The following is a 121,896-nucleotide window of genomic DNA, read 5'->3' as shown; positions in this document are numbered from 1 at the left end:
GGAAAGGATGTGGCGCGTCGGAGCAGAGCGCGACCACCGCTCCATGAGCAATGAACAGGATTTCCAACCACTCAACTCCGCTCACATACTCTGATGTGGACACACACACAAAGAGACACACTGTAACACACACATTGTTTTTGTTGTTGTATTGTTTGTATTAATTGCAGGTGTATTTTACATTTGTGTGACTGTCCTTGTCTATTAGTGTATCAGTGTTTTGTTACTTGTCATGTTTTGTGTTTTTTGTTGACCCCAGGAATAGTTAATGCTTCTGCAAAAGCTAATGGGGATCCAAATAAACAAATAAACAAATAAATAAACGAATAAACACACCCACACGACTCAGGAGCGAAGAATTCCACCTACAGGCCACAGGGAATAGTTGTTTTAGCATGTGGTGGCATTCCCTTTTCAGCGATTAGGGACCTGCTTGAAGCCGGACATTAGCACGTTGGATAAGTACAAACCAGGTTTCTGTACATTGCAGTTAACCAAGTTCCAGTCATGTCAGATCAGTGAGTACATTATAGAGGGAGGAAGGAAGGAAGGATGGGCCTATATTGAATTATGCATGAATGTATTAGCAGTTGTACACTCCAGTACGAAAAAAATGAATGTATGCACTCACCACTGGATAAGACCGTCAGCTAAATTACTAAAATGTCAAATGTAATAAACACGGCCACTAGGGAGGGCTAGTGACTATGTAATTGAGAAACACTGTTGTTTATCTCGCATACATACCTGGCCCTGAGCGGTGAGTGTGTGTGCGCGTGCATGCATGGGAGTGTGTACTACATGGTATTGTTGCTCTGCCCTCTGGAGATTTGAAAAGACCGTCGTATACCTGTGTTTACCTTAGATCAGGGTTTCCCAACCTCCCCCCCAACTAATCATCAAGCTTTGATCATTTGAAGCAGCTGTGTAGTGTTTGCGCAAAAACCAAAACGTGCACCTCTTGGGGTCCCGAGGACCGATTTTGGGAAACGCTGCCTTAGATCAATGCTGACAATGGTCGCCAGCGGTTACCTCTACTTCAGGACAGGTGGCCAATAAGAATTCACTGTGGGAGGGGCCCTTAGGGGAAAGAGGAAGCAGAGCAGTTGTTTGCGGAGAAGGATGAAGTCACCCTCTGGATACTGATCTGAGGTCAGCTTTGTATTTCCCCCCTAGTGGTTACTGTGAGGGTTTGAGGACGTTAAACTGAACCTATATCTGTGCCAAAAGGCATTCTCTAACCGGAGTTTGTTTTATGTCACAGGAGGGGTAAAAAGACAGTTTCCTGTTCTCAGCTTTGTCCGTATTGTACCAGCCAGCTACTACACACAGACACAGCCGTAACATACAACAGAAGGTAAGCGCACTGCTCCTATCGTAGAGCAGAAAAGATAATAGACGATTTTACAAAGAGAATGCTATTATGTTAATAATAGGAGGTGGGTCTGTGTAGTACAGGGGTGTCAAACTCATTCCACGGACTGCCGAGTGTCAGCGGTTTTTTGTGTTTTTCCTTCCAATTAAGACGTAGACAACCAGGTGAGGGGAGTTCCTTACTAATTAGTGACCTTAATCAATCAAGTACAAGGGCGGAGCGGAACCCGCAGACATTCGGCGCTCGGTGGGTCTGCCCTCGGTGTAATGAGTTTGACACATGTGGTGTAGTAGATTGAGGCTGAAGTGAAAGTGAAAGTGTTTAGTGCTCTACAGTTGAGCATTGCAGAAACCCCAAAACTTCGGTTGTGCGTTTGGCATGATCCATGTGTTATTGAGAATACATACAAATCCTGTATCTGTTTGTTTAGCTTTAGAGTACTTACATAAAGTATCCAGGCACCTGTGACTTTGTAGTATAAACATATATATTGAACAAAAATATAAATGCAACATGCAACAATTTCATTGATTTTACTGAGTTACAGTAATGAGGAAATCAGTCAATTGACATAAATTCATTATGCCCTAATATATGGATTTCACATGACTGGGAATACAGATATGTGTAACAGTATAGCTTCCGTCCCTCTCCTCGCCCCGAACCAGGGACCCTCTGCACACATCAACAACTGACAGCCACAAATCATTGTTACCCATCGCGCCACAAAAGCCACGGCCCTTGCAGAGCAAAGGGAACAACTTCTTCACCGTGCTTCTACACATGAATTGTTTGGGGTTTTAGGCTGGGTTTCTGTACAGCACTTTGAGATATCAGCTGATGAAAGAAGGGCTATATAAATAAATTTGATTTGATTCAAGGTCTCAGAGCGAGTGACGTCACCGATTGAGACGCTATTAGCGTACACCACCGCTAACTGGCTAGCCATTTCACATCGGTTACACATGCATATGTTGGTCACATATACCTTAACAAAAAATGGGCCTCACAAGGGGCCTCAGGATCTTGTCACTGTATTTTTGTGCATTCAAATTGCCATAGATAAAATGCAACTGTGTTCGTTGTCTGTAACTTATGCCTGCCTATATCATAATCCCAATGCCACCATGGGGCACTCTGTTCACAACATTGACATCAACAAACCGCTTTCCCACACGATGGGAATTGCAGCATGCCAATTGCACTCTCCCTCAACTTGAGACATCTGTGGCATTGTGTTGTGTGACAAAACTGCACATTTTAAAGTGGCCTTTTATTGTCCCCAGCACAAGGTGCACCTGTGTAAGGATCATGCTGTTTAATTATCTTCTTGATATGCCACACCTGTCAGGTGTATGGATTATCTTGGCAAAGGAGAAATGCTCACTAACAGGGATGTAAACAAATTTGTGCACAACATTTAAGAGAAATAGGCTTTTTGTCCATATGGAACATTTCTGGGATCATTTATTTTCAGCTCATGAAACATGGAATCAACACTTTACACGTTGCGTTTAAATTTTTGTTCAGTGTATATGCGAGCAAACACATACACACTCACACAGGGCCACACATTCACACACACGTACACACAAGTCATACACAGAAAGGGGGGTGCGATTTTAAGCTCACCAAAACACACAGCTGTGTTATTCAGAATCGCCTCATAATTCCTCCATGTTAGATTGGCCAGGCCCAGTCACCCCGGGCAACAGGGGAAGCTTATCAGCTCCTCACCCTATTCCCCTACCAGCCTGGCCTAATTCACAATGCTCTTTGTGTACACACACACACACAGGACAGCGAGTGTGTTATGGAGCTTATCACTGTCCCTAAGGGTCTGGCAGCAACTTCACAGGATCAGATCACATGACTGAAGCCACAGACACCAACACACGTGATGGATGAACCTCTAGATGGACTGTGTCATGTCCCAAATATTCTTAAGAATCTCCTCTCGTCACCATTGTCCAGGGAAACAAGGAGTCATTTAACAATATTGGGAAATAGACAAGACACAGAGAACATGGGGAGCGTTAACGATAACCCAACATTCAAAACAACCACAATACAAGATGGTAGCCTGGCAGACGTACAATGGAACATTTCTTTCTGTGGTGACAGCTGTTCCAGCGTTGTGTTTGGCTCCCTCCCGCTCTCTCAGGAGGAAGTGGAGCCCACAGAATGGGTTGTGCTTCCTGTGCGATAACAGCCTCAGTCGCATCTTGCTCTCTCAGCCGTCACATGCATGCGCACACACACACACACTATGGAAGAAACAACACATATAGCAACATATCTACTGAACAGGCAAAACAGAAAATACTGGCATTCAAAATGCATCGGCATGAATACAGCATGCATGATGTCTGACCTGTGAGCAGCTGTCAGGCTGTCTCATGGGAAGTCTCTCTCTCTAAGGGGTTAAGGATAGAGTGGGAGGAGCTCAGGTAAACACAGGCGTGTAGCACAACAACTGTCGTCATGGTGCATGTTACCTGTACGTCGTTGTTTACCTACTGTGTGTGTGTGAGAGAGAGAGGTTATGGTAGGCCAGAAACAGCAAAACAGGATTTTCTGGTGCTAACAACAGTCAGTAACTGCCTGAAGAGAGGAGGACAGGTGAGTAAAAGAGTGGAGAGAAAATGTGAGTGACTGAAGTGAACAAATGAACAAGAGAGGTGGAGGAGAGAGGGGAAAACCTAGAAAGTAATGGAGCGTGTGTATGTTATCCTATCTAACGTTACATTTTTTATTTCACCTTTATTTAACCAGGTAGGCCAGTTGAGAACAAGTTCTCATTTACAACTGCGACCTGGACAAGATAAAGCAAAGCAGTGTGACACAAACAACAACACAGTGTTACACATGGAATAAACAAACGTACAGTCAACAACACAATAGAAAAGTCTATATACAGTGTGTTTATATACAGTCTATATAACGTGACAACAAGGACAAGGCCTTAAACACAGAGAGGACAGGGCTGGGCTGGGTTGCTGTTGGGGGTTGATTGTTTCAGTCACGTGATGATGGTGTTGGGTCAATCCACGTAAAGAGTGCGTTTTGTGTCCCTTTGATATTTTAGAAGTTGTGCACCAATATTGCATTTTAAAAGCTTATTCAATGAAGTGGACATTTAAATAAACCACATAAAAAATTCAATACATCTGTTTTTTTTTATATGAATAAAGACTTGCTAAAGCGTCCCTCTGTGACTTCTAGGAAGATTTTAATCCATTTAAACCACAAAATGTGTCCTCGTTTTCACCACCATTGTAAAGCCCTAGTTATTTTTTTGCTTTGACAAAGTGTCAAGAAATGTTTTTATTTCATGTGATTAGTGTGATCTATTTACGTCTGTTCCTCATTTTAAGGTCAACCCTGTTATGGTGACTCTTTAAAAAAAAAATCTAAAGAAACATTGAACATCTTATTGTCAAATCCATAGTGGAAAGCAGGTATTGTGGTGGAAAAGTGAGCAGGTCGATCACACTAACAAGCCAACCGTGTTGTTTTTTTGTGTTTAAAAATAAATACATTTAAGCTTGCATTCAATTGCCCCTCCCTGTTGCACACAACAAGCTTCCATTTCCTCTGTCACAGGGGGATTTATGGCTGATTTAAAGAGCCACTGAACACGCCAATTGACACGTGTTTTTCTCTGTTGATCATTAGAAAAACAAGATTTCAGTCTTGGAAGTGTGTTTCTTGACCGATTCCGCGTGTGGTTAATGATGTTCGTCCCACATGAGACACTAGACATGGAAGCCTATTTCACATCCTCAAAACTCCCAGAATGAATCTAAAATAACTCAAGGCATCTGTAATTTTAATGTTTTAGTTGCTCAATTTTACTAAGAGGTTTGGTGTAGTATTTAACAAGTAAAAAAAAAATGCACGACGTCTTATGTAAACAAAGTCAGAGCTGTTGGGGAGGTCTGTCTCAATAGCCATGTTTCCACAACCTTGTCCAGTGATAATATTTTTTTTGTCGACATTTAGAAAGTTTGCATAGAAAATAAATGCAACAATTGTCTGCTATGGTGAGTTTTCATTGATCTATCTTGTGTTTATCAAAACAGCTGGACATAATGATGTCACGCCTTAAAAAATACAATTTATTTTGCCAAAACCTACAGTGTAGAATAAATGTAGTGTAGTGGTTGAAGTGTTTCCATTACCCATTTAGGCAAATTGTGCATTAATAAATTGGCGACGGCATACAATTATGCTCTCCCACCTAAGCGTTTTTTTGTCTCATGTAGCCCGCGAAAGCCAGCATGGATAAAATGCAATAATTTACCAATATTTTCCATATTCTAATAATTATCATGTGCCAACATATCACCACGATCCATGCCTTGGTGAAACTTGCCAGCCAACCAGATAAGCAAGCCCAAGCATTTCAGGCATTCTTGCACGTCAGGACAATCCCTGTCCTGCAAAGAAACATATTTGTATTTATTTTGCAAGTGTAACGGATGTGAAATGGCTAGCTAGTTAGCGGGTACGCGCTAGTAGCATTTCAATCAGTTACGTCACTTGCTCTGAGACTTTAGGGCCGTGGCCTTTGTGGAGCGATGGGTGACGATGCTTCGTGGGCTACCGTTGTTGATGTGTGCAGAGGGTCCCTGGTTCGCGCCCGGGTCGGGGCGAGGGGACGTACTAAAGTTATACTGTTACACAAACAGTAGGCATTTAGCATTAAATGTGGAGTAGAGTTTATAGTTACGTGTTTAGCCTACATCACGTGCCCGGCATATTTTCAAAAGTCTTCGGCAATCATCATTTATTTGAAAAACACCGTTTCCACCATCATTTGTTGCAATAAACAAAGTTAGACAAAATAAAAATCAACCCCTGTTGAACGGATACAATTTTTGTAGATCTTTAAGAAATATCACCTACATCTAATATTTTTTTGTTGCAACATTGCTTTTGTCGAATAAACCTGGGTTAATTAATGGCAACCTGCTTTCTGCCACTGCTATTGGATATAGAGCAATCACCGCAGCTGTTCACCCCATTTTAGTGGTCAAATCAAAACGCAAACTTCATTTACCTGTTGAGACGCACGGATGTTCCATACTCCAATTTAGACGAGAATAACTTTATGACCTAAATTATCCAATTTACACTTTGTAGACAATTTTGACACTAGAATAACTGTTTATGTTACGGTATACCCTGTTACTTTATTTGACGACACTTACTATAGTATTTTATTTAACCTCTTAAGCTGGGAATTCTTATTTTTTTTAAAAAGTTGAACATGTGCTCTTTATGACAGACAGAATGTTAAAATTAGGTAAAATAAGTTTTTTTTCTTCACCAAATTACACTACCCAAAGGTACTCAATTGGTGGAACTACAGTACCCTGTTATAATGATGTAGGAGTGATGGACGAAGATGTAGGTTTGTCAGATGTAGGTTTTTCAGTCTTGTTTGTTATCGATGCCTGTTAGTAACGCAACAAATCACTTATGAGTTTTTGTCTAGAAAATGTACATTACAGTCTGTGTCGGGGTGTGAAGAAATCCTAATAAGATTAAACTTATTGTTCCAAGATGGCGTAGCAGTCGGACGTGTGTTTGTCTTGTCCCTGCTTGTCCCGCGTAAATAGTCCTCGTATTTTTCGTATACATTTCGTATATATTTTAATTTCACTTTCCACCTAGGAACTGAATATACATTCCCGCAACCCGCCTCACCCAATGTGGTACGGATCTGCTATTTTTTATACTTTAGAACCGTAACCCCAATCAGAAGCTAGCCAGATAACTAGCTAGTAGTCAGTTAGCCACTGCTGCGGTCTTCACCCTTAACTCGGACACCAGCCAGCTTCAGCTCAGGCCAATACCTGCCAGTCTGCAGGCGCGATATCAACCCAGAGCATATAGGACTGCTTTTTCTCTACCATATCACCGGATTCCTGACGCAAGCTCTGGACAATTACACCGGATCATCGTCGCTAGCTAGCTGCAACCGAGTGGCTACTACTGGTTAACACCTCTGTCCCGAAACAAGCACCAGTTAGCCTTGAGCTAGCCTCGAGCTAGGCCCATCTGCCGGCTAGCCGAAGAGGTCTACCAGCGAATTCTTGGGCTACAATACCTCTTTTGCCAATTGGACTGGACCCTTTATTGCCGACACGGAGCCCCGCCGATCCATCACGACTGGTCTGCCGACGTAATTGTCCGAGGTGGTTTCAACAGGCTTTTCCATTGCGACGTTTCTGAATACCCATCTGCTAATTATCAGCTGTCTTATCGGCTGCTATCTAAATAAGTATACCGGACAATTTTTTTTTTTTTTTTCTTGGGTCACTATATCTATTTTGCCAATTGGATCGATCCCCTCTACCACACGGAACCCCACTAATCTACCGACGGAAACGAACGAGGTGACAAAAAAAATAATAATAAATAAAAAACAGACCTCCATCCTATGTTATCTTGCTACGGATAGCCAGCTACCCGGCCAGCTGTCTGGATCGCCGTGACCCCAACCAACCTCTACTCACTGGACCCTTATGATCACTCGATTAAGCATGCCTCTCCTTAATGTAAATATGCCTTGTCCATTGCTGTTCTGGTTAGTGTTTATTGGCTTATTTCACTGTAGAGCCTCTAGCCCTGCTCACTATATATCCAACCTTTCAGTTCCACCACCCACATATGCGATGACATCACCTGGTTTCAATGATAATTCTAGAGACAATATCTCTCTCATCATCACTCATTACCTAGGTTTACCTCCACTGTATTCACATCCTACCATACCTTTGTCTGTACATTATTCCTTGAAGCTATTTTATCGCCCCCAGAAACTTCCTTTTACTCTCTGTTCTAGACGTTCTCGACGACCAATTCTCATAGCTTTTAGCCGTACCCTTATCCTACTCCTCCTCTGTTCCTCTGGTGATGTAGAGGTGAATCCAGGCCCTGCAGTACCTAGCTCCACTCCTATTCCCCAGGCGCTCTCTTTTGATGACTTCTGTAACCGTAATAGCCTTGGTTTCATGCATGTTAACATTAGAAGCCTCCTCCCTAAGTTTGTTTTGTTCACTGCTTTAGCACACTCTGCCAATCCAGATGTTTTAGCCGTGTCTGAATCCTGGCTTAGGAAGACCACCAAAAATTCTGACATTTTCATCCCTAACTACAAGATTTTCAGACAAGATAGAACGGCCAAAGGGGGCGGTGTTGCAATCTACTGCAAGGATTGCCTGCAGAGTTCTGTTTTACTATCCAGGTCTGTTCCCAAACAATTTGAACTTCTACTTTTAAAAATCCACCTCTCTAAAAACAAGTCTCTCACGGTTGCCGCCTGCTATAGACCACCCTCTGCCCCCAGCTGTGCTCTGGACACCATATGTGAACTGATTGCCCCCCATCTATCTTCAGAGCTTGTGCTGCTAGGCGACCTAAATTGGAACATGCTTAACACCCCAGCCATCCTACAATCTAAGCTTGATGCCCTCAATCTCACACAAATTATCAATGAACCTACCAGGTACCACCCCAATTCCGTAAACACGGGTACCCTCATAGACATCATCCTAACCAACTTGCCCTCCAAATACACCTCTGCTGTTTTCAACCAAGATCTCAGCGATCACTGCCTCATTGCCTGTATCCGTAATGGGTCAGCGATCAAACGACCTCCACTCATCACTGTCAAATGCTCCCTGAAACACTTCAGCGAGCAGGCCTTTCTAATCGACCTGGCCGAGGTATCCTGGAAGGATATTGATCTCATCCCGTCAGTAGAGGATGCCTGGATATTTTTTTTAAATGCCTTCCTCACCATCTTGAATAAGCATGCCCCATTCAAGAAATTTAGAACCAGGAACAGATATAGCCCTTGTTTCTCTCCTGACCTGACTGCCCTTAACCAACAGAAAAACATCCTATGGCGTTCTGCATTAGCATCGAACAGCCCCCGTGATATGCAACTTTTCAGGGAAGCTAGAAACCAGTATACACAGGCAGTTAGAAAAGCCAAGGCTAGCTTTTTCAAGCAGAAATTTGCTTCCTGCAACACAAACTCAAAGTTCTGGTACACTGTAAAGTCCATGGAGAATAAGAACACCTCCACCCAGCTTCCAACTGCACTGAAGATAGGAAACACTGTCACCACCGACAAATCCACTATAATTGAGAATTTCAACAAGCATTTTTCTACGGCTGGCCATGCTTTCCACCTGGCTACCCCTACCCCGGTCAACTGCACTGCCCTCCCCTCTGCTACTCGCCCACGCCTTCCCCATTTCTCTTTCTCCCAAATACAGTCAGCTGATGTTCTGAAAGAGCTGCAAAATCTGGACCCTTACAAATCAGCCGGGCTAGATAATCTGGACCCTTTCTTTCTAAAACTATCTGCTGAAATTGTTGCCACCCCTATTACCAGCCTTTTCAACCTCTCTTTCGTGTCATCTGAGATTCCCAAAGATTGGAAAGCAGCTGCGGTTATCCCCCTCTTCAAAGGGGGGGAACACTCTTGACCCAAACAGCTACAGACCTATATCTATCCTACCCTGCCTTTCTAAGGTCTTTGAAAGCCAAGTCAACAAACAGATTACCGACCATCTCGAATCCCACCATACCTTCTCCGCTATGCAATCTGGTTTCAGAGCTGGTCATGGGTGCACCTCAGCCACGCTCAAGGTCATAAACGATATCTTAACCGCTATCGATAGGAAACAGTACTGTGCAGCCATATTCATTGACCTGGCCAAGGCTTTTGACTCTGTCAATCACCACATCCTCATCGGCAGACTCGACAGCCTTGGTTTCTCTAATGATTGCCTCGCCTGGTTCACCAACTACTTCTCTGATCGAGTTCAGTGTGTCAAATCGGAGGGTCTGTTGTCCGGACCTCTGGCAGTCTCTATGGGGGTGCCACAGGGTTCAATTCTTGGACCGACTCTCTTCTCTGTATACATCAATGATGTCGCTCTTGCTGCTGGTGATTCTCTGATCCACCTCTACGCAGACGACACTATTCTGTATACTTCTGGCCCTTCTTTGGACACTGTGCTAACAACCCTCCAGGCGAGCTTCAATGCCATACAACTCTCCTTCCGTGGCCTCCAATTGCTCTTAAATACAAGTAAAACTAAATGCATGCTCTTCAACCGATCGCTGCCTGCACCTGCCCGCCTGTCCAACATCACTACTCTGGACGGCTCTGACTTAGAATATGTGGACAACTACAAATACCTAGGTGTCTGGTTAGACTGTAAACTCTCCTTCCAGACTCACATCAAGCATCTCCAATCCAAAGTTAAATCTAGAATCGGCTTCCTATTCCGCAACAAAGCATCCTTCACTCATGCTGCCAAACATACCCTTGTAAAACTGACCATCCTACCAATCCTCGACTTCGGTGATGTCATTTACAAAATAGCCTCCAAAACCCTACTCAACAAATTGGATGCAGTCTATCACAGTGCCATCCGTTTTGTCACCAAAGCCCCATATACTACCCACCACTGCGACCTGTACGCTCTCGTTGGCTGGCCCTCGCTTCACACTCGTCGCCAAACCCACTGGCTCCAGGTCATCTACAAAACCCTGCTAGGTAAAGTCCCCCCTTATCTCAGCTCGCTGGTCACCATAGCAGCACCTACCTGTAGCACGCGCTCCAGCAGGTATATCTCTCTGGTCACCCCCAAAACCAATTCTTCCTTTGGCCGCCTCTCCTTCCAGTTCTCTGCTGCCAATGACTGGAACGAACTACAAAAATCTCTGAAACTGGAAACACTTATCTCCCTCACTAGCTTTAAGCACCAGCTGTCAGAGCAGCTCATAGATTACTGCACCTGTACATAGCCCATCTATAATTTAGCCCAAACAACTACCTCTTTACCTACTGTATTTATTTATTTTGCTCCTTTGCACCCCATTATTTCTATCTCTACTTTGCACCTTCTTCCACTGCAAACCAACCATTCCAGTGTTTTTTTACTTGCTATATTGTATTTACTTCGCCACCATGGCCTTTTTTATATTTTTATTTATTAATATATTTCATTTGCCTTCTCCTCCCTTATCTCACCTCACTTGCTCACATTGTATATAGACTTATTTTTCACTGTATTATTGACTGTATGTTTGTTATACTCCATGTGTAACTATGTGTTGTTGTATGTGTTGAACTGCTTTGCTTTATCTTGGCCAGGTCGCAATTGTAAATGAGAACGTGTTCTCAATTTGCCTACCTGGTTAAATAAAGGTGAAATTAAAAAAATAAACAGCCGTCAAAAACACAGGCAATCAATACCTAGCACCTTTTGTGATTCCTTCTCTCTGTGGTAATGTAACCCTGTGTCTGTCTGTTCGCTCTGTGCTTATCTCTCATATGAGCTATTCCAAACACATTCCAGGCGTGCCTGCCCTGACCAGAGGGAAAGCACCATATCTCAATGAGGAGTTTCCCCTCCCTTCAAACTTGACACACACACACACACACACACACACACACACACACACACACACACACACACACACACACACACGTCAGGGCGACCTGGCACAGTGTATGTGTGTGTGTCAAGTTTGAAGGGAGGGGATACACACCCTAATGCAGAAGTCCATTGTCCGACCTGAGCATTAGGTGCTCTGAGCAGGCGCAGTTGCTCTTTTTTGCCTCCTCCCACCCCTCCCCCATACACACAAACACACTCATGACGCAGTCCGGAAGCTTCTTTCCTGTTGCTGGTTTGGTCTCTTTAGAAGGGGAGATAAGAAAGCTGTGCGTGTGAGAGCTGAGAGAAAGAGAGCAGAAGGTCTGTGTGGCATAATAGTGTGATAAGAGGGAAAGGAATATAAACAGTTGCTTGTTATAAGAGGCCTTGCCTCAGTTTGACAGAGGACAGTGTTTTTGCCCCTCACTAACAGACTGAACCCACAGACTGTTGTTCTGCCAGCGGAGTTTATAGAGCCCTGATCATGTGATTCTGTTCACTGTCTGCACTTTGATCAGAGAGTGTAGCTTATGTAGTCTACAAGTAGAGTTATCATGCATTGAAGAGACTTCTCTAATGTAATCTCTTTCTCTTCTCCCTCCCGCTACCATCGCCCACCATCAGTCTCTCTCTCTTCCCTTTTCTCAGGTTGAGACAACAGGACCGTTGGCGGCCTCCACTTCTTCATCGAGGGTAGAAACTTAGAAAGACAGAAGGAAACAAGTAACTGTTTCTCCCTGCAATTTCTCTGTCTCTGCTCCTGTTCAGCATCTCATCTATGGAACATCTACTGAGGACTCCTGCAGGATTTTACCTCAACAATTTAACCAACTAGCCAAGCCAACACTCACTCTTCTGAGAGGTCAAGCCACTGCGCTGGAGTGAGGAACGAGTTACTAGCCAGCTATTTAACTGAAGTTACTTTCATTTAGACAGTTTAGTCACTGTGCTGTTCAGGCATGCAGTTAAGAGTGACTCATCCTCAGGAGGACCTGTGAGAAACGGACAGGGGGAAGCTTTTGATACAACTCTCTCTGCTCTGGAACTTCTGGAACACAGAACCTGTGATTTGACACCTGTAACTTCGATTCGGTGCTCTGGAACTTAGAACGTGTTGTGTGAAACTGTTGGACATCTGATGTGGAATACTGGGATGATGACATCGTAGACCTGTTATTGGAGTATTCTGGAATGTCTTCCATGCTGCAGCAGACGGAACTCATCTTTGAGTTTGCCAGCGACCACGTGAACAATGGACTACAGGTGGGAACGACCGTGTGTGTGTGTATTTGCACACCAACAGATAAAACATCAAAGCCTCTTTTAAAATCACACATCAGTGTAGAACCACTTGGGAAATGAAATATCAAAGTGCATACAAGCTGTATTGAATACAGAGATAGAATCTACATGTACAGTAGCCAAGGATAACATGATAATGACGTCAGCCATAGTTATTGAAAGATCAGCACCAATTTACATTGGGAACATACTGACATTTCTAATAGGAACAGTGAAAGTAGTCCACTCATTCACACAACTCTTAAGTTAAAACCCTAAAGTCTAGCCTCACTGTATGTCAATGTACAACATCTGCCAAGACTTCGGAACCTCATGGCACAGATGTTAGTACCCTTCCAATTTAACTGCAGAGTTGCTGGTTCAAGCCTTACCTTGGCTGTTGTCTTACAATATCAAACACTAGATATTGGAAATTATTAAATAAAGCATTGGCTCGAATGTAAAATAACTGAATTGAAGTGAGTGACAGATCATTTGTCCCTGTGTGTTGCAGCTGGATGAGCACTTGGCCTATCCTGCAGTGATAGTGGAGCAGATCCCACAATCCCACCTGCTCTCCTACACAGGCCTGGCCTGTGAGCAGACACACACAGAAGACCACCTGCTAACAACAGGTAACAACAAACACGCACGGTCTAATGAAGGCAATCTGGGGTTGAGCAGCTTGGCCTTCTTGGCAGAGTCAACAGCACCTGTAGACAGAAACAGACACTTTGACGTAGTAGATTAGGAGGGTTACGTTTGGGTAAGATGTTAGGGTAAGGAGTCTGACTAACAGGTAGGGTTTTTCTGTATAGCAGGGTGGTGTAGGCTCCGAGGCTCAGCTCCTGAGAGAAAATGTCAGTGTAAAACAGGAGGGTGATATGCACATCCTAAACTGTGCTGGGCAAAACAATTCATGATACAGACTTTGTGCAGTCAGTCAATACATTCAGGTGGTTAGCTGATTAGCTTGCTATGGTAGAAAGGTTAGCTAGCACACTAGCTACTTTGACTAAGATGCTATCTGCTGTGTTTATAGCACATATCCTTACTAGAGTATAACAACTGAGCAGTTTCAGTTTAAAATACTGTAGTTTAGTACTGTGGCTAACTTAGCTTCTATATAATGAGTCATTTAGAAAGAATACCCTAGCTGGGTCATTCCTATAATGCGGTGTCTTTTCTGTCTGCAGGAAATACCACTTCTGTGTCCCTGATGTCACTTTCCACCCTGTTAGTTTGTTGCAATTCTCCGTTTAAAAAAACAACCCCTTGCTACAATACCCCACACTTTCTCAATGTGGTGTCATCTGTACTTAACTTTACTATTTATATTTTTGACAACTTTTACTTTTTACTCCACTACATTCCTAAAGAAAATATGTACTTTTTACCCCCATACATTTTCCCTGACACCAAAAAGTATTCGTTACAGTTAGAATGCTCAGTCAGGACAGAATTATTGTCCAATTCATTCACCTATCAATATAACACAGTCATTCCAACTACCTCTGATCCGGCGGACTCAATAAACACAAAACTGCGTTTCTAAATGATGCCTGAGTGTTGGCGTGTGCCTGTCTGGTTTGCTTAATAAAATAAGGAATTTGATGTATAGCATTTACTTTTACTTTTACTCAAGTATGACAATTAAGTACTTTTTCTACCACTCTACTTAAGTACATTTTTAAAACCAGATACTTTTACTCAGTAGTATTTTACTAGGTAACTTTTACTTTTAGTTGCACCATTTTCTATGTAGCTGTCTTTACTTTTACTCAAGTATAACAATTGAGTACTTTTTCCACCACTGTCCATCTTTCCAAGTTTCATGTTGTTAGTCTTTATGTCCCATTTCATGTCCACCCTGTTAGGCTAAATTATAGAGAAAATTAACCACTTTTCAAAATGTAAAAAATGTTTTAATAGAGAAGTTAAAATCATGTTCAAGTGTTCACCATTATGCTAGCTCAATCTTGCTCACTCACAGAGCTATGGCTAATTTAGGCTCCAAATTTCCACTCTGTTAGGTTCCACCCTGTTATGATTATACACCTAACAGTTTGGAAAATGCACACAAAGTGCCTGAAAGTCAAATGTCCTTTTTCTCATAGAATACATTTTTTTATTTTATATTTCAACTTTTCCCCCCAAAAGTTATGAGGTCCAAAATGCACATCAAGGTAGGAATGACCAAGATATCTCTACTCATTTTGGTGAGGTGGCTGTAAACAAAGATCATAAAGCTGGCTGAGCACATGTGTACTGTGGCCTTCACACTTGAACCAATCAGAGAAGTTGGCAAATCCAGGAAGTGAAACAAAATACACCTCTTGTGGCTACTGCAGCTTTGACAAAGTTGCTTATCTTGTTGCTAGCTCTCTGAAGTAAACAGTTTATGAAACTAATGAGTAGTGAGGCTCTCAATGCAAGTAAATGTGTAGCCAATAAGTTTTGTAGCTTCACTTGTCTACTTTCTAGCATGTTAGCTAACTTTAGTTAGCTAATTTAGCAGCTAGCTAGTTCCTTTTTTCTTTTCTACTTTTAGCTCTCTGTCAATCGTTCAGCCATGGCCTGTTACAACATTATTATGACCATCTCTGTTTAAGCTTGATTTTGCTAGCTAGCGAATATACAGTTAGACTTTTGTTGTGATAGAAAGCAGTGGAGGTTGCTAAGGGGAGGAAGGCTCATAATAATGGCTCGAACTGCGCAAATGGAATGGCATCAAACACATGGAAACCATCCATGTGTTTGGTGTATTTGATACTATTCCGCTCCAGCTATTACCACGAGCCCGTCCTCCTCAATTAAGGTGCCACCAACCTCCTGTTATAGAAAGGCTCCTATGCTAGCTAACAGTGTAGTAGCTAGATAGCCCTCTTGTTTCCTCCCACTGTCCCATCACTAGGGATAAGCCTACAGACAGAGCCATGATGTCATGCTGACATTACCCCGCCTCTCTCTCTACATATCTTCCCTTTATCCCAACCTCTCTCCTATCTCCTCTCTCCCGCTCCCTCTCCAGTGGAGGACAGTGAGAGTGGAGATGAGGAAACCATGGAAACACTGGTGGCAGCTGAGACTCTCCTCAACATGGACTCCCCTGACTCCCTCTCTCTGGACCAACAGCACTACAGTGAGACACACACACACACAGCTAGTTTAAGTTAGTAGCTCAGTGAGTAACTTGTCTTGACTCTAACTCAGTCTTTGCGTAAACAAATCTAACTGGGTTTTGAGCTTGTTGTTTACCATCACAATGGCCACGTTCAGTTGCCAAACATTGTTGAACGTTGCAGATCAGAGCTGATATGATCCCTTGTTATACATGTCAGAGAGGCATGTTATTTTACATAGCCTATTTCTATCGGGAACGTTCCAAAACATTGCATCCTGCTGAACGTGCCCCAGGTTTCTTTGTATCACTCCCTAGTGCAAACAAGCATCTATATTTCTGCTCTGCTTGGAACAGATGTATTCATCCTGCTCTCATATATAATCAAATTGTCTCCTTGTAGACTCATTTATTACACTGTAACCCCAAACAGTGTGTTTGTCTCCTCCCCTCTAGCCCAGCTGTACGTCCCCGCCCTGGGTGATGTCATCACGTCACCCGTTACCCACCAGTTGACGGTGTCAGCGGAAGGCCTTGTGGGAGCTCTGGGCCAGCCCCAGTGGGTCACGCTGCAGAGGGAGACTGTTGCTGAGCAACCAAAGAAGAAGAGAGGTTAGATTGTCATTATCTGGCCATGCTTTCAAACTATAAATTGTAATCATAACCACAACAACCTTGGCTCGTATGCCTGCTCATCAGTTTTGACAATACAACTACTTTTTTTCTTTCTCACCTGGCCATTTATGGACTACTGTCATTTTGACAATGTCAAACATGTCATTGTGACATAACAACTACTCTGTTATGCATTTTAGCTAAGAAATCCAAAAGGCCTGAATCTCCCACACCGGACATCACATTCAAGAGGGGCAAATACAGCAAAGGTACACACCAATGGCTGTATATGATCAATCACGTGACACCATTCACGTGACACCATTTCTATGTGAAGACTCAATAGCGCATTTGAAGCCAAGGAAGTCGGTTAAGATGGCGTCTTATGGCTACATAACGGTTATTGCTATTTGGTATCCTTGGGACGTTCCTACCACATTGAAGTTGACATTTTAAAATGGTAAGGGTTATGGTTAGGTAGGGGTAGGGGTTTAGGGTTTAGGATAGGGAGGTCCCAAGGACCCCGGATAGCACTAATTGATGCATAACATACGCTCTTATTGAGTATCTCAAGTTGAAGACTGACTAGGGTACTGCAGGCTTTCATTAGCAACTAAATTACCCTTATAACTTTTACTTTATGTGATTTTAAAATAATCTGGTCTTGTAGAAGCAATTATTGGTTCCAAGATTGTCTTACAAATATATATATTTACACAAAGAATGACCATGAAGATAGCTATTTTCCCATTCACTATAATGAGGATCCTGTTTTCTGCAAACAAGGCATGCAGTACCACGGTCGGCCTTGAACTTTGGCTTCAATGAGAAGAGGCAGTCGTTTTTTTTATTTATCTAGGCAAGTCAGTTTTAAGAACAAATAATTCTTATTTACAATGACGGCCTAGGAACAGTGTTCAGGGGCACAACAACTGATTTTGAATTGTTTTACCTTGTCAGCTCAGGGATTCGATCTAGCAACCTTTCGGTTACTGGCCCAACGCGCTAACCACTAGGCTACCTGCCGTTCTCCTCTGGTACATACACACAAACAGACACACACTCCATCTCACCTCTCCCTCACCTGTTTCAGGTAACACTATGTTCTTGTGGCAGTTCCTGATTGAGCTTCTCCAGGACAGACAGGCCTGCCCACGTTACATCAAATGGACCAATCGGCATGCAGGGATCTTTAAGCTGGTCAACTCCAAGGCTGTGGCCAGACTCTGGGGCAAACACAAGAACAAACCAGACATGAACTATGAGACCATGGGCCGAGCACTCAGGTACGCTGTAGTTACATTAACTACATTACAATAATAATAACTTCCAATCTGTGTCCCTGCAGGTGTGTGTGTATCAAAGCTGTCCTCTCGCTGTCCCTGACAGGTACTACTACCAGCGTGGGATTCTGAACAAGGTAGAGGGTCAGAGGCTGGTCTACCAGTTTGCCTCTCTGCCCAAAGACATGGTCTTCATCAGTGACGACGAAGACCAGGAGGACCAAGACAATCATGAGGAAGAAGAGGACGATGATGATGATGGCATCCCAGATGACCCAGAGGGCAGTCTGCCCTACAGCGACCAATCCCTGGACGATTTAGGGTCCTACGAGCATTCTTTCCTTCCCCCTCCCCAGGCTACCAGAGGCTACCATAGGTCCAGACAGACCAGCATAGGTCCAGCAGCAGCCCAGCGGCGCCGACCCGGCCCAAAACCCAAGACCCAAACCCCAGCCCCGTCCTTAGTCCATCGCAGGACAGTCCTCCGGCCACCAGGGGGCAGTCTGATCCAGCAGCAGCATCTGCCTATAGTCTCAGCTGAGATGCTGCGGACCCTGCAGAACGTGCAGTCTCTGCAGCCTGGTCAGCATGGGTCAGTCTTCAGAACTGCTCAGCTGCTGGGGAGTCTGTGTGAGAGACAGGCTGCAAGTGCAGAACAGACCACCAGTCAGATAGTGACTCTGCAGTTACAGCCCTCCACTGATTGTGGAGTAGGATGCCCCGAGACAGCTGATCAGTATCAGCCACTTGCCCCATAGCCAAGACGACTGCAGAAGACAATGATTTTCAAAGGGAGACTTTAGAGAAAGATGTTGGACAGTTGTGATGTAAATTTGATTTATTTTACAGATGTGACAGACCTGGATGGTCTTTCTCTCACTCTTACATTCCCTTATGCACCAGAGCAATTCTTACAGAGTTAACCAAACTGTCTTCCATGTTGGCACCAAACACTCCATGTCGATAACATTCCTAATCGGCATTCTAACAAGAATGTAATTGTCTTAGAATTATTGATTCCAACATGGCAGACATTCTAATTGCCGACCAAAGACATGCACTGGATTCTACAGCCTTGCTGCAGAGCATCTGCACTGCTCTATCTCTGTTCGCAATTCAGCTCCACTGAATGCATGGGAGCTCGTGCGCTGTTCTTGTTCTCTCAATGTTCTTTTCTCCGCCATGACCAGTGCTTTGCACTATTAACATGTACCATGTCTTTGTCACCACTCTCTCACCTACCAAAGTGCCTCAAATATTCAAACAATCATTTTCCAGCTTTCACCAAAGGCAGTCTTAATCTGTAGCACGCTAGCTTCAACATATTGCTCCTTAACATTCTTATTTATGTGTGTGTCAGTTGTTGATCTTCCACGTAAACACACTCTCATACTGTCACCCACACCAGTAGAAGACCCACCATCAGTGCTTGAGGTAAACGTGTCCTAGTCGATGTGTTCAGGGAGTACATTCCATAGAGATGACACATCGCACGGATTGTGGTTCTAGTGTTTGTCGGCAGATCATTCAACGTGCTGTGTTGTAGGGACCACCCGCTGTAGACATCTGACTGCCTACATTTTCCACAGGATTCTACATGTGAAATGGTTAATTACGTTCAGAGATGCTAAGTACTCTCGGCCAGCAAACACTACTGGTGTGTCTGAGCCCTTAACTTTACAGGCTTTCGGTTATTCTTGACGCACGGATCCCTTTAGCGGGATCATTTTCGTAAACAACCGCTGAATTGCAGAGAGCCAAATTCAAAAAATATTTATAATCATTAAATCACAAGTGAAAAATACCAAAACAGCTTAGCTTGTTGTTAACCCACCTATCGTGTCAGATTTTGAAAATATGCTTTACAGCGAAAGCAATCCAAGCGTTTGTGAGTTTATCAATCACTAGACAAAACAGTAAGAACAGCTAGCCGCAAATTAGCTTGGTCACGAAAGTCAGAAAAGCAATAAAATGAATCGCTTACCTTTGATGATCTTCGGATGTTTGCACTCACGAGACTCCCAGTTCACAATAACCAAAAACCTCCATTTGGTTTGCGCGTTATGTTCAGAAAACCACAGGCTCGTGCCGGTCCTGAAGGGCAGACGAAAATTCCAAAAAGTATCCGTAATGTTCGTAGAAACATGACAAACGTTTTTTATAATCAATCCTCAGGTTGTTTTTAACATACATAATCGATAATATTTCAACCGGACGGTAAACTATTCAATACTACAGAGAAAGAAAATGTCGAGCTACAACTCTCCAGCGCATGAACTAATCAAAGGACACCTGACGCAATTTGATAAATCTCGCTCATTTTTCAAAATAAAAGCTTGAAACTATGTATAAAGCCTAGTCACAGCCTGAGGAAGCCATTGGAAAAGGAATCTGGTTGATACCCCTTTAAATGGAGGATGGGCAGGCAATGAAACAGGGATTTTTCCAAATAAAAGGCACGGTGGGTTGGATTTCTTCAGGTTTTCGCCTGCAAAATCAGTTCTGTTATACTCACAGACCATATTTTGACAGTTTTGGAACTTTTAGAGTGTTTTCTATCCTAATCTGTCAATTATATGGATATTCTAGCATCTGGGCCTGAGAAATAGTCCGTTTACCTTGGGAACGTTATTTTTCCAAACATAAAATAGTGCCCCCTAGCTGAAAGAGGTAGAGAATACAAATAAATACAAATCAAAAGGCATTTTCTGTTTCATTTTTGCAGCGGTACTGTTGGCTTTACAGCTTCTCAATCTCGATGTTGACGCTTTTAAGAGAGAGTAAACGCACTTCTGCCGTTGGTAGTTGCCCAATGACCCTGATCTAAGGTTTTCCCTGGTCATCATTTGGGGACAGTAAGCTGATCCTAGATCTGCCCCTATGGGCAACTCCTAACCAGAGCCCTTCTGCCAGCAATCCTGTTAGCGTTCCTGATATGCTGTAATAGTTATACATGTGCTTTCCTGGACCATATATGCCTTGATATATAAATATATGTGTTTGTGAACATGTGACTTAACACTTTTTCTGTCAGCTGTTAATCTGTGTTTATTCGCTGCACAAACACAGTATATACCATCCCAATTCCCAAATGTACTCATCTATGCAAAGAAGTATGATGATGTTGCTCCTCAGGCATAGACTCTGATCTATGGTTAGTTTTGCTGATCCTACAAGGATGGCTTATATATATCCTAATAAAAAGCACATTTTCCCATGCAATCTTTTCCTTTGATAATATTGCCTTATGCTTCTTTGCTTTTGCTGGAAGTCTCTGATATATTTGTTACTGCTATTGTGTGAGGAACTAATTGTGAAAATACTGTACCAGGCTTTTATACTATATGCAATGTATTGATGTTCATGCAGATGTTTTCATGCAATTTATACAGAAGGAGTAGATAAAATAGGAATTATTAAACTTGTTTTCAAGAAATAAAAGTTTTAATTTTGAATGAATCATGACTGTTTTTTTTGTTGTTTTTTTACAAACCGTGTGAAAATGTTTCTTGCCCGCACCTACTCTTCCACGCGGTTAGGGTTCGGTAGTGAGAAGTGCCTACCTAGCCTATTCAGCTGACAGGGCCCGCACCGTACACAAGCCTCTACTGTTTTCTGATTCCTATCTAGAACTTTCCAGCTAGCTAGTCACGGCTATCTCCCCCTGACAACACTTCTAGCTCCATGGCAACCGAACGGCAAGTATATTACATTTTCGAGGATTTTATTTGAAATGTGTCCTTGTTCAAGAGGCTAACGTTAGTTCTTTTTTGCCGTTTTAGCAGTTTCCCCGATAGCGTCATAGACGAGGACCCACAGAAAGCTGTTGAGGTAAAACACGGTTAGCTAGATAGCCAACGTTAGCTAACTGGCTAACTTTCTAGCCAACTATCTGTCAAACTAGAATGAGCTAGTTTAACTGAAAGTAAAATGCATTATTCTTGATCACTAAATAGTCTGGGAATTTTAAATGTTTTTTGAGGTACCGCTAGCTACCTCAACCCCATATTGTTAATTATCCTCTTGCACGCCAGTATCTCTACTTGCACATCATCTGCACATCTATCACTCCAGTGTTGATGCTGAATTGTAATTATTTCGCCTCTATGGCGTATTTATTGCCTTACCCCCCCCTACTCTTCTACATTTTCACACACTGTACATATATTTTTCTATTGTGTTACTGACTGTACGTTTGTTTATATGTAACTCTGTGTTGTTTTTTGTCGCACTGCTTTGCTTTATCTTGGCCAGGTCGCAGTTGTAAATGAGAACTTGTTCTCAACTGGCCTAACGTTACCTGGTTAAATAAAGGTGAAATTAAAAAAAGTTAACTATTATAACTTGCTAACGTATTAGTGACTCTAGCTAATGTTGTGCTAACGTTACATTTAGATACTAAGTTTAGCCACAATACCAAATTTTTGTCTGAAAATAGTTGTTGCTCATCTCCAGTAGTGATATGTAACTTTTTACAGCAGTTAACTAACAGCTTGGACAAGAAACCATTAAGTCTAACCAGCATAGCTAGCTAACTGGCTAACCACCTGTTATCACACTTTTATTATAGCTAGCTTGCTATTGTAAGTGTAGATTTTGTGCAGAAAGCCAGGTTAAGTTGTTGGGAACATGAAAATGTATCCAAACAGTCAACCTTCGCTAGTGCTCATAAACATATGTATCTTGGGAATTTAATTCAATTGACCCCAAACTTGCCTATTTGATGACACTGAAATTTTCTCACAGGAATTGAATGAAGCCTTGGAAGGACACTCTGACAATGCAAAATGGTTCTGCCAACGAGCCTACACCCACCTTCAACTGAAACTACAGCTGTAAGTCTCTTATCCTAACCCCCAACATCTTACCCAAACTTAACCCTAAAGTACTGCTAACAGTCAGACCCTAACCCCAGACCTCTGTGCATCTTCTTAAAGTATTGCTGATTACGGGCTTGTAAATAAGAATTTCACTGTTGTATTTGGCGCATGTGACAAATAAAATTTGATTTGGTCGACAAACTACTGCTCTAGCTTTTGATAAATTACAACTTTTCTTTACTGATTGTCTTATGTTGTATATTTTTGTCTTTCCTTCAGAAACTTAAGCTATGTTTCTCGTGTGTCTGTCTGTCTGTCTGTCTCTACAGGTGCTGTCAACGATGCCAAGAAATCCCAGCAGCTCAACCCCAGCCTTCTTCTTGCCTTCATGAGAATGGGTAAGACTTACCTACTCTGTGTATGTGACCATGAAGGTATTCCATTGCCTTCATGAGAATGGGTAAGACTTACCTACTCTGTGTATGTGACCATGAAGGTATTCCATTGCCTTCATGAGAATGGGTAAGACTTACCTACTCTGTGTATGTGACTATGAAGGTATTCCATTGCCTTCATGAGAATGGGTAAGACTTACCTACTCTGTGTATGTGACTATGAAGGTATTCCATTGCATTCATGAGAATGGGTAAGACTTACCTACTCTGTGTATGTGACCATGAAGGTATTCCATTGCCTTCATGAGAATGGGTAAGACTTACCTACTCTGTGTATGTGACCATGAAGGTATTCCATTGCCTTCATGAGGACAGGGTATGTGTGCAGTTTGGCCCTAGCCCATGATAGCTGAGTTGACATGCATTTACTTTTGCAGCTTGTGTATTTTCTGGCAGGAATGTCTGTCTGACTTTATTTCTGTGACTGTGGGGGGGTTTAAGTGCCTCGTACAACATCAGGAGATGGTACATGGGATCAGAGAGTAACCTCTCAGTGTCAATACCACATTCTGCTTACTTTTTTTATACATACATAGACACCACCAATTGTTGGTCATGGATATTTGGTTAAGTCATAGAGTAGGCATGATATTCCATCTGTTTAAATGTGCATGAACCCTGCCACTCCACATCCCCCTTAAATCATTATATCTGTCAAACTTAAATTGGTGTCAGTTTTTCCCTGAGTTTCTATCTATTACTGATAACAAGCCTGCCCCTGTCTCCCTCCCTTCAGAATGGCAGAGTACCACCTGAACCACTGAGGTGTCACATGCTGCCTTTACTAAGGGACACCGCCTGGATGGTGAGGCCTGCTGAGGGGACAAGGGAGGGAACAGGGGCCTGGTTCCATTTCAGCACCTACACCCTTCCACTAACACCTTCCCCTAATCCCTAAATCTCAAACCGACCCCTTACCCCTTACCCCTATCCTTAGACAAGTCATGTACAGTACGAGTCAAACGTTTGGACACACCTATTCATTCAAGTTTTTTTTTTAATTTTTACTATTTTCTATATTGTATAATAATAGTGAAGACATCAAAACTATGAAATAACACACATGGAATTTTGTAGTAACCAAAAAAGTGTTCAACAAATCAACATTTATTTTATATTTGAGATTCTTCAATGTAGCCACCCTTTGTCTTGATGACAGCTTTTCACACTCTTGGCATTCTATCAACCAGCTTCATGAGGTGGCCACCTGGAATGCATTCCAATTAACAAGTGTGCCTTGTTAATTTGTGGAATTTCATTCGTAATGCGTTTGAGCCAATCAGTTGTGTTGTGTCAAGGTAGGGGTGGTACACAGAAGATAGCCCTATTTTGTAAAAGTCCAAGTCCATAGTATGGCAAGAACAGTTCAAATAAGCAAAGAGAAATGACAGTCCATCATTACTTTAAGACATGAAGGTCAGTCAATACGGAAAATTTCAAGAACTTTGAAAGTTTCTTAAAGTGCAGTTGCCTAAAAACATCAAGCGCGATAATGAAATTGGCTCTCATGAGGACCGCCACAGGAAAGGAAGACCCAGAGTTACCTCTGCAGAGGATAAGTTAATTAGAGTTACCTGTTTTTGCAGCCCAAATAAATGCTTCACAGAGTTCAAGTAACAGACACATCTCAACATCAACTGTTCAGAGGAGACTGTGCGAATCAGGCCTTCATGGTCAGATTGCTGCAAAGAAACGACTACTAAAGGACACCAGTAAGAAGAGACTTGCATGGTCCAAGAAACAAGCGCAATGGACATTAGACCGGTGGAAATCTGTCTAATGAAATGAGTCCAAATGTGAGATTTTTGGCGGTCCCAACCGCCGTGTCTTCGTGAGATGCAGAGTAGGTGAACGGATGATCTCTGCATGTGTGGTTCCCACTGTGAAGCATGGAGGAGGAGGTGTGGGGGTGCTTTGCTGGTGACACTGTGATTTATTTAGAATTCAAGGCACACTTAACCAGCATGGTTAACCCAGAATTCTGCAGTGATATGCCATCCCATCTGGTTTGCACTTAGTGGGAGTATAATTTTGTTTTTTAACAGGACAATGAACCAAAACACACCTCCAGGCTGTGTAAGGGTTATTTGACCAAGAAGGAGAGTGATGGAGTGCTGCATCAGATGACCTGGCCTCTGCAATCACCCGACCTCAACCCAATTGAGATGGTTTGGGATGAGTTGGACTGCAGAGTGAAGGAAAAGCAGCCAACAAGTGCTCAACATATGTGGGAACTTCTTCAAGACTGTTGCAAAAGCATTCCTCATGAAGCTGGTTGAGAGAATGCCAAGAGTGCAAAGATGTCAAGACAAAGGGTGGCTACTTTGAAGATTCTCAAATATAAATATATTTTGTTTTTAACACTTTTTTGCTTAATACATGATTCCATATGTGTTATTTCATAGTTTTGTTGTCTTCACTATTATTCTACAATGTAGAAAATAGTTTAAAAAAAATCTAACTCTTGAATGAGTAAGTGTGTCCAAACTTTTGACTGGTACTGTAGTTCTAAAACCGTAAGATAGTGTTGGTGTTAGAAATATAGTAACTTGGTATGTAACGATTCACCGATACGCATCGGCCCCCGGTTCTAATGTTTAAGATATGAGTGCATCGGTTTGAACCGATCCAAATGAAGTAAGCATCGCTCAGAAAACGATTCAAATATTACACATTTCTGGTTCAGTTTTTTTTATTCTGAAAATACCTTTTAACAGTTGTGACCGAACGGATGCTTCTTCCTTCAGTTTAGTAGCCTATCCAACTTTTATACATGTAACTGCGTATGACTGTCAGATAACAACTGTGTGAAAAGTGCGGGAAACACAGTTGCTCAAGCCAATGGGAGGTAGGCCTATCCCTGTTCTAATAGGATATTCGTACATCTGGCACCTTCAGCATTCAGATGCTTGTGAAATGACTTTCGACAATGTCAAATCATAGGTTGTCACTCAGCTAATGAAGCCTATGTATTTTGCTGGGTCATTGTTAACAAATGTAGAAAATGTTTTTTTACTGGAGTTGTGTAGCCTACCAGAGTGGAACGCAACTCGCATCCAACTGCTGATTGGGGTTTTTAATCATTCAGATTGTATTTAGAGTCACCATAAGAAATACTTTTGCTACTTTTGCTTTAAACAGTCAGTGTAATTGGTCATTTTTACATGAACAGGGTAATTTTATATTTTAAGACCAATCATTTCTTGTTAGGGAGAGCTGTAAAATTACAAACAGTCTAAACCATTCTCTTTCAAGACAGATAAAATCCATAGCTGCTTTATGTTAATTGGCTAAATGCCAAGCTATTGACGTAGTACTAGTTCAAAACATTTTCAATCTGCAAAAATAACAAGTTAATCAGTGGATGATGGTGGTTTCAGATTTTAAAAAGTTGGGGGACAAAAAGCATACATTTCCCCATCCCTAATCTGATAGTTGGATGGTAGATGCTCAGTCTGCCCAATTGATCAGCTCAGGTGGCTACACACACCATTGACACACACACACAAACTAAAAAGTGTTGTTCCTGTATCGTATCGGAGACCATGCATTTAGATGCATATCGAATCGTTCATGAAAGGAGAGCTACACATCCCTAATAGTAACAGCTCTTGACCTCTGATAGGAATATTAACTGTATCGGATGCGCCATCCATTCTGGTCAAATGTACAGAAGTGTAAGTGGCTGTGTGTAGATTCTGCCTGCAGTAGTTGTGTTCCAACTGGGTGAGATTGTCTGAACACTGTGTTCTCCTTTCGGCTCCACAGGTTCAGATGACACTTTCCGAACGTGGCTCAAACGCTGTGATGATGGCGAGGTAAGTAGGATCTGTTCTCTTAGCTCAACCACCATCTAAACCCTAGCCACAGGCCCATCTCCCACCTCTATCTGAATTCTAACACTGTACTAACTAACTCTTCATTAGAGAAGCTGTGTGTGTCTGTGGTTGTCGTCTCAAAGGGTTTAAACTGAACCTGTTTGGATCACAATAATGTACAGTGTATCTGTCTGGGGTGGTGGGTGGGGGAGAGGTGCCTTGCCTCAGATCAATCCCAGTAAACATCCACACAGTTACACACACACACACACACACACACATCCATGGGGTGTTGGGCTCGCGTTCAAAACAGCCATGTGACCCCCCCTCCCATCCATAACAAAATATACATACATACATATACACACACACACGGATAATACGTCTTCGAACAGATTAAAAACTACACTAATTCAATGCACACACACACACACACACCTCAGTCGTCTGTTGCCAAGAGCTGGCCTTACCCTGTGAGTTACCTCCCGTCTCTTTCATGTGTATAGTGACAGTGCCAGGCGCTTCTGTTTGACTCCCCCACACATCAAAATGTGGTGTGCACATGACGATATCACTCACAAACGCCTCCCTCTGCCTCCTCTCTCTCTAATGAAAGCGGTGAATATTATAACAGACATAACTGGTAAAAACATTGGTGTTTTAATAGGTGTAGATGGACTGGCAAACAAACTGCCTCTGCGATGTCAGCGCGTGTTTGTGTGTTCCTCTGTTCGGTTAATGTATGAGTAATGGAAAACTGTTTGACTGTAACATTCTGTTCCCTGTCCCTTGCAGCGGCGAATCAGAACGGAAACGAGAATAAGTTGAGTGCTAACGGGTCTTCCTACAATTATTCTATCTATCCCTGTACCATGCCTGTATCTATGTAAGTATTGCACCATGCACTTTTAAAGGGCCACAATGGAAATAAGTAATTTACTTTGTGTTATCCCAGGTAATTTTTATTTATGTATATATTGTGTGTATTTTCAAACTGAAATAAATCAACCAACGCAAACCTTACGACTGTATACAGGTTTTTCTGGTGTTCAGTTCCACTCTCCGCCTCATGGGGGCACTGTTCCCAACTTTCCAAACCTTACTTATTCTGTTCTAATTGCTAGAGCGAGCACATCCAATAAGCCCAGTCCCTTTCTCTCCTATTTTTGTTTGTTTTAATTTTCTCTCTTTCTTGGATCCCTGGTTGCCACAGCATATACTACACATCAAGTAAGTATACTTCATGGTTGTATTCCAAATATCACCCTATTCTCTATAGTGCACTACTTTTCTAATAAAATTGTATTTGTCACATGCGCCGAATATAACGGGTGTAGACCTTAGTGAAATGCTTACTTAGAAGCCCTTAACCAACAATAGTTTTAAGAAAAATACCACCCCCAAAATATTTAACAAATAATTAAAGAGCAGCAGTAAAATAACAATAGCGAGGCTATATATAGGGTAGTGACGCACTGATATGAAATTTTTGGCCGATATGCGATATTTTCCTTGCCAAAAAAAAACAATACCGATATTTTAGGGGCCTTTTAAGCATTCTAGTACAGTTAACTTCTCTGGGATATGTGGGACGCTAACGTCCCACTTGGCCAAAAGCCAGTAAAAATGCAGAGCGCCAAATTCAAATATATTACTAGAAAAATCCAACTTTCGTGAAATCACACATGAGACACCAAATTAAGATAAACTTGTTGTTAATCCCACCACAGTGTCCGATTTCAAAAAAGCTTTACGATGAAAGCATACCATGCGATTATGTTAGGTCAGCACCTAGTCACAGAAAAACAGCCATTTTTCCAGCCAAAGAGAGGAGTCACAAAAAGCGGAAAAAGTGTGTTAATGTGTGGAGATTCTGTGTCAGATTTCAAAAAAGCTTTGCGGAAAAAGCACACCATGCAATAATCTGAGTTCAGCGCACAGACCAAAACAAGCCATACAGATACCCGCCATGTTGTGGAGTCAACAGAAGTCAGAAATAGCATTATAAATATTCACTTACCTTTTGAAGATCTTCATCAAAATGCACTCCCAGGAATCCCAGTTCCACAATAAATGTCTTTAGAACCTTGTTTCAGGCTTCTACTGTGAAAGGTGAGAGAATAAGAGCTGATTGAGTCAGGTGTCTGGCAGAATGACATGAGCTCAGTCTCGCGCGCACCTGTGAGAGTTAGCTGCGAACAAAAAAGGAGGTATTTGGACAAATTATGGACTTTTTTCGATAAAGTCCATAATTTATGTCCAAATACTTCCTTTTTTGTTCGCGCGTTTAGTTCACAAATCCATATTCACACGGCGCAGGCACTTAGTTCAGACGACAGTTCCATTACAGTTCGTAGAAACATGTCAAACGATGTATAGAATCAATCTTTAGGATGTTTTTATCATAAATCTTGAATGATGTTTCAACCGGACAATTCCTTTGTCTTTAGAAAGGAAAAGGAACGCAGCTAACTCTCACGGGTGCGCGCGAGACTGAGCTCATGGCATTCTGCCAGACACCTGACTCAATCAGCTCTTATTCTCTCCCCTTTCACAGTAGAAGCCTGAAACAAGGTTCTAAAGACTGTTGACATCTAGTGGAAGCCTTAGGAAGTGCAATCGGACCAAATTTTACACTGTATATTGGATAGGCAAAGACTTGAAAACCTACAAACCTCAGATTTCCCACTTCCTGGTTGGATTTTTTTCCCAAGTTTTTGCCTGCCATGTGTGTTCCGTTATACTCACAGACATCTTTCTAACAGTTTTAGAAACTTCAGAGTGTTTTCTTTCCAAATCTACTGATAATATGCATATCTTGTAGGCCTGTTGTAAGGCAGGTCCTCACCAGACCTCACCAGACATCACCAGTGGGCACCGTCGCTGAACCAGACAGGACTGGTAAAAAGTGCTCTTTACTTACGAGTCGCGGTTTTGTCTCACCAGGGGTGATTGTCGGATTCGCGTTTATCGTCGAAGGAATGAGCGTTACACCGAGGCCTGTACTCTGGAGAGGGATCGATTTGGAGGTGGAGGGTCCGTCTGGGGCGGTGTGTCACAGCATCATCGGACTGAGCTTGTTGTCATTGCAGGCAATCTGAACGCTGTGCGTTACAGGGAAGACATCCTCCTCCCTCATATGGTACCCTTCCTGCAGGCTCATCCTGACATGACCCTCCAGCATGACAATGCCACCAGCCATACTGCTCGTTCTGTGTGTGATTTTCTGCAAGACAGTGTTCTGCCATGGCCAGCGAAGAGCCTGGATCTCAATCCCATTATTAATTAAGCACGCCATTCTCCCCCAGAAATGTCTGGGAACTTGCAGGTGCCTTGGTGGAAGAGTGGTGTAACATACAGCAAGATCTTGCATATCTGGTGCAGTCCATGAGGAGGAGATGCACTGCAGTACTTAATGCAGCTGGTGGACACACCAGATACTGACTGTTACTTTTGATTTTGACCCTCACTTTGTTCAGGGACACATTATTCCATTTCTGTTAGTCACATGTCTGTGGAACTTGTTCAGTGTATGTTTCAGTTGTTGAGTCTTATGTTCATACAAATATTTACACATGTTAAGTTTTCAGAAAATAAACTCAGTTGCCAGTAGGAGGACCTTTCTTTTGTTGAGTTTATATATACACACACCCATCAGTGTAAGGGGCTCTTGAGGAGAGAGAAGTACAGTTCCAAGCTGTCATGAGTGCTGCCAGACTATTAGCAGCCCTGTATAGTTGCTGAGGAGGAAGCTGTCCCTAACATGTCTTTATTTCTCATCTTATTGACCTTAAAATTAGTCTGTTTGCGGCGGTGGTGTAGATAACGTTGAATCAATTTGAAGTAGGGGCATAGTGTTGTATCTGTGCTGTAAATTAATGATTTGTGTTTAAATGAGATGGAGATGAGGAGTAATGGATGTTCTGGATCTGAAATGAAAGATTTCAGGGGAGTCATTCGGAGGGGAGTCATTCGCCCAGAGGCTGAGTAGGGCTCGTGTGCGTACACAGCAGTACAGCAGTAAAATAGGGGGTTGTTGTGTCGCCTGAGTTCCCGTTACAGTAGAGCAGCGCTCCCTCTGAAACACACAGAGAGGGGCCTGATTCCAATTCCACATCTCGCACCCCTCCCTTCTCTCTGCCCTTGCCCACTCTCTCTTTCTGTGGTTGTGAGAACAGTAGGGGAGGTGTTATTAGGGGTAATTAGATGGCTAGGGGCTTTTCCTCCAGGGGCACTCCTATGGGCACATGTGCCTTCATACATACACGCTCACTCACTCCCACAGCTAAGCCCTCAGGGGTGCCTGTAAACTCAGGGAGGGTAAACTGTTCCTAGATCTAAGTCTAAATCCCTAATCCAAGAAAGAAAGCCCAACTGATTTCAGACTAGCACTAAACCCCTTAGGGTGAATTTGACGAAACAGTCCCCCCACTATAAAAAGAGGTGTGTGTTTTATAATTGTCTCTCTGTAGTTGTCGGCTGTGGTGAAGCTTCCTTCAGGGGAGGACTTCAGCTTGAACATGAACCTGCTACATCCCATTGTCCCCCAACACAGCACCTTCTAGGTCCTCTCCACAAAGGTAACACACACGTCAAAACACTCAGCCTATCAGAACTACCATTTGCCTCAAAAAGGGCATAAAATTGCAGCCCTCAGTCTTTATAAGGATCCTATAGCGATGTGATTTAACACACAGCAGGTTACCAGAGAATAACCACACTGGAATGTGGTAATTAACCATTAGTAGAGCAGAGAGTCCTCTTTAATACAGACCTGACTGTCAACACACACCAGAGAGCTTCCCTGTGAGAATTAACAAGCTCTGAAGTTGTTGGTAATTATGGACATTAATGAGTGGGAAGGACACTTGTTAGTGTACACTAATATGTGTGTATATAGTGTAGACCAGGGGTCTCACATTTTTACATTTGAGTCATTTAGCAGAAACTTATCCACAGCAATTTACAGGAGCAAAGTGCTTTTGCTCAAGGGCACATTGACAGATTTTTCACTTAGTCAGCTCTTAACCGCTAGACTACCTGCTGCCAAACCCTGTTCCTAGTACCGCCCTGTAGGTTTTTTCTCCAACCATAATCGAGCGCACCCAATTCTAATAATTAGCTGGTTGATAAGCTGAACCAGGTTAGTTACAACTGGGGTTGGAGCGAAAACCTACAGGAGGGAAGCTCCAGGAACAAGGTTGGAGAGACCTGGTGTAGGCTAATGAGGGTGTAGGCATCTCTCCATGGCTCTCTGGTGTTTCTGCTGTATTCTGTTGAACTGACAGAAGCCTTTGGACAATCCTTCTGAATGTCAAAATGGAATATAGATATATTGTATCGATGACAAATGGCACGCTTGAAAAGGTTTCAATGAGTGTATGACTAGCTTGAAACGGATCCAATGAGTTTGTGAGAATTTCATCCTGTGTTTGTGCGTGTACATGTCTAAAAGGGTTTTGGTGGTTTGGGTGAGAGGGAGGGAGAGAGCCAACCCATCTAGTGTGCTTTGGGAATCTGTGGATAGGTGTAGGCTGTCGGGGCTCGCTCAGGGCATGAGATGGTGCTCAGTCTGCTAACGAGATAGTGGGACATGCCACACAGACGGCACAACGGGGGGGAGGATGACAGAGTGAAGGGGGAGATGATTTGGAGGACAGATAGACATGCAGCCTCATAGCTCAGCAGAGAGGGGAAAAGATGGAGGGACACAGAAAGAAGAAATGGATTAGAAAGTGAGGTAGAGAAGTGAGAAGTTATTCCTGAGTTCCTGCCAGCCAATTCCAAAACTAGTTTCCCCCCTAGAGAGAGGATGTAGCACCTATTTCCTCCCCACAAACACACACACACACTCACTCACTCACAGTTCACCATGGCGACAGCAGACCCAGAGGTGCATGTGTGTTGAAGCGCAAGAGGGGTCCGGGGGGGGAGAAGCGGAAAGGGGTGGGGGAGAGAAGAAGCGAGGAGGGGAGAGGGGGGTGAAGAAGCGGAGAGAGGTGGGTGAGGAGAGGGGGTGGGGGAGAGAAAGACATATAGGGGTGGGGGAGAGAAAGACATATAGGGGTGGGGGAGAGAAAGACATAGGGGTGGGGGAGAGAAAGACATATAGGGGTGGGGGAGAGAAAGACACAGGGGTGGGGGAGAGAAAGACACAGGGGTGGGGGAGAGAAAGACACAGGGGTGGGGGAGAGAAAGACATATAGGGGTGGGGGAGAGAAAGACATATAGGGGTGGGGGAGAGAAAGACATATAGGGGTGGGGGAGAGAAAGACATATAGGGGTGGGGGAGAGAAAGACATATAGGGATTGGGGAGAGAAAGACATATAGGGGTGGGGGAGAGAAAGACATATAGGGGTGGGGGAGAGAAAGACATATAGGGGTGGGGGAGAGAAAGACATATAGGGGTGGGGGAGAGAAAGACATATAGGGGTGGGGGAGAGAAAGACATATAGGGGTGGGGGAGAGAAAGACACAGGGGTGGGGGAGAGAAAGACATATAGGGGTGGGGGAGAGAAAGACATATAGGGGTGGGGGAGAGAAAGACATATAGGGGTGGGGGAGAGAAAGACAGGGGTGGGGGAGAGAAAGACACAGGGGTGGGGGAGAGAAAGACACAGGGGTGGGGGAGAGAAAGACATATAGGGGTGGGGGAGAGAAAGACACGGGTGGGGGAGAGAAAGGTATTATAGGGGTGGGGGAGAGAAAGGTATTATAGGGGTGGGGGAGAGAAAGGTATTATAGGGGTGGGGGAGAGAAAGACAAAGGGGTAGGGGAGAGAAAGACATATAGGGGTGGGGGAGAGAAAGACATATAGGGGTGGGGGAGAGAAAGACATATAGGGGTGGGGGAGAGAAAGACATATAGGGGTGGGGGAGAGAAAGACATATAGGGGTGGGGGAGAGAAAGACATATAGGGGTGGGGGAGAGAAAGACACAGGGGTGGGGGAGAGAAAGACACAGGGGTGGGGGAGAGAAAGACACAGGGGTGGGGGAGAGAAAGACACAGGGGTGGGGGAGAGAAAGACACAGGGGTGGGGGAGAGAAAGACACAGCGGTGGGGGAGAGAAAGACATATAGGGGTGGGGGAGAGAAAGACACAGGGGTGGGGGAGAGAAAGACACAGCGGTGGGGGAGAGAAAGACATATAGGGGTGGGGGAGAGAAAGACATATAGGGGTGGGGGAGAGAAAGACATATAGGGGTGGGGGAGAGAAAGACATATAGGGGTGGGGGAGAGAAAGACATATAGGGGTGGGGGAGAGAAAGACATATAGGGGTGGGGGAGAGAAAGACATATAGGGGTGGGGGAGAGAAAGACATATAGGGGTGGGGGAGAGAAAGACATATAGGGGTGGGGGAGAGAAAGACATATAGGGGTGGGGGAGAGAAAGACATATAGGGGTGGGGGAGAGAAAGACACAGGGGAGGGGGAGAGAAAGACACAGGGGAGGGGGAGAGAAAGACATATAGGGGTGGGGGAGAGAAAGACACAGGGGTGGGGGAGAGAAAGGTATTATAGGGGTGGGGGAGAGAAAGACAAAGGGGTAGGGGAGAGAAAGACACAGGGGTGGGGGAGAGAAAGACACAGGGGTGGGGGAGAGAAAGACACAGGGGTGGGGGAGAGAAAGACACAGGGGTGGGGGAGAGAAAGACATATAGGGGTGGGGGAGAGAAAGACATATAGGGGTGGGGGAGAGAAAGACATAGGGGTGGGGGATAGAAAGACGCAGGGGTGGGGGATAGAAAGACGCAGGGGTGGGGGAGAGAAAGACACAGGGGTGGGGGAGAGAAAGACACAGGGGTGGGGGAGAGCTAGACACAGGGGTGGGGGAGAGAAAGACATATAGGGGTGGGGGAGAGAAAGACACAGGGGTGGGGGAGAGAAAGACATATAGGGGTGGGGGAGAGAAAGACACAGGGGTGGGGGAGAGAAAGACATATAGGGGTGGGGGAGAGAAAGACATATAGGGGTGGGGGAGAGAAAGGTATTATAGGGGTGGGGGAGAGAAAGACACAGGGGTAGGGGAGAGAAAGGTATTATAGGGGTGGGGGAGAGAAAGACAAAGGGGTAGGGGAGAGAAAGACAGGGGTGGGGGAGAGAAAGACAGGGGTGGGGGAGAGAAAGACACAGGGGTGGGGGAGAGAAAGACACAAGGGTGGGGGAGAGAAAGGTATTATAGGGGTGGGGGAGAGAAAGACAAAGGGGTAGGGGAGAGAAAGACACAGGGGTGGGGGAGAGAAAGGTATTATAGGGGTGGGGGAGAGAAAGACAAAGGGGTAGGGGAGAGAAAGACACAGGGGTGGGGGAGAGAAAGACACAGGGGTGGGGGAGAGAAAGACACAGGGGTGGGGGAGAGAAAGACACAGGGGTGGGGGAGAGAAAGACACAGGGGTGGGGGAGAGAAAGACACAAGGGTGGGGGAGAGAAAGACGAGTGGAGAGTGCAGGCCCTGTTGACTCCCACAAAGCCTTGTCTGTTTCCTGGTACTCAGGGCTCCATGGGCTCTCATGGGAGGCCCTAGACACACACTCACACACTTGCAAAACCCACACAGTCACATTACATATTGTATTCATTCACATGCATTGTTTCTTGGGCAAACAGTATTCTCACCCAACACAGGGACACAGACAGGGACACACACATACATACACAGACAGGGACACACACATACATACACAGACAGGGACACACACACACACACAGACAGTGAGACACACACACACACACACACACACACACACAGGGAGACACACAAACACAGGGAGAGACACACACACACACACACACACACACACAGGGAGAGACACACACACACACACACACTGGGAGACACACACACACACAGTGGGAGACAGGGAGACACACACACACACACACAGGGACACACACACACACAGGGACACACACACACACAGGGACACACACACACACAGGGACACACACACACACAGGGACACACACACACAGGGACACACACACACACGGGGAGACACACACACAAACACACAGGGACAAACACACACAAACACACACACACACACACACACACACACACACACACACACACACACACACACAGGGAGAGACACACACACACACACACACACACACACACACACACACACACACACACACTGGGAGACACACACACACACACACAGTGGGAGACAGGGAGACACACACACACACACACACACACAGGGATGGACACACACACACACAGGGACACACGGGGAGACACACACACAAACACACACAAACACACACACAGGGAGACACAGATGGAGTCACAGGGAGACACACACACACACACACACACACACACACACACACACACAAACACACAGGGAGACACTGATGGAGTTACAGGGAGACACAGGCCAGCAGCATATCACCCTGCATACCACTACTGGCTTGCTTCTGAAGCTAAGCAGAGTTGGTCCTGGTCAGTCCCTGGATGGGAGACCAGATGCTGCTGGAAGTGGTGTTGGAGGGCCAGTAGGAGGCACTCTATCCTCTGGTCTAAAAAATATCCCAATGCCCCAGGGCAGTGATTGGGGACACTGCCCTGTGTAGGGTGCCGTCTTTCGGATGGGACGTTAAACGGGTGTCCTGACTCTCTGAGGTCATTAAAGATCCCATGGCACTTATCGTAAGAGTAGGGGTGTTAACCCCGGTGTCCTGGCTAAATTCCCAATCTGGCCCTCAAACCATCATGGTCACCTAATAATCCCCAGTTTACAATTGGCTCATTCATCCCCCTCCTCTCCCCTGTAACTGTTCCCCAGGTCGTTGCTGCAAATGAGAACGTGTTCTCAGTCAACTTACCTGGTAAAATAACGGTAAATAAATAAATAAAACACACACACACATGGAAACACACACACACACAGGGAGACACACACACGGACACACACACAGGTAGACGGAGACACACACACACACACACAGGTAGACGGAGACACACACACAGGGAGAGAGACACAGGGACACACACACACAGGGACAAACACACAGGGACAAACACACACACAGGGAGACACACACACAGGGAGACACACACACACACAGAGGGAGAGACACACACACACACACACACAGAGACACACACAGGGAGACACGCACACACAGGGAGATGGAGACACACACATGGACACACACACACACTCAGGGACACACACACACACAGGGAGACGGAGACACACACATGGACACACACACACACACTCAGGGACACACACACACACAGGGCCACACACACACACACACACAGGGACACACACACACACACACAGGAAGACGGAGACACACATAGGGACACACACACACACACACACAGGGAGACGGGGACACACATAGGGACACACACACACACACAGGGACACACACACACACAGGAAGACGGAGACACACACAGGGACAAACACACAGGGAAACACACACACAGGGATACACACACACACACAGGGAGACACAGACACACAGGGACAAACACACACACACAGGGATACACACACACACACAGGGACACACACACACACAGGGACACACACACACACACACAGGGACACACACACAGGGACACACACACACACACAGGGACACACACACACAGGGACACACACACACACACAGGGACACACACACACACACAGGGAGACACACACACACAGGGAGACACACACACACACAGGGACACACACACACACAGGAAGACGGAGACACACACAGGGACAAACACACAGGGAGACACACACACACACAGGGAGACACACACACACACAGGGAGACACACACACACACAGGGAGACGGAGACAAACACATGGACACACACACACACACTCAGGGACACACACACACACACACACACACAGGGAGACGGAGACACACACAGGGACACTCACACACACACACACACACACACACACACACACAGGGACACACACACACAGGAAGACGGAGACACACATAGGGACACACACACAGGGAGACGGAGACACACACAGGGACACACACACACACAGGGAGCCACACACACACACACAGGGAGACGGAGACACACACACAGGGAGACGGAGACACACACAGGGACACACACACACACACACAGGGACACACACACACACAGGGAGACGGAGAAACACACAGGGACACACAAACACAAACACACACACAGGGACACGCACACAACACAGGGACACACACACACACACACACAGGGAGCCACACACACACACACACACAGGGAGACGGAGACACACACACAGGGAGACACGCACACACAGGGAAACACAAAGGGACACACACACACGGACACAAACAGGGAGACACACACACAACACAGGGAGACACACACACACACACACACACACAACACAGGGAGACACACACACACACAACACAGAGAGACACACACACACACACAACACAGGGAGACACACACACAACACAGGGAGACACACACACAACACAGGGAGACACACACACACACACACACAACACAGGGAGACACACACACACAACACAGGGAGACACACACACACAACACAGGGAGACACAAACACACAACACAGGGAGACACACACACACATCACAGGGAGACACACACACACACACACACAACACAGGGAGACACACACACACACACACACACAACACAGTGAGACACACACACACACACAACACAGGGAGACACACACACACACACACAACACAGCGAGACACACATACACACACAACACAGGGAGACACACACACACACAACACAGGGAGACACACTCACACACACACAACACAGGGAGACACTCACACACACACAACACAGGGAGACACACACACACACACAACACAGGGAGACACACACACACACACACACAACACAGGGACACACACACACACAGGGACACACACACAAACACAGGGACACACACACAAACACAGGGACACACACACACACATGGAGCCACACACACACACACAGGGAGACGAAGACACACACACACAGGGAGACGGAGACACACACAGGGACACACACACACACACACACACAGGAAGACGGAGACACACATAGGGACACACACACACACACACAGGGAGACGGAGAAACACACAGGGACACACACACACACACACACACACACAGGGACACACACACACACACACAGGGACACACACACAACACAGGGACACACACACACACACACACAGGGAGCCACACACACACACACACAGGGAGACGGAGACACACACACAAGGAGACACGCACACACAGGGACACACAAAGGGACACACACACACGGACACAAACAGGGAGACACACACACACACAACACAGGGAGACACACACACAACACAGGGAGACACACACACAACACAGGGAGACACACACACACACACACACACACAACACAGGGAGACACACACACACACAACACAGGGAGACACACACACACACACACACACACACACAACACACACACACACACACACAACACAGGGAGACACACACAACACAGGGAGACACACACACACACACACACACACACACAACACAGGGAGACACACACACACACACACAACACAGCGAGACACACATACACACACAACACAGGGAGACACACACTCACACACACACAACACAGGGAGACACACACACACACACACACACACACACAACACAGGGAGACACACACACACCCACAACACAGCGAGACACACATACACACACAACACAGGGAGTCACACACTCACACACACACAACACAGGGAGACACACACTCACACACACACAACACAGGGAGACACACACACACACACACAACACAGGGAGACACACACACACACACACACACACAACACAGGGAGACACACACACACACAACACGGGGAGGGAGACACACACACAACACAAGGAGACACACACACACACACACCATAGGGAGACACACACACACACACACACTAACACACACAACACAGGGACACACACACACACACACAACACAGGGAGACACACACAACACAGGGAGACACACACAACACAGGGAGACACACACACACACAACACGGGGAGGGAGACACACACACAACACCGGGAGGGAGACACACACACACACACACAACACGGGGAGGGAGACACACACACAGACAACACGGGGAGGGAGACACACACACAGACAACACGGGGAGGGAGACACACACACAGACAACACGGGGAGGGAGACACACACACACACACACACACACACAACACGGGGAGGGAGACACACACACAGACAACACGGGGAGGGAGACACACACACAGACAACACGGGGAGGGAGACACACACACACACACACACACACAACACGGGGAGGGAGACACACACACACACACACAACACGGGGAGGGAGACACACACACACACACACACACAACACGGGGAGGGAGACACACACACACACACACACACAACACAGGGAGACACACACACACACACACAACACAGGGAGACACACACACACACACACACACACAACACAGGGAGACACACACACACACACAACACAGGGAGACACACACACACACAACACAGGGAGACACACACACACACAACACAGGGAGACACACACACACACACACACACACAACACAGGGAGACACACACACACACACACAACACAGGGAGACACACACACACACACAACACAGGGAGACACACACACACACACACACAGCACAGGGAGACACACACACACACATACAACACAGGGAGACACACACACACACAACACAGGGAGACACACACACACACACACACACACACAGACACACACAGGGAGACACACAAACACACACACACACACAGGGAAACACACACACACACACACACACACACACACACACACAGGGAGACACACAAACACACACACACACACACACACACAGGGAGACACACAAACACACACACACACACACACACACACAGGGAAACACACACAACACGGGGAGGGAGACACACACACACACACACACACAACACGGGGAGGGAGACACACACGCAACACGGGGAGGGAGACACACACACACACAACACGGGGAGGGAGACACACACGCAACACGGGGAGGGAGACACACACACACACAACACGGGGAGAGACACACACACACAACACGGGGAGAGACACACACACACAACACGGGGAGAGACACACACACACAACACGGGGAGAGACACACACACATCACGGGGAGACACACACACACACAACACAGGGAGACACACACACAACACAGGGAGACACACACACACACACAACACAAGGAGACACACACACACACACAACACAGGGAGACACACACACACACACACACAACACAGCGAGACACACATACACACACAACACAGGGAGACACACACTCACACACACACAACACAGGGAGACACACACTCACACACACACAACACAGGGAGACACACACACACACACACAACACAGGGAGACACACACACACACACACACACACAACACAGGGAGACACACACACACACACACACAACACAGGGGCACACACACACACACACACACACACACACACACACACACACACACACAACACAGGGAGACACACACACACACACAACACGGGGAGGGAGACACACACACAACACAAGGAGACACACACACACACACACCATAGGGAGACACACACACACACACACACACTAACACACACAACACAGGGACACACACACACACACACAACACAGGGACACACACACACACACAACACAGGGAGACACACACAACACAGGGAGACACACACAACACAGGGAGACACACACACACACAACACGGGGAGGGAGACACACACACAACACCGGGAGGGAGACACACACACACACACACACACACACAACACGGGGAGGGAGACACACACACACACAGACAACACGGGGAGGGAGACACACACACAGACAACACGGGGAGGGAGACACACACACACACACACACACAACACGGGGAGGGAGACACACACACAGACAACACGGGGAGGGAGACACACACACAACACGGGGAGGGAGACACACACACACACACACACACAACACAGGGAGACACACACACACACACACACACACAACACAGGGAGACACACAACACAGGGAGACACACACACACACACACAACACAGGGAGACACACACACACACAACACAGGGAGACACACACACACACAACACAGGGAGACACACACACACACACACACACACACAACACAGGGAGACACACACACACACACACACAACACAGGGAGACACACACACACACACAACACAGGGAGACACACACACACACACACACAGCACAGGGAGACACACACACACACAGCACAGGGAGACACACACACACATACAACACAGGGAGACACACACAACACAGGGAGACACACACACACACACACACACACACACACACACACAGACACACACAGAGAGACACACACACACACACACACACACAGGGAGACACACAAACACACACACACACACACACACACAGGGAAACACACACAACACGGGGAGGGAGACACACACACACACACACACAACACGGGGAGGGAGACACACACGCAACACGGGGAGGGAGACACACACACACACAACACGGGGAGAGACACACACACACAACACGGGGAGAGACACACACACACAACACGGGGAGAGACACACACACATCACGGGGAGACACACACACAACACAGGGAGACACACACACAACACAGGGAGACACACACACAACACAGGGAGACACACACACAACACAGGGAGACACACACACACAACACAGGGAGACACACACACACACACAACACAGGGAGACACACACACACACACAACACAGGGAGACACACACACACACACAACACAGGGAGACACACACACACACACAACACAGGGAGACACACACACACACACAACACAGGGAGACACACACACACACACAACACAGGGAGACACACACACACACACAACACAGGGAGACACACAAACACACACACACACAACACAGGGAGACACACACACACAACACAGGGAGACACACACACACAACACAGGGAGACACACACACACACAACACAGGGAGACACACACACACACAACACAGGGAGACACACACACACACACACACACACACACACAACACAGGGAGACACACACTCACACACACACACACACACACACACACACATACAACACAGGGAGACACACACTCACACACACACACAACACAGGGAGACACACACTCACACACACACACAACACAGGGAGACACACACACACACACACACATGCAACACAGGGAGACACACACACATGCAACACAGGGAGACACACACACGTGCAACACAGGGAGACACACACACACACAACACAGGGAGACACACACACACACAACACAGGGAGACACACACATCAGTTGATGGGTGCATTCTTTTCCGCTAGGCACACTTAGAGACTGCCTGATTTCTTAACAGGTGCATTGTGTGCGTTTTGTGAAAAAGAGAGCGAGAGAGTGTATGCTGAGATTATTTGATGCTTGTCTGACTTAATTTTAGTAGATCAGTATTCTGGTATGAGAAGGAAGAAGTACAGAAAAACAGACCTCCTTTTTATCCCTAACCTGTCTCCAACTAACTTCTCTTGAGTCACATGGCTGTGCAGAAGTCAGACTAGCTGCAGTGCTCACTGTTTATCAGGGTGCATTGGGTTCCTTTCACTCCAAATGTTTGTTTACTTTCTCTGACGCACAGTTCAGACACTGAATTAATAACGAGTTGAACTGAATAGAAATTAAGAACGGGCTGGCATGGTTAAGAGGCTGGCATGATTGATGTACCAATTGGTTTCATACAGCCGTTCTCAACACTGCAGCAGACTTCCTTGGTTGGTTTTGGGTCGAATTCGGGCGTAACAGCGACCTCTCGGAGATGTCCTCCACCTTCGATCTGGAGTCATGATTGTGCTTCCGTTGTGGTCGAGAGGCAACCTTTTTTTGCATGAAATTATCATGCATTACCATTTCTTCCGACAGTGGAAGAACTGCTATGTCTCGCTGCATGAAAGAAGGCAAGCGGCGCAGTGGTCTAGGGCACTGCATCACAGTCCTAGCTGTTCCACTAGAGATTCTGGGTTTGAGTCCAGGCTCTGTCTCAGCTGGCCCCGACCGGGAGACCCTTGGGGCAGCGCGCAATTGACAAAGCGTCGTCCGGGTTAGGGGAGGGTTTAGTCGGCAGGGATTTCCTTGTCCCATCACACACTAGCAACTCCTGTGGAGGGCCGGGTGCATGCATGCTGACACGGTCGCCAGGTGTATGGTGTTTCCTCCGACACATTGGTGCGGCTGGCTTCCGGGTTAAGTGGGCATTGTGTCAAGAAGCAGTGCGGCTTGGTTGGGGTGTGTTTCGGGGGACGCACGGCTCTCGACCTTCGCCTCTCCAGAGTCCAAACGGGAGTTGCGGTGATGAGACAAGACTGTCAACCAATTGGATTCCACGAAAAGGGGCAAAAAAAATGTTAAATAAAATGAAAGAAGGCATACTTCACCAGCACCATTCCGAAAGAGTGTCAGAGGTTGCCGAACTATCGTCAAATGACAGGCGAAGCGTACTATATTGTTTCAGACGGCAATCTATCCCCACTCTTCCAAGAAGAAAGTGACGTAGTTCTGTGCTGCGATAGGGCTGTTTGAACTAGGGCTTAGAAGTGAAGATAAACACACACATGCTCAGAAATTACACTTAACACTCTTGTGCTGTCTTCACAGAATCTTTCCAAAGTTGTCCTGTAAATGTGTGCGTTATGAGTGTGTGTCTCACATCTGTCAGTTCTGACCTCCTCCCTCATCGGCTATGACAGTAATTCTAACACGCGGGGTTGTCACGACAACATGAAGCCAGTTACACACCAGAGTGTTTGATCAGAACGGAAGGGTAAACACACACACTCCAAACTCATCTTGTCTCTGTGAATAGATAACATATAACCGCCCTCCCTGTAATTTCCATGCCTGTCAGCCTCCCTAACCAGACTGTATTTTTATTTGATAAATTGCTTTTTAAATTCTTCTCTGCTGTAATCTAAAGTAGGGGCTACCATGCGACCCGAATGCAGTTAATAAACCCTAAAGGAAAACCCCTACAGTATGGCCAGTGGTTACCAACCTTTTTGGTTACTGTACCACCAACTGAATTTTGCTCTGCCTGGATACCCCAGAAGTACCCCCCTCGTGCATTTTACCAGTAGGTATATGGTCTCATGCGTCTTCTCAAGTACCCACTGTGGATAGGCCAAGTACACCCAGGGGTCCTAGTAGCCCTGGTTGGGAATCACTGGTATAGCTTATAAAATAATGTGTGCCTCTTTGAGCTGTTATTTTGACTCTTCAGACAGTCACAAATTTCATAGGCCTATGCACAATTCAATACATGGGCATCTCTGTCAGACATGAATGCTGTTAACAATTCAGAGAGGCATGAGGGAAAATTCCCCTATCTTCACATGTCCTAGACCCTAGGCTATTTTTATTTCCAGTTCCAATCCCACTGAAACCCCAAATTCTGACTCGTGTCTCAACTAAAAATTCCTAACTTTATTCTGTAATCTATAGGTTGCATAATCAAAGCACGTCGCTCGCTTATGTGAAAGGGAAATGGGGATACGTAGTCAGTTGTACAACTGAATACCTTCAACTGAAATGTGTCTTACACATTTAACCCATCCCCTAAATTACCGCTCTAATATTTCCCCCTTCTGTGCTATCTCGTACTTCTTGCCCATGAGAGATTCAGTAGGTGTGAGCAACAAACGGTACGAGAGTAGGTATGGCTATTTTTAAAACAGTTGGTCCCCGTTAAGATTTGAACTACCTTGAACCTTGAACTATTTCCGCTCTTCATCTCCTCGTTATTCATGAGCTGATCTGATATCTGTATAAATATTGGAGATATTCTGTAATTCATTTGAAGGTTATCAAGCAAGCTTAGCAACTTTGGGCAGTTGACGTTTGTTTGACTGCCATTACAAAGTTTCTATGATTCAACAATGTCATTGTCAATCAAAGATAGTAAACTATATCATATCTAAATATCTGTTTAATTTTCCCTGAAATCTTTAAATAGTGTCGCAGCCAAGGTGGCGGTGCGCCCCTCTTATTTGGCGAGAACCAAATAATATCATACCTTGGTTCCATACATATTTGCCCATGGAAGAAGTGGTCAGAAAGTGACTTTTTTATACCATACCATACCATGAGACATCCAGGTCTTCAATGGAAAAGATAAACGGTTGAGGTGTCATTTAAAAGCTTACAAACAGGGTTGTCAAAGTCATTTATTAAAGGAAAAAACATCTTCATATTAGCATGTGTTGTAGCTAAGACCCTACTTTATAACATCTGAGGTTTTTGTGTGGTGCCCGCCATTGGTTAAGACAAAACATGCTCATGAATACAGGGTGGGTGTCATTTCAATCATAGGTCCATTCTATGAATTCTATTTATCTTCAGACCATCTCTTCAGACCACTGCACTTTAGCTGGTACACCATTGACATTTAAATGTATTTAAATTTTAACTTCTAATTACTTAAACAAATATGGCCGCCAGTCCACCCACTGTCAAATATCAATTTAAAGACTTTAATGAGAAAATCATTTTAAAAAATGTGTGACCCTCTGACCATCTTTGCTGTACCATTTGAAATGTCATACATGACACCCACCCTGTATGCAAGAGCATGTTGTGTATCAACCGATGGCAGGCACAACAACAACAAAACTCAATGTAAAAGGGGGTCCAAGTTACAACATAGTTTACACGTTTTTTTGATGTCTTTAATTGATAATTCATGTTTAAGGTTAAAAAAATACATTTGTATTGAACTTTTTTAATCAAATTATAAAATAGTTTGAAAACCCTGTTTGTAGGCTTTTAAATGATATCAACCTCAACCATTTATCTTTTCTAGTGATGAAGACATTCATGTTTTATGATTAGTGCTGAGTGATTAACTACAATCTTGGTTTTTTTTTTTTTTTTTAAACAACTAATTGACTGAAATCGGTTAAATTATTTGAATTCCATTTGTTTTTTTCTGAGCTGAATGTGCACATTGCACAGGTTCTCTTAAGATAAATCAAATCAAGCCCAAACTGTGCTATGTAGTAGGGAGTTGTAGTTTCCAACAAGCCAATATTATACATAGTTTAGGGCAGAAAAAGTGGTAACTAATGACAATTACCATAATCCATTACACCTGCTACATTAGGTTAGTGTGTGGCAGACACAGAGGGAGAGAAGAGAGAAATGCACAATCGAGAGGGATAGAGAGCAGTTGCTTCGAGGCATCTCTACCTGAAGAGACATGCTCTAAGTGATTGATAGTTGGTATTCAGCAGTCATAAAAGTAGGGCTGGGAATTGGCAGGGACCATCACGATACGATATTATCACGATTCTTATTGCCGATACGATATGTATTGCGATTCTCACGATTCAAAAAATATTGTGATACGATACTGATTTTTATTGCGATTCGACGTTCCAAACAGATTGCTTACTATATGTCGGCTGCAGAGGGATGAGAGAGCCATGAGGAAAATGAGTTTTGATCAGTCATGGCAGTAAAAGTGCTGAAAACAAATTGTATTCCTATTTTTTTTTAAATGGTGAACAATCTATGAAGGATAAATACTGCCGTTTTGGTGTAGGTACAGCCAACTAGCGCAAAAATAATATTGAGATTTTGTTTTTAAAGCGATACAGTATGTAACTATCGATTTTGTTTTTCACCCATCACTACATAAGTATGCCTTATTTAATTTGAAAAACTATTAAATAGTGACTTTGTCAGACAGCATAGGCAGCAGGTCTATAGAGATGATGACTTGGATATAAAGAATAGTTATCAAGTTGAACAAGTGTAATATACACAACAACTTAAATATTTAATTAAAGTCATTTAATAAATTATGGTTTAAGTGATAAGCAGCAATGGGCAGTCACTACCATATGACTTTTATTAATAGTAAAAAATTATGCTGTAACAGAATAAAACTAACAACATGCCACTGACTGAGCAAAGCCACAGTTTCTATGTACAGCTGAAGTCGGGAGTTTACATACACTTAGGTTGAAGTCATTAGGTCATTTTTCAACCACTCCACAAATGTCTTGTTAACAAACTATAGTTTTGGCAAGTTGGTTAGGACATCTACTTTGTGCATAACACATAGTTTTTCCAAAAATTGTTTACGGACAGATTATTTCACGTATAATTCACTGTATCACAATTCCAGTGGGTCAGAAGTTTACATACACTAAGTTGACTGTGCCTTTAAACAGCTTGGAAAATTCCAGAAAATTATGTCATGGCTTTGGATGCTTCTGAAAGTCTAATTGACTTAATGTGAGTCAAGTGGAGGTGTACCGTGGATGTATTTCAAGGCCTACCTTCAAACTCAGTGCCTCTTTGCTTGACATCATGGGAAAATCAAAAGAAATCGGCCAAGACCTCAGAAAAACAATTATAGACCTCCACAAGTCTGGTTTATCCTTGGGAGCAATTTCCAAACGCCTGAAGGTACCACATTCATCTGTACAAACAATAGTACGCAAGTATAAACACCATGGAACTACGCAGCCATCATACCGCTCAGGAAGGAAATGCGTTCTGTCTCCTAGAGATGAACATACTTTGGTGCGAAAAGTGCAAATCAATCCCAGAACAACAGCAAATGACCCATAATATGCTGGTGGAAACTATTACAAAAGTATCTATATCCTTAGTAAAACAAGTCCTATATCGACATAACCTGAAAGGCCGCTCAGCAATGAAGAAGCCACTGCTCCAAAACCGCCATAAAAAAGCTACACTACGGTTTGCAACTGCACATGGGGACAAAGATTGTACTTTTGGAGAAATGTCCTCTGGTCTGATGAAACAAAAATAGAACTGTTTGACCATAGTGACCATCGTTATGTTTGGAGGAAACGGGGGGAGGCTTGCAAGCCGAAGAACACCATCCCAACCGTGAAGCACGGGGGTGGCAGCATCATGTTGTGGGGGTGCTTTGCTGCAGGAGGGACTGGTGCACTTCACAAAATAGATGGCATCATGAGGGCCGAAAATTATGTGGATATATATTGAAGCAACATCTCAAGACATCAGTCAGGAAGTTAAAGCTTGGTCGCAAATGGGTCTTCCAAATGGACAATGACCCCAAGCATACTTCCAAAGTTGTGGCAAAATGGCTTAAGGACAACAAAGTCAAGGTATTGGAGTGGCCATCACAAAGTCCTGACCTCAATCCTATAGAACATTTGTGGACAGAACTGAAAAAGCCTGTGCCAGCAAGGAGGCCTACAAACCTGACTCAGTTACACCAGCTCTGTCAGGAGGAATGGGCCAAAATTCACTCAACTTATTGTGGGAAGCTTGTGGACGGCTACCTGAAACGTTTGACCCAAGTTAAACAATTTAAAGGCAATTACACCTAATTCTAATTGAGTGTATGTAAACTTCTGACCCACTGGGAATGTGATGAAAGAAATAAAAGCTCAAATAAATAATTCTCTACTATTATTCTGACATTTCACATTCTTAAAATAAAGTGGGGATTTTAACTGACCTAAGACAGGGAATTTTTACCAGGATTAAATGTCAGGAATTGGGAAACTGAGTTTAAATGTAAATGGCTAAGGTATATGTAAACTTCTGACTTCAACTGTATGCGGATGACTCAACACTATACACGTAAGTGACTGAAATGACTGCAACACTCAACAAAGAGCTGCAGTTAGTTTGAGTGGGTGGCAAGGAATAAGTTGGCCCTAAATATTTATAAAACTAAAAGCATTGTATTTGGAACAAAACACTCACTAAACCCTAAACCTCAACTAAATCCTATAATAAAGCATGTGGAAATTGAGCAAGTTGAGATGACTTAACTGCTTGGATTAACACTAGATTGTAAACTGTCATGGTCAAACATATTGATGCAGTAGTAGCTAAGATGGGGAGAAGTCTATAATTAAGCGATGCTCTGCCTTAACAACACTATCAACAAGGCAGGTCCTACAGGCTCTAGTTTTGTCGCGCCTTGACAACTGTTCAGTCGTGTGGTCAGGTGCCACATAAAAGGACTTGCAATTGGCCTAGAACAGGGCAGCACGACTGGCCCTTGGATTTACACAGAGCTATTATTAATAATATGCATGTCAATCTCTCCTGGCTGAAAGTGGAGGAGAGATTGACTTCATCACTACTTTTATTTATGAGAGGTATTGACATGTTGAAGGCACCGAGCTGTCTGTCTAAACTACTGGCACACAGCTCGGACACCCATGCATACCCCACAAGAGGTCTCTTTACAGTCCCCAAGTCCAGAACATACTATGGGAGGCACACAGTACTACATAGAGCCATGACCACATGGAACTCTATTCCACATCAAGTAACTGATGTAAGCAGTAAAATTTGATTTAAGAAAACAGATTAAAAAAACACCTTATGGAACAGCGGGGACTTTGAAGCAACACACATTTGGCACAGACACATACATACACACACAATAACATACACACTATACATACACATGGATTTAGTACTGTAGATATGTGGTAGTGGTGGAGTAGGGGCCTGAGGGCACACAGTGTGTTGTGAATGTATTGTAATGTTTTAAAGTTCTATTAACTGCCTTAATTTTACTGGACCCCAGGAAGAGTAGCAGCAGCTAATGGGGATCCATAATAAATACAAAATACAAATACCCACATAATGCATAGTGCATTAAATGTTTAAAAAAATGATCAAAACCGTTATTGTATTTTTATTATTTTATAATCGAACCACAAAAAGCACTAATCGCTCAGCACTACTCATGGTATGGTGGGGTATGCAAATAGGTCAACTTTGAGCAGCTTTATCTCTTAAATGTTTTGGCGCTCAGGTCCAAAAAGTCACTTTCTGAGCACTTGTACAATGAGCAAATACGTATGGAATGTTTCGTTCAAATCAAAATGGGTGCTGTCAAAAAGTGATTGAAATCAAATGGATTCACCTGTGTGTATATGCAAACATATGTGTACTTGTGTTAGACATACTGTCTGGGGGTTGTGTGTTTGTCTGCGAGTGGAAGACTGTGTGCGTATGGCAAGGCGGAATGTGACTGGGGCAAGAGCACGTGGGACTTGTACATGGGACACAGGGACTCAACTCTGACAGGCAGGGGGTACGAGTTGTGCTTGTGCGTGTTGCTCAGTATGGCCCCTGGGAGCAGTGACTGTGCTGTCACATCCCTTTAAGAAGCAGCGCCTAGCCCGTCACACACGTACGCGCACAAATAGGCACACGCTGCCTCCACAAAGGCTCTCGCTGTCTTGTCTCTCTCCCTCAGTCTCCCAGCCCATTCCCATGCACTGTCCGCTAAGGTTGACTAGGTCTGTGTTTGCAGAAAGATCTTGGTGGAAGTAGCAAATGTGTTGTTCCATATCATTTCAGCAAGCCAGGACACCCACCATTTCAGATCGTTCTGAGATCATTTCTGTAGTTTGAAACTGATCATATTAGCATTCCTGCAACATTATTTTGTTGAAATATAATTGTATTTCTAATAAATTAAGCTATTTGATTCCACCCAAATTGGCCATTTTAATTTGTAGGATTCATACAGGCGGCAGGTAGCTTAGTGGTTAGAGCTTTGGGCCAGTAATCGTAAGGTTGCCAGATCGAATCCTTACTGTTCTTAGGCCGTCATTGTAAATAAGAATTTGTTCTTAACTGACTTGCCTAGTTAAATAAAGGTTAAATAAAAAATATAATATTCAATAAATATGGTACCTAACATCCCATTTGGACCAAACATTTTTTTCGAACAATGAGTGAGACATGAACATTCTAAATAATAAATGGACTAAAGCCACCCACTGACCCCCCCCCCCCCCCCGCCAATCCCACCCCAGCAACGAGTATACAGTATCAGTGCTCTGTCTGACAAGTAGAATGGAGTATTGTTTCTTCATTCTATGTCATGTATTCTGTTATTATGTTAATATTTTTTTCAGAGAAATTGGTTATTGAAGTTAGATTTGTCCCATCCTACATCCTGATATTACCAGGTTCTGACCACCAGATGATGCTATTCCGATTGTATTTTTTATTTACTTTTTCAAAAAACATCCCCCCCACTCCATCAATGTTTAAGGGATAGTTCACCCAAATTACAAAATTGGACAAGGTATGACAGCAACCCATGATTTTGGTATTGTTTACCTTGCCACTGTTTCAAATGCTATATTTTCAGCATTTGTGGCATAAATCCAATGTGTGGCACAAGTCAACGGTACCTATATTAGTATTTCTACGCTTCATATGCAAACCATCATTGAGTTATACAATACATTTTTTTATACCTTGTGATTCAGACATGAAGCATGAAAATGCTAATATAGGTACCATTAACTTGCATTGAATTTGTGCTACAAATGCTAAAATGTTAGCATTTGAAACAGTGGAAAACAAAATCAAAGCATGGATTGTTGTCATACCTTGTCCATAAGACTGCTTATAGGGTAAGGAAACCAATATGTAATTTGGTTGAACTATCCCTCTGGTGCTTGTTGGATGTGGCAAGGCTTGCAAAACTATCATGGATTACAGAGGCCTACCAGACGACCTACATACCTTCTATGCAAGCTTCGAGGCTAGCAACACTGAACATTTTACATTTACATTTGAGTAATTTAGCAGACGCTCTTATCCAGAGCGACTTACAATAGAGTGCATACATTTTATTACATTTTTACATTTCATTACATTTTTACATACTGAGACAAGGATATCCCTACCGGCCAAACCCTCCCTAACCCGGACGACGCTATGCCAATTGTGCGTCACCCCACAGACCTCCTGGTTGCGGCCGGCTGCGACAGAGCCTGAACAATGTATGAGAGCACCAGCTGTTTGTGAGGATTGTGTGATCACGCTCTCCGTAGCCTATGTGAGTAAGACCTTTTAAAAAGGTTAATGTTCACAAGGCCGCATTGCCAGATGGATTACCAGGATGTGTACTCAGAGCATGCGATGACCAGCTGGAAAATGTCTTAACTGACATTTTCAACCTCTCCCTGACCCAGTCTGTAATACCTACAGTTGAAGTCGGAAGTTTACGTACACCTTAGCCAAATGCATGTAAATGTTTTCCACAATTCCTGACATCTAATCCTAGTAAAAATTCCCTGTCTTAGGTCAGTTAGGATCACCACTTTATTTTAAGAATGTAAAATGTCAGAATAATAGTAGAGAGAATTATTTATTTCAGCTTTTATTTCTTTCATCACATTCCCAGTGGGTCAGAAGTTTACATACACTCAATTAGAATTTGGTAGCATCGCCTTTAAATGCTTTTACTTGGGTCAAACATTTCAGGTAGCCTTCCACAAGCTTCCCACAATAAATTGGGTGAATTTTGGCCCATTCCTCCTGACAGAGCTGGTGCAACTAAGTCAGGTTTGTAGGCCTCTTTGCTCGTACACACTTTTTCAGTTCTGCACACAAATGTTCTATAGGATTGAGGTCAGGGCTTTGTGATGGCCACTCCAATACCTTGACTTTGTTGTCCTTAAGCCATTTTGCCACAACTTTGGAAGTATGCTTGGGGTCATTGTCCATTTGGAAGACCCATTTGCCAACAAGCTTTAACTTCCTGACTGATGTCTTGATGTTGCTTCAATATATATCCACATAATTTTCGGTCCTCATGATGCCATCTATTTTGTGAAGTGCACCAGTCCCTCCTGCAGCAAAGCACCCCCACAACATGATGCTGCCACCCCCGTGCTTCACGGTTGGGATGGTGTTCTTCGGCTTGCAAGGCTCCCCGTTTCCTCCAAACATAGTGATGGTCATTATGGCCAAACAGTTCTATTTTTGTTTCAACAGACCAGAGGACATTTCTCCAAAAAGTATGATCTTTGTCCCCATGTGCAGTTGCAAACCGTAGTCTGGCTTTTTTATGGCGGTTTTGGAGCAGTGGCTTCTTCCTTGCTGAGCGGTCTTTCAGGTTATGTCGATATAGGACTCATTTTACTATGGATATAGATCATTTTGTAATAGTTTCCTCCAGCATCTTCTGGGTCCTTTGCTGTTGTTCTGGGATTGATCTGCACTTTTCGCACCAAAGTACGTTCATCTCTAGGAGAGAGAACGTGTCTCCTTCCTGAGCGGGATGACGTCTGCGTAGTTCCATGGTGCTTATACTTGCGTACTATTGTTTGTACAGATGAATGTGGTACCTTCAGGCGTTTGGAAATTGCTCCCAAGGATGAACCAGACTTGTGGCGGTCTACAATTGTTTTTCTGAGGTCTTGGCTTATTTCTTTTGATTTTCCCATGATGTCAAGCAAAGAGGCACTGAGTTTGAAGGTAGGCCTTGAAATACACTCACAGGTACACCTCCACTTGACTCACATTATGTCAATTAGCCTATCAGAAGCGTCCAAAGCCATGACACAATTTTCTGGAATTTTCCAAGCTGTTTAAAGGCACAGTCAACTTAGTGTATGTAAACTTCTGACCCACTGGAATTGTGATACAGTGAATTAATCTGTCTGTAAACTATTTTGGGGAAAATTATTTGTGTCATGCCCAATGTAGATGTCCTAACCAACTTGCCAAAACTATAGTGGTTTAGCAAGAAATTTGTGGAGTGGTTGAAAAACGAGTTTTAATGACTCCAACCTAAGTATATGTAAAATTCTGACTTCAACTGTACATGTTTCAACCAGACCACCATAGTCCCTGTGCCCAAGAACGTCAAGGTTACCTGTCTAAATGACCATCTAGCACTCATCTGTAGCCAGGAAATGCTTTGAAAGGCTGGTTATGGCTCACATCAAGACCATCGTCCCAGACACCTTAGACCCACTCCAATTCGCATTCCACTTAACACTGCTCTTTCCCACCTGGACAAAAGGAACACCTATGTGAGAATGCTGTTCATTGACTACAGCTCAGCATTCAACACCTTTTGTGCCCTCCAAGCTCAACACTAAACTAAAGACCCTGGGATTAAACATCTCCCTTTGCAACTGCACTTCCTGATGGGCCACCCCAAGTGGTGAGGGTAGGAAACAACACATCCGCCACGCTGACCCTCAACACGGGGGTTCCCCTCAGGTTCATGCTTAGTCCCCTCCTGTACTCCCTGTTAACGCACGATTGAGTGGCCGCACATGACTCCAACTGCATCATTGTTTGCAGACAACACGAAGGTGGTAGGCTTGATCACGGACGACGATGAGACCACCTACAGGGAGGTGGTCAGATACCTGGCAGTGTGGTGCTAGGACAACAATCTCCCTCAACGTCAGCAAGACAAAGGAGCTGATCGAGGACTACAGGAAACGGAGGGCCAAGCATGCCCCCATCCACATCGACAGGGCTTTTGGGGAACCGGTTGAGAGCTTCAATTTCCGCGGTGTCCACATCATTATGAAACTCATGGTCCACACACATCAACACAGTCGTGAAGAGGGCACGACAACGCCTCTTCCCCCTCAGGGGGCTGAAATGATTCAGCATGGTTCCTCAAATCCTCAAAGTTCTACAGCTGCACCATTGTATGGCAACTATTTGGCATCCAACCGCAATGTGCCACACAGAGTAATGTATTGGCCCAGTACATCACTGGGGGCGAGCTCCCTTGCATCCAGAACCTCTATACCAGGTGGTGTCCGAGGAAGGCTGTGAAAATGATTAAAGACTGTTCTCCCTGCCACCGCACAGCAAGCGGTACTGATGCACCAAGTCTGGAACCAACAGGACAGTGAACAGTTTCTACCCCCAAGCTATAAGACCGCTTAGTAGTTAGTCATAGTTAACCAATAACTACCCGAAAGATCTGCGTTGATCCTTTTTGCACTAATCTCTTTTCACTCATCACATACGCTGCCATTACTGTTAATTATCTATCTGGTTGCCTATTCACTTTATCCCTACCTATATGTACATATCTACCTCAATCGACTCGGTACTGGTACCCTGTGTATATAGCCATGTTATCGTTACTCATTATGTATTATTTTTATATTTATTAGTGTTATTTGTATATATTTTTCGTCCCTTTTTTTACTACACTGAACAAAAATATAAACGTAACATGCAACAATTTTAAATATTTTACTGAGTTACAGTTCATAGAAGAAAATCAGTCATTTGAAATGAATTCATTGGGCCCTAATCTATTGATTTCACATGACTGGGAATACAGATACGTATCTGTTGGTCATAGAAACCTTTAATAAAAAGTTTGGGCGTGGATCAGAAAACCAGTCCTTATCTGGTGTGACCACCCGACCATTTGCCTCACCATTTGCGACATATCTCCTCTGCGTAGTTGATCAGGCTGTTGATTGTGGCCTGTGGCATGTTGTCCCACTCTTCTTCAATGGCTGTGCAAAGTTGCTGGATATTGGCGGTAACTGGAACATCCTGTCGTGAGCAACCCAAACATGCTCAAGGGTGACATGTCTGAGTATGCAGGCCATGGAAGAACTGGGACATTTTCAGCTTCCAGGAATTGTGTACAGATCCTTGCAACATGGAGCTGTGCATTATCATGCTGAAACATGAGGTGATGACATCGGATGAATGGCACGACAATGAGCCTCAGGGTCTTGTCACGGTATTCAAATTGTGCATTACAATTGCCATAGATAAAATGCAATTGTGTTGTATGTAGCTTATGCCTGCCCACTCTGTTCACAACGTTGACATCTGCAAACCGCTCACCGATAGGACACCACACGTTGTCTGCCATCTGCCCGGTACAGTTGAAACCAGGATTTAAATGTGAAGAGCACACTTCTCCAGCGTGCCAGTGGCCATCGAAGTTGAGCATTTGCCCATTGAAGTCTGTTATGTCATTGAACTGCGGTCAGGTCAAGACTCTGGTGAGGATGACAACCACGCAGATGAGCTTCCGTGAGATGTTTTCTGGCAGTTTGTGCAGAAACTCTTCAGTTGTGCAAACCCACAGTTTCATCAGCTATCCGGGGTGCTGGTCTCAGACGATACCGCAGGTGAAGAAGCCGGATGTGGAGGTCCTGGGCTGGCGTGATTACACTTGGTCTGCGATTGTATGTACTGCCAAATTCTCTAAAATGACGGAGGTAGTTTATGATGGAGAAATTCATATTCAATTCCGTGGTGGACATTCATGCAGTCAGCATGCCAATTGCATGCTACCTCAACTTGAATTTCTGTGGCATTGTATTGTGTGACAAAACAAATTGACACACAGTACCCCATATTGACAAAGAGAAAACAGGTTTTTAGGCATTTTTGCAAATGTATTAAAAATAAAAAAAACAATACCTTATTTACATAATTATGGTCAGGGAGGAGACCAAGAACCCGATGGTCCGTCTGACAGAGCTCCAGAGTTCCTCTGTGAGAGATGGGAGAACCTTCCAGAAGGACAACCAACTCTCAACCAGCACTCCACCAATCAGGCCTTTATGGTAGAGTGGCCAGATGGAAGCCACTCCTCAGTAAAAGGCACATGACCACCCACTTGGAGTTTGCCAAAAGGAATCTAAAGACTCTCAGACCATGAGAAACAAGATTCTCTGGTCTGATGAAACCAAGATTGGACTCTTTGGCCTGAATGCCAAGCGTCACATCTGGAGGAAACCTGACACCATCCCTACGGTGAAGCATGGTGGTGGCAGCATGCTGTGTGGATGTTTTGCAGCAGGAAGGACTGTGAGACTAGTCAGGATTGAGGGAAAGATGACCGGAGCAAAGTACAGAGAGATCCTTGATGAAAACCTGCTTCAGAGCTCTCAGGACCTCAGACTGGGGCAAAGGTTCACCTTCCAACAGGAAAATGACCCTAAGCACACAGCCAAGACAATGCAGGAGTCGCTTTGGGACAAGTCTCTGAATGTCCTTGAGTGGCCCGGCCAGAACCCAATCAAACATCTCTGGAGAGACCTGAAAATAGCTGTGCAGCAATGCTCACAATCCAACCTGACAGAGCTGCGAGGATCTGCAGAGTTGAATGGGAGAGCCTCCCCAAATACAGGTGTGCCATGCTTGTAGAGTCATACCCAAGAAGAATCCAGGCTGTAATCGCTGCCAAAGGTTCCTCAAGAAAGTACTGAATAAAGGGTCTGAGTACTTATGTAAATGTCATATTTCAGGTTTTTACTTTTTTAGCAAAAAAAATAATTGTTTTTTGCTTGTGTGTAGATTAAGAAAAGCAAAAACAATTTCATCAATTTTAGAATAAGGCCCGTAATGTAACAATGTGGAAAAAGTCAAGGGATCTGAATAATTCCAAATGCACTGTACTATGAAGAACATTGAAGGTCAAAGTGGAGGGTTCCATCAATCAATCAATCAACTGTATTTTATATAGCCCTTTCTCACAAAGTTGTCTCAAAGTGCTTAAGAGATACCCAGCCTAAAACCCCAAAGAGCCAGCAATGCAGAAGCACAGTGTCCAGGAAAAACTCCCCATTAAGGCAGGAACCTAGGAAGAAACTTGGAGAGGAACCAGGTTCCTAGGGGTGGCCAGTCCTCTTCTGGCTGTTCCCGGGTGGAAATATTTACAAGTGTGGCCATAAAGCCAAGTCGTTTTTCAAGATGTTTTCAAATGTTCATAGATGACCAGCCGGGTCAAATAATATCCATGGTGGCCATGGAGGTTGCAATTGTGGACAGCAGTTGAACATGGGTCAGTCAGTCCTAATATTTGAGATACTTTTGGTCATGTGGTGTATGTGGACATTCCAAATCATGGGCATTAATATGGAGTATGTCCCCCCCTTTTGCTGCTATAAGAGCCTCCACTCTTCTGGGAAGGCATTCCACTAGATGTTGGAACATTACTAGATGTTGGGACTTGCTTCCATTCAGCCATGAGCAATAGTGAGGTTGGGCACTGATGTTGTGCGATTAGGCCTGGCTCGCATTCAGCGTTCCAATTCATCCAAAAGGTGTTTGATGGGGTTGAGGTCAGGGCTCTGTGCAGCTAGTCAAGTTCTTCCACACTGATCTCGACAAACCATTTCTGTATGGACCTCGCTTTGTGCACAGTGGCATTGCAATGCTGAAACAGGAAAGGGCCTTCCCCAAATTGTTGCCACAAATCTGGAAGAACAGAATGTCTATAATGTCATTTGCTGTAGCTTTTAAGATTTCCCTTCACTAGCCCGAATCATAAAAAACAGCTACAGACCATTATTCCTCCTCCACCAAACTTTACAGTTGGCACTATGCATTGAGGCAGGTAGCGTTCTCCTGGCATCCGCCAAACCCAGATTCGTCCGTCGCACTGCCAGGTGGTGAAGCATGATTCATCAGTATTCTGAAGTCCAATGGCGGTGAGCATTACACCACTCCAGCCAACGTTTGGCATTGCGGATGGTGAACTTAGGCTTGTGTGCGGCTGCTCAGCAATGGAAACCCATTTCATGAAGCTCCCAACGAACAGTTATTGTGTTGACGTTGCTTCCAGAGGCAGTTTGGAACTCGGTAGTGAGTGGACAGACAATGTTAATGTGCTATGCGGTTCAGCACTTGGTGGTCCAGTTCGGTGAGATTCTGTGGCCTACCACTCCGCGGCTGAGCCCTTGTGGCTCCTTGAAGTTTCCACTTCACGATAACAGCACTTACAGTTGACCGGGGAAGCTCTAGCAGGGCAGAAATTTGACAAACTGACATGTTGCAAAGGGGGCATCATGACGGTGCCACCTTGAAAGTCACTCTGCTCTTCAGTACGAGCCGTTCTACTGCCAATGTTTCTCTATCGAGATTGCATGGCTGTGAGCTCAATGTTATACACCTGTTAGCAAAAGATGGAGCTGAAATAGCCGAATGCACTAATTTGTCCACATACTTGTGTGTGTATATAGTGTACCATTCTGTCCTAGTAGAGTCGTATTGGGTTAGTGTTGAGCTCCTCTGTTAGCTCTGTAATCAGTGCTCTTGTCTGAATGTGTGTCCTCTGATGCTCTGGCATCTTCTCCTAACACCTTCATGAATGAACAATCTCATCTCCCTGCCGAGCAGAAATGTTCTTTAATTGCGTCGACATGCCAGCGCATCCCCTACTCTATCAGACCGTCTCTGAACACACACACAGTTACTTACACACAAACAAACCTAAGATGACGGGGGTACTGGAGAACTCAGCAGATTGCATGTCCCACTGGTATGGGGCCTGTCACTGCAGCTCAGTGGGTGTGGATGGTGGCGGCTCTCCTCTCATCTTCTTGTCTCCTTTCTTCTCCGATGTAATGATCTGTCCCAAAATGTGTGCTCCTGCCGCTGTGATCGACAGAATGATAGCTCTCACCCACACACACCAGTATATTGAGCTATGTTGATCACACGCACTCCGGCCCCTCAATCTGACAGACGTCTCGTTAGCGCTCTGTCTGGAAGATCTGGGTGTGGGCTGTGCCCCCGCATATCCCTGTGTGTCTGTCGTGAGCTGATCACACCACTAAGAGACTGGTGGGCTCTGTCTGAGCTACCATCTTCTGAACTTCTGTGTTGAGCCCTATTTAGACGTAACAACTACCTCTTCTCTCCCTCCGCTCTCATTCTTTCTCCCCGCTCTTTTACTGGCGTTCTTTCTGTCTTCTCTCTTTCTCTGTCTTCTCGCGCTCTCTTTCTGTCCTCGCTCGCTCTCTTTCTGTCCTTGCTCGCTCTCTTTCTGTCCTCGCTCGCTCTCTTTCTGTCCTCGCTCGCTCTCTTTCTGTCCTCGCTCGCTCTCTTTCTGTCCTTGCTCGCTCTCTTTCTGTCCTTGCTCGCTCTCTTTCTGTCCTCGCTCGCTCTCTTTCTGTCCTCGCTCGCTCTCTTTCTGTCCTCGCTCGCTCTCTTTCTGTGCTCGCTCGCTCTCTTTCTGTCCTCGCTCGCTCTCTTTCTGTCCTCTCGCTCTCTCTTCCCTCCTTCCCGCTCTCTTAGGTGGAGGTCAAGATGCAGAAGACAGAGGGGATCAGGTGGGAGAAGCTGGAGGGAGAGGGACAGGAGCCCAACGTCAAACACTTCATCCCCAGTCAGTTCCTCTCCGTCACACACACACACACACGTGCGCGCTCCACCTTTGCGCTCTCTCCCTTACACTAACATATAACAAATTCAGAACTGGTTTGTGGTACTGAAACCTTTTTAATGCGTGTGTGTTCCTGTGTAGACCAGTACCCGTCATCGTCTGCCTCCAGCCGTAACTGGGACAAGGTGGTGGGGGACATCAGTGAGGAGGAGAAGAAGCTGGAGGGAGACGCAGCGCTTAACGAACTCTTTCAACAAATCTACTGTGACGGCACTGATGAGGTCAAACGGGCCATGAACAAATCCTTTGTGGGTATACACACACAACGAGAGGAACGGAGAAAGATGGTTTTGTTTTAGCAGTACACAGTCAGTATCACTGACTCTCTTCTCCTCCCCCTGTAGATGGAGTCGGGTGGTACAGTCCTGAGCACCAACTGGACAGACGTTGGGTAGAGAACGGTAGAGATGAGCCCTCCTGATGACATGGAGTTTAAGAAGTACTGAAGAACACTCTCGCGCTCTGCCTCAAATGGATCGCCCATATCTCCTCTCCCCCGAATGGTGCTTAAAGTTAGTGAGGGAGATGAGTCTCCAGCTTCGGTGATATTGCTTTCTCCTTCTCTTTGCCTCCAATGGACATGTCCACTTTATTCCCCCAAACCCACCCCTCCCTCCACCTTCCAGTCCGTCTGTCAATATTGGTTTTAGAGCTTTGGTGCTTTTTGCCGCAGTCCAGGAACCACTAGTAACCCTAGCGTTTAACCATTCTCACAAACACTATAAAGAGGTTAATCGATACATCTCTCTATCCTATATATAATAGAAAAACCGGGAATCATCTAAATGGCCAATTTGGTTAAAGGTAGTGTAGGGTTGAACTTGATTCCTGGACTGAAAGGTTGGGAAACCCTTTTCACCTCTTGTGGCTGTTCTTGTGTTTCGAGCCTTTCTTTATCCGGGGTGGGTGGGACGTTTATGTCGTCCCATTCACCACTCGGAATGAATACAAAATATGTGAAATGTTTTGATTTTTTTGTTTGTTTTTTGTTATACTTGTATAAGAATTATAGAATATTTTTCCACATCAGCAGCAATACAGTCATGCAATGGAAGTCGAATTTTAATTTCCTTTTCCTCAATGTGATTCAAACTTAAATGTAAATAAATTATTTTGTTTATGGATCACAATTCTTTGTTTCACTGTCTGTAATGTTGTCTAAGAGACCTGGGGCGTGTTCAGAAGGACAACAATTTTTAAACTTTCAGATAAACATATGTTATGTACATCAAAGGAATCAAGTCTGCTCTATTCGCTGCATTTTATCTGCAACGTTTGGCTACTGAAGGTGGCCCAAAGAAAGCTAGCATCGTCAATCACTAATACCAAACACACCCATTCCTGTACTAATCTACTGTACTATATTACAGGGAGTAGACCTCATCCTCACACACTACACTCTGTTGCTCTCTGCTTTGAGTGGACGTTGCGTTGTGCAGGAGCATTAATATGGATCTAACTGCATCATCAGCCCTCACACTGAGTTAAGTGAAAAATACACACACCCCTTCCTCACTGAGTTAACTGTTAAATTCATTGCACATTGTTTCAGGTGTCATGGCGATCAAATGGCTTCGGTTAAAACTCTTAACTGCATCTCACGCACCCACACAGCCTCCTGCCTGAAGCTGCTCTACTAACATCAAAAGGAGTTAAGCACTTTGCATTGTGGGTAAGATCTCAGCATGACGGCTGCAGTCTTAAGTCTCATTAAAAACTTCTAGAACTGGAACTCGGACATTAAAGCTTTCTAGATCTCTGAAACTCACTGCTGCTCTCAAAGTTTTTCACCTTATGGATCAACTAGTATATTTGACATATTAACTCCAGTGTGTTTGGCTGCATGCATGCTGTGTACGGTAGCATTCATCTCTGCAGCATACAGTTTGAAGGGCCGCTTATATATTGAGGACAGTACATTGCTGAAGTAATGTGTTGCTATGCAATAAGAATGGCAAAAATGAATTATATATGTTTACTTAAAAAAAGGTTTATTCATTGAAATTGCACTTTGAAATAGTTAATTAATAGTTACTTTTGAGGAGAAATACAAAGCAAACATCACATGTTGTTAGTGGGCCCTACTTCTGGAGAAACGGTTAGGAAATAGTTAGGACAGCAACATTTCTCACTAGCATGATGAATACCTAAAGGCATGCACAGCTGACATACAGTCTAGTCCTCCAACTCATATTTCAGCCTATAGAATACTTCTTACATTTATTTACACCAGAAAGCTAAAAGGAAAGGTGTTAGCTCTTTACATACACGTTTCCACAAATCATAACTATCACAGATCATATTATATATAATTGATATAAAATCTGTACTGATGTTACTTTGATATGTTTTGTTTAAGGTGACAAGATCAGACAGGATGATTTTGTTATCACGGGTATGTGGTATGAAAGAGTACTCTTTTCTAAAGAGTATTGTATGAGCATACATGTACTGTATGTCATATAGTATTGTCTGTTAAAGCATATCTTATGATGGAAAACTGAATATCCTTGAATGATTCGTTTTTTCCCTCGCCCAAATCCACCTACCCTCTTCTCTCTCTACCCGCCTCTCCTTCTCTCTGGACTCTACCAGTCCAGGGCTGGTTGAGGGGTGTTTAGAGGATGCCCAGGATGCGTCCCACCCACCAACGGCAGGGCATGATGACTCTGCAGGCTACCCTGCACCCGCGGTAGTGGTAGGGCCAGGGTTGGAACCCGCCCAGGGGCTCACAGATCCTCTGGCACTGGGTGTGGCTCCTCCGGCACTCCGTACAGCACACGCCCTGGTGGTCCAGCATGGGGTCAAAGGTCATGGTGCCCTCTTCGCCATCCAGGCCACGCTTTATGTTGAGTGAGAGGAACAGAAGGGGAGGAAAGGCAGATAGAGGGGAGAAGTAGGAGGATAGATGGAGACAGAAAGGGAGTAAGGGGAGTGAGAGAGTGAAATACTGATAATAGCCACATTTTCAACACCTCTCTAAACCCATTTATGTCTGTGTATAAATGTATAATGTGTTTCTGTGTAGAATTATATTTCTCATTCAATGATTTATCTCAAATGCAAACAGAGTTCTGTGTCTTTGGGAGTCTGGTTCTATTGGGAGTCTGGGGATGTCTGTTTCTCTCAGGGGAAGGAGAAGGAGGCGGAGCGGTGAGGATTAGGGGAAGTCTAGGGGTCTGGACATGGACAGAGGGGCAGGAGGGGAGCAATTTACACTCCTGAAAGGCTCAATGGGACTTTAGTTTGGTATTCTAAAGGGGTTCGTGAGGCGCAGACAGACTCGGCGTGACAAGCAAACACACACACACGCTCTGAGTGACAGGCGCACTCACATAATCACACACGGTCGGGGTGACATTGTGACCCCAACATCTGCTCCTGCTCACACAGCTGTGCATGCTGGGAGAGAGACGGGACCAGGACAGAAACCATTTGTCAGACACTCAACTGTTGACATAAGCGTGTGAACATAACATTATATATCTGAGAGAGGATGTGGTCTGGCTGTTAGAATAGGCCAATGGTAACACAGCAAACACTGTCAATGAAGGTCAAATATTAGTGCTCTGCTGTGGGAATCTCGAGTAACACAGCATACTGACTGATTGGTCCGGGGACTCACGTGATAGGGGTTCTCGGGGTTAAATTCTGCTTCCGGGTTCACTTCCTCCTCTGCCCCGGGTGCCTGGCGACGCTGATGAGGGGCCGCCCTCCTCTTCCTCTGCCCACCTGGGGAGAGCACAGAGACAGTCAATACACTATGGAAGCCAACACAACTGAATTTGACATCTGGTCATTATTGGAGACACTTTTGAAGGCAGCACACCTACATTGCTAATACTAATTGCAAAAAACCTACTAATTGTACTGTTTTGCATATCTCTAGTGCATCATGTTGCTATGTGCATTGCTTGGAGTCACTTTCATAACTTATTGTTGTTCTGTGATAATATAAAGGGGCTGATTGGGTACTGTTGGTGTAGGTGGGGCGGAGCCAGAAGATTGGCAGGTCTCCACACAAATCACGGATCTTGGAGCTGAGGAAGGCAGGGTCAGAGTGGGGCACGTCAGCTGCCACCCAGATCCGTGACTGTTCCTCAAATTTAGCAGGCATCACCTCATCCTCCTGGAGATAGAAAGACAGGGGGGTTATAAATACACAATAAACATTGAAATGTAAATCATATAAGTAGCTCTCGACTATACAAAGTTGCCAGACAGACAGACACGGGCTCTGGAAAGCCCCTGGGCTTACACTATGTTTGACGGACAGTAATTCTTTTCCTATTTAATGGCAATTTTCGGACTCTTTTGACTCCTTGTCTGTTTTGATGTGGTTTGCTCTTTCTCGTTCCCCATTTTCTGTTTAAATATTTTGCATGTTTTCTAAATGAAACCAATAACAAAGTACATATTAAAACAGGTCAATCCCTCATACTTTATGAAGCCCGAGGTAGAACTGAGTAGAAAATACAGTAGAGTTGTTCCACCAATTCGGTGCCTTTTGAGAAAGGTAACTTGGTCAATTTATTTTTGATTTCACCTCATTTTAACATTCTGTCATAAAGAGCACATCTTTAACTTAATAAACAGCACGTTTTCCAATTTCATGACGTAAAAAATATAAGTGCCAAATAAAGTAACAGGGTTGATCATAACAGAATTGATGATTTCTTCTTAAATCAGTCATAAATCCCTTTGTGACAGGGGGAATGGAAGCCTGTTGTCTGCAACGGAGTGGCAAAAACAATGCAATTGTTAAAACATTTCTAGCTAGTCTATCTATGGGTAACAGGGTTGGCGTGTTATGCTCGACCTGCTTAGTTTTCCACTACAAAACACCAGAAAATGTCCAAAAAGAGTAGAACCATCTCACCTTCTTTAACTCTAGGATTTGACTATTAGATAGTCAATGTTTATTTTTTTAAAGGAATAGTTTAACCATATTAAAATGAGAGTTCAGTTCACATAACAGGGTTGACCTTAAAATGAGGGACAGACGTCAATGAATCATTAATCACATGAAATAAATAATACTCTTCAGAAGTAACTTTGTCAAAGCAACAAAATAACTAGGGCTTTACCATTTAAACTTGGATAAAATGTGGGACTAAGTGGGTTAAAATCTTGATAGAAGTGACACAGGGTTGACGGAGCAAGCCTTTAGTCATAACTGTGTGTGGTGAGCTTTCTGGCACCCAGAGCTGCTGAGGCATCAGCCAAGTGGGTGCCATGCATTGTGAAGGAGAAGACCAGTAGCTACATGACTCAGGCTGGTTCCCAGAGTAGCCTTCTACATACACCCTTCATCAACCGTCTCCCTGACCCCCTTCCATCTTTGGAGGATTAATGCACACAATGACTTTGACTCTACTGGTTGACCTAACTATAGCTAGTGAACTCAATGTATTGCTTGTTTGTTTTTTGCTTTTGAAGAGCTTTCAGATTGTTATGAAAAGCGAGTTAGACGTTTAATAAATTATTATTATATTAAAAGTCTGATTTATTGAATTCTCCAAAGGCAACTTCATTTAATATTGCAGGCTTTTGAAATTCATAATTGGTGCACAGTTTCTACTTAAAATATCAAAGGAACGCAAAGGCACTCATCTTGTGTAATGACCCAGTAGCTCTTCTGTTGATGAAAAAACCTTCAGGTTCTCCAGTATTTAGGTGCTCAAACAAAGTCAGGAGACATTCACATTAAGTCTACAAGCTGACAGAAAAACATGACCTACATATTAAAAAGTATATCATCTGATTTCTAGATCAAAAACACACACACACACACACACACACACACACACACACACACACACACACACACACACACACACACACACACACACACACACACACACACACACACACACACACACACACACACACACACACACACACACACACACACACACACACACACACACACACACAGAGAGATAGACACAAACACACAGCTAACACTAATAACATGGTAGTAACATTGTATTATTAGAGTAATAAACATGTGTGCTAGTTACTAAACAGGTAATAGATAGTCAGGGGAATGTTATCATCTAACCCAACAGATTACTTTTTCATTTTAAATTGTTAGCTTGGGGGACAAACAACAGCAAGGGTCCTCCACTGCAGGACCGATAAGAGTCTATCTGACCCAGTGTGTGTGTGTGTGTGTGTGTCACCCCTGCGAGACTGATAAGAGTTTATCTGACCCATATTTCCCATCACTCTAAATTACAGCAGATGACCAGCCTGCAGCTACTATTATAACCACATCTCCCTATCTGAGCCGAACACACACACACACACACACACACACACACACACACACACACACACACACACACACACACACACACACACACACACACACACACACACACACACACACACACACACACACACACACACACACACACACACACACACACAGTTTGGCACACAGCAGAATAAATAAATGGCTGTTCACAAGGCAGAGAGTCATGTACTGTGTGTGTGTGTGTGTGTGTGTGTGTGTGTGTGTGTGTGTGTGTGTGTGTGTGTGTGTGTGTGTGTGTGTGTGTGTGTGTGTGTGTGTGTGTGTGTGTGTGTGTGTGTGTGTGTGTGTGTGTGTGTGTGTGTGTGTGTGAGAGAGAGAGAGAACAGCCCTGCATGATGTTTAATGATGTGTACATGGTGCATATGCAGCGCTAACTGATTTAAATAATCAGACGGCCTCATTTCGGCAAAGGGACAGCTTACACACACACTCACAAACACACACACACAGAGAAACACACACAAACACAACTTGCAGCACTGTGACAGCTTGACAGGCTTGTTCAGATGTTGTTAAGATCAGTGTGTCGATCCAACCCACCTCGTCCCAGTTTGGCCAGAGAGTGTGAAAAGATGACTCACAAGCAAAAGCAATCCTTCTCTCTGAGAGGCATGTGCTAGTGTGTGTATGTGTGTATGTGTGTATGTGTGTGTGTGTGTGTGTGTGTGTGTGTGTGTGTGTGTGTGTGTGTGTGTGTGTGTGTGTGTGTGTGTGTGTGTGTGTGTGTGTGTGTGTGTGTGTGTGTGTGTGTGTGTGTGTGTGTGCGTGTGTGTGTGTACACGTGTGTGTATAGCGCTGAGCGATTCACCGAAATCTATATTTTCCACTTTTTGAACAACTAATGACTTAGGTTTAATTATTTGAATTCAGTTTTTTTCATGAGCTCATTACGCACATTGCAGCCGTTTCTCTAGAGATAAATCCGTTTAAGCCCGAACTGTGCGATGTAGTAGGGAGTTGTAGTTTCCAAAAGAACAATATTCTACATAGTAATTAACTACAATGACTATAATCCATTGTGCGCCTACTTGTCCAGTCTGTGTTTCTTTTACACCTGCTATGTAAAAGAGATAGAAAACTGCAGGATCGAAGAGGGATAGAGAGCAGTTGCTTTGCGAGGTACCTGAAAATACATGATCAAAGTGATCGATAGTTATATTCTTACTTTGAAGATCTACCTAAATAGTGATTTTGTCAGACAGAGATGAGAAGATGATGTGGAATTAAATAATAAAGTAATCAAATAAAACAAAAGTAAAATAAAATACTGAACTCTTTTATTAAAGTAATGTGAATAAATGATGGCTAATAAGAGATAAATAGTAATGGGCATCACTACCATCATGGGACATTTACTAATGGTTTTATTCTGAGTTGTTACAGCATCAACCCAAATAATGACTAGTACATGAAATGGTTTAAAAAAATTATCAAAACCAAAATCGAAAACCGTGTGTCACGACTTCCGCAGAAATCTTGTTCGGGTGGTGTTCGGCGGTCGACGTCACCGGCTTTCTAGTCACCACCGATCCATGTTTCATTTTCCTTTTGTTTTGTCTGTATTACACACACCTGGTTTCAATTCCCATATCATGTTCCTTATTTAACCCTCTGGCATACCTTTCTGTTCTGTCTGTGATTGTTGGTGTCTTAGTGGTTGTTGTAGGTGTTAGTTTGTATGTATTTTCCTTATTGGAATATTGCTTGTTTGTTTTATTGAGTAAACTCAGTTGTTTTTCTCTAATCTGTGTCCTGCGCCTGACTCCGCTACATCTCTGTACCCAATCGCTGACAGAATCACGGACCTTTCAAATGGAGTCAGCAGGTGCAGCCAGCCCTTCTCTCCCAGTAGAGGAGCGCGTCCAGCAGCACGCAACCATGTTACAAAGTCTCGGGACAGCCATGGATCGCGTGCTGCAAACAATGGACAGATGGGAGAGAGGAGGCTTTCCTGTAAATCCAACATCATCACCTCCGCCCGCACCTCAACCCACACCGATGTCCACCCCTCCTTTGTCAGGACCCAGTGGGATTCGGCTCTTGCTCCCGGGAGCGTATGACGAAACAGCTGCCGGGTGCCAGGGGTTCCTACTCCAGCTGGAGCTCTACCTGGCAGCTGTTCAGCCGGCCCCTTCGGGACGCGAGAGAGTGAGCGCCCTCATCTCCTGCATGACTGGAAAAGCCCTGGAGTGGGCCAACGCCATCTGGGGAAGGGAAGGCTCGACTCTGGATGACTACGAGGACTTCTCCCGCCGCTTCCGGGCAGTTTTTGATCATCCACCTGAAGGGAGAGCGGCGGAAGAGCGATTGTTCCATCTGAGACAGGGGATGAGGAGCGCTCAAGAGTTCGCACTGGACTTCAGAACTCTGGCCGCTGGTGCGGGATGGAATGAGCAGGCCCTGATCGACCACTATAGGTGTAGTTTACGAGAGGACGTTCGTAGGGAGCTAGCCTGCAGGGACACCACTCTCAACCTGGACCAGCTGGTGGATTTATCTATCCGGCTGGATAACCCGTTGGCCTCCCGCGGACGTCCGGATCGGGGTCCGTCCGTTCCATTTCCCAGCACCTTGGATCCAACACCGATGGAGTTGGGAGGGGCTGCTATGAGGGGGGCCGGAGGGGGGACCATTCCCTGCACCAGCTGTGGCCGCAGAGGGCATACTGCTGGTCGGTGCTGGGGTGGTTCTCCAGGAAGTCGAGGTAGCAGGCGGAGCACTGGTGGGTCATCCCAGGTGAGTAGGCACACAACTCACCCATAGCCCCCTGTTGCACACATGTGGTTACCTATAGAATTTCCTGAGTTTTCCCGCATTCCCAGCATAAGGCGCTAGTATATTCAGGTGCAGCTGGGAACTTTATTGACCACTCCTTGGCACATAGATTAGGGATCCAGTTTGTTCCTGTTGATGTTCCCTTCTCTATACATGCCTTAGATAGTCGTCCTTTGAGGTCGGGGCTAATTAGGGAGGTCACAGCTCCCATTACTATGATAACGCAGGGGGGTCACGAGGAGAGAATTAGTCTCTTCCTGATCGACTCTCCTGCGTTTCCTGTTGTTTTGGGCCTTCCCTGGTTGGCCTCTCATGATCCTATTATTTCGTGGCAACAGAGGACTCTCAAGGGATGGTCCTGTCAGTGTTCAGGGAGGTGTGTAGGTGTTTCCTTAGGTGCCACTACGGTGGAAAGTCCAAACCAGGTTTCCACCATGCACATTCCCCCCGAATATGCCGATTTGGCACTCGCCTTCTGTAAAAAGAAGGCAACTCAATTACCACCCCATCGACAGGGGGATTGTGCGATAAATCTCCAGGTAGGTGCTGCACTTCCCAGGAGTCACGTGTATCCTCTGTCACAGGAGGAGACGGCGGCTATGGAAACATATGTCACCGAATCTCTGGGACAGGGATACATTCAGCCTTCCACTTCACCTGTCTCCTCGAGTTTATTTTTTGTGAAGAAGAAGGATGGACGTTTACGCCCGTGTATTGACTATCGAGGTTAAAATCAGATTACGGTAAAATACAGTTACCCGCTACCTCTCATCGCCAGTATGACAGAATCATTGCACGGGGCACGCTTCTTCACAAAATTGGACCTCAGGAGCGCTTACAACCTGGTGCGTATCCGGGGAGGGCATGAGTGGAAGACGGCGTTTAGTACCACTTCTGGGCACTATGAGTACCTCGTCATGCCGTATGGGTTAATGAATGCACCATCAGTCTTCCAATCCTTTGTGGATGAGATTTTCAGGGATCTGCACGGGCAGGGTGTAGTGGTGTATATAGATGACATTCTAATATACCCGGTGTGACTGCAGTGGTCAGCTGGGGCGGACAGGGCTTTTGGTCACCTGAAGGCTCTGTTTACCTCGGCTCCTGTACTGGCTCATCCTGATCCCTCCTTGGCATTCATAGTAGAGGTGGACGTGTCCGAGACGGGGGTAGCTGTCTCAGCGCTCGGGTACACCACCGAAGCTCCGTCCCTGTGCTTTCTTTTCGAAGAAGCTCAGCCCGGCGGAGCGAAACTATGATGTGGGTGATTGGGTGCAATTGGCTGTTGTCAAGGCTCTGAAGGCGTGGAGGCATTGGCTTGAGGGAGCTAAACACCCTTTCCTCATTTGGACTGACCACCGCAATCTGGAGTACATCCGGGCGGCGAGGAGAATGAACCCTCGCCAGGCAAGGTGGGCCATGTTTTTCACCCGCTTTGTTTTCACCCTATCCTACAAACCAGGTTCCCAGAACGTTAAGGCAGACGCACTGTCCCGGCTGTATGCTACAGAGGAGCGGTCCACGAATCTAACTCCCATAATTCCAGCTTCTCGCCTGGTGGCACCGGTGGTATGGGAGGTGGACGCGAACATCGAGCGGGCGTCACGTGCAGAGCCCACTCCCCCTGAGTGTCCAGCTGGACGTTTGTACATTCCGTTTGATGTCCGCGATCGTTTTATCTGTTGGGCTCACACGTCACCCTCCTCTGGTCATCCTGGCATCGGTCGGACGGTGCGCTGCCTTGCTGGGAAGTACTGTTGGCCCACTTTAGCTAAGGACGTGAGTGTTTATGCTTCCTCCTGTTCGGTATGCGCACAGTGCAAGGCACCTAGACAGCTGCCCAGAGGGAAATTACAACCCCTTCCCGTTCCACAACGACTGTGGTCACACCTATCGGTGGATTTCGTGACGGATCTTCCTCCGTCGCGGGGTAACACCACAATCCTGGTCGTTGTGGATCTGTTTTCTAAGTCCTGCCGTCTCCTTCCTTTACCCTGTCTCCCTACGGCTCTACAGACTACGGGGGCCCTGTTCACCCACGTATTCCGGCACTACGGGGTACCTGAGGATATAGTTTCTGATCGGTGTCCCCAATTCACATCTAGAGTCTGGAGGGCATTTATGGAACGCCTGGGGGTCTCGATCAGCCTTACCTCAGGTTTCCACCCCGAGAGTAACGGGCAGGTGGAGAGAGTCAACCAGGATGTGGGTAGGTTTCTGCGGTCCAATTGCCAGGACCGGCCGGGGGAGTGGGCGGTTTACATCCCCTGGGCGGAGATGGCCCAAAACTCCCTCCGCCACTCCTCTACCAACCTATCACCGTTTCAGTGTGTGCTGGGTTATCAGCCGGTCCTGGCACCATGGCATCAGAGCCAGATCGAGGCTCTAGTTCTCTGATAATCTGACAGCTGCTAACAGGACATTAAAGCCTCCTTGTATGTGAGCTGGAACTTTATGCTTCTCCTGACTGCAGGGTTACTGGCTCATGACCTTCTCTGGCTGTTCATTAAGTTGCTACATTAAGGGAAAAAACAACACCAGTATAGAGAAACATGAATAGATAGATGTTCACCATCAAATACTTCTAAACTGGCTTCACTCTGAGAGAAATGGACAACATGACAGTCAGGGCTTTAACACATGACTTGGGGCATAGGGGGTGGGGAGTTCCTTGTGTCAGGTGAGGCCATATCACAGGTCTTGTTTGGGTATAGTTTGTGGCAGAAGAGCCCCTCCAGGCCAGAGAGAGAGCTCATGTTTGGGTCTGGATGCCAATCTACTACAATCTCTTCCTTTCCCTTTACAAGCCCTCAGGCTAAACACATCCAGGCCAACTAACCACACACACACTGCCACAGCAGACACATCCACACACAGCTAACCCAGCCAGAGTCAACCACTCAGTTCATCTTAGATCTGTCCTGTAATCGCTTAAATTACCGCAGTCCCTATATCTACCCCGCCCCCCAACCCTGTTAACCGTGTCTGACAGTTGATAGGTGTGTGTCGTGGTCAGATAGGTAACCCAGAACTTCTCTGACCTGATACCTTCACCTTTAGACAGACAGAGACACACAGAGGAAGGTGATGAGTGAAGTAGCACGCAAGTGTTAGAGTGAGAGAAATAGAGGGAGGGAGAGAGAGACGGAAAGAGAGAGAGAGAGATAGAGAGACAGAGGCACTGGTGTACCGGACACACCCGCAGCCCCAACAAGGCTGAGGGGCCCATGAGATCTGCGGGCCCATGTGCTTGTCATCAATGTCTATTTATTTTTTTGGTGTAATAAATCCTTTTGACAGTAACCTTCTAAAAATAAATTTATTCATATACCTTTTTTAATTTCCATATGTACCAAGTGTTTGTTTCTTGGGCTTCAGGAATGTGACTGAAAAAGTTCCTCAGCCCTTGAAAAAGAAACATTTAAACTGATTGAAAGTATAAGGGGGATATCCATGAACAAATGTCGTGGTCAAGGCTACGATGGTGACAGTGCAATGAGTGGAGCTTAATCAGGTGTTCTAAAGTTCATATCAGACAGAGAGCCTAATGCTTCTTATGTAATTCTTTATGAGTTTTAGTTTAGAGAACGAGCCCTCTGCAGAAACGACAGTTACAGGGATGGTTGTCACGTTCCTGACCTATTTATGTTAGTTTTTGTGTGTTAGTTGGTCAGGACGTGAGGTTGGGTGGGCATTCTATGTTATCTGTTTCTATGTTGGTTTCGGTTTGCCTGGTATGGCTCTTGATTAGAGGCAGGTGGTTTGCGTTTGCCTCTAATTAAGAGTCATATTTAGGTAGGGCATTCTCACTGTTTGTTTGGGGGTGATTGTCTCCTGTGTCCGTATGTTATGTTCGTACCACATGGGACTGTAGCGTTTGTTTGTTTCGTTTTCGTTTCGATGTCGTCTGTTACCTGTACGTAAGTTTATGTTTAGTTATGTAAGTTTATGTTCAGGTCTCGTCAACGTCGTTTTGTTATTTTGTAGTTTTGAAAGTGTTTTGTTTCGTTTCGTGTGCCATCATCGTTGTTAAATAAAGATGGCTTATTTCCCAAAGCCTGCGTTTTGGTCTGAGGATCCTTCTCTCCTCACCTCATCCGAGGATGAGGAGAGCGTCACCCGTTACAGAATCACCCACCAAGCTAAGACCAAGCGGCAAAGGAAAACGAAACGGAGTAAGGGACAGGAGAGAAAGGAGCAATGGACATGGGACGATGTTTTGGATGGAAAGGGTTGCTACACTTGGGAGGAGATCCTGGCTGGGAGGGATCGCCTCCCATGGGAACAGGTGGAGGCATTGAGGAGAGCAGAGGCTACCTGGGAGAGGAACCGGAGCTATGAGGGAACGCGTCTGGCACGGAAGCCGAAAAAGCCCGTAAGTAATTCCCAAAAATTTCTTGGGGGGGGGCTAGGAGATAGTGGGCCAAGGGCAGGTAGGAGACCTGCGCCCACTTCCCAGGCTTACCGTGGAGAGCGGGAGTACGGGCAGGCGCCGTGTTACGCAGTAGAGCGCACGGTGTCTCCTGTACGAGTGCATAGCCCGGTGCGGGTTATTCCACCTCCCCGCACTGGGAGGGCTAGATTGGGTATTGAGCCAGGTGTCATGAGGCCGGCTCAACGCGTCTGGTCTCCAGTGCGTCTCCTCGGGCCGGCATACATGGCACCGGCCTTACGCATGGTTTCTCCGGTTCGCCTACATAGGCCGGTGCGGGTTATTCCACCTCCCCGCACTGGTCGGGCAACCGGGAGCATTCAACCAGGTAAGGTCGGGCAGGCTCAATGCTCAAGAGAGCCAGTACGCCTCCACGGTCCGGTATTTCCGGCACCACCTCCCCGCCCCAGCCTAGTACCTACAGTGTATACACTACGCACTAGGCTACCAGTGCGTATCCTGAGCCCTGTTCCTCCTCCACGCACTCTCCCTGTAGTGCGTGTATCTAGCCCGGTGCCTCCAGTTCCGGCACCACGCACTAAGCTACCAGTGCGTCTCCAGAGCCCTGTACAAACTGTATCTTCTCCCCCTACTAATCCTGATGTGCTTGTCCTCAGCCCGGCGTCACCAGTGCCGGTACCACGCATCAGGGATAGAGTAGGCTTTGAGAATACAGTGTGCCCTGTCCCTGCTCCCCGCACTAGTAGGAAGGTGCTTATCATTAGCACGGTGCCTCCAGTTCCGGCACCACGCACCAGGTCTACAGTGCGCCATATCCGGCCAGAGCCATCCGTCTCACCAGCGCCATCTGAGCCATCCGTCTCCCCAGCGCCATCTGAGCCATCCGTCTCCCCAGCGCCATCTGAGCCATCCGTCTCCCCAGCGCCGTCTGAGCCATCCGTCTGCCAGGAGCCTGCAAAGCCGCCCGTCTGCCATGAGCCTGCAAAGCCGCCCGTCTGCCATGAGCCTACAGAGCCGTCAGCCAGACAGGAGCCGCTAGAGCCGTCAGCCAGACAGGAGCCGCTAGAGCCGTCAGCCAGACAGGATCTGCCAGAGCCGCCAACCAGACAGGATCTGCCAGAGCCGCCAACCAGACAGGATCTGCCAGAGCCGCCAACCAGACAGGATCTGCCAGAGCCGCCAACCAGACAGGATCTGCCAGAGCCGCCAACCAGACAGGATCTGCCAGAGCCGCCAGCGAGCCATGAGCAGCCAGAGCCGTCAGAGCGCCATGAGCAGCCAGAGCCGTCAGAGCGCCATGAGCAGCCAGAGCCGTCAGCCTGCCATGAGCGTCGAGAGCCGTCAGCCTGCCATGAGCGTCGAGAGCCGTCAGCCTGCCATGAGCGTCGAGAGCCGTCAGCCTGCCATGAGCATCGAGAGCCGTCAGCCTGCCATGAGCGTCGAGAGCCGTCAGCCTGCCATGAGCGTCGAGAGCCGTCAGCCAGCCATGAGCATCGAGAGTCGTCAGTCAGCCATGAGCTGCCCTTCAGCCTGAAAAGGCTAGATACCCAGAACTGCCCATCAGTCCAGAGCTGTCTCTCTGTCCGGAGCTGCCTTTCAGTCCGGAGTTGCCCCTCTATCCTGATCTCCCTCTCTATCTTTATCTACCTCTATAGTCTTATCTATCCCTCTGTCTTGGTTTATCTCTCTGTCCCGGTATTGTCATTATTAGATATGTTATTAGGAGGATTTTGTGGGGGAAGTAAGAGGGTGGACATTCTTGAAGGGAGGGGGCTAGGATGGATTATGGTGGGGTGGGAACCGCGCCCGGAGCCTGAGCCACCACCGTGGTTAGATGCCCACCCAGACCCTCCCCTAGACTTTGTGCTGGTGCGTCCGGAGTTCGCACCTTGTGGGGGGGGTACTGTCACGTTCCTGACCTATTTATGTTAGTTTTTGTGTGTTAGTTGGTCAGGACGTGAGGTTGGGTGGGCATTCTATGTTATCTGTTTCTATGTTGGTTTCGGTTTGCCTGGTATGGCTCTTGATTAGAGGCAGGTGGTTTGCGTTTGCCTCTAATTAAGAGTCATATTTAGGTAGGGCATTCTCACTGTTTGTTTGGGGGTGATTGTCTCCTGTGTCCGTATGTTATGTTCGTACCACATGGGACTGTAGCGTTTGTTTGTTTCGTTTTCGTTTCGATGTCGTCTGTTACCTGTACGTAAGTTTATGTTTAGTTATGTAAGTTTATGTTCAGGTCTCGTCAACGTCGTTTTGTTATTTTGTAGTTTTGAAAGTGTTTTGTTTCGTTTCGTGTGCCATCATCGTTGTTAAATAAAGATGGCTTATTTCCCAAAGCCTGCGTTTTGGTCTGAGGATCCTTCTCTCCTCACCTCATCCGAGGATGAGGAGAGCGTCACCCGTTACAATGGTAAAACAGCTTGGTTGCCGTAGCAACATAAGGGAAACTAGGCAGAAGGGAGGAGTGCTTAAATTAAAGCAGTTCTGCAATATCTTTAATTGCGTTTCTCATTCTCCTTAATTGCTGGCCTCAACACGTTACGGAACAAGATTAACTTTGATTTTCGTTCTTACTGGTGAATTGACGATTGAGATTGAGGAATATCAACAGTCCCTTATCTCTGGTATATCTTGGCATGCATCATTCAAAAATAAGTTTAAATTGTGTGCAGCGCAATGGACATATAATTCACAATGTCTCAGGAAAGACTGTCTGGGTTGGCAATACCCAGTATAGAAAACAGTCGGGCCGCAACCTGGACCTACAGGCCGTGGTGAAAACATTTGCACACAAAAAAGGAGTACTTCAGGAGACCAAGGGAGTCTCAAGTTGGATTTAATATGTTTTAGGCCTCATTTAATTTTCCTTGAATATTGCAGTCCATTTGTGTAGGATATTAGCAGACAATAAATAGTAGCTGAATTTATCCTCAAGCCAACTACTTTTTTCCTCATTGTTAGGCTATTTGATGTGTAATTTTTATAAAAAGATTTTAAATAGCACCTAAATCGCAGCTAAAGACGCTAAAGATGGTATTATACAGTACCAGTCAACAGTTTGGACACACCTACTTATTTCAAGGTTTTTCTTTATTTTTTACTATTTTATACATTGTAGAATAATTGTGAAGACATCAAAACTATGAAATAACATACTGAACACATAGGGACAAATCAAATATATTTTATATTTGAGATTCTTCAAAGTAGCCACCATTTGCCTTGATGACAACTTTATACACTTTTGGCATTCTCTCAACCAGCTTCATGAATGCATTTCAATTAACAGGTGTGCCTTGTTTAAAGTTAATTTGTTGAATTTCTTTCCTTCTTAATTTATTTGAGCCAATCAGTTGTGACAAGGTAGAGGTGGTATACAGAAGATAGCCCTATTTGGTAAAAGACCAAGGCCATATTATGGCAAGAACAGCTCAAATAAGCAAAGAGAAATGACAGTCCATCATTACTTTAAGACATGAAGGTTAGTCAATCCGGAAAATTTCAAGAGCTTTTAAAGTTTCTTCTTGCAAAAAACAAAAGCGCTATAATGATATTGGCTCATGAGGACCGCCACAGGAAAGGAAGACCCAGAGTTACCTCTGCTGCAGAGGATAAGTTCATTAGAGTTACCAGCCTCAGAAATTGCAGCCCAAATAAATGCTTCACAAAGTTCAAGTAAAAGACACATCTCAACATTAACTGTTCTGAGGAGACTGTGTGAATCAGGCCTTCATTGTTGAATTGCTGCAAAGAAACCACTACTAAAGGACACCAGTAAGAAGAAGAGACATCATTGGGCCAAGAAACACGAGAAATGGACATTAGACCGGTGGAAATCTGTCCTACAATAGCTATAGATAGTACACTTCATAATGAAACAATCCCTACTAAGCTAGTGTTTTGAGGGTGGACTTACAGTATTTTTTTTACATTAATAGACTGGTTTTACTTTCTATCCAAGCTGTGAGAAGGCGAGGACAGCTCATGTCATGCAGGTTCAGGTAGCCTATATATTCAGCTGTATATAAAAATAAAAATAAATTGGTAGCTGATTAGTATTCTGTTGTATCGGAAATTATTTTGACAATCTGCATTGTTTGAATTTCAAACTTTAATGACTGAATTATATTATTGCCACAAGCCAGAAGTAAAATAATGTCAGCATTGTGATACCGTGTATAGCTTCGTGAAATGTTAGGCTTAACCTGAGAAAATGACCACCAAATAGGCCTACCAATAAACATTTATCCATTAGCTAAAACAAACGGCGACCTTGCCAGGCGCCCCAGAGGAGCTGTGTTACGCCTGTGGACAGAGGGAGAGGGAGACTGGATAGAGAGAGGCAGTAAGAGAGCTGAGGTCATTCCTACCAGGTCGAACAGAAGTGAGTCTTTGTTGAGAGTTTTCACATCAGGCAGGTGAGCTTTGACCTGGGTCTTAATGTAACACTTCTCTCCTCCAGCGAAACGGACACCAGTTATACCCTGGAGAGAGAGAGATTGAAGAGAGCAAATGGATTATAACAAACACATTTAAAATTTAATGAGCAATGTGCATCCAACATGTTACATAATTACTTCAATGTACCATTGGAATTAGAATTTTTTGCTATTGCTGTTGTTCTTTCAAACTTACAACCTGGAAGTCGTGGACCTCCACTGCTTCCCCATTTCCGCTGCCGGTGCGGAATCTCTCTATGTTGTTGGTACCATCAATCTCCATAGAGCCCTCCTCCACCTTACCGTTAATACTCATGCTGTAGTGGACGTAGTAGACCTGCCACACACACACACACGCACGCACACACGCACGCACGCACGCACGCACGCACGCACGCACACACACACACACACACACACACACACACACACACACACACACAGGGAATGTTTTCATACCCGTAAGAAGGAGCGACGGAGAAGGAATCATAGTTTTGTGCGAGGTTGTGCGAGGTGACCATTGTTTTAAGATTTAATATGGGGGGTTTTCTATTCGTTTTTAACATTTAGTTTAGTTGAAGTTAGTTTTCAGACTTGATTTACTATTTTTTATTTAGTTTCAGTTTGATAAAAATCTTTCTATTTCCTTTTTTTATTATTTAGTGTTAGGGATAGAAGGTAGCCTAGGCGTGGGAGACTAGGAGACATGTATGTGTTTTTGGCCTATAGTTGGACCGCAGAGTGAAGGAAAAGCAGCCATCAAGTCCTCAGCATATGTGGGAACTCCTTCAAGACAGCTGGAAAAGCATTCCTCATGAAGCTGGTTAAGAGAATGCCAAGAGTGTGCAAAGCTGTCATGAAGGAAAAGGGAGGCTACTTTGAAGAATTTCAAATAAAAAATATATTATGATTTGTTTTAACACTTATTTGGTATGCTACATGATTCCATATGTGTTATTTCATAGTTTTTATGTCTCCACAATAAAACAAAAGGTTTTATAGTTATTATGACACCTCCACTGTGGGGCTCTATTGCCTACTGCCATCGCGTGTTCGCTCTTTCAAACTACCTGTGAGTTCTATTGGCTGCTGTATTTAACTTTCAGCTAACAAGAGCTTGCATCCCTCTTCAAATAGTCTATTGGTATAAGAAATGCTGAAAAAAATTATGTCCGACAAGCTATTCTAGTCTAGCTTTTCCTGCCTGGGACTCCAAGAGCTACGGAGCATTTTTTAAAGGAGAGAGGCGGGCGGAGGTTCGTATTCCCAAGAGACAGAGGTTGTAAGTTAGAAGCTTATTATGCATCACCCATCATTAATTAGCTAAACATAAGGCTAATACTGCATTGAATATATTTCTTGAAAGACATAGGCTAGGACATGTATATATCAACTATAACAGGATGATCTATTTTGGAATCAATTTGAATGTAGTTGATGGAGAGGGAGAAAGACTGAGAGAGAGTGCTCGCGTGTGCACTGATTTAAAACAACGATATTTGATTGTAAAACTCTGACTCTGAAAAAAATATATATATATTTACAATAAAAAAAACAAGGTGAGCCCTGAAAGCCAGATGGAGATGGGTAAATTCGGTCTTTATATTACTGTAGCATAGACTATGCTGCAGCAAATGCAAGCCTACCTGTCACAAGAAAAAAAGGTACCATGATGAGATGATAGGTCTACAATACATTGTGAACTGCGCTCCATACTGAGATGGGCTGTCTGTCCCCATGCTGAGCGTTGATTCATCATGCAGAGGCCATAGAGAAGCCAGATTTAGACATCACATATAATTGAACAGTCCATTTCACTCCATGCTGTTCATATAAATCATTTATTGTAATTTACCGGTTTCTCGCAGTTACTTAAGGGGGAGGTTTTGGGTGGTAAATCCCTGTAAATCTTGATAACCGGGTTCCCGCCATTCAACCCTAATCGGGATATGTAATAGAGTAGCAGCAGCGTATGTGAAGTGTGAAAGTGTGTCTGTATGAGTGTACGTGTGGCGTCGATATGCATGTGTGTGTGTATTTTGTGCGTGTGAGTGTATGTAGTGTGTGTGCTTGGGGGTAGAAGCTGCTCAGGTGCCTTTTGGTCCCAGACTTGGCGCTCTGGTACCGCCAGTGATGATACGGGCCGTACGCATTACTCTCTGTAGCGCTTTGCAGTCACATGCAGAGTAGTTGCCATACCAAGCGGTGATGCAGCCAGTCAAGATTCTATAGATGGTTTTGAGGATCTGAGGGCCCATGACAAATATTTTCAGCCTACTGAGGGGGAAGGGTTGTAATGCCTTCTTCACGATTGTGTTGGTGTGTTCGGACCATGATAGGTCTTTAGTGATGTGGACACTGAGGAACTTGAAGCTTTCGACCTGATTCACTACAGCCCCGTCGAAATGAAAGGGGCGTGTTCGACCCTCCATTTCCTGTAGTCCACAATAAGCTCTTTCGTTTTGCACACGTTGAGGCAGAGGTTGTTGTCCTGGCACTACAATGCCAGGACTCTGATCTCTTCCCTATAGGCTGTCTCATCATTGTCAGTGATCAGGCATACCACCGTTGTGTCGTCGGCACACTTAATGGTGGTGTTGGAGTCAAGCGCGGCCAACTGTCATGGGTGAACAGGGAGTACAGGAGGGGACTGAGGACGCACCACTGAGGGGCCCCCGTGTCAAGGGTCAGCGTGGAGGATGTGTTGCAGCCTACCCTCACCACCTGGCGGTGGCCCATCAGTTTGTCCAGGGAGGTGTTCAGTCCCAGGGTCCTTAGCTTAGTAATGAGCTTGGAGAGCACTATGGTGTTGAACGCTGAGCTGTAGTCAATGAACAGTATTCTCATAAACAGCTGTTCCTTTTGTCCAGGTGGGAAAGGGCAGTGTGGAGTGCAATAGAGATTGCGTCATCTGTGGATCTGTTGGGGTGGTATGCGAGTTGGAGTGGGTCCAGGGTTTCTGGGATGATGGTGTTGATGTGAGCCATGACCAGCCTTTCAAAGCACTTCATGGCTACAGATGTGAGTTCTACGGGTCGGTAGTCATTTAGACAGGTTACCTTGGTGTAACCTGTCTAAATGTGGTGAGAGCTGGGACCACAGTCTCAAGGTCCCCCTGCTCAAGCCAGTGCATGTCCAGGCCCGTCTGAAGTTTGCCAATGACCATCTGGATGATCCAGAGGAGGAATGGGAGAAGGTCATGTGGTCTGATGAGACAAAAATAGAGCTTTTTGGTCTAAACTCCACTCGCCGTGTTTGGAGGAAGAAGAAGGATGAGTACAACCCCAAGAACACCATCCCAACCGTGAAGCATGGAGGTGGAAACATCATTCTTTGGGGATGCTTTTCTGCAAAGGGGACAGGACGACTGCACCATATTGAGGGGAGGATGGATGGGGCCATGTATCGCGAGATCTTGGCCAACAACCTCCATCCCTCAGTAAGAGCATTGAAGATGGGTCTTGGCTGGGTCTCCCAGCATGACAACAACCCAAAACACCCAGCCAGGGCAACTAAGGAGTGGCTCTGTAAGAAGCATCTCAAGGTCCTGGAGTGGCCTAGCCAGTCTCCAGACCTGAACCCAATAGAAAATCTTTGGAGGGAGCTGAAAGTCCGTATTGCCCAGCGACAGCCCCGAAACCTGATGGATCTGGAGAAGGTCTGTATGGAGGAGTGGGCCAAAATCCCTGCTGCAGTGTGTGCAAACCTGGTAAAGAACTACAGGAAACGTATGATCTCTGTAATTGCAAACAAAGGTTTCTGTACCAAATATTAAGTTCTGCTTTTCTGATGTATCAAATCCTTATGTCATGCAATAAAATGCAAATTAATTACTTAAAAATCATACAATGTGAATTTCTGGAATTTTGTTTTAGATTCCGTCTCTCACAGTTGAAGTGTACCTATGATAAAAAATTACAGACCTCTACATGCTTTGTAAGTAGGAAAACCTGCAAAATCAGCAGTGTATCCAATACTTGTTCTCCCCACTGTATGTAGGCAGCCTCTATGTACTAGTGTTGGCTATTTAACAGTCTGAGACAGAATCTGTTTTTCAGTCTATCTGTCCCAGCTTTGATGCACTTGTACTGACCTCGCCTTTTGGATGATAGCGGGGTTAACAGGCAGTGGCTTGGGTGGTTGTTGTCCTTAATGATCTTTTTGGCCTTCCTGTGACCTCGGGTGCTGTAGGTGTCCTGGAGGGCAGGTAGTTTGCTCCCGATGATGCGTTGGGCAGAATGCACCATCCTCTGGAGAGCTCTGCGGTTGCGGGTGGTGCAGTTACCCTATCAAGCGGTGATACAGCCCGATAGGATGCTCTCAATTGTGCATCTGTAAAAGTTTGTGAGAGTTTTAGGTGACAAGCCACATTTCTTCAGTCTCCTGAGGTTGAAGAAGCACTGTTGCGCCTTCTTCACCACACTGTCTGTGTGAGTGGACCATTTCAGTCTGTCAGTGATGTGTACGCTGAGGAACTTGTAGCTTTCCACCTTCTCCACTGCGGTCCCGTCGATGTGGATAGGGGGGGTGCTGTTTCCTGAAGTCCACGATCATCTCCTTTGTTTTATTGATGTTGGGTGAGAGGTTATTTTCCTGGCACCACACTCCCAGAGCCCTAACCTCCTCCCTGTAGGCTGTCTCGTCATTGTTGGTAATCAAGCCTACTACTGTTGTGTCATCTGCAAACTTGATGATTGAGTGGGAGGTGTGCTTGGCCACGCAGTCATGGCTGAACAGGGAGTACAGGAGGGGACTGAGCACACAACCTTGTGAGGCCCCAGTGTTGAGGATGATCAAAGGTGTTGTTTCCTACCTTCCCCACCTGGGGGCGGCCTGTCAGGAAGTCCAAGACCCAGTTGCACGGGGCGGGGTTCAGGCCAGGGCCTCGAGCTTAATGATAGGCTTGGAAGGTACTATGGTGTTGAATGCTGAGCCATAGTCAATGAATAGCATTCTCACTTATGTATTCCTCTTGTCTATATGGGATAGGACAGTGTGCTGTGTGATGGGATTGCATCATCTGTGGATCTATTGGGGCGGTAAGCAAATTGAAGTGGGTCTAGGGCGACAGGTAAGCTGGAGGTGATATGATCCTTCACTAGTCTCTCAAAGCACTTCATGATGACAGCAGTGATACAGAAGTACTACGGGGCGATAGTCATTTAGTTCAGTTACCTTTGTTTTCTTGGGTGCAGGAAAAATGGTGGCCATCTTGAAGCATGTGGGGACAGCAGACTGGGACAGGGAGAGATTTAATATGTCCGTAAACACACAGCCAGCTGGTCTGCGCATCCTCTGAGGACGCGGCTAGGCGAGGGTTAACACGCTTAAACGTCTTACTCACATTGGTCATGGAGAAGGAGAGCCCACAGTCCTTGGTAACGGGCCACGTCGGTGGCACTGTGTTACCCTCAAAGTGGGCAAAGAAGGTGTTTAGCTTGTCTGGAAGCAAGACGTCAGTGACAGCGACGTGGCTGGTTTTCCTTTTCCTTTTAATAGTCACATTGGGTACAAAATCTCCTATACACTTCCTGATAAACTCAGTCACCGAATCAGTGTATTCGTATATATTATTCCCGGAACATATCCCAGTCCGCGTGATCAAATCTTGAAGCGTGGATTCCGATTGGTCAGACCAGCGTTGAACAGACCTTAGCACGGGTACTTCCTGTTTGAGTTTATGCCCATAGGAAGGGAGGAGCAAAATGGAATCGTGGTCAGATTTGCCAAAAGGAGCGAATGGGAGGGCCTTGTATGCATCCCGGAAGTTGGAGTAACAGTGGTCGAGTGTTTTGACAGCGCAAGAACTACAGTTGATATGTTGATAGAACTTCGGCAGCCTTTTTCTCAAATTTGCTTTGTTAAAATCCCCAGCTACAACAAATGCAGCCTCAGGATATGTGGTTTCCAGTTTGCATAAAGTCCTAGCAGAGTTCTTTGAGTGCTGTCGTGGTATCAGCTTGAGGGGGGATATACACGGTTGTGGCTATGACCAAAGAATATTATCTTGGGAGATAATACGATCAGCATTTGATTGTGAGGTATTCTAGATCAGGGGAACAAAAGGACTTGAATTCCTGTATGTTATCACAATTACACCATGAGCCGTTAATCATGAAACATATACCCCCGCCCTTCTTCATTTAGCTCATCTGGTAGGTTTACGTCACTAGGCAGCTCTCGGCTGGGTTTCCCTTTGTAATCTGTGATAGTTTGCAAGCCCTACCACATCCCACGAGCGTCAGAGCTGGTGTAGTAGGATTCGATCTTAGTCCTGTATTGACGATTTGCCTGTTTATGGTTCGTCGGAGTGCGTAGCCGGATTTCTTGTAAGCGTCCAGATTAGTGTCCTGCTCATGAAAGCGGCAGCTCTAGCCTTTAGCTCAGTGCGGATGTTGCCTTTAATCCATGGATTCTGGTTGGGATAGGTACATTTGGTCACTGTGGGGACAACGTCGTTGATGCACTTATTAATGAAGCCGGTGACTGATGTGCAATTGGATGAATCCCGGAACATATTCAAGTCTGTGCTAGCAAAATAGTCAAAATAGTAGCGTAGTATCCGCTTCATCGGACCACTTCTGTATTGAGCACGTCACTGGTACTTCCTGTTTGAGTTTTTGCTTGTAAGAAGGAATCAGGAGGATAGAGTTATGGTCCGATTTGCCAAATTGAGGGTGGGGGAGAGCTTTGTATGCCTCTCTGTGTGTGGAATGAAGGTGATCTAGATGTTTTTATCTCTCTAGTTGCACAGGTAACATACTGGTAGAAATTAGGTAAAACAGATTTCAGTTTTCCCGCAATAAAATCACCGGCCACTAGGAGTGCCGCCTCCGGATGAGCATTTTCTTGTTTGCTTATGGCTCTATACAGCTCGTTTTGTGCGGTCTTACTGCCAGCAGCGGTTTGTGGTGGTAAATAGACAGCTACGAAAAAATACAGATGAAAACTCTCTTGGTAAATAGTATAGTCTACAGCTTATCATGAGGTATTCAAGAGCCGACCTCTATAGCACCGTCTTTGTCTTCTTCGAGTGTCGGAGTTTAGGGCTTCTTTCACCTCCGAATCATTGAAGCAGAAGTCCTCATCCAAATTGAGGTTAGTGATAGCTGTTCTGATGTCCAGAAGTTGTTTTCGGTCATAGGAAATGACAGCGGAAACATTATGTGAAAAAAAAGTTAAGAGCAGCTCAAAAGAAATACACAAAATAGCACAATTGGTCAGGAGCCTGTAAAATGGCTGCCATTCCTCTGTGAGAGCATGCACAGTGCCATTGAGGCCCTCTCCATCTTGAAATAGTCCATTTTCTTATTTTCAAGTAAAATTAATTGGCTGGTCCATCTTGATGTCACGACTCCAACCGGGTCATCAGGTCATGCCAACAGGGTCATCTGGAGGGATCAGTCAATGAAGTTGGAAGTCCCGCCCAGTTGTCTAAATCAAAACTGTAAAAATCCCCAATGGCGCTGCCCATGCTAACAGGCTTTTGGCCAGTAGAGGACTCCGTACAACTTCATGGCCAGAACATGGATTTATTTGGTTAGGTTTAAATTATAATTCAATTTTATGTGACTTGGATTTAAAGGATAAGCACCTAGTCTGGTGCAAGAATTATGATGGAAGGACACTCTATTGCCCATGTTTACACTAATCCAATGCTTTTTTGAAACTTTAATAGTAGATATAAGAATAATCAAGTACCTTTACCTTTATCTGACAGAAAGAGAGAGGGGAAAAAAACCAAATGAAGTCATGGCACATTTGACATGTTATGTTTTGTAATATTAAACATGTATCACATGTATCCACTTCCAATAGGGTTAATAACAACAGATACAACAGCATTTAGCCGCCAGATTCAGAAGCTCCAAAACCCCATTCAAAAACCAGCTTGAAAACCCAGTTTGATTTTGGAAGTTTAGAAGAACGAAACTCAAACTCAACATAATTTATAATTTATTTTATTTTACACTGAACAAAAAATATATAAACTCAACATGTGAATTGTTGGTCCCATGTTTCATGAGCTGAAAGAAAGAAAAAAAACTGAAATGTTCCATATGCACAAAAAGCTTATTTCTCTCAAATTTTGTGCACAAATCTGTTTACAACCCTGTTAGTGAGCATTGCTACTTTGCCAATAAATCCACACATCTGACAGGTTTGACATATCAAGGAGCTGATTAAACAGCATGATCATTACAAAGTTGTACCTAGTGCTGGGGACAATAAAAGGCCACTTTAAAACGTGTAGTTTTGTAACACAACACAATGCCACAGATGTCTTGAGGGAACGTGCAATTGACATGCTGACTGCAGGAATGTCCAACAGAGCTGTTGCCAGAGAATTGAATGTTAATTTCTCTACCATAAGCCCTTTTGTGTGGAAAAATCTGTCTGATTGGCTGGGCCTGGCTCCCCAGTGGGCCCACCCATGGCTGCACCCCTGCCCAGTCATGTGAAATCCATAGATTAGGGTCTAATGAATTTATTTAAATTGACTGATTTCCTTATGTGAACTGTAACTCAGTAAAATATTTTTAATTGTTTCATGTTGCATTTATATTTTTGTTCAGTTTATTTTAGTTCGTTTTGCAGTCAAAGATAATAGTTTCAGTATAGTTTTAGTTTTTATAATATTTTCTTTTTTATTTTAGTTTCAGTTTTCAAAGTGGGTTTCTAATTTTAGTTTTTATTTAAGTTTCAGTTTTCGTTTACTATGTGTGTGTGAGAGAGAGAAGGGGGGTGTAGATTTCATATATGGCTTGTGGGGAGGTTCATAATGGGTGAGTTTTGTTTACATTCCCCCATCCACATCCTAGAAACAGCAAGAAAAACAGGCACAGACAGACACTACCCTGCACCCAAAATCTACAAAATGAAATGCATTGAAAAATTCCTAACAAAATGAGTATGCTATTCTTGCTCAGGCAATGCATTTCAACTCATGTAGGCCTAAAGCTACCAAATTGATTAAAAACATATTTTTAAAGTAGCCTGGGCCTACCTCGCTCACACCTCTCGAACCCGGTACATCAGCAGGACCTTCAGTCTTAGAAACATACAAGGCTTCCATTCAGCTACCCTCTTGACTCTTGAAAAGCAAGAGTCGCTGGCTGGTTCAAGGCCCAATGTCTCTTGAACTCGCTATCGTCATAGGGACTAATGCTTACATGGTTGTCGTTGTTGTTCCAGAAGTAAAAAGCTCCGATAGCCCCGAACAGCAGCAGAATTGCCCCGGCGATAAGAACCACAATCCCGGTCTTCAGCAGGCGGCTGGTGGCAGCCGGTTTAACGGCCACAGCCGTGTATGCCTGTGGTGAACACATTAACCATTTACACATGAATGCCACCTAAACAAAGTTCAAAAAGTGTTGATAAAGTGTTGATAATGTGTTGCGCTTATAAAAGTTAATTTCAACCACAACACCTCCCTCAGAATGAGCAGGTGTCTTCGTGGATTGTCCAAACAAAGTTTTCTGAGAGTAGTCTATCTGGCACACTTTACACGTTTCTATTATTTAGAAACTAAAGCAAAGATATATGATATAGGCTGCTTACCGGTGGCATAAACTGTTGCAGGTCATCGAAACTCGCTAAGGCGATGGGCTCTTTCTCTGAACACCCGGCCATGGCTGCGAATGGGTCTGAGAGCCTGAGCAAAGGTCTCTCTCTCTCTCTCCTCTCTCTTCTCTCTCGTTCTCTCTGGAACAGGGCAGGGGGAACAAAACTGCCCATTCATGCGAGAGGCGTGTTATATAACTGGCCTGGGAAACGACATTACATTTACATTTACATTTAAGTCATTTAGCAGACGCTCTTATCCAGAGCGACTTACAAATTGGTGCATTTACCTTATGACATGGTGGAAGGTATGCGTTTTAAAATTCTGTCACTCTGTTGGCCTCGCAACAGGGGTTCCATAAGGAATGCAGAGTAGGACGGTGTTAAGGCTTTGAGTAGACTGAGGAAGAACAGCCTGTTCGGGTCTTGAACCAACCACAGGGCAAGTGCATTCATTAACGTCTGTGTAAAACATGTCCAGATCTCTTGGCAGAGGCACTCACATACAGGCAGTGTAGGACTACAAAATCTAAGAAATCCTTTGGCATAATGTGTGTATTTACGTTTGACAGGTACATATGTTGCATTATTTCTCTAGTCCTAATCCAGACGGGACCGCGCCTTGTTCTGTAGGTGGAACACAAACGTGAACGTGCACAGCGGATCTAAAGGCAGAAGGAAGCCTTTCCTTAAATCACCCTGGAACATACAATGCGTTCAGTCAGATGGGATACCTGAGCTGCTCTTACAGTAGTCGCTCTATCTCTCTCCTTCTCTCTCTTTTTCTCACTCAGTTCTAACATTGCCTAAATTCAGCGGTGGATCCTGTGGAATGTGTCATCCTGTCTCAAGCTGACAATACCATATTTCTGCCACTAAGGCAAGATCCATGGGAACAAATCCCCTCCGGAATGCTTATGTGCACTGATTGAGCCATCATTACATGTTTTATTACCAAACATATTCATTACACCATGTGGTTATAGGCGATAGTCATTCGATGCGTAAACAGTTCCCTATCCAAATGTACCAAGGGCGCTTTTACTCTTCGGCACGCATTTGGCAATGTGCATTTTGATTGAGTATGTGAGCGCAACTGATTATGATTCTAAGCCTTGATGTGGTCCACAGACTCTATTAGACTCTTTAAACAGAAAAAGTAACTCCTGGAGACTATAATATGTGCAGAGGATTCCGTAAATTCTTTATCTGATTGATTAGCTTGATTGGTTACAATTTTTTGCCTCTAGCGAGCACATTGGCTAGACGGCCATATCGTTTTGTCGTCAGTAGTCAAAGTCAATCTTCAATCAAATGTGGATGAGACGAGTAGGCGGGGTTTGTATTTTGTATTCACTTTTAGGTGCTATTTCATCCCTCACTCCTAAACGGTCCGGTCACTGAATGTCAACTACTGAGCGCACAGCTTTTACAATAGCGACACCTCTCGTCTCCAAATTGCAGAATAGATGAGGGAAATTCATTTCATTGTCAGAAGGGGCATAATGCCTGGACGAAGGATTATGCCTCTATATTATTAAATAGAAGCCCTTTTTATTTAGCTCCCTTATTCCTCTAAAACCAAGAGCAGCATGACTTGCACAAATAAGCTAATGCAGAAGTGAACAGAAGTAATGTGGGACAAGATTACTAAGGTTGCAAAACAGTATTTCAATGTTTATTTTTTCCGAATATCGTGATACAAAATCTAAACAATTATTACATTATTGCATTCAAAAAATTCATACATAATTATCAACTTGATACATTGGGTCTCCAGCCTAAAACCGTGGTTTCTGGGCCATTTAAATAGAAGTCATGCCTTAGAATCGAGTATAATTACAATTAATATGTACACATCTTTGATTTTTAATTATGATTTTTATAAAAAATAAACTCTTTATATACAAATCCTTGCATAAATTACACAGTATGTCCAACAAAGTCTTTAAAGTGATTGGATATACACTCCAAATGTGACTTTCACAATGAAACACTTAAAAATGCTAAATACACAAATATTATTTTGGATATATAAACTAATTTACATATTCTTCCCACAATAATCTCATACATTTGTAAGCAACATGTGATTCTCATTGACATGGTTTTATCAATTAAACCGATTTTTGGAACGCTGTGAATTAAGTTATTTTTTAGACTTCATTGCTGGGACACCGTGTCGTGGTGGGACCATAGACTGGGATAGTGATTTCACTAATCTCCTGAACTCTCAAGGGTCTGGGAGGAGTGACCAGGACATAGTCATATTCCTTATGTAGCACCTTCTCATACACGCTCTGCAGGCCCGTTGTTTTGGGGATGTGCGCCTGGTAATAGTTTTCTCTCCGGAGCGAGTCCCGGGGCAGCGAGGCAGTCTTGGAAAGGCTGTTGAAGGAGGAGACAGTCTGGCTGGTGGGCGTGGGAACGAGTGAGGGACCAATGTGAGCACGGACAGCCGAGGGGCTCCAGCAACGGTCAGAGTGGCCCAGAACCTTACACTCACTGGTACATGCCCATAGACCTGAGAAAGAGAGAGAGGAGGGAGGGGAAGAGGTTATGCTACTTGTGCGACAAAACACAAAAGCAAAATTCCATACACACCGATTTCATTCAAATTACTATAATGGTTATGATGATAAAGAAATATAAGTGTCTCTTACCACTGTGACAGCCCATGGGGTGTACCGGTACCCCCTCCTTCTTCAGGTCGGTGCCACTGATGTCACTGTCACTGTCGTTAAAGTCACTGTCGCCTTTCCCGCTGTCCTTCCCGCTGAACGCAGGGTCTCTCGCGGAGATGGTGGTGTAGGAGTTGCCCTTCCAGATTGTGATTGGTCTGACTGCCTCTTTTCCGTTATTGTAGCTGTTACCGTAGCCGGGCAGAGTGGAGTAGCCCTGTGGAGCAGAGCGAGAAACACACACATAGTTCAGCACCATGGACAGCAGCACACTACAATAGCACTGTATGTGGCTGAGAGCACAGACAGACAGACAGACAGACAGACAGACAGACAGACAGACAGACAGACAGACAGACAGAGAGAGAGAGAGAGAGAGAGAGAGAGAGAGAGAGAGAGAGAGAGAGAGAGAGAGAGAGAGAGAGAGAGAGAGAGAGAGCGAGACAAACAAAGGGGGGTATTAGGCCTAGATTAAAAACAGCATCTCACCTTGGGTTTGCTGTCCGGTTCGTAGACGCATGGTGCCTCTCTCCCATCCTCAGAGGTGGAGCACAGGTCGCTGCTGCCAGTGTGTTCCCCAGTAAACCCGGGCTGGCTAGAGAAGGTGTGCGCTTCAAACCCTCCCACGGTTCCATGGAGCGGCAGCAGTGGATTGTCGCTGATGTTCTTGCCCCTTTCCAGGATCTCCTTCTCCCCATACGAGTCGGTGTCATCTCCAGTCTTGTCCCGTTTCCGCCGGTTGCAGGTGGTGGCAATGAGGATGATTGCTAACAGCAGGAGCGTGCAGCTCCCCGCCAGAACGACAATAATCACCACTGACAGGTCCCACTGTGCGTGCTCCCCCGCCTCCCCGCTGCCTGCCCAGTACACCGTCCTGTCGCTCGGTGGGGCGCCCACAATGATGAGGAAATGAAGCGTAGCGGTGGCGGTGAGCGCAGGTCTCCCGTTGTCACTCACCGTTACGGTCATGCGCAGGGTCTCGTCCACGTCGTGGCTGAGCTCACGGTTGAGGTAGACCTCCCCGGTGGCTTTGTTAACGGAGAACACGGAACCCTCTCCAGATACCAGTCTGTAGGACAGCTCTGCGTTCACGCCCTCATCAGCATCTCGCGCCTCCACCTGGGTGATGACGTAGCCTGAGGGCGAGTCCCGGGGCAGCAGAATCTCGGAGGACCCATTATTTAGCACGGGCTGGTTGATGACAGGTGCGTTGTCATTCTGGTCTACTATCCTGACATGAATGCTTGCGGTTCCGGTGAGGGGCGGGGACCCACCATCGCTGGCAGTGATGCAGAGTTCGAGCTGTTTCATGACTTCATAGTTGAAGCTCCTGAGTGCGTAAATGGAGCCGCTCGCGGGGTCCAGTGAGACAAACGTAGACACCGGGGAGCCCATGATGTAGGTGTCAGCGAGCTTGTAGATCACCTTCCCGTTGTGTCCCAAGTCCATGTCCCTGGCGACCACAGTGGTGATGTAGGCCCCCGGGGTGTTATTCTCCACCACAGCCACTTCATACACAGATTTACTGAACACAGGGGCATTGTCATTCTCGTCCATCAACCGGATGGTGTACTGGGTGATGGTTCTGAACGGTGGGGAGCCCAAGTCCTCTGCCACCACTGTTAGATTATACTCAGGGATCTTCTCCCGGTCCAACGGGCTCGTACTCACTATCATGAAACTGTCCTCGTACGCCTGCTGCAGCCTGAAGTGGTCGTGGCCATAAAGCGTACAGTGCACCTGTCCGTTAGCACCAGAGTCCATGTCAGAGGTGCTGACCAGCGCTACAAAACTCTCGCGCGATGCAGCCTCCGTGATATAGGCAATTCCAGCCGTGATGGACGTCATAGGAGTGATGGAGATCTCTGGCGCGTTGTCGTTAACGTCCTGGACCCGCACCACTATCTTACAGATGGCCGGGCTTGGGTTCAGACCCAGGTCAGTCGCCTGGACGTCGAATTCGTACGTTTTCTTGCTCTCAAAGTCAATGGGGCTCTCGAGGGTGAGCCGTCCCGTTTTGCGGTCCACTCTGAAAAGTTGTCTTATCTCGGATGGCACCTGGTGACCAAAACCATACACCACCTCCCCATTCAGCCCCTCATCCGGGTCTTCTGCGTTCAGGTCCAGTAAGAGAAACCCTACTGGTGCATCCTCAGGGAGGTCCACTGTGAAACTGCTCCTGTCGAACAAGGGGCTGTTGTCATTGTAGTCTTTCACCTTGACGTTGATGCGCGTGGATCCCGTGCGGGACGGGTTGCCGCCGTCCATAGCAACCAGCTCGAGCGCATAGGAAGCCTGTGTCTCACGGTCCAGCTCCTTCATGAGCACGAGCTCCGCATATTTAACCCCGTCGGCTCTGCTGAGCACGTCTATGGTGAAGTGACTGTTAACGGAGATCTGGTAGCTCTGGATGTAGTTCAACCCCACATCTTCATCCACAGCGAAGTCTAACGGTATCCGCGTGCCCACCGCTGTGTTTTCAGAGATCTCCAGACTCGACTCTTTCCGTGGAAACTCGGGGGAATTGTCATTGATGTCCTTGACCTCTACCTCGACGTGGATGAGTTTGAACTGCTCTTTGGAGAAGCTGACCACATCAAAGGCGACGAGGCAGTGAAGGGTGTGTTTACAGATTCTCTCTCTGTCAATTCTCTCTCCGATAGTCAGCTGTCCGTCGCTCTCCCTCAAACGGATAAAAGACGAGTTGAACTGTTTCATCATCCTGAAATTTGTCTTGGAGCCGGAGGAGGGGCTGGATGAAATGTCCTTGGCCAAGTTTCCAATGATAGTTGCCAGGGCGTCTTCCTCAAATGTCTCGTACTTCACTGTCTTTCCCTGCGCGAGAGTGGGCAGGACAGCCAGTGGGATGCCCACCAGCACCCACCAGTTCCACCCTCTCATACCCATTCTGCCGATTTAACACAACTAAAATCCACTGAACTGGCTGCACTTAACTCAACTATTTATTAAAACAAAAGCACTTATCAAGTTGAATATCGCCCTCTCTCGTTGGGTACGCCAGTTTTCTTATTGGGATGCTGCGATAATAATCCCTTAGTTTTAGTACGCGCTCACTGTCTCTTTTTCTCGCGCTCACTCTGCTTTGCACTCTCCGAGGTTTGCTCTCTCAGCGCGAGAGGGCTGCAGTGGGATGATTTATAAGGGCGGCGCATGCAAATGAGCTTCACTGTGACCAATCCACGCATTGAAAACGGAAAGGGAACTTCTAAAAGATCCCTAAACCTGCTTAGAGATTCCTGGACTGTGTGGAGAAACTTGGCACAGATAGGTGGGCTAAACGTTCGGCTTGATTTAAAATGTTTAGTTTCCGTTGCTTGTTTATGTTGGTTGGTCTGTTAAATGAGTCTGCGCACAAACACACGTGGAGAACAGACAAGATGCGCAGTGCCCCTGAGCTAGAGGACAAAGCACTCGGGTAACAGACAGTAGCTAGCCTACAGTAGCCTATAAAGAAGGACCTCTTCTATTGCTATCTCCTATATGACAGCCTAAAACGTATTGGATCATTGGGCTATCGATGCATTATCAGTTTCTTCACCAGAATATTGATACGTTTGGTTGGGCATCTCTGAACAGAAGCCTATCCATCCCTTCTCCTAAAGGACCAATTATTAGGGGAAATTGTATTACATAGGCCTGTCCAAACAACCCAAAGAGCCCCTAAACCCTTTTAGAGGACACATTCGTTTGTCAGCAGCACCTCTCACCCAATAATCCTGAAGAAAGGGTAGGCTACCACAGTGTGGGCCTGTAAATGAAAACGTGTAATATAGACCTACATGGAAAAATTGCACCAAAAAAGGTTTCATAAATGTATGAGATATAGGAATATAAACCTAACAAGTGCACCAGTTTTCTGTGAAGGTTGTCCAATGTGGATGGCTATGTTATTGTCATTCATAATTCCATAACTCTATTCACCAAGAGCTGTGTAGATATTTTGATTATTTTCCCCGTGTGTAATCCAATAACTGTTATCAAATCAGATTTGACTCAATAGTAACGGCTATATCCACTTTATCTACTTAAACATTGATTTTATTCTAATTCTGCCTCCGCTCAGATCAGCCCACGAGATGTCTTATGAGCGGGAGTGGGGATTTGTTAATGAAAGCCGGTGTACCAGGGCCCATTTGACATGCGTGTCAGCGCCTTGCGAGCCCCTCTCCACAGCCTCGTCTGCAAGAACAGAGCTGCGCAGGTGAAGAGACAAAACTCACTCACCCCCACATACACATACACCCGTAACAAATAGGATTTGGCTGTAAACGCGGGGAGATTTATACGGATTTCAATAGTGAGATTATATCAAAGGCGTATGAAGCGCTCGTTAGCGGTGACAATATAATGGCATGGTAGGGCTTCCCTTTATGCAGCCCCGGGTGTATTGTGCCCGTGAGCCAGCCTGTACTGAACCAAACCCCCGCTGCTCTCACAGCCCCTAACTGCAGCATAATGTGCCAGAGCCACATGCAGCTTTTGTCACCCCACCTCGTCCTGCCCCAGACCCGGCCACAACTCCTTTCATTAAACAGGAGATGGGGGATGAATCGGACTGGACATGGGGCTACCTCCTATTCAAATAGGCCTACATTTAGAAAACGGCCTGGGCCCCGTGACGGGTCTTTAAGAGATTTTGTCTTTCTTTCCATAAGAAACACACACACACACACACACACACACACACACACACACACACACACACACACACACACACACACACACACACACACACACACACACACACACACACACACACACACACACACACACCTCTAAGGCAACACTTTCCAGAAGGAACTAATATCAGTTGGCATCTTCTAAAGGCCCAGCTGCCGCAGAATGTCAAATATTCTGATACCTGTGAACTACTAGGTTACACCTGTGAGTGCGATCTGTTGGCTATATGGGCCCGCCAGGCGTACCAGAGAACAGCCTGTGAGAAAATACATTTGGGCAATGTGTTTGCAACAGTCAACAATCAAATATAGGCTGCTTTTGTGGAAACAAAAGCCTTAATCCAAACATTCTTTAATAAAAAGGTTTAATAGGCCTACCTCTTTAAAACCCTTCTAATGTAACTCAATACATTCTGTAGGCTGATTCTAGCTGTAGGCCTATTGACTTTTCACTGAATGCTATTCTATTCTATATGGTGAGAATTGCTCTGTTTATTCTGTATTAGGCTGCGAAGGCCTGCATGTTGTAATACACAGCTCAGTGTTCTCACAGAGAGAGAGCGCAATCAAAGGCAAATTACACTGTGTAGAGTCTCACTTTGCAGATTATGTTTGAGAGAGATCTCTCTGTGTGTGTGTGTGTGTGTGTGTGTGTGTGTGTGTGTGTGTGTGTGTGTGTGTGTGTGTGTGTGTGTGTGTGTGTGTGTGTGTGTGTGTGTGTGTGTGTGTGTGTGTGTGTGTGTGTGTGTGTGTGTGTGTGTGTGTGTGTGTGTGTGTGTGTAAGAGAAAGAGAGAGGTTTGTTCTTAAGACCTCTTTAGATTCTCTTTAAAATACTGGACAGACTTTCGGCAAACCCAAAACTGCCTTTTGTGTGAGCGTGCTTTCACTACTCCAGCTCTGACACTCGCACACACACCTCATTCTCTCACGTGATTGGTGTGTCACTCTCACCCGTCTGCACGCGAGTTCAACAATAGCAGAATTAGTGCGAGCTTCGCAAATCCCTTCTATTGTTCACGAGACATATTAGCATTTTCTTAACAAATATTTTTTTTGCAGACCCGCACTCAATTTCAATTTGCAGACCCGCACTCTCCCTTCCCTTCCTACCACCCCCCCCCCCCCCCCCCCCCCCCCCCCACCCTCTCTCTCTCATTGTCAGATTTGCTCTGGTGATTGCCCGGCATTTGTGGTGAGGAGTTCGTCTCCTGATCCTCGTCTCTTTTTGGGTTTAACTCATTGAGATGGAAATTAGGTGATTTAGGCTTCAATATCCGTCGGATGGGAAAGTAGGCAGAAGAGGAGAGGAGGGTGAGAGGGTTAGGGATGGAGAGGTACATAGGGATGTCCAAGATAATCGATCCTCGAGCTATAGCATTCAGGCGGTCGCCCCTCTCGCGCCCCTTCAACCTCCCGCTAACCTTTGCTTAACTCGCGTGCCATCACACGCACACGTCCTAATTAGTTCCTAACGTGATTCACAACTAATTATCTCATTATCGCTTCTAACGGAGAGAGGAGACTCAAAAGGGTCCATTTGGGATAATACCTACCGACCATTGCTAAATAAAGACAGTATAAATGTGTGAATGCCCCATCAGGCTCAACTGTTAGGCCTCGACATAACCAGGTTAAAGAGAGGAGCACTTGAAAGACTATTGAGTCGGGTCCTCTAATTGACACTATTTAGGCTCCAGATGTCGTGTGAATAGAGAAATCAGGACACAGAATGAGAATAAAGAAATATAAATTAGACTGTTTCAGGCACCTCCTTGAAGGCTTTTAAACCGTTGGCTCATAAGAGATGAATTATCCTCAATGCGTGGTTGGCTGAATAGTTTTACGTAGCGTATCATATCACATCTTACAGATATAGGCTATACCAAGCTATCCTTTAAGTAGGCTATGTTTATTTTTAAACGAATAATAGCATCCCATTATGTAGACTATTTGAATGAAACATTAATTATCAATGTTAACCACATCTATTTTCCCATCATATGCTCCTCTCCCCTCTCTCCCACTAGCGGTTCTGGGGGAGGGCCAGGGGGGGCCAGTGCCCCTGTGACAACAATTTTGGACCCCCTTGTGGCCCCCCTAAATGTGGAGTATGAAATCATTTTTACATAACTCATTTTTGCTATCATTCTTTTTTTATATCCTTTATTAGACAGTGGCAACGCGGAACACTAATGATTATGAACTCGGCCTTTTGCCTGCAATGCAGTGAAGAAAACGATATGACAACAATAACATCTAATGTAACTGACCCCTCTAACAGTACAACTGGCCCCTCTAACAGTACAACTGGCCCCAGCTTGGCCCCCCCAGTTGAAATGGTCTAGAACCGCCTCTGCTCTCTCCTACTCTCTCCCAGTAACCAGCCGAGAGGAGAGCTCAGATACTCAAATTATCACCAGATTGGTAACATGGGCAACACATGATCATTCTTTTTCTTTTCTGGGTTCTATTTTCTCCCTCTTTTTTTTCTCACCAATGTGTTAGTTAACTTCTGCTCAGATCCATCACATCTCAGCCATCTGTTGCAGATAGCTGCAACACTTTGAATACATTCCACCATCAGACAAACAAAACTGTTAACACCTCATGAATACATCTTTTTTTACACCCACACAGACTGAGGGAAACTTTAGGGCCAGTATAGCTAATCCAAAGAAATCTGTCTCCTGCCACTCCCTCCTAGCTTCCACTTCATTACCGGTTTTGTGTTCGGGAGCAGGCAATCTGTGCGGCCTTCCCAACCATCCCGGCCCGGCCCCGCCAGATTTCTAATGACTTTCCAATGGTGATTTAAAGGGTTACTCAGTCTCCGTCTCCTCCCTCCTCCTCCTCTGTCCCTTGTTTCTTTCAACCTTTTGAATCTCATCAGCTTTTGTCTCGCTGTGTCTCGCCTAGCTGCCCCTGTTCGCCATCACAGTGAAAGAGAAGCAGGAGGTCAAAGGAACACTCACATAAAGATTCTCACATTAGTTGAATAAAGGGAATGGCAGAAAGTTATTGTCTGAGGACCTTGGTCCATACATTACTGAGGGAGGGAGCGTTTCAGTTGGATGCTGTAGCTAAAGAAACAAGGGGGTTTCTGGAAGGACGAATATTGGAGTTTTCAAATTTCTGTAAAATAAAAATAAGAGTTTAGGAGTTGAACTAATCAAAGGGAAAGCTGTCAGAACAGGTTTGTGGGGGACCTGCAAAATGCGAGTGCACACACACACACAAGCACACACACACGAGCACACACTTGCCAGACTGGGTGGAGGGGTGGGTTGCAGATGGACAGATGGGGAGGATGAGTTAAGAAAGCTGTTAAAGGGGGAGCGGCAGACGCCTGGTATCACTCCTGTGAAGTTATGTCTGTTGTTGTCCTCATGAACACTATGCAGACACTATGCAGTTGCCACACTGGCCATAAGTCAGAATTGCATTTCACCCCATAAAGATTAAGGTAAGGGTAGACCTAAGCTGATCCCGACTAGTGCTAACGGCCAGGGCCAATGCCCTGAGGCACACTGATCATCTTAGGTCAGTATAACATGTAGGACAACTCCAATAAAATAACATGTATAACTACTGGAATTTCATGAGACATGTTCTGGGTAGAATTATCTATTACACCATATTTGGCTCTGTAGAGGTGAGCGTGGGAGTGATTCCCCCCAGAACTTCAGATCTTGGGGGCTTTTAGAACTCTAAGTCTTATTAGAACTTCGAGCAAAACACCTACAGACGTACTTTATAAAGAGCAGATGAGTCACAAGCGAGAGCTACTCACTGCATTAACGGCTGAGGTGGAACGGGTCTTTAAAGTAAACAACGATATAGACATTTTCCCTTTTCCTCCCACCACTCACTTTACAATTCCTATCTCTCATCTTCTTCTCTCACATCTCACCCCCACCCATCTTCTCTCTCACTCGCAACTCCCCCTTTCTCTCTCACATCTCACCCCCACCCATCTTCTCTCTCACTCCCAACTCCCCCTTTCTCTCTCACATCTCACCCCCACCCATCTTCTCTCTCACTCGCAACTCCCCCTTTCTCTCTCACATCTCACCCCCACCCATCTTCTCTCACTCCCAACTCCCCCTTTCTCTGTCGCATCGCTAACCCCCACCCATCCCTCTCCCCCTCTTTCTCTCTCCCCCTCTCTCTTTGCATGCATTTGTAATTAATCAGCCAATAGCTGTTCTATGGTGGTCTCGTCAGCCCACAGTAGGATCAGTGTGGATCACTATGTAAAACTGATACCTGCCCACACTTACACCGAAATGGGAGAGAGGGAGAATGGAGAGAGAGTAGAGGGAGAGAGGACAAAAAAGAATGGAGAGAGAGAGGGAGGGAGGGAGAGAAATTTGAGTTCAAGAATGGCTTACTAACGAACAAAGGAGAATTTGTGCCAAATCCCAATGTCCTATCTGTTGACAACGTGTTCTCATGTTTTTTGGTCACATATTTACATTTAGGTTGTGTTAGGATATTATGGCTTGGAAAACGGCAACCTTCCCTGTTCAGTGGCGCAGTGGTCTAAGGCACTGCATCTCAGTGCTAGAGGCGTCACTACCGACACAATTGGCCCAGCGATGTTAGGGTTTGCCTGGGGTAGGCTGTCATTGTAAATAAGAATTTGTTCTAAATGTACTTGCCTAGTTAAATAAAGGTTTAAAAAAATTTGGGGTTAGGCTGCTGTTGTACTGGTCAGGTATTGGAACTTTTGACTGCAGGCAGTTTCCACGTGGGTTGTTGCTGTGACAGAAACACGCTATAAAGCCTAATAAACTTAATTGACTTAAATCTTGTATCGTCGTTATAGACGCACACAAAACACGTAGGTTAAGCCAAGTCTTCAAGCATATTTGTTTTTCATTATTGCTGTTGTGATTTAGCTAATAATCTTTCTTCCCATTCAAATTCAATGTTTATCATGTGTTTATTTGATAAGGCTTTAAATTCGTTCATGGGGATTACAACCTATAGACCAGACCTCAAATAAAGGTCATCTGTAAATGAATGTTGTCTCTAGAGCAGCATGCAGCTTGACATGCATCGTCCAAACAACGACTGAGGGGGGAATGTGATCACAGTCCGGACGTCTCGGCAACGTCGTGCCAATTAGCCAACACTCTCCATACTACATCTTCACGATGTATCATGTATACATCGGGCCAACATCGGTCAGACATATGTGAGGGGACAGCAGACACATAGGCTACATACACACAGTTCCGCACGATCAATGTGTCGCCAATTTACACTCTCCTCTCTTTGCGTGTGCCAGGGAGAGTTTGAAGAAAGAGTCCCGTTTTCCTGCAGGAGAAAACAACCGCTTCTTTAAAACAAATAACGTATATATGCGGCAAAGGTTCGCTTGAGAATTCTGAAACAACATCGAGCACAATATTCTCTAATTAATATTTAAACTGTTGTCCTTGATTGTTCTTGTTCAAGAAGGTCCTGAGACGTTAATGAGGCAAAACTGGGTTCTTGGTGCTTACCAAAATATACTTTGTCTAACTCTTTAGAAAACAAAATACACACACTTTCCCTCAGGAGTGACTGGATCTTTATTTTTTTGTTATTTAACTAGGCAAGTCAGTTAGAACAAATCCTTCTTTACAATGATGGCCTACACCGGCTAAACCCTAACCCGGACCACGCTGGGCCAATTGTGCTCTGCCCTATGGGACTCCCAATCACAGCCAGCTGTAATACAGCCTGGAATCAAACCAGGGTCTGTAGTGACGCCTCTAGCACTGAGATGCAGTGCCTTAGACCGCTGCGCCACTCTGGAGCCCCTTTAAGATTTCACACAGTGAAATCCTGTGAATGTTCAATGGTTGGAGTCAGAGAGGATGACACACACACAGTTACCCCACCCAGCTCTGCGCACAGTAAATAAACCTAAGAACATTTTGAAAAGGGGCTGGGAAGAATAATAAGAAATACAAAAAGGAAGGAAAAAGTCCTCTACCTCAGAGTTCTAGACACAAAGTGAAATGTAGAGTAATTAACTACAACCAGGCGGCATCAAAGCTTTCCCCTGAGGAGCCATGTTCTGATACTTGCGCTTCCCGCAAAAGCGGCCTATTTCTCTGCATGAGCATCTCTGGAACACTGTCACACACACGCTGGCGTCAGTATTAGCGCATTGGGAAATAGGAGGCAGTGTTCGATTCATCTGAACCGTTTGTGTGTCACAGCAACAACAAAAAAAACAGGGAAAACTTTTTTAAATTCAGGCTTTGTTGCTGTAGAAGTGGAGCCAGAGAAAGTTTTATTAAAGGGGAACCATGAAGTTCTGCATCATTAGAAAGAATGCCTGCTCTATATTCAAGGTCTCTGTGGTCTAATGCAGAGGCTGTGACTGGACTAAAGGGAGTTTGTTACGCCAGGACAAGTGCTTTTGGGGCCCAGGGTAATCAGATAGGCCTGAATGAGGGATAAGGAACCTTACCATCTAAGGGCCCATGTGGATGTAGGCTTCTGCCTTAGCCAAACAGTAGGCCTAACAAGCCTAATTCAAGGCTTCTCATCAAACCTTGATTGAAGACTATAATTAGTAGATTCAGATGTTTTGGCTGGAGTTAAAGCCTGTACCCACACCGCTAGGGTCATCGGAGGGTGAATTGCCCATCCTGCTATGAGCTTTATCAGTAGGACTATGGACAACAATCTTGGTGCTTTCCATTCATTCAAACACCCACCTCATACTCACTCAGGTCCATAGCCTCAATCTGTTTAGGTCTGGCTATTGGGCCCACCATTATACACATATGCCTACATTTCAGGATAGAACCTACATAATCAGAAAAACAAACTAGTCCCTCAGCTCCTGGTGTCCATACATTGATGAAATGTGGTAACATCTAAAACCTGCATATTAAGCTAAATGTATTGCTAAAGACATGGCTGATGCCTTTTTATCAACTCATAATGGTATGCCTTAGGCTATGAGTGGTAAGCTTCCAATGTCAAAATTACTGATTGTAACTCGTTATGAGATGCTAAATAGGTGTGGTTAATTCATGCTTATGACAAGTCTTACAATGCATTGACCAATTTGACTTTAATATAGTGCAATATAAAAGTGTTACCAATGAATTTGATCAGAGAGACCATAACTTGGGGGTTACCCTCTCTCCATAAAGAAGGACCGGAAAATCGGTAATATACCGGAACTGAATTGTCAATTACGAGGACAATTAAACTCATTTGAGCGTGAGCTCCTTACTGCATGAAATATGTCCTGATTGTGGCATAGATGAAAGTGGTAAAGAGAGGCCATGCAGTGAGGTATTCTACAGGCCTGGTTGACCGATGGAAACTCTGTGAATAGGAACCTGGTGGTCATACATACATTATTTAAGTGAGCCGTCAAAGACACACAATTGAAAAGTAAGACCAACGAAAAGAGGTAGGCCTACATTCCTGTAATCAATGTTTTAGACTGTTTCTTTTCATAATAAAACAGTAATGGAACAGTTGAAGTTTGTCCAGATTCCTCTAAGAATTTTAATCTGTCTTTTAGAATAATCTAGTTGCTATTGCCTAGCCTAATGTTATTTGTCTATAGGCCTAGTACTGTATATTGTTTTTGCTTGGGAGAGGGGTTGTATGGTTACATTATTGGCTACTTCATTGTCTGTTCTTACATCAATTATTTCTACATTCTATCAACTCAACTCTATTTTAGCCAGCTCAATGTAATAAAGCATAGGCCTATTGCATGCGCAACCAATGCTGCCATAGACCACCAAGTGCTAACAGTCAGTATCTGGATAACGTGTGAAATGCTTGATAATGTATGTGATACCAACAGAGAGGTAGATTTTCTGGGTGATTTAAATATTGACTGGCTTTCATCAGGCTGCCCACTCAAGAGAAAGCTTCAAACTGTAACTAGTGCCTGCAACCTGGTTCAGGTTGTCAGTCAAACTACCAGGGTAGTTTTTTTGTAACAGTATTTTTATTGGAATTTCACAATTTTCACCCATATTAAGAGATACAACAGAGACAGAGCAAAAAAAAACAGCACTCACTTACACATACCTGTGTATATATATATATATATATATATATAAATATATATATACACACACACACACACCCATACATACGTACACCATTTTCCTCTCCCCGCTCAGGGGCTTCTCTCACCCCATCCCCATCATTACGTCTCTCAATACATACATTTTAAACAAACTTACAAACAGAAATTAAACAAAAAAGCTCAGTTTAAACCAAGAAGTTAGGTTCCACACATGGGACATAGTGTAATTCTGAAATACATAGATCACCACCATTCTAAGAGAATCCTTGCAACATAATAGCTGATACCTCAGGTTCTAGGTAATTTAGATAAGGTTCCCATACTTTGTAAAACGGATCTGTTTTAGAATGCAATGTACATGTCAGATATTCCAGAGGCACCCATTCAAATAGTATCTTATGCCAATCTTTAATAGAAGGAACCTTATCACTAATCCACTGTAAAAGGATGTTTTTCCTTGCTGCAAAGGTAAGGATGTTGTAAAGCCTCCTCTTACTCACAGAAGTAACATGCCTACTAGGGAGACCCACTACCAGGGTAGTTATAAACAGCACACTAATGAAATCATCAACATGTACTGATCACATCTTTACTAATGCTGCAGAAATGAGCTTGAAAGCAGTATCCAGATCCATCGGATGTAGTGATCACAATATAGAATACATCATTAGGAAAACCAAAGTTCCAAAGGCTGGGCCTAATATAGTGTATAAGAGGTCATACAATACATTTTGTAGTGATTCCTATGTTGTTGATGTAAATAATATTTGTTGGTCCATGGTGTGTAATGAGAAACAACCACACGCTGCACCTGACACACTTATGAAATTGCTTATCCCAGTTACTAATAAGCATGCACCCATAAAAAATGACTAAAAACGTACTGCAAATTGAGAAATCATGTGACTAAACTGAATAAAAATAAGAAACTACACTATGAAACAACGATAAATTACATAAAGAATGATAGGAAAAGCTTTGGAGAACCTTAAATGAAATTTTGGGCAAAAATGCTAAGTCCTTTCCATCATTCATTGAATGGTTCCCCCATTCATCACAAAACCCACTGATATTGCTACTTTAATGGTTATTTAATTGGCAAGGTTAGCAAACTTAGGCATGACATGCCAGCAACAAATGCTGACAGTACACATCCAAGTATATCTGACCAAATTATTTAAGACAAGCGGTGTATTTATGAGTTCCGTAAAGTGAGTGTGGAAGAGGTTGTAACGGTTGTCGTACTCCTCCTCCTCCTCTGACGAGGAGAGGAGAGAGGGATCGGAAGACCAATGCGCAGCAAGGTATGTAGACATACTGATTTATTAGACAGATGACGAAAACACGAAAACAAACACTTGGAATGAATTACAAAATAACAAAACAACGAATGTAGACAGACCTGGACACGAACTTACATACAACGTGAAGAACGCATGAACCAGGAAAACAGACTACATAAAACGAACTAACTAACAAAAAACGGAACAGTCCCGTGTGGCGTAACATACAGACACTGACACAGGAGACAACCACCCACAACGAACACTGTGAAACAACCTACCTAAATATGACTCTCAATTAGAGGAAAACGCCAAACACCTGCCTCTAATTAAGAGCCATACCAGGCAACCCTTAAACCAACATAGAAACAGAAAACATAGAATGCCCACCCAAACTCACGTCCTGACCAACTAACACATAAAACAAACTAACAGAAATAGGTCAGGAACGTGACATAACCCCCCCTTAAGGTGCGAACTCCGGGCGCACCAGCACAAAGTTTAGGGGAGGGTCTGGGTGGGCATTTGACCACGGTGGTGGCTCAGGCTCAGGACCAGGTCCCCACCCCACCACAGTCAAACCCAGCATACATCTCCCCCTTAGAATGACCACCCTCTATCTCCACCCACCTAATATAAGGGGCAACACCAAGACAAGGTAGCTCAGGACAGCGAGGTAGGTCGAGACAGAGAGGTAGCTCAGGATAGAGAGGTAGCTCAGGATAGATAGATAGCTCAGGATAGAGGGGCAACTCCGGACTGAAAGGCAGCTCCGGACAGAGAGACAGCTCTGGACTGAGGGGCAGTTCTGGATTACTGGCAGCTCCGGGCTGGCTGACGGCTCTGGACGCTCATGGCTGGCTGACGGCTCTGGACGCTCATGGCTGGCTGACGGCTCTGGACGCTCATGGCTCACTGACGGCTCTGGCAGATCCTGTCTGGTTGGCGGCTCTGGCAGATCCTGTCTGTTTGGCGGCTCTGGCAGATCCTGTCTGGTTGGCGGCCCTGGCAGATCCTGTCTGGTTGGCGGCTCTGGCAGATCCTGTCTGGTTGGCGGCTCTGGCAGATCCTGACTGACGAATGGCTCTAGCGGCTCCTGACTGACTAACGGCTCTGACGGCTCGGGACAGACGGGCGGCTTTAATGGCTCGGGACAGACGGATGGCTCAGACGGCGCTGGGGAGACGGATGGCTCAGACGGCGCTGGGGAGACGGATGGCTCAGATGGCGCTGCGGAGACGGATGGCTCAGATGGCGCTGCGGAGACGGATGGCTCAGACTGATCCTGTCTGGCGGAAGGCTTTGGCTGCTCCTGTCTGGCGGAAGGCTCTAGCGGCTCCTGTCTGGCGGAAGGCTCTAGCGGCTCATGGCAGACGGGCGGCTTTGCAGGCTCAATACAGACGGGCAGTTCATGCGGCGCTTGGCAGACGGACAGTTCAGGCACCGTTGGGCAGACGGCAGACTCTGGCCGGCTGAGACGCACTGTAGGCCTGGTGCGTGGTGCTGGAACTGGAGGCACCGGGCTAAGGACACGCACCTTCATGCTAGTGCGGGGAGCAGGGACAGGGCACACTGGACTCTCAAAGCGTACTATATGCCTGGTGCGTGGTACCGGCACTGGTGGCACCGGGCTGAGGGCACGCACATCAGGACGAGTACGGGGAGAAGGAACAGTGCGTACAGGGCTCTGGAAACGCACAGGTGACTTAGTGCGTGGTGCCGGAACTGGAGGCACTGGGCTGGAGACACGCACCATAGGAAGAGTGCGTGGAGGAGGAACAGTGCTCTGAAAACGCACTGGAAGCCTGGTGCGTGGTGTAGGCACTGGTGGTACTGGGCTGGGGCGGGGAGGTAGCGCCGGAAATACCGGACCGTGCAGGCGTATTGGCTCCCTTGAACACTGAGCCTGCCCAACCTTACCTGGCTGAATGCTCCCCGTCGCCCGACCAGTGCGGGGAGGTGGAATAACCCGCACCGGGCTATGTAGGCGAACCGGGGACACCCTGCGTAAGGCTGGTGCCATGTAAGCCGGCCCAAGGAGACGTACTGGTGGCCAGATATGTAGAGCCGGCTTCATGGCACTTGGCTCAATGCTCAATCTAGCTCTACCAGTGCGGGGAGGTGGAATAACCCGCACCGGGCTATGCACACGTACAGGAGACACCGTGCGCTCTACTGCGTAACACGGTGTCTGCCCGTACTCCCGCTCTCCACGGTTAGCCTGGGAAGTGGGCGCAGGTCTCCTACCTGCCCTCGGCCCACTACCTCTTAGCCCTCCCCCAAGAAATTTTTGGGTAGTACTCACGGGCTTTTCGGGCTTCCGTGCTAGACGCGTCCCCTCATAATGCCGGTTCCTCTCTCCGGTCTCCTCCGCTCTCCGAGCTGCCTCCAGCTGTTCCCATGGGCGGCGATTCACCTCCACTTTAGCCCATGGTCCCTTACATCCATGATCTCCTCCCAAGACCATAAATCCTGCTTCGTGCGATGTTGTTGCTGTCCATTAACCCGCTGCTTGATCTGGGTTTGGTGGGTGGTTCTGTAACGGTTGTCGTACTCCTCCTCCTCCTCGGACGAGGAGAGGAGAGAGGGATCGGAAGACCAATGCGCAGCAAGGTATGTAGACATACTGATTTATTAGACAGATGACGAAAACACGAAAACAAACACTTGGAATGAATTACAAAATAACAAAACAACGAATGTAGACAGACCTGGACACGAACTTACATACAACGTGAAGAACGCATGAACCAGGAAAACAGACTACATAAAACGAATTAACTAACAAAAACCGGAACAGTCCCGTGTGGCGTAACATAGAGACACTGACACAGGAGACAACCACCCACAACGAACACTGTGAAACAACCTACCTAAATATGACTCTCAATTAGAGGAAAACGCCAAACACCTGCCTCTAATTAAGAGCCATACCAGGCAACCCTTAAACCAACATAGAAACAGAAAACATAGAATGCCCACCCAAACTCACGTCCTGACCAACTAACACATAAAACAAACTAACAGAAATAGGTCAGGAACGTGACATAACCCCCCCTTAAGGTGCGAACTCCGGGCGCACCAGCACAAAGTTTAGGGGAGGGTCTGGGTGGGCATTTGACCACGGTGGTGGCTCAGGCTCAGGACCAGGTCCCCACCCCACCACAGTCAAACCCAGCATACATCTCCCCCTTAGAATGACCACCCTCTATCTCCACCCACCTAATATAAGGGGCAACACCAAGACAAGGTAGCTCAGGACAGCGAGGTAGGTCGAGACAGAGAGGTAGCTCAGGATAGAGAGGTAGCTCAGGATAGATAGATAGCTCAGGATAGAGGGGCAACTCCGGACTGAAAGGCAGCTCCGGACAGAGAGACAGCTCTGGACTGAGGGGCAGTTCTGGATTACTGGCAGCTCCGGGCTGGCTGACGGCTCTGGACGCTCATGGCTGGCTGACGGCTCTGGACGCTCATGGCTGGCTGACGGCTCTGGACGCTCATGGCTCACTGACGGCTCTGGCAGATCCTGTCTGGTTGGCGGCTCTGGCAGATCCTGTCTGTTTGGCGGCTCTGGCAGATCCTGTCTGGTTGGCGGCCCTGGCAGATCCTGTCTGGTTGGCGGCTCTGGCAGATCCTGTCTGGTTGGCGGCTCTGGCAGATCCTGACTGACGAATGGCTCTAGCGGCTCCTGACTGACTAACGGCTCTGACGGCTCGGGACAGACGGGCGGCTCTAATGGCTCGGGACAGACGGATGGCTCAGACGGCGCTGGGGAGACGGATGGCTCAGACGGCGCTGGGGAGACGGATGGCTCAGATGGCGCTGCGGAGACGGATGGCTCAGATGGCGCTGCGGAGACGGATGGCTCAGACTGATCCTGTCTGGCGGAAGGCTTTGGCTGCTCCTGTCTGGCGGAAGGCTCTAGCGGCTCCTGTCTGGCGGAAGGCTCTAGCGGCTCATGGCAGACGGGCGGCTTTGCAGGCTCAATACAGACGGGCAGTTCATGCGGCGCTTGGCAGACGGACAGTTCAGGCACCGTTGGGCAGACGGCAGACTCTGGCCGGCTGAGACGCACTGTAGGCCTGGTGCGTGGTGCTGGAACTGGAGGCACCGGGCTAAGGACACGCACCTTCATGCTAGTGCGGGGAGCAGGGACAGGGCACACTGGACTCTCAAAGCGTACTATATGCCTGGTGCGTGGTACCGGCACTGGTGGCACCGGGCTGAGGGCACGCACATCAGGACGAGTACGGGGAGAAGGAACAGTGCGTACAGGGCTCTGGAAACGCACAGGTGACTTAGTGCGTGGTGCCGGAACTGGAGGCACTGGGCTGGAGACACGCACCATAGGAAGAGTGCGTGGAGGAGGAACAGTGCTCTGAAAACGCACTGGAAGCCTGGTGCGTGGTGTAGGCACTGGTGGTACTGGGCTGGGGCGGGGAGGTAGCGCCGGAAATACCGGACCGTGCAGGCGTATTGGCTCCCTTGAACACTGAGCCTGCCCAACCTTACCTGGCTGAATGCTCCCCGTCGCCCGACCAGTGCGGGGAGGTGGAATAACCCGCACCGGGCTATGTAGGCGAACCGGGGACACCCTGCGTAAGGCTGGTGCCATGTAAGCCGGCCCAAGGAGACGTACTGGTGGCCAGATATGTAGAGCCGGCTTCATGGCACTTGGCTCAATGCTCAATCTAGCTCTACCAGTGCGGGGAGGTGGAATAACCCGCACCGGGCTATGCACACGTACAGGAGACACCGTGCGCTCTACTGCGTAACACGGTGTCTGCCCGTACTCCCGCTCTCCACGGTTAGCCTGGGAAGTGGGCGCAGGTCTCCTACCTGCCCTCGGCCCACTACCTCTTAGCCCTCCCCCAAGAAATTTTTGGGTAGTACTCACGGGCTTTTCGGGCTTCCGTGCTAGACGCGTCCCCTCATAATGCCGGTTCCTCTCTCCGGTCTCCTCCGCTCTCCGAGCTGCCTCCAGCTGTTCCCATGGGCGGCGATTCACCTCCACTTTAGCCCATGGTCCCTTACATCCATGATCTCCTCCCAAGACCATAAATCCTGCTTCGTGCGATGTTGTTGCTGTCCATTAACCCGCTGCTTGATCTGGGTTTGGTGGGTGGTTCTGTAACGGTTGTCGTACTCCTCCTCCTCCTCGGACGAGGAGAGGAGAGAGGGATCGGAAGACCAATGCGCAGCAAGGTATGTAGACATACTGATTTATTAGACAGATGACGAAAACACGAAAACAAACACTTGGAATGAATTACAAAATAACAAAACAACGAATGTAGACAGACCTGGACACGAACTTACATACAACGTGAAGAACGCATGAACCAGGAAAACAGACTACATAAAACGAATTAACTAACAAAAACCGGAACAGTCCCGTGTGGCGTAACATAGAGACACTGACACAGGAGACAACCACCCACAACGAACACTGTGAAACAACCTACCTAAATATGACTCTCAATTAGAGGAAAACGCCAAACACCTGCCTCTAATTAAGAGCCATACCAGGCAACCCTTAAACCAACATAGAAACAGAAAACATAGAATGCCCACCCAAACTCACGTCCTGACCAACTAACACATAAAACAAACTAACAGAAATAGGTCAGGAACGTGACAGAGGTAAAACAATTATTGTTGTCTATCAACAATGACAAGCCACCTGGGTCTGAGTAAAGACTTTCAGCACGCTTATAGGGAAGGACATTCAACAAGCACAGCACTTACACAAATTACTGATGATTGGCTGAGAGAAATTGATGATAAAAATATTGTGGGGGCTGTTTTGTTAGACTTCAGTGGGGCTTTGGACATTATCGATCATAGTCTACTGCTGGAAAAACACAAGTGTTATGGATTTACACCCCCTGATATATTGTGGATGAAGAGTTAGGTAGAATCAGGAATTCCCCAGGGCAGCTGTCTAGGCCCCTTACTTTTTTCAATCTAATGACATGCTGGCTTTGAGTAAAGCCAGTGTGTCTATGTATACGGATGACTCAACACTATACACATCAGCTACTACAATGACTGAAATGACTGCAACACTTAACAAAGAGTTCATTTCAGAATGTGTGGCAAAGAATAAGTTAGTCCTAATTATTTAAAAAACTAAAATCATTGTATTTGGGACAGCACGGCTGGCACTTAGATGTACACAGAGAGTTAACCTTACTAATATGCATGTCAATCTTCCCTGGCTCAAAGTGAAGGAGAGATTGACTTCATTACTACTCATATTTGTGAGAGGTATTGACATGTTGAATGCACCGAGCTGTCTGTTTGAACTACTGGCACACAGCTCAGACACCCATGCATTTCAACTACTGGCACACAGCTCAGACACCCAAGACATGCCACCAGAGGTCTCTTCACATTCCCCAAGTCCAGAATAGACTATGGGAGGCACACAGTACTTCTACCGATGTTCGTCTGAGGAAGAAGGAGTAGACCAAAGCGCAGCATGGTACGTGTTCATGATGTTTATTATAACCTGAACACTGAAACAAAAAACAAAAGTGGAACAAAACGCAACAGTTCTGTCAAGTACTCACACAAAACAGAAAACTACCCCTCAAAACCAACATGGAAAATGGCAACCTAAATAGGCTCCCCAATCAGAGACAACGAGAAACAGCTGTCTCTGATTGGGAACCAATTCAGGCCCCCATAAACCTAATTACCCCTAGACTATACACAATCCCCATAGATAAACAAAAACCCTAGACAATACAAAAACTAAACAAACCACCCTTGTCACACCCTGACCTAACCAAAAAATAAAGAAAACAAATATAACTAAAGTCAGGGCGTGACAGTACTACATAGAGCCGTGACTACATGGAACTCTATTCCACCTTAAGTAACTCATGCAAGCTGTAGAATTATATAAAAATAACAGATAAAAATACACCTTATGGAACAGCGGGGACTGTGAAGCAACACAAACACAGACACAGAAACATGCACACAAACACATGAGAACATATGCACTATACACACAGATTTTTTATTGTGGTGGCTTAGAAAGTATTTACCCCCTTGGCATTTTTCCTATTTTGTTGCCTTACAACCTGGAATTAAAATAGATTTTTTGGGAGGGTTGTATCATTTGATTTACACAACATGCCTACCACTTTGAAGATGCAAAATATTTTTTATTGTGAAACAAATAAGAAATAAGACAAAAAACAGAATACTTGAGCATGCATAACTATTCACCCCCCCTCCAAAGTCAATACTTTGTAGAGCCACCACAATTACAGTTGCAAGTCTCTTGGGCTATATCTCTATTACCTTGGCACATCTTGCCACTGGGATTTCTGCCCATTCTTCAAGTCAAAACTGCTCCATCTCCTTCAAGTTGGATGGGTCCCGCTGGTATACAGCAATCTTTAAGTCATACCACAGATTCTCAATTGGATTGAGGTCTGGGCTTTGACTAGGCCATTCCAAGATATTTAAATGTGTCACGCCCTGGCCTTAGTATTCTTTGTTTTCTTTATTATTTTAGTTAGGTCAGGGTGTGACATGGGGAATGTTTATGTTTTGTTGGTGTTGGGTGTTTCTATGGTAAAGGGGTTATGGGGTGTAGTATATGGATTTGTGTTGAGTTCAGATGTCTAGCGTTGTCTATGTATGTTTAGTTATCTAGGAGAGTCTATGGTTGCCTGAATGAGTTCCCAATTAGAGACAGCTGATTGCGGTTGTCTCTGATTGGGAGCCTTATTTAGGGTAGCCATAGGCTCTCATTGGTTGTGAGTAATTGTCTATGTCAGAACGTTTGTAGCCTGTTGTATGTGCACGACGTTTATTAGCTTCACGATCGTTTGTTGTTTTGTTAGTTTGTATTAAGTGTTTCGTGTTTATTTTTCGTCATCTTTTAAAATAAAAGAAGATGGCTTACTTTCCAAATGCTGCGTTTTGGTCCATCAATCCGCCACACGATCGTGACAGAATTACTCACCATTATAGGACCAAGCGGCATGGAAAGCGGCAACAGGACCTACCTACACAGGATTCATGGACATGGGAGGAGATACTGGATGGTAAGGGGCCGTGGGCTCAACCGGGAGAATATCGCCTTCCTCGTGAAGAGCTGGAGGCAGCTAAAGCCGAGAGGAGGCGATATGAGGAGGCAGCACGGAGACAAGGCTGGAAACCCGTGAGTACAACCCAAAAATTTCTTGGGGGGGGCCTTAAAGGGAGTGTGGCGAAGTCAGGTAGGAAACCTGCGCCTACTCCCTGTACTTACCGTGGAGAGCGAGAGTACGGGCAGACACCGTGTTACGCAGTAGAGCGCACGATGTCTCCTGTACGCGTGCATAGCCCGGTTCGGTACATTTCAGCTCCACGTATCGGCCGGGCTAGACTGAGCGTTGAGCCGTATGTCATGAAGCCGGCCCAACGCATCTGGTCACCAGTGCGTCTCCTCGGGCCGGCGTACATGGCACCAGCCTTACGCATGGTGTCCCCGGTTCGCCTACATAGGCCGGTGCGGGTTATTCCACCTCCCCGCACTGGTCAGGCGACGGGGAGCATACAACCAGGTAAGGTTGGGCAGGCTCGGCGTTCAAGGGAGCCAGTACGCCTGCACGGTCCGGTATTTCCGGCGCCACCTCCCCGCCCCAACCCAGTACCACCAGTGCCTCCTCCACGCACTAGCTATATGGTGCGTGTCTCCAGCCCTTTACCACCAGTGTCTAAACCACGCACCAAGCCTCCTGTGTGTCCCCAGAGTCCTGTGCGTCCTGTTGCTGCTCCCCGCACTAGCCCTGAGTTGCGTGTCCCCAGCCCGGTGCCACCAGTCCCGGCACCACGCACCAGGCCTACAGTGCGCCTCAGCCGGCAGGAGTCTGCCGTCTGCACAGCGATGACTGAACTGCCCGTCTCCCCAGCGCCATCTGAGCCATCCGTCTCCCCAGCGCCATCTGAGCCATCCGTCTCCCCAGCGCCATCTGAGCCATCCGTCTGCCATGAGCCTGCAAAGCCGCCCGTCTGCCATGAGCCTGCAAAGCCGCCCGTCTGCCATGAGCCTGCAAAGCCGCCCGTCTGCCATGAGCCCACTGAGCCGCCAGCCAGACAGGAGCCGCTAGAGCCGCCAGCCAGACAGGAGCCGCTAGAGCCGTCCGTCAGACAGGATCTGCCAGAGCCGCCAACCAGACAGGATCTGCCAGAGCCGCCAACCAGACAGGATCTGCCAGAGCCGCCAACCAGACAGGATCTGCCAGAGCCGCCAATCAGACAGGAGCAGCCAGATCAGTCAGCCAGCCATGAGCAGCCAGATCCGTCAGCCAGCCATGAGCAGCCAGATCCGTCAGCCAGCCATGAGCAGCCAGATCCGTCAGCCAGCCATGAGCAGCCAGATCCGTCAGCCTGCCATGAGCAGCCAGATCCGTCAGCTAGCCATGAGCAGCCAGATCCGTCAGCTAGCCATGAGCAGCCAGATCCGTCAGCTAGCCATGAGCAGCCAGATCCGTCAGCTAGCCATGAGCAGCCAGATCCGTCAGCCAGCCATGAGCAGCCAGATCCGTCAGCCAGCCATGAGCAGCCAGATCCGTCAGCCAGCCATGAGCAGCCAGATCCGTCAGCCAGCCATGAGCAGCCAGATCCGTCAGCCAGCCATGAGCAGCCAGATCAGTCAGCCAGCCATGAGCAGCCAGATCCGTTAGCCAGCCATGAGCAGCCAGATCTGTCAGCCAGCCATGGGCCGTCCCTCAGTCCGGAGCTGCAGTCCCTCAGTCCGGAGCTGCAGTCCCTCAGTCCGGAGCTGCAGTCCCTCAGTCCGGAGCTGCCATTCCTCAGTCCGGAGCTGCCATTCCTCAGTCCGGAGCTGCCCCTTACCCTGGTGCTGCCCCTTACCCTGGTGCTGCCCCTTACCCTGGTGCTGCCCCTTACCCTGGTGCTGCCCCTTACCCTGGTGCTGCCCCTGACCCTGGTACTGGCCCTTAGTCCGGAGCTGCCCCTTAGTCCGGAACTGCCCCTTAATGCAATGGGGTTAATGTGGAGGGGGGTCATTTGGAGGAAGCCTAGGAGGTGGTTAGGGACTGTGGTGACGTGGGGACCACAACCTGAGCCGGAGCCGCCACCGTGGATGGAAGCCCACCCAGACCCTCCCCTAGACTGTGTAATGGTGCGCCCGGAGTTCGCACCTTAAGGGGGGGGTTATGTCACGCCCTGGCCTTAGTATTCTTTGTTTTCTTTATTATTTTAGTTAGGTCAGGGTGTGACATGGGGAATGTTTATGTTTTGTTGGTGTTGGGTGTTTCTATGGTAAAGGGGTTATGGGGTGTAGTATATGGATTTGTGTTGAGTTCAGATGTCTAGCGTTGTCTATGTATGTTTAGTTATCTAGGAGAGTCTATGGTTGCCTGAATGAGTTCCCAATTAGAGACAGCTGATTGCGGTTGTCTCTGATTGGGAGCCTTATTTAGGGTAGCCATAGGCTCTCATTGGTTGTGAGTAATTGTCTATGTCAGAACGTTTGTAGCCTGTTGTATGTGCACGACGTTTATTAGCTTCACGATCGTTTGTTGTTTTGTTAGTTTGTATTAAGTGTTTCGTGTTTATTTTTCGTCATCTTTTAAAATAAAAGAAGATGGCTTACTTTCCAAATGCTGCGTTTTGGTCCATCAATCCGCCACACGATCGTGACAAAATGTTTCCCCTTAAACCACTCAAGTGTTGCTTTAGCAGTATGCTTAGGGTCATTGTTCTGCTAGAAGGTGAACCGCCGTCCCAGTCTCAAATCTCTGTAAGACTGAAACAGGTTTCCCTAAAAACATTCCCTGTATTTAGCGCCATCCATCATTCCTTCAATTCTGACCAGTTTCCCAGTCCCTGCCGACGAAAAACATCCCCACAGCATGATGCTGCCACCACCATGCTTCACTATGGCGATGGTGTTCTCGGGGTGATGAGAGGTGTTGGGTTTGCACCAGACATAGTGTATTCCTTGATGACCAGAGTACCTTCTTCCATATGTTTGGGGAGTCTCCCACATGTTTGCTTCTTTGAGAAATTGCTTTTTTCTGGACACTCTTCCGTAAAGCCCAGCTCTGTGGAGTGTCCGGCTTAAAGTGGTCCTATGGACAGAATCTCCAAACACTGCTGTGGAGCTTTGCAGCTCCTTCAGGGTTATCTTTGGTCTCTTTGTTGCCTCTCTGATTAATGCCCTCCTTGCCTAGTTTGTGAGTTTTGGTGGACGGCCCTCTCTTGGCAGGTCTGCTTTGTTGCTATATTCTTTCAATTTTTTAATAATGGATTTAATGGTGCTCCATGGGATGTTCAAAGTTTTGGATATTTTTTTATAGCCCAACCCTGATCTGTACTCCATAACTTTGTCACTGACCTGTTTGGAGAGCTCCTTGGTCTTCATAGTGCCTCTTGCTTGGTGGTGCCCCTTGCTTAGTGATGTTGCAGACTCTGGGGCCTTTCAGAACAGGTGTGTGTATATACTGAGATCATGTGACAGATCATGTGACACTTAGATTGCACACAGGTGGACTTTATTTAACTAATTATGTGACTTCTGAAGGTAATTTTTTGCACCAGATCTTATTTAGGGGCTTCATAGCAAGGGGGCTGAGTACAGATGCATGCACCACTTTTCAATTTTAACTTTTTTTTTTTTTTTTTAAATAAGTAACACGTTTTTTTTTCATTTCACTTCACAAATTTTGACTATTTTCTGTATGTCCATTACATGTAATCCAAATAAAAATCTATTTAAATTACAGGTTGTAATGCAACAAAATAGGAAAAACACCAAGGGGTGAATACTTTTGCAAGGCACTCTATGTGGTAGTAGAGAAGTGGCCTGAGGGAACACACTTAATGTGTTGTGAATGTATTTCAATGTTAAAATTGTATAACTGCCTTAATTTCGATGGACCCCAGGAAGAATAACTGCTGCATTGGCAGAATCCCGGGCCTATAGCCCCTCCAGAAATAGCCATAATGAATTTTCACTACTCAACTTCATAGTCATTCAAATATCCAATCACAGATCAATGGCTTAATAACTACTTTATACAGGCGTCTTTCTCTCTATCTTTGCCTGAAGCTAAAAGCTTCTGAGACAGGATGTCATTGTCCTCGCGCGTCAAGGCCTAGTTACACCACCGCAGGGTCCCTGTTCTCCCCTGTGAGGAGCGGAATGCGTGAGGCAGGTGTAGGCTGCATTTTAAACTGTTAATGAGGCGTGTCTAAACGCATCAAAATGCGTACCGTGCTGTGCGCCATTCTCCCAATTTAGTTAGTCCTTACTAGACAAAAGCCACCAGAGAGTGTTTTCCTCTCTAAACGGCAGTGAATGGGTGCATGCGGTGGGAGTTATATTGTAGATCCAAACCCCTGTTGATAGCAACTGCTACTGTTTAACCAACAGAGGCCAGTGGTTATCTATATATCGTGAAAAAGTCTCTTATAGAAAAACAGCCTGTATTAATATCCCGTAGAACAGACAACAAAGAGCATGGGCGCCAAGAAACTGATATCATGCGTGTGCTTTCAGACACTGGACTGCCAGGGTTGAGACAAACAGGATACACCACCCACTGGGCACAGATGTCAATTCAACATATTTTCCACGTTGGTTCAATGTACTTTCATTGAAACGACGTGGAAACAACGTTGATTCAACCAGTGTGTGCCCAGTGGGCAGTAAGCCTTAGTGGTAAGGGATAGGCCACTATATGCCTATTCCACAAGGCTGTGGCACACTAAGTACCAACCCAGTATCTCAATATGTAATCAAACAGGCCTGCAGCAGCCAACACATTTTGGATAGGCCTTTCTATTTCACGTTTCGAGGACCTACATGCAATGTATTACACATTTTCATTTCCAGGTGGTTCAGGGACTCAGCTTTATGCAATGACTGCAATGAGTGGACGAGAGGGACCCACTGAATGGAACTCATATCATCTCAGATTGGCCATGTGGTGAAAGATGATCTGTGTGTACAAGGGTAATTATAGCCTAGACCTAATACGGAACTGTTTTCTTCAACCACATGACCAGAGTTGGACTGAAGAATGTGAGAGCCACACTTAACTGGGCAGAGGAGTCATATCTGGGCGGTGCTCTGAGATAAGTTGTGTGTGGTTAATTTGTGTTTAGTCTCTGTTTGATACAGTAACATATGGATAAGAGAAGGCTCTCACCTCTAGGTCTGTCAAGCACCGCAGTGGTTAATGTGTGTTAGGCTACATTATTCTAATAGGAGTGTCCGCATCCTCAAGTGGGCTATTAACAGTGCATGTGTGTGTGTGTGTGTGTGTGTGTGTGTGTGTGTGTGTGTGTGTGTGTGTGTGTGTGTGTACTGTGTTCATTTGGAAAAGGAGACAAGAGATTATGCAAATGAGCTTGTGTGACAGACTCAAGGAAGATGATAACACCTCATGCAGAGTGTAATGTACCACCTTCGAGCTTGCGCGACCAGAATGTGCAATCTGTTCCATCAGAACCTGTGACCATTATTTATATCCCTTGTACTCATTCAACCGCAGCTGATACACAACACACTATTTGAACTTCATGTAGGAGTGCAGGTAGCGTTAAGGATAAGGATGAGGTTAAGGACTCATGTCCTTTCTAGCATGGTCTGATGACATCTGTGATACAGTGGCAATTATTTGTCTCTCCTCTCCTCTCTCCTGGACTCAGATTTAAGTCATTCTAGTGCAAGGATGGCATAAAAGTGACTGGAACACAAAGCCTGGCCTACTTTCTGCCCTTATGGAGAATATGAATGAGCTACAGTGATTGTGCTAACGCCTGTCTGATTTTAATTAACAAGCAGCTTTGGCGATAAAACCCACTCTGTCTATATCTACCAGCAATACTGATACACCCACTTTTTGAGTTGAGGGAGAGAAATGGAGAGGGAGGAGAGAGGGGAATAGAGGTGGTAGAAAAGGAGGAAGAGGGGAGAGATGGAGATGGAGAGAGGAAGGGGGAGATGACTGTTTAAGTAAAAAATACATAAAATTCATAGTTTAACTGAATGCCCACAAGCTGTTGGGAGGCGTGGTAATTTCAACATGCGCGTTCTCTTCTCCAGAGCATGGCTGTGGGTGTTTCACTCACACACAGGCACACACACTCACTGTAATACAAAATTACACACACACACTCCAATGAAAGATAACACATGCAGTGCCTTCAGAAAGTAGTCACAGCCCTTGACTTATTCCACATTTGTTGTGTTACAGCCTGAATTCCAAATGGATAAAAACAAAATCTCAGCAATCTACACACAATACCCCAGAATGACAAAGTGAATACATGTTTTTAGAAATGTTTGCAAATTTATTGAAAATGATTGAAAAGTATTCAATACTTTGTAGAAACACTTTTGGCTGTGATTATGACAGTATTGAGTATGTCTGTATCAGCTTTGCACATCTGGATTTGGGGATTTTCTCCCATTATTCCTTAAAGATTTTCTCAAGCTCTGTTCAGTTAGATGGGGTGCAGCAGTGAACAGCAATCTTCAAGTCTTTCCACAGATTTCCAATGGGATTCAAGTCTGGGCTTTGGCTGAGCCACACAAGGACTTTCACATAATTGTTCTGAAGCCATCCAGTGTTGCTTGGCTGTATGCTTGAGGTCATTGTCCTGTTAGAAGGTAAATCTTTGCCCCAGTGTAAGGTCGTTTGCATTCTGAAGCCGGTTCTTGTCAAGGATTTTCCTGTATTTGGCTCCATTCATTGTTCCCTCTAACCTTACCAGTCTCCCAGTCCCTGCCGCTGAAAATCATCCCCATAGCATGATGCTGCCACCAACATGCTTCCCGGTAGGGATGGTGTTAGATGGATGATGAGCTGTGCATGGTTTTCTCCAGACATAGCACTTTGCATTCATGCCAAAGATTTACATTTTTGTCTCATCAGACCACAGAATATTTTGCCTTATGCTCTCAGACTCTTTCACTTGCCCTTTTGCAAACTCCAGGTGTGCTATCAATCAATCAATCAATCAAATGTATTCATAAAGCCCCTTTTACATCAGCCGATGTCACAAAGTGCTGTAACAGAAACCCAGCCTAAAACCCCGAACTGCAAGCAATGCAGATGTAGAAGCACGGTGGCTAGGAAAAACTCCCTAGAAAGGCCAGAACCTAGGAAGAAACCTAGAGAGGAACCAGGCTATGAGGGGTAGCCAGTTCTCTTCTGGCTGTGCCGGGTGGAGATTATAACAGAACATGGCCAAGATGTTCAAACGTTCATAGATGACCAGCATGGTCAGATAATAATAATCACAGTAGTTGTAGAGGGTGTAACAGGTCAGCACCTCAGGAGTAAATGTCAGTTGGCTTTTCATAGCCGATCATTCAGAGTTAGAGACAGCGGTAGAGAGAGAGGCCAAAACAGCAGGTCCAGGACAAGGTAGCATGTATAGTGAACAGGTCATGGTTCCATTGCTCCAGGCAGAACAGTTGAAACTGGAGCAGCAGCATGACCAGGTGGACTGGGGACAGCGAGGAGTCATCAGGCTAGGTAGTCCTGAGGCATGGTCCTAGGGCTCAGGTCCTCCGAGAGAAGAGAAAGGAGAGGAGAGAGAGAAAGCGAGAGAGAGAAAAAGAGAGAGAGATCATTAGAGGGAGCATACTTAAATTCACACAGGACACCGGATAAGACATGAGAAACACTCCAGATATAACAGACTGACCCTAGCCCCGCGACACATAAACTATTGCAGCATAAATACTGGAGGCTGAGACAGGAGGAGTCGGGAAACCCTGTGGCCCTGTCCGACGATACCCCCAGACAGGGCCAAACAGGCATGTGGCTTTTTCTCAGGAGTGGCTTCTGTCTAGCCACTCTCACATAAAACCCAGATTGGTGATGTGCTGTAGAGACTGTTGTCCATCTGACAGGTTCTCAGCCATTGTCACAGTGTTCATTGGGTTCTTGGTCAACTCCCTGACCAAGGTCCTTCTTGCCCGGGTTACTCAGTTTGGTCAGACAGCCATCTCTAGGCAGAGTCCTGGGTAGCTCCATATTTTTTCTATTTCCCAATGATGGAGACCACTGTGCTCTTGGAAACTTTTCAACACTCTAGAAATTGTTTTATACCCTTCCCCAGATATACAGTAACAGTCAAATGTTTGGACACACCTACCCATTCAAGGGTTTTTCTTTATTTGTATTTTTTTTTAACAAGGCACACTTGTTAATTGAAATGCATTCCAGGTGACTACCTCATGAAGGTGGTTGAGAGAATGCCAAGA

General features: G+C 45.7%; 3 protein-coding genes and 1 pseudogene across 6 annotated transcripts; 2 read left to right on the top strand and 2 right to left on the bottom strand.

Annotated features, from left to right (window-relative positions):
- The first annotated feature begins 1,151 nt into the window (after nucleotides 1–1,151).
- On the top strand, nucleotides 1,152–21,609 carry LOC129813896 (ETS-related transcription factor Elf-1-like). Of its 3 annotated transcripts, none has more exons than XM_055866496.1 (8): nucleotides 1,152–1,357; nucleotides 12,499–13,113; nucleotides 13,646–13,766; nucleotides 16,163–16,273; nucleotides 16,709–16,864; nucleotides 17,068–17,136; nucleotides 17,961–18,153; nucleotides 18,257–21,609. In XM_055866496.1, exons 2-8 carry the CDS (start codon nucleotides 13,042–13,044, stop codon nucleotides 18,906–18,908), a joined length of 1,374 nt encoding a protein of 457 aa, XP_055722471.1. In that variant the 5' UTR covers nucleotides 1,152–1,357; nucleotides 12,499–13,041; the 3' UTR covers nucleotides 18,909–21,609. The 3 variants fall into 3 exon arrangements, with proteins under 3 accessions (XP_055722471.1, XP_055722469.1, XP_055722470.1); XM_055866494.1 differs by having other exon boundaries at nucleotides 12,475–13,113; XM_055866495.1 differs by lacking the exon at nucleotides 1,152–1,357 and having other exon boundaries at nucleotides 12,098–13,113.
- Nucleotides 21,610–21,668: 59 nt separating this feature from the next.
- On the top strand, nucleotides 21,669–62,545 carry LOC129813897 (protein SGT1 homolog; annotated as a pseudogene).
- Nucleotides 62,546–63,389: 844 nt separating this feature from the next.
- LOC129813895 (leukocyte cell-derived chemotaxin 1-like) lies at nucleotides 63,390–89,050 on the bottom strand. 2 transcript variants are annotated; one of them, XM_055866492.1, is made up of 7 exons: nucleotides 88,906–89,050; nucleotides 88,518–88,658; nucleotides 79,544–79,681; nucleotides 79,276–79,389; nucleotides 65,391–65,544; nucleotides 65,041–65,147; nucleotides 63,390–64,257 (listed from the first exon to the last, which is right to left on the bottom strand). In XM_055866492.1, exons 1-7 carry the CDS (start codon nucleotides 88,975–88,977, stop codon nucleotides 64,033–64,035), a joined length of 951 nt encoding a protein of 316 aa, XP_055722467.1. In that variant the 5' UTR covers nucleotides 88,978–89,050; the 3' UTR covers nucleotides 63,390–64,032. The 2 variants fall into 2 exon arrangements, with proteins under 2 accessions (XP_055722467.1, XP_055722466.1); XM_055866491.1 differs by having other exon boundaries at nucleotides 79,541–79,681; nucleotides 88,906–89,049.
- Nucleotides 89,051–90,559: 1,509 nt separating this feature from the next.
- On the bottom strand, nucleotides 90,560–94,862 carry LOC129813894 (protocadherin-8-like). Its single transcript, XM_055866490.1, has 3 exons — nucleotides 92,079–94,862; nucleotides 91,572–91,806; nucleotides 90,560–91,432 (listed from the first exon to the last, which is right to left on the bottom strand). The coding sequence occupies exons 1-3, from the start codon at nucleotides 94,494–94,496 to the stop codon at nucleotides 91,065–91,067; spliced, it is 3,021 nt and encodes a 1,006-aa protein (XP_055722465.1). The 5' UTR covers nucleotides 94,497–94,862; the 3' UTR covers nucleotides 90,560–91,064.
- Nucleotides 94,863–121,896: the final 27,034 nt, after the last annotated feature.

Source organism: Salvelinus fontinalis, chromosome 17 (genome assembly GCF_029448725.1).
Source record: "Salvelinus fontinalis isolate EN_2023a chromosome 17, ASM2944872v1, whole genome shotgun sequence".
NCBI lineage: Eukaryota > Metazoa > Chordata > Actinopteri > Salmoniformes > Salmonidae > Salvelinus > Salvelinus fontinalis.
The sequence above is the reverse complement of the archived record's forward strand: the minus strand, read 5'-3'. Positions and strand labels throughout refer to the sequence as shown.

What these genes read in the sequence shown, in the direction of transcription:
- LOC129813896 (XM_055866496.1), top strand. Translation starts at nt 13,042, where the DNA reads ATGTCTTCCATGCTGCAGCAGACGGAACTCATCTTTGAGTTTGCCAGC. An exon ending in TCTGGACCAACAGCACTACA is followed by an intron (nt 16,274 to 16,708) that starts GTGAGACACACA and finishes CCTCCCCTCTAG; the next exon opens with CCCAGCTGTACGTCCCCGCC. An exon ending in GAGGGGCAAATACAGCAAAG is followed by an intron (nt 17,137 to 17,960) that starts GTACACACCAAT and finishes CACCTGTTTCAG; the next exon opens with GTAACACTATGTTCTTGTGG.
- LOC129813895 (XM_055866491.1), bottom strand. Translation starts at nt 88,977, where the DNA reads ATGGCCGGGTGTTCAGAGAAAGAGCCCATCGCCTTAGCGAGTTTCGAT. An exon ending in ACTCACTTCTGTTCGACCTG is followed by an intron (nt 65,545 to 79,275) that starts GTAGGAATGACC and finishes TTCTATCTCCAG; the next exon opens with GAGGATGAGGTGATGCCTGC. An exon ending in ACCCCGAGAACCCCTATCAC is followed by an intron (nt 64,258 to 65,040) that starts GTGAGTCCCCGG and finishes CTCAACATAAAG; the next exon opens with CGTGGCCTGGATGGCGAAGA.
- LOC129813894 (XM_055866490.1), bottom strand. Translation starts at nt 94,496, where the DNA reads ATGGGTATGAGAGGGTGGAACTGGTGGGTGCTGGTGGGCATCCCACTG. An exon ending in AACCGGACAGCAAACCCAAG is followed by an intron (nt 91,807 to 92,078) that starts GTGAGATGCTGT and finishes TCTGCTCCACAG; the next exon opens with GGCTACTCCACTCTGCCCGG. An exon ending in CCCCATGGGCTGTCACAGTG is followed by an intron (nt 91,433 to 91,571) that starts GTAAGAGACACT and finishes TCTCTTTCTCAG; the next exon opens with GTCTATGGGCATGTACCAGT.